General features: G+C 41.4%; 16 protein-coding genes across 18 annotated transcripts in view; 4 read left to right on the top strand and 12 right to left on the bottom strand.

The window, feature by feature from the left end:
• LOC102714930 (bZIP transcription factor 46-like) overlaps positions 1–1,840 on the bottom strand; it is a 5,003-nt gene extending 3,163 nt beyond the window's left edge. The window contains exons 1-2 of the mRNA XM_040525453.1: positions 931–1,840; positions 174–245 (exon numbers count right to left, since the gene is read on the bottom strand). Coding sequence (XP_040381387.1) covers positions 174–245; positions 931–1,740 — 882 coding nt within the window. The 5' untranslated portion in view covers positions 1,741–1,840. The remainder of the gene's footprint in view (positions 1–173; positions 246–930) is intronic.
• Positions 1,841–12,306: 10,466 nt separating this feature from the next.
• On the top strand, positions 12,307–13,367 carry LOC102713827 (putative glycine-rich cell wall structural protein 1). Its single transcript, XM_006655840.2, has one exon. The coding sequence runs from the start codon at positions 12,307–12,309 to the stop codon at positions 13,165–13,167; it is 861 nt and encodes a 286-aa protein (XP_006655903.1). The 3' UTR covers positions 13,168–13,367.
• A 4,919-nt stretch (positions 13,368–18,286) lies between these two features.
• On the bottom strand, positions 18,287–20,125 carry LOC102714655 (UDP-glycosyltransferase 73C4-like). Its single transcript, XM_006656697.3, has one exon. The coding sequence runs from the start codon at positions 20,111–20,113 to the stop codon at positions 18,614–18,616; it is 1,500 nt and encodes a 499-aa protein (XP_006656760.3). The 5' UTR covers positions 20,114–20,125; the 3' UTR covers positions 18,287–18,613.
• Positions 20,126–22,488: 2,363 nt separating this feature from the next.
• LOC102714384 (UDP-glycosyltransferase 73C5-like) lies at positions 22,489–24,098 on the bottom strand. Its single transcript, XM_006656696.2, has one exon. The coding sequence runs from the start codon at positions 24,078–24,080 to the stop codon at positions 22,665–22,667; it is 1,416 nt and encodes a 471-aa protein (XP_006656759.2). The 5' UTR covers positions 24,081–24,098; the 3' UTR covers positions 22,489–22,664.
• Positions 24,099–28,979: 4,881 nt separating this feature from the next.
• LOC102714104 (triacylglycerol lipase OBL1-like) lies at positions 28,980–31,631 on the bottom strand. The gene is made up of 4 exons (XM_006656695.2): positions 31,307–31,631; positions 30,113–30,306; positions 29,988–30,021; positions 28,980–29,889 (listed from the first exon to the last, which is right to left on the bottom strand). Exons 1-4 carry the CDS (start codon positions 31,629–31,631, stop codon positions 28,991–28,993), a joined length of 1,452 nt encoding a protein of 483 aa, XP_006656758.1. The 3' UTR covers positions 28,980–28,990.
• An 8,770-nt stretch (positions 31,632–40,401) lies between these two features.
• LOC121054679 (transcription factor LRL2-like) lies at positions 40,402–42,702 on the bottom strand. The gene is made up of 3 exons (XM_040524880.1): positions 42,629–42,702; positions 41,583–41,622; positions 40,402–41,220 (listed from the first exon to the last, which is right to left on the bottom strand). Exons 1-3 carry the CDS (start codon positions 42,700–42,702, stop codon positions 40,558–40,560), a joined length of 777 nt encoding a protein of 258 aa, XP_040380814.1. The 3' UTR covers positions 40,402–40,557.
• Positions 42,703–43,674: 972 nt separating this feature from the next.
• Positions 43,675–44,707, top strand: LOC121054648 (E3 ubiquitin-protein ligase RING1-like). Its single transcript, XM_040524740.1, has one exon. The coding sequence runs from the start codon at positions 43,675–43,677 to the stop codon at positions 44,635–44,637; it is 963 nt and encodes a 320-aa protein (XP_040380674.1). The 3' UTR covers positions 44,638–44,707.
• Positions 44,708–52,075: 7,368 nt separating this feature from the next.
• LOC102713830 (L-type lectin-domain containing receptor kinase SIT2-like) lies at positions 52,076–54,360 on the top strand. The gene has a single exon (XM_040525539.1). The coding sequence runs from the start codon at positions 52,153–52,155 to the stop codon at positions 54,241–54,243; it is 2,091 nt and encodes a 696-aa protein (XP_040381473.1). The 5' UTR covers positions 52,076–52,152; the 3' UTR covers positions 54,244–54,360.
• A 1,058-nt stretch (positions 54,361–55,418) lies between these two features.
• On the bottom strand, positions 55,419–56,384 carry LOC102713555 (ethylene-responsive transcription factor ERF013-like). Its single transcript, XM_015838007.2, has one exon. It carries the CDS (start codon positions 56,302–56,304, stop codon positions 55,684–55,686), a length of 621 nt encoding a protein of 206 aa, XP_015693493.2. The 5' UTR covers positions 56,305–56,384; the 3' UTR covers positions 55,419–55,683.
• A 6,506-nt stretch (positions 56,385–62,890) lies between these two features.
• On the bottom strand, positions 62,891–66,036 carry LOC102713551 (aminoacylase-1-like). Of its 2 annotated transcripts, none has more exons than XM_040524841.1 (4): positions 65,109–66,036; positions 63,634–63,771; positions 63,412–63,532; positions 62,891–63,214 (listed from the first exon to the last, which is right to left on the bottom strand). In XM_040524841.1, the coding sequence occupies exons 1-4, from the start codon at positions 65,988–65,990 to the stop codon at positions 63,201–63,203; spliced, it is 1,155 nt and encodes a 384-aa protein (XP_040380775.1). In that variant the 5' UTR covers positions 65,991–66,036; the 3' UTR covers positions 62,891–63,200. The 2 variants fall into 2 exon arrangements, with proteins under 2 accessions (XP_040380775.1, XP_040380774.1); XM_040524840.1 differs by having other exon boundaries at positions 63,293–63,532; positions 65,109–66,031.
• Positions 66,037–66,234: 198 nt separating this feature from the next.
• LOC102713278 (transmembrane emp24 domain-containing protein p24delta3-like) lies at positions 66,235–69,253 on the bottom strand. The gene is made up of 4 exons (XM_006655838.3): positions 68,930–69,253; positions 67,516–67,725; positions 67,328–67,404; positions 66,235–66,608 (listed from the first exon to the last, which is right to left on the bottom strand). Exons 1-4 carry the CDS (start codon positions 69,128–69,130, stop codon positions 66,464–66,466), a joined length of 633 nt encoding a protein of 210 aa, XP_006655901.1. The 5' UTR covers positions 69,131–69,253; the 3' UTR covers positions 66,235–66,463.
• A 4,386-nt stretch (positions 69,254–73,639) lies between these two features.
• On the bottom strand, positions 73,640–76,428 carry LOC102712998 (WAT1-related protein At1g21890-like). Its single transcript, XM_006655837.3, has 4 exons — positions 76,110–76,428; positions 75,047–75,109; positions 74,262–74,930; positions 73,640–74,166 (listed from the first exon to the last, which is right to left on the bottom strand). The coding sequence occupies exons 1-4, from the start codon at positions 76,298–76,300 to the stop codon at positions 73,950–73,952; spliced, it is 1,140 nt and encodes a 379-aa protein (XP_006655900.1). The 5' UTR covers positions 76,301–76,428; the 3' UTR covers positions 73,640–73,949.
• A 13,784-nt stretch (positions 76,429–90,212) lies between these two features.
• LOC102713003 lies at positions 90,213–98,970 on the top strand. 2 transcript variants are annotated; one of them, XM_015838661.2, is made up of 20 exons: positions 90,564–91,627; positions 92,584–92,669; positions 92,749–93,111; positions 93,196–93,279; positions 93,734–93,854; positions 94,098–94,112; positions 94,194–94,296; positions 94,380–94,483; positions 94,577–94,786; positions 94,934–95,187; positions 95,274–95,327; positions 95,402–95,617; positions 95,686–95,904; positions 95,978–96,031; positions 96,176–96,241; positions 96,350–96,487; positions 96,681–96,734; positions 97,488–97,547; positions 97,813–98,196; positions 98,315–98,970. In XM_015838661.2, exons 1-20 carry the CDS (start codon positions 90,601–90,603, stop codon positions 98,408–98,410), a joined length of 3,708 nt encoding a protein of 1,235 aa, XP_015694147.1. In that variant the 5' UTR covers positions 90,564–90,600; the 3' UTR covers positions 98,411–98,970. The 2 variants fall into 2 exon arrangements, with proteins under 2 accessions (XP_015694146.1, XP_015694147.1); XM_015838660.2 differs by having other exon boundaries at positions 90,213–91,627; positions 94,098–94,296; positions 98,315–98,410.
• A 4,509-nt stretch (positions 98,971–103,479) lies between these two features.
• LOC102712735 (aspartic proteinase nepenthesin-1-like) lies at positions 103,480–105,290 on the bottom strand. The gene has a single exon (XM_006656691.3). It carries the CDS (start codon positions 105,288–105,290, stop codon positions 103,938–103,940), a length of 1,353 nt encoding a protein of 450 aa, XP_006656754.2. The 3' UTR covers positions 103,480–103,937.
• An 8,113-nt stretch (positions 105,291–113,403) lies between these two features.
• LOC102712455 (lysM domain-containing GPI-anchored protein LYP6) lies at positions 113,404–116,449 on the bottom strand. Its single transcript, XM_040525609.1, has 5 exons — positions 115,682–116,449; positions 114,866–114,983; positions 114,612–114,773; positions 114,506–114,537; positions 113,404–113,752 (listed from the first exon to the last, which is right to left on the bottom strand). Exons 1-5 carry the CDS (start codon positions 116,358–116,360, stop codon positions 113,520–113,522), a joined length of 1,224 nt encoding a protein of 407 aa, XP_040381543.1. The 5' UTR covers positions 116,361–116,449; the 3' UTR covers positions 113,404–113,519.
• An 894-nt stretch (positions 116,450–117,343) lies between these two features.
• Positions 117,344–121,501, bottom strand: LOC102712730 (probable tyrosine-protein phosphatase DSP2). The gene is made up of 5 exons (XM_040525610.1): positions 121,129–121,501; positions 120,908–121,001; positions 118,181–118,238; positions 118,047–118,090; positions 117,344–117,934 (listed from the first exon to the last, which is right to left on the bottom strand). The coding sequence occupies exons 1-5, from the start codon at positions 121,413–121,415 to the stop codon at positions 117,761–117,763; spliced, it is 657 nt and encodes a 218-aa protein (XP_040381544.1). The 5' UTR covers positions 121,416–121,501; the 3' UTR covers positions 117,344–117,760.
• Positions 121,502–140,888: the final 19,387 nt, after the last annotated feature.

Raw genomic sequence — 140,888 nt, 5'->3', positions numbered from 1 at the left:
ATAGTCATTGGTACGCCCAAATATCCAAACAAATATAACAATTGTGGCAAGATGCTTAAGAATTCTCCAGAGGTCAAGAACCTACCTAAGGACCGCTAACCGATTACTACATTAATTGGTAAGAGAAACAAAAAATAATGAGCCTGCAACATCAAAGCAATTTTATAGTATACCTGCTTTTTCTGCAATTCAGCCTTCTGTTCCTTCAGTTTTGCCACCTCAGCTTCCAACTCCATTATATAAGCCTATTGTATCAGAAGAACAAAATTTAATGTCCAAAAGTCCTGTTTTCCAACACAACCAGAACTGTCGAGAACTATTGTGAGTCAAGCAGAGTATTAGAGAGACTTGACCTTGCTATGTTAGAACAATAAAAGTATATAGCTTATTAGCAGTATGAGTGTGCCATGGCAGCACAACTTGCACAAAAAAAATGGCATGTTTCTTACAAAGTTCACCACAAGTTACTATTCCCAGAATTAGTCTTGTTGATTGTCCTACTAAGCCCCACGGTGAGCACGCTATCCCTATCATGGTAACAGTCGAGGAAAGAAATGATCCAAAAAATTGCAGTGCCAGTGTCCCAAAATGCACAAAGCCACCCATCATCTTTCTGAATCTGAGACTGTCAACTTGAACCATGGATTATTCACGCATAGATTCTTATCCTCTGTTGTTCAACAATATTTAACGACGCTAACTTGCCATTTGTAGTGTCTATTAGACATAAATTAATATCAAACAGCTAAACTGGAAGTGGTGGATCACATCATGTGAATAAAGTACAGCATAATCGAGATGCATACCAAATATAGGCACCACTGAGCTTGATCTCGGATAGCATTTCAGAAGTAATTAATCGAGCAAAAGGCATACGACGAATAGATTGCTACAGCCTACAGCAGTGCGGTTGAAGAACAGAGGCTTCACCTGCTTCCGCGCACGGGACCTAGCAGCCGACTCCCTGTTCTTGATCATCCGCCTCTGTCTCCTCTCCACCACCTTCTCGACGGTTGGGCCCTTCCTCACCCTAAGCGCGGTGTCGAAGGGGTAGGGCACCGGCGACAGTGACGAGAGATCCCCGCCCTCCACCTTCCCCAACCCGTTGAGCACAACCGGCGTGGCTGGCGCCGCCACCGTCATCGCCGCGGCAGCGCCCTGGCCGACGACTCCAGGCACCATCCCGTTCCCGAGCTGCATGGCCGGGGCAACCACATTGCTCTGGGAGAACAGCGCCTGCGCCTGCGGCGGCAGGACGATGGGCTGCCCCATCTCCTCCCGCACGACGCCGGCGCGCACCAGGAACTCCTCCAGCGTCATCTCCCCCAGCGTCGGCTGCCGCTGCGCCTGCTGCGCGGGGGCCACCGCGGGCGCAGGCGCGTCGACGCCGAAGCCCATGATGTCGCGCCACACCTCGTCCACCGTCTTCTGGCTGAGCGTGCGGGGCAGCGTGAGCGACCCCTGCCTCTGGATGGCCTGCTGCTGCTGCTGCTGCTGCTGGTCCCCAACCCCAACCACCACCCCCGCCGCCGCCGCCGCCGCAGCCGGAGCAGCCGCCGTGGAGGAGGCCGCGATGGCCTGCGACTCCTCCGCCGTCCAGATGTTCCGCAGCAGCTCGTCCATGTTCATCGACCCGAAATCCTTCCCGGCGGTGCCGAGCGCGCTCTGGAACTCGTCGAACGTCAGCGAGTAGATCGACCCCTGCCGCGCCAGCGCGCTCTCTTCCGGCGGCATCTCCATCTCCCCTCCCCAAAATCCCCCAACCCCTCACCACCAAAATTCACACACACCACGGCCGCAACGACAAAGAAATCCAAGCGAGGAGAGGCGAGGGGAGAAGGGGGAGCAGGTTATAAATACAAGCGACAGGTGCGAGGAGTGTGATTAGTTTGGGGAGGGGGGGAGTAACTAATGCCCGAATTAGCAAGGGGGAACTGCGTGATTAGAAAAAAACAAACGGGAACGGAACGGAACGGAACGGGAGGGGGTGGTGATGCATCGACGAGTTGGTGCGGGTTTGCGGGAGGCGATCGCGGCGGCGAGGTGGGCGGGAGGGACAGGTGTCGCCTCGGGGGCATTAAAGTGGCTGTCGCGCGGAGGCGACAAAGCAACCCGGCCCCCTATCTATCTATCGGTCAGAGGACAGCGCGGGGGAGCTATCCGCACAGTCCAGCTCCTCTCCTTTCCGGCCCCGCGCACACCACTTGCTCCACACCTTTAGGGCTTAGGTTTGGAACAATTTCCTAAGATGTTTTTATGGTTTATTCCTACGATATGAATGACTTTCAAAGTAATTTAATTCTTAGAAATTGGATCTTTCTTTTTTTTTTCAAAACAAATAGACCCTTATTATAATTTAGGGTTTTTTTCAGGGGATTACGGGTAGTAGTTTAGTACAATCCTATGATTAACGCTTATGATTTTTATAATTTTATTGTGGATTTTCCATTGAGATAATAATATAGTACGGTGTCGTAGGATAGTTCCTTGATTTATGATATCACGAAAACCGACACTCCGACTTACATTGGCACTTGTAGAGTTGTAGATAATTTTAGACCTTATGAATATAAGCACGGCAATACATACGATAATTTTTGTATGATGAAATGTTTCCCTCCTAATTGGACTTTAAGATCTATGAGCACCGTTCCGTTTCTATTATGTCTTTCGCAGCGTTACATTTGATCGTACCAAGATCGAACAAAAATATGGTATGCGTAGCATTTTTAATACCGGGTGCGCGTAAGCGTTCTATTTTAAAGATATCAAGATATACATGAAATTTTTAAGATCATAGATATATGCATGCCTAGATGTTAGGGCTAGTCATGCGTAAGCAATGTATCTTGAAGATGTCTATACTCTAGTATTTAGAGTCAAACATGTGAAGTGGTAACGTTGTATTATGCCATATGGTAGATGCAAATTATGCCTACTTTGTGTACTTAGGGTGTGTACTTTTCTTAACTTTTCTTACTTCTTTTCTTTTTTTCCATGTGCAGGCTTCCCAAATGGTTGGATAGTTTGTTTTTTATATATACAAGTTCATCATCTCATATTTCTTTAGTAGTTTTCAACTTTACAGTAGTTAACTCCATCGTCTATATCATAAAAATCTAAAAGTTTCATCTTCTGCCTTTCAGTAAGAAATAACACAACCTTACTCTATTAGGAAAATTCACAAAAATTCAAAAAGTAACATGATAAGTTTCTTTGTTAATATTGAAAATGGTTGTCACAATAAATGTAGTAATATACATTCAAATCTAAGTAAAGAGTCCAGCATAAATAGTAAGTACAATGGTGAAGGTGTAATCTAAAGTAAATTTAGAATGTTTACATACTTCATTCATAATGAATGTATATAATTGTATGTATGTATGTCTAAACTCATTATCATTTATATTAAATTTATATAAGGCTAAAATGTCTTATTATTGTGAAATGGAGTGCCTTACAACCTGCTGAACTACAACAAAGGGATGAATTCCGTACAAAGAAATACATATCCAGTAGGGTCAGTCATAATTGTTCGACATATTCTATTATATGCTCCCTCCGTCCCTAAATGTTTGACACCGTTGACTTTTTATATACATTTGACCATTCGTCTTATTTAAAAATTTACATAATTATTAATTATTTTTTATATCATTTCATTTATTATTAAATATATTTTTATGTATATATATAACTCTACATATTTGATAAAAAAATTGAATAAGACGAATAGTTAAACGTGTATAAAAAAATCAACGGCGTCAAATATTTAGGACGGAGGTAGTATATTATTTTAATATAGTGGAGGTCGATACTCCTTGGCATCGGTAGACCTGCAAAAACCATGCATAAATTGTGAAGACTAGTTGTACGTAAGCAATCTAGACGTTGAGACAAGCATGGAATTTTTACATTGATACACTGTACACACGTGTAAACCATACGCATAATATTACGGGGGCTAGTCATATATAAGCAAAGATGTATAGACCGGGTAGTGTCAAAGGAATATAAAGTGATAGCATTGAATTATCCTATGGAGTATTTTCATCACATGAATTATGTCTCTTATGTGTAATGACTTTGTTGACTAACTTTTGGAAAGTTCAAAAAAAAGTGGAAAATGCAAGTTTCCTTGTTAGGGTATGTTCTGTTGAGCTAGATAAATAGTTGAATGATTTTTCATAACTATTTTGGTATAACCAAATAAATTTATCATTATAAAGTTAAAAGGTGTACTAAAACAGTTTCATGGTAAATTCATATGCAGAAAGTTTATTTGAAAGTCACATCATTCTTAAGTTTAATTAAGTAACATGCACATTAATTCATTCTTGTTCCTTAAAAGAGACAATGCTCTTCCCAAATTAACTAGTATAGCACTTAACTATTGTTTGTTATTAGTTCCTATAAGATGTGTAACCATAGACATGTAAAATTTAGTTTGGTTGAAAGAATTATTAATGTGTTTGTACTCTGTCGGAGGTATATACGTACGTGCAAATCTGAATAAAGAGTCCAGTAGAAACAACAAACAATAAAAATAAACAGGTCTGTTCCAAAGATTATTAACACAATGAACTTACATCTTTGGATTGGTTAATGACAAAATGAGCTTCTTGTGTAACTTTTTCGGGGGTGATAATTCGATATATTTACAAATAAAAAATAATTTGTACATAAAACTTTTATATACGTATTTACGGTGATTTAAAAGTGAAAAATAAATTTCGATGAAAAACTTGAAAATTAACACTAAAGTTAAGGTTAAAAATTTAAAATTGGTTTATAAGCACCAACAAACACAAAAGATGGGGTGTTTGGATTGTGTAATGTGTACAACCTTCCGGGCACCCATAAATTCCATTATGAACTGTAGCAGTATCTCTATTTGTACAAAATAAAAAATTTGCACTAACCATGCTGTTTCTTGTGTAGCTTTTGTTGGGTGTGCTTACCAATCGCTTTTTGCCTATGCACCAGGGACAGCGCGACGTGTCGGGCTCTGCGTGATTTATAGAGAGGCGAAAACGTTAGCGTGCGGCCAACGAGAGGCTAAAAAGTGGGGCGCACCGTACCGCTCGCGTGCCAACGGACTGACCAGATCAAGTCGAGGTCAGGGCCCGCTTACACACGGATGTTTAATCGAACGTCCAAAGATTATTTCAACAATTCGTTAGAAAACCATGTGATTTTTTAAGTTTAATTAATCTATAACTAGCATATGTGAGTTACGGTAACAGTTATGACTAATTATGAACTAATTTAGCTTAAAAGTTTACAACTTTGTTTCTAACTACATAATTAATTATTTTAACTATATTTAATGATATATGTATATGTCAAAAGATTTGATCGGACGGTTGAACGCGAAAACATTTTAGAAACTAAAAAAAGCCTGAGTTGATGTTTCTTTTGGAGTTTGGCATATGCGGATATGCCATGTGGTCCTTCCTGTTGGCCTCCGGACCATACGTTCACAAAACTTTAGGTCGAAAATTCAGTCTAAATACTCAAAAGCATGAACAAAAAGAGACAATATTCTGCAAACGACAATACTTCGGACAATATGTAAATTCTTGTATTACATTGATGGAGAATATTTATTTTTATTATTTTGTTTTACAAGATATCATAGAAATATCTTCAAATGTGAAGCTGATGGCAGTACATGCATGACATAAACCACATATATTCTTAACTTAACTATTAGTTAAAGTTTTCAAATAATCACGTGAGAAAATAAAAACGTCTTATATAGTACCACGAGGGTACATATATAACTATTTTTGTAGACCTTATGTATCATCTTTGAAAAACTATCTCAAGGTACTATATTTTTTAATGTAAAAAAATTTAGCAACTTAAAGTATAAGATTTTACACTAAATTTTTAATACTTTGAGATACTTTGGTAAAAAAGACATTTTTTACACATTACGTTCGTTCAAAGAAATCCAGTTAGGATGCGGTGTTCCCTGGTGTACCTGCAATTTCTCAAAGTAGTCTGCTTTTTTTTCTGGCGTTTAACCATTTGCCTTATTTAAAATTTATATAATTATTCATTACTATGTTATGGTTTATAATTTATTACATATTTACCTAAGATTTTGAATAAAATACGGTAAATAAAAAAAATTGAGGGAGTATTATATTGGTGCAAACGGCTCAACGTAAGGTCCATATCCCAACACCTGCCCACTAATTTTTGTTCAGAATGGTGAAGTGTCATGTTACCGTAGATCCTTGGTCAAAAAAGGGGTAAATAGCTCTAGCCTCTAGGCATTGTATGGTTTGAGCTAGGGACATCTGCCGTCACCGTATGGCTCTAGCCTCTAGGCATTGTATGGTTTGAGACTTTGAGTAGTTCCTGTTTAGTATAATTCCATCGAATGAATGTCAAATCTTCAATAGTTCTAAATTTCTTATCTTATAAACACAAAAGGTTCTAAATGTCACGAAGGATTTAATTTGTGGTGCTTATTAATATTACACAAAAGTGGGTGTATATTTTTAGTATGAATTTAATGTGATCGTATATTTGCCGCAAGTAGAGATATGTCTGCTAAAGACGCGCTCGCAAGGGCACGTGCGTTGCGTGCATATAAAATGATATGTATGCATGTTTCTTTTTATGTAATTGTTTGGTAAAAATGTTATATTTTATATAAATAAATTTAGTTAAGACTAGAAAGTCTAATAGTATAAAACAAAGTGAATGTCAAGTACAAAAGCAGGTGAAAAGTCCAAACTACCTGTCGCATATTTTCAATTTAAATTTTTAACTTTAATTTAAAGTAAATTTTAGGACTTTTCATCGTACTTTATCTTTTAACCTTAGCTTTTAAATCACTAAAAACACATATAAAAAATTGTATTCACAAATTATTCTTTATTTAAAAATAAAGCCAATCAATCACCTCTAAAACTAAGACCCTGTTTGGATTGAGAGGCTTTTAGTAGTCTTTGAATTTTTTCTCATAGAAGTCCCTTTCCAGGGACTACAAAATTTTTAAGGACCATCTAAAAAGTCTCTCTTGTTTGGGATAAGATCCTTTTCCTAGAAGGCTCAGATTTCTTTTTTTATCCAAACATGGTCTAAACATCACCCAAATAACCGTTAAAAAAAACGTGAGTATGTATAACCGCGCAAAATCAAAAGGTTCGAAAAGGCGAAGGAATCAGCGCAGGAGATTGCCACTTTAACCATAACCCACGGCCACGAGGCCCACGACAGCGGCGAAACCGTAAACAGCGGCCGTTGATGAACCCATCTAATCTGAAACCCCCGCGCTTTTGGGATGCTGGGAAGGGCATGGTCGAAAGAGCTTTCTTATACTAAGCAGCTGCTTGGTAGGTAGTCAGTTTGTACGAATTTGAATGTAGAGAAGTTCCTACATCCAAATACTTCTTTAGCTTCTAAATTCTCAGTTTATTTCCCAGAATCGATAACTCAGAAGCTATGAACCATTTGTGACAGCTTGTGACTCCTAATAAAAACCTTTTTTCTTAAAAGGTTATAGCTGGAAAATGAGACCCTAGGTGCCCTCCTAAAACATCATGACCAACACAGCTGTCGCCACGCCAAATCCCGTATTCCCGTACGTCCCCATCTGTTGCTGCTCCTCGTCCTCCTCCACCTCGCTGCGGTGATGGCCACAGGCACAAAGGGCGCCATTTGTTGCTTGAGCATCTGCAGCCGCTACACCTCTGCACAGGAGTTCCCATGGCATCTTGGGAAGCAAATGGAATGTTTCGTCGGAATTAAAGTATAAGCGAGACGTTTTATTAATAATTATAAGATAAGTAAATTAAATATATTCTTAATAATTTGAAAAATAAATGTTAAAAAATATAATAAAAAAATCTAAAATCAATCGTAAATTAAAATTTTAATAGATAAATATAAGCATAAATAAGAAGACGGAGGAGAAGGATACCGGTTACCCGTTTGGCTAGATACACTGGTGTCTTTGTCACCGATAGATAGGCAAAGGCACGCTATTAACTATAGAGGATCTGAATCCGTTTTTCTATGCCCATCCTCCAATCACCCAAGGCCACCAGGAGGGCCCCGGCCTGGCACACCCTATCATGCATCTCATGCCGTTCCTCAATCGAGAGAGCTACGCCTCCATTTGATTAATGTTGCTCGCCCGCTTGTGCTTACACGTAGCACGTTCTAGTTCTAGCGATTTGATCTGTTCTTCCATATATTTTCTTTTTTAATGTTTCTGGTATCGCTACCGATGCTGTTGTCTCAGCCTCTCGTCTGGTCGTCTAATCTCTCCTCATGATCTCCAAAGCACACATTGTATGGGGGAGTACTCCAACTAGTCGTCACTCATCACCTGCGTGCTGCTGCTGATCGGCGATTTCGGCGGCCATGTGGATTGGGCGTTTTTGGATTTGTTTCTGTCCCTGTCGCTACCTACCGGAGCGTCACTCGGAGGCGGGAATTCTTAGCAGGGAGTGCAGCGCCGTAGAGAGCGGTTTATCTCGTAAGGTTTCTGCTCGTCTTTTACTCTGTTTGTTAAATATTTTTTATTTAATGTTATTGATTTTTATCACGTTTGATCATTCGTCTTATTTAAATTATTTATATATTTATTAATTATTTTGTTATGATTTAATTTATTACTCTATCTGTTTTATAATGTAAGATGTTTCACTCTTTTTGGTTGCAATGTTGGACCACTTGTCTTATTTAAAAAATTATAAAGATATCATTTATTTTGCTTGTGATTTACTTTGTTATTTTTATATTTATACTAAATTTTTAAATAAGACAAATAGTCAAACGTTGAAACCAAGAAAGTAAAACGTCTTACATTATGAAACAGAGATAGTACTATAGAAACTTTAAACGTGACTTATAATTTACATATTTAGGTAAAATTTTTAAACTTTAAACAAAATAAATGATCCAATATATATCGAAAATTCAATGATATCAGGTAACGACAACCGGAGCAAGTTGTTGTTTCTAGGGAGAAAGGAACAGCGGGTGATTGAAAATTTTGTTTAGATGAAGGTAGGTAGTAGCATCCATTCTCAGGAGGTTTCATTTTTTACTTTATTTTGTTTCACAAATGTTTTTATTAAAGCAATTATTGTATTAGAGTTCTATAAAATAAAAGATAAATATATTAAGATATAGTAAACAGAGGATAAATATCCATGAAGTAGACTAAAATCATAGTGTTCCTGATAGAGGAGTAGCAACAAAATATAAGAACTGTGCCGAGAAATTTCTAGAAGTGGGAATGGTAAAATAATGGCCGGGGCACATGCAGAACAAGCTTCTACATACTACAGCTGGACACTGTTCTTTTCGTTGTTTATGGGTGTCGCTACCTCTGATCTGTTGTTAAGTGCTGTGGAATTCTTCGGCAGTAGCCCGTAATTATAAGTATAGTGCTTACTATATAGGGGTATCATTGGTGTCACTATGAGATTTGTGTTGCAGCGTGCACTAATTTATATAATTGTTTTTCTACTTTCATGTGTGAAAATAAAGGAAAAATACTCTTGATATATTTAGTAAATTTTACAAAGTTATATATACTTCGACCAAATTACTATAAAACTATATATTTAAGTCGATGTTTAGTAGAACTATAGAATTAACGCTAAATTTATGAAACTGCATATTTGAAATGGATCATCATAAAACTTCAAATATAACAATAAAATCAACATAAAACTATAGATGAACACCGATTTAACCCAAAACTATGTAGCTCCAATAAAAGTGCTAGCTATTTAAACTCTAATATATGTACTAACTTGGTACCAAAATAAGTGCACTCTTTTTACTAAAATTTGAACTAGAAAAGTGTACTTATTTTGGTATGGAAGAAATAGTTCTGTAATAACTTTAATATTAAAACGAGTAATTCCACACAGCTACACTAATATGTTTGTTAAAACTATTACTTTGCTATAACTTTAGTAGCATGTTTCGCAAAACTACAACAATAGAAAATAACATTAACAAATTGGAACTTCACAACCTTGTGTTATGAAATGTGGACCTGACGTACACATGCATGAATATTGCACGTGTTTGGAAAATGGGAACATAATTTGTTAGAGAGAAAAAAAGCTGTACTTTGGGGAAAGAACGAGGCCTAGTGCGGTCCTGGATAGAATTTTACAAACAAAAGGTTGCCGACACGCTCTACATGTATAAATTTCTTCTAAAGAACTATTGAAGCGTTCATTGATTATCTGACTTTGGGGGTGTTTGGTTTGACTCAAACGGATCGGTCCATCCTAGGGTCAGTCATGATGTTACATATAGAGTATCACATTTAGTAAAATTGCTGACTTGACTGAGAAAATTTTATAAGATGAGAGAACAGTTTTATCCTTATAAAACTCATCTGGCTCGGTTACCGTGTTATTAATTAACGTCCACCTGTTGATTAATTGGTTTGCATCGTGGGTCTGTCTCGTTCGTGGTGAAAACCTCATTTCTTTTTTTTTCCGCGATCTCTTTCTCCCCGAAATTGGGCCGCCGGCCAAGTCCAACAGTTGGGCCGCAGGGCCCACTACGGGATAACTCGCCAAACTAAACATGCCGTTTCTTTTGGGCTTAGCCTGCCAGATTACTACTGGCTACTGGCCCATTAACTGCATTGTCGGACCGTCGGCTAATGTTGGGCTATCCAGGCCCGTAGTCCATTGGCTATAGTACGACTTTTCATTTAGTCAGCGAATCTCCAAGCCGAAAGTGTTGTGCTTGAAGATGGAGATGAAGGTTTTGACGAAGAATTTTTTATTTTTGTGGTAGCTATTTTATGGTATAAACAATGGAACTAATTACTATAAAGTTAAAAATCTATTTTAGAAATTTGAGACGATAAAATTCTTTATACTAGAAATATTGTGCAAAAATGTCACCGTTTACCTGTTCATGCACGCAAAAACCGAGAGAAAACTGACAAAAATCAGAGAAGAGCGCAACCAAAGTCAACTTGCGTCGGAGTCACTAGCTTATAACTTGCAAGTTGCGGGAGGAAGCTCACCTCGAATTTGACCTCACTGCCATGAACAAACTGATCCACTATATACAATTTCTCTCTATATAATTGTACACGGATCAATGCATGTTCTCTCTCTGAATGTCTGAATGCTTAACAGCTCGTTCTAAGTGAACTGGTTCAGTTTAATTGCGTGGGTCTTGACTGATGATCAGCTGATTCAGCTCGTTGATTATCCGAGTGATGATGAAAATCGCCGGAAGTGTAGTGATGTTAACTCTCTCCATGAGGACGACGTTGATTATCATATTATGCACTTGCATATAGAGTATGTGGAGAATTGACCACAGCTGGATATCCATTAATTATCGCATCTGGAAAGATAGTTTTTTTAAGAGTGATCATCGAGTCTCTGCAGAGATAAGTAAGAACTCTATGCCCTAATCCATTTCAACTTTACACAGTTAGGGGAAGTTAACATCGATCTCCTTCAAGCAGCTGAAGTCGTACGGCTCTCTGATCGATGGGCCTAATTACAACCTAATCACAAGCGCAGCCTGTAATTGAACGAGTCAATATATAGCTAAAGCTGTCAGACAGATTAGGTGTATTTCTATTGCACGTAGGACACTTAACAATGGCAGTCAGATTGACATGCATGTATGTAATGGCAGTCAAAGTTTGCATTCATATATGCAGCCTACATACACTGCAGGCTTGCCATTTGTCAACAGTCAACACTGCAGTAGCAGCGTTCGATTTTTTCAGAGAATTCAGAGTTTTTCAGACTGTTACAGTGTGCTGGCATGAGCTACATGTATTAGAAAAATTAGCCTATCTGCTAATGGGCATATATAATTGGGACTAGCAGTTTTATAGTATAATGTCGAATAACTGGTACGGCGACTTTGTATACTAGTGGCCAATCTAGCCCTTTTTTTAGTAGAATATACTAGCTAGATACAAATGCGATGGTCGCACCTGCATTCCAAATGCCTGAAGCCCTGAACTCTGAGAGGAGTGGAATTGTACATTTGTACTTAGCCGCGTTATTAGCTCAGATCCACACGTAATAGTCAGAAAATGTCTGCATGTCTTATCCTGACCTGCAAAGTCGCAGGCTCACAGCGTACTAACTCCGTATTGTCTACTATTACTCGTTCGTGAAGCACACTAGCTGCATCGTTTTGCTAAACTTGCCATTGTGCACTACAGCCTTGAGTCATGCATATATGGTCTCCGGCTACTATAAATACCCATGCAACCTTCGGTAAGCATGCACCACCCTATCATCCTTCAACCTAGCAAAGCTCAAAATGGCTAGAAGCAAGTTTGTAGCTCTTGGTTTCATCGTGCTACTGAGCATTGGACTGTCCAATGCAGCAAGGGTAGCAAGATATGCTAGCGCCGGGGGTGGCGGGGGTGGAGGGGGAGGTGGTGGTGGGTCAGGTGGGTCTGGGTGGGGATCTGGTTCTGGCTCAGGGTATGGCCAAGCAAGTGGATCCGGTGGATCAGCATATGCTAGTGGTGGTGGTGGTGGAGGTGGTGGAGGCGGACAAAATGGTGGATCCGGATATGGTTCTGGATCCGGTTCTGGGTATGGCCAAGCAGGGGGATATGGGCCTTATGGTGGAGCATATGCTCAAGGAGGTGGTGGAGGAGGAGGTGGCGGCAGTGGACAAAATGGTGGGTCTGGGTATGGTTCTGGTTCCGGGTCTGGCTATGGTCAGGCTGGTGGATATGGTCCTTATGGTGGTAACACATATGCTCAAGGAGGCGGCCAAGGTGGTGGCGGCGGCGGTGGACAGAATGGTGGTTCCGGATATGGCTCTGGTTCTGGTTCTGGCTATGGTCAAGCTGGGGGATACGGTCCTTACAGTGGCTACAGTCCCTATGGTCCTTATGGTGGCAACGCATATGCTCAGGGTGGAGGCCAAGGTGGAGGTGGTGGCAGTGGACAGAATGGTGGATCTGGGCAGGGCTCAGGTTCGGGCTCCGGCTATGGTCAAGCTGGTGGATATTGGCCTAACAATGGTGGTTATTGGCCCTATAGTGGTGGATATGCCCAGGCAGGTGGTCAAGGTGGCGGTGGCGGTGGTGGTCAAAGCAATCCTGGTGGTAGTGGTTCTGGGAGTGGCACAGGGAGTGGTTCAGGATCTGCCGGTTGGCACCCATAGAGCTTTCGTTAGAACAAATACTGCCAATAAAATGCCAGCAAAAACACTGTTGATGACCACATAAATGTTATGTATTTATGTAATAAAGGCTTTGTTAAGGCTATATGTAATAAAAGTAGTTACTTGCATTGCATGCAAGTACTACCAATGTATGTGGGTGCCTATATAATCAAGTAGCAGTTTGTTATTTGTTTTCTTATGAATACTAATCCCTTCAATTACAAGTTTAGGTTCTTTTAGTGTTCTCAACTCTTTTCTAAATCTACCATATGTTAACACTTCCACACTTGTTTCCCATGTTTGATATTGACAACTAACTTCCATGCACTTAATTATAAGGCAAAATTTGCTATAGGGCATCGAAAAAACGCGTAATTAGCCGGTGAACACCGTAAGATCACGAATTTGCTGTAGGGAACCACAAAAGTGTGGTAATTAGCTATAGGGCACTCCGGCCAATTTTTTATTATTTTTGGAGTCAAAAATTCTAAAAATGACGAGATTGCCCTTGGTGGCCAACCTGTTATACGCCCTTATCACCCCTGGGTCGCCACTGTCGCTGCCTGCTCACTCGCTCTGTAGGCTAGGGTTCAGGTGTGGTGTGGCGCCGAGACCAACTGGGTCTGGTTTGACTGGACCCAGTCGACATAACGGGTTAGCCGCCGAGGACAATCTCGTCATTTTTAGAATATTTGACTTCAAAAATAATAAAAAATTAGCCGGAGTGCCCTATAGCTGATTACCATACTTTTGTGGTGTCCTGCAGCAAATTCGTGATCTTACGGTGGCCACCGACTAATTACGCGTTTTTTCGGTACCTGTAACAAATTTTGCCATAAAAATATACATCTTTACTATTGTGGTATAAATGAAGGGCAACGATAATTTCCCAAAATATAGTAAGAAAGTCACCAAGAAATAGTAAATATCCATTTTTATTCATATGGTGATAGAGTAATATGTATTACCCCCTCAATTCAATGTAAGTTTAAAACAACATATATTCAAAGTATATACAAGTTTAACCCTATACGTCAACATAGAAGTAAGTAAACCAGGCACCAACCAACATATGGGTCATCAAGTATGTCCCTATTTATTCCTCTTCTTCTTTATAAAGCATCACCAAACTTCATCATATCTAGGTCGCGTTCGGTAGTATTGCTTATTTATCCAGATTCACTCATTTTTTGCACACACAAATTTCGAAATGCTAAACGGTGTATTTTTATAAAAATTTTCTATAGGAAACTTGCTTCAAAAAATTATATTAATCTATTTTTATTTTTTTATAACTAATAATTAATTAATCATGTACTAATCCATTACTACGTTTTCCATGCTAGATTACTAACACCTCAAACGAACGCGGCCCTAGTCCATCTTCATGCTCCTAATGCTCACTCCTAGTATCGAAGGTGTGAAGGGCCCATCCTATATGCTTAATCTAATATATTTAGTTATCACATCCACTAAATTATGGCATTTTCCTTTATGCTTTTGTTGTTTATTAGTTATCACTATGCTTAGAGACTTTGGAAACTTGACTTCCATGGTTATCTTAGACATAGATCCTATATAACACTTTTCATACAATGGTAATTAATGACCTATGGATGGCCATCGATCTACAAAGGACCCCTATCAAGTTGTCTTACTTTGGTTCTATGGGGATCTTCTATGAAGGTCTATGTTGTCCCCCACTTTGTTGCAAGGATATTTTCTCAAGTGGTGACACAACTCAACAATTCCCTTTTTCTTTTTTACATGTATCTTCAGGTTACACACTTACAACCATTTCTTCAGTTTGACTTTCTATTTCCATTGTTCAACAATGAAGGGATTGAAGGATCCAAATACATTTTGCCTCGATTGTTCTTTTCAGATTTTATGTGCTTGTCAAATTCGGCAGGATTTAACATTTTGCTACTCGTGGTAACAAATTTGCCATTCTTTTCGCACACAAGTGCTATGGGAGATTAAATACTCTTGGTAAATAGTGGCAAAAAGTTAAAAACCCTGTTATCTAGATCATCATAAGTGGTCAAGCCTCATTAGAATCAGGTGTTCGACCATTATGATATCGTTATTGCATAGGCTTCAGAGTGTTTATGTAGCTACCATGATGAGTCGGTCCTTAACATGTAACCCTACACTGCAATTGGCTCAGATTGCAAATGCACAAGTGGTGTCAACTCTTGAGCTCATTTTGAATGCTAGGGTTTTTTCCCTTGATCCTAAACATGCCTACTAGTATCACTTATTGCTTAGATTTGATTAACTAAACCGGTATATTCGTTTATGCTTATGCTTATAAGCTAAAATTTAAATTTTAAAACTTAAATTTGAAGTCGATTTTGGTTTTGGTTTTTTTAATGTAGTTTATTTTTCGATCTTTGCTTTTAAATTACTAAAAACACGCATATAAAAGTTTTATCGATAAATTGTTTTTAACCATCAATATGGGTAGGTCAATGGGATAAGGGATGCGGTAGGAATAAGACACTAATAAGGGATGAATTAGATCACTAGGAATAAAATGGATTAAAATCTGCACCCCAGTCCTGCTGTATGCTGATGGGCTTTGGGCCTTGACAGCCTTTTGTACAGCATGCATGGGTAGCAAAGACTAGAAAACACAATCAAGAAGATGGAGTAGAAATAAAAGCATTCTGCTGAATATTGATGGGCTTGACTGCTTCAGCATTGATGGCCTTTTGCAAATCATGCAAGCATGCATGCATGGGTCATGGGTGGTTGGGTTTATATCTGAGGATGTATTAATTTAAAGAAACAGTGTGTCATAACCATATGAATAAATGGATGCTGCATATCTAAGGCTAAATGCACATATAATAGTCATCACATGCTGGTGCAGTCAATACTACTGACACTAGCACGCCGCAAGGTCACCTGCTATAGATGTATCTTCATGTCAAGTTCTAACATGCAAATCAACAGACTACTGCTGCTACACAGGAAATACTCCTATGCAAGTATGCAGGATGGCTTCTCAACCGGAACTCAATTCCTCTCACCAGTACAGAAAACACTCATGTCGGTTAGTAATGCTCGTCAAATGCCGAGTATTAGGGTGATTGTTTGGTTTTTATGAAAGAAACACAATAATATGTTTATAAACGAAAAATGATCTGTAAATAAAATTTTTATATATGTATTCTTACCGATCCAAAATAGAATAAAAGTTTAGTAAAAATCCTTAAATAAAGTTTAAATTTAAGGTCAAAAATTTAAATTTTGGCTTATAAACTAAGAGAGAGTATGAATCCGACACTAAATTTATGATACTGATGATACTGACTAGGGAGACCATTAATGCAGGTTCTAGAACCTGGCAATGATGAGTGTACCTGTGCCCCCTCCACATGGTTCAATAGCCGACATTGATCAGTGTGATTATCAGTTTATCACTGCCGGGTATCGATCAGTTGAAGCCAACACAAATCAAAGTTTAATAATCAGAATGGGTAGCTTTAAAAAAAGAAAAAAATGTTTCTTTCAAAAATTTACGTATTCAGGATGAATGTTGAGAACAGGTTCAACATTCAACCATCATATACAATCAAGAAGAACTTGTTCTCTGTTACTACCTCCGTTTCATATTATAAGTCTTTCTAGCTTGACTAAATTTATTCATTAATAAAAGTATATAATTTATATATATGTCTAGATTCATTAGCATCTATATGAATATAAGCAATATTAAAAAGACTTACATTATAAAACGGAGGGAGTATATAATACACAACAGCAATTCTATGGTATAACCAGCGTTGTCAAAAAGGCTAGAAACTCACGAGCTGCTTGAACTTTTCTTGTCTTAGATTTGATTTAACTCGGCTTGAACTCCTAACGAGTCGATCCTAATCCTAATCTAGGACTCACAGGCTTTATCGAGCTTTTCACGAGCTTAGTTATATAAGCTATTTTTATTTTTATTTAATGAGATAGTAGTAGATTAAGTATATACTATTATGTATTTAAATGATAAACTAATATGTATTAGTATTATATATTAATTCTAAGTCTTACTTACAATTTATTTATATGATTGTATAAACTATTATATATTTTAATAATAAATTATATTATATTCTCGAGTCAAGCTCGAAGGTTCGGTTGGCTTGATTCGAGCTCGAGACTACGTACGTAGATTGGCTCGTTCAAGGTCAGCTTGTTGATAACCCTAGGTAGGATTAAAAGTTTTCTGGTCAAGGTTCACAAATTATAATAAACCCTTAAGAGCAACCTCATTCGACAAGCTAAAGTTTTCTAGCCAAGGTTAAATTAATTTATATGCAAATGTAGTACCATCCTGAACTCCACGAGTGCAACACGCATAAGCATCTCTAGTGACTTATATTTCTTGAAAACAATAACCTGGTCCAGGGGCATTGAACTGAAATAATATTATTGCATTAGGTTGATATATATAACCAACGTGAATTAACTACTACTAACCTAATTGAAGAGCAAAATTAATTATCTGCTTTGAAGTGGACGGTAATTAATCATCATGACCACAAGAATACAACGAACAAATTAGGGTGAACAGGTGATCTCAAAACCATTTCACTATACCATTACCAACTACAAACTTCATCAGTGTCGCGTTGTGCTAAAAACCAGTATAGTTATGTAATCCGCATGATATTTTGATTCCGGCTTTTATTCCCTCCGTTTCAGGTTATAAGATTTTTTAAACTTGTCTAGATTCATATGTTTCATAATAAATCTAGACATATATATAAAATATATATTGATACACGGATAAATCTAGACAAACTTAAAAATCTTATAACCTGAGACGGATGGAACAATTCTTTCCTATAACCAGCACTGATCGCAGGGTGCCAGGATGAGGTATCAGTGATGCATTTCACAGAACCGGCCGGTACTAATGTTTCGGTGAATTTGAGTGGTTTTAGACATTCTTAATTTTGAAGCGTAATTTTATGATTTTGGTGCAAGGTCTTATATATGTAACTTCGAGGGAAAAAAACAAAATCACTTTATAAGAAAACAAACTACATTAATTTTTCTCATTCTCGTTTAGTCGCTAGACCTTATGATATCCATAAATTACACATTTCTGGCCGTAAGACCATGAGATTTTTATTATTTTGGTCTAAGTTCTAACAAAGTAACTTCGAAGAAGTACATCACCGCATACAAAAAAACAAAACACACATTTTATCGGTCATTCAGCAAAGATTTCGATGGATCTCTGTTCGGAGATTTGCTCCGGTCCAACAAAAAGTATATCGAGATACCAGTACCCCGAGGTACTAAATTGTTTCTCACCATTAGATCTAGTTGGGTAAGATGTGCACTGTTAGATCCAATGATCAGAAAGATATTGGTATCTCAAGATAACTTTTTTGTCATACCCTATTTTTTTGGGTTGTACCGAAGTAAATCTCCTCTATTCACCTCTGAAAGACTGGACGAAATCAAACAGATTGTCACGAGACGACCCGCCCTCTTGCACCGTCGTCCTCGCTTTCTCCGCGAGGGCACGCGCCCTCTTTCTTCTCTTCTCCCCTTCCTCTCCTCCATCGAGTATGCTCCCGATCGCCTTCTCCACCACCGTCCTCCCCACCACGATGTCCTTGCCTTCCTCGACGATGCCTACGCTCACGCCGATCCCGAGCACCTCCACGGCCATCTTCTGGTTGAGGTACTGGTCGGAGAAGCGCGGCCATGTCACCACGGGCAGGCCGGCGGCGATCGCTTCTAGGATCGAGTTCCACCCGCAGTGCGTCACGAAGCCACCGACGGCGACGTGGGACAGGATCAGCACCTGCGGCGCCCATCCCCGGATGAGCAGGCCGCGGCCGGCGACGCGGGCCTCGAGCTCACGCAAGAACTCGCGCACCGTCTCGCCGTACAGCTCCGCGCTCTTGACCATCCAGATGAACGGGCGCCCCGACGCCTCGAGGCCGAGCGCGAGCTCGACGACCTGCTCTGGATCGGCCGTGTGCGCGATGCTCCCGAAGCTGACGTAGACGACGGAGTTGGGTTCTTTGCTGTCCAGCCACTGGATGCACTCGTCGGCGTCTATGTCCGCCGTCCTCCCTCTCGCCGCCAGCGACATGGTGTGCCGGTGATACAGAGACACTGGCCCGATGGTCCACACCTTCTTTCCCCTGGCAGCCGCGTAGGCGGCGACGAACTCGGGCTCCATCTCCGTGAAGGTGTTCATGACGATGCCGTCGGCTGTATCCAGCGCGCGCTCGACGGCGTCGCCGTAGCCGTCCCACCCGGTCAGACGGAAGAACCCCGGCGCTTGGGCCCTTGTCACCACTAGCCTTTTGTCTCCCATGCCGGGCACGATGACCTCGACGTCGTCGCCGACGACGCCATCGAGGGCATTGTCCCGGTCGACGTAGTGCTGGCACAGCAGGTAGAAGGCGCACATGCTGAAGAAGCAGACCCGCGGGACGCCGAGGCTCGCGGCGAGCTCCTGCGTCCACGGCAGGCAGAAGTCCGACACGATGCACGTCGGGTACGGCGCGCCGGCGGCGCGGAGGCGGCGCTCGAGCGGCTCCCGAAGGCGCGACAGCGCGCGGAAGTAGTTCGGCCCGATCCCCAGCGGGATCCTGTCGATGTCGTCGCTCCCGTCGGCTAACAAGCCCGCCGCGGCGCAATCCAGTGGGAGCGCCACGACCCTGACGTCGACAGGCGACGCACCGGGCTGCCCCGGCGCCGCGAGGTCGACGGTCCGGCGGACGCGCGCGGCGTAGGACGCCGTCACGACGACGGTGGCCACCGCGCCGTGGGTGGCCACCATCAGCGCCGTGTCCACGGACGGGATGAAATGCCCCTGGAACATCAGCGGGACGAACACAAAGTGTGCCCTGGCACCGACGTCGCCGGAGTTGGCACGGCCAAGGGCAGCCCATGCTTCCTGGCTCGCCGGCATCTCGACAGGAGAGGAGAGTGGTCTTCACAACTTGTGGTGAAAATGTGAAATTTTTGGCTTGTTGCAATTTGAGGGCGAGCAACGTCAGGCGGTGGAGGGTTATCTTCTCCGAGAATTATTGGCTTCTTGCAATTTATAGCAAATACTACACGTTACTCCCTTCGTCCTTCGTCCCACGAAAAACCAATTTTTTTTTTATCGAGCGTTTGACCATCCGTCTTATTTAAAATTTTTTTGAAAAACTTTAAAAAATTAGTCGCGCATAAAGTACATTCATGTTTTATCATCTAATAAAAATAAAATTATTAATCGTAAGTTTTTCTTAATAAGACGAAAAGTCAAACATGGTATCTAAAAATTGAAAAATTGATTTATTTTAGGACGGAGGGAGTATAAACTTGTGCGCTATCCTGTACTTGTTTGGTATATATTGGGATGTCAGTCACCCATAATGTCATAAATTACGTTTTCCAATGAGTGGAGAGTAAGGGGCTGTTTGGATCCAGAGATTTTTTTATTCCCTCGTCACATTAGATATTTTGACGTTAATTAGGAGTATTAAATATAGACTGATAACAAAACTAATTGCATAAATAAAGATTATTTCATTAGATAAATTTTTTAAGCCTAACTAAGCCATGATTAGCAAATGTTTACTGTAGCATCACATTCGCTAATCATGGACTAATTAGGCTCAATACACTCGTCGCGTGAAATAGTCCAAAATATAAGGTGGGTTTTATTAATAGTCTATATTTAATACTTCTAATTATTGTCCAAACATTCGATGTGACAGAGAATATAAAAAGTTGTGGGGATCTAATTCGTGGAGAGAGCTTATATGATGTAACCAGTGATGGATCTGTTAACAAGATTAGAAGGCTCTGAATAAATTAGATAGAGTTCTAACCCTCCTTTTTATTGATCTTTACTATAAAATTTTAGAAGTGTCTAAATAAATTAGATAAAGTTCTAGCCCTCTTATTAATCTTTGCTATAAAATTTTAGAAGAATCGTAGTGCTCCAATGACTTTAACAAAGTTAGCGAGGGCTCGAGCTCCTGCCACCCCCACGTTAAATCAGCCTATGGATGTAACTTCACTTTAACGCATTGGCTGATATACGAGCCATTAAATGGTTGCTAGTGAGTTGTGGGCTACATGGTCCACATGTCAGTTGTTTTGTCAGAGATAAAATAGTGTGAGAATTTCAATCCATAATTCATAATAATCTATTCATTTGTTTAAAAATATTTCTAATAATATAGATCAAAATAATTCTGAATAAAAACAAACAAGTTATAGGTCACCAGGAAGTATGCATCCTGTTGTATGCTGATGCCTGATGTGATGGGCTTTGGGTCTTGAAGGCCGTTTTTAAGAACATGCATGGGTAGCAAAGTTTAGAAAACACAAGTGGGACGGGCTATGGGCCTTGATGACATTTTTGCACAACATGCATGGGTAGCAAAGTTTAGAAAACAGAGGTAAATTTCATAAAACTACTATATTTTGATCAAACTATCACAAAACTATAAATTTACTATCATAAAACTACAAAGCTACAAATTTAACATTAAATTTATCAAAAAAAACTACAAATTAAATGATGAAATTATCAAATAACTACAAATTTTTAGTGTTTAGGTATATAGCACTACATCTTTTCAGTTATAAAGGTTGTAGTTTTGTGATAAAACTAGTGTTAAATTTGTTGTTTTGTGAGATAATATCTCAAATTTACGTGTAGTTTTGTATGACACATTCTTTAATCTATAGTTTTGTAATAGTATGATCAAAGCTTCCATAGTTTTCTTTGTTATTACTTTCTTAACAAACTTTTCACACTCATTGTCCCGATTCTTCCTCCGCCACCCTGTAACTTAGAAAAAGTTCAAAAACACTTTATAAGAAAACATATTAACCACACACTTTATAAGAAAACACCTTTTATTAATTTTCTCCAATTCGTTTAGTCGCAAGACCATTTGATATCCAATATCCAAGCATCGCACATTTCTATGTGCAAGTTCCGACATGCAAACCAAAGGGATGTGCAAATTATAGGTGAAAAAAGTAGGCAGGATGGCTTGTCAAGTTGTTAAACAATGTCTTGTTTCGAAGCATAAGATTTGGAAAACAGTTTGTGAGAATCCGATAAACTAGTTTTCCTAGCTTCTGGCTATAGTTCATTTTCTGAAATTTCTAGCGACAATTCTCAGAATGAATTAGAATTTAGACTATCTAGAGAGCTGGAAATTCCAGAGGAAACTGTAAAGTCCACAAAATGCCCGAGCCTCTTTTCTTAATGATCGTGATAAATTCTAGATCAATTATGATATATTAGAGATTTTCATTAGTTTGGTCATAGTTCTGAAAATGTAACTTCGAAAGAGTACATCACGACTTATGAAAATACAAACACATACCCCTTCCATATTGCAAATATATGTCGTCGGTTTGCGTAATTTTATGCCAAACAAATAAAATGGGAGAAAGTACTATATTTCTCCTACAGTTATTCGGCAATAAGATTTTGATAGTATCTCTATTTACCCCCCGAAAGACTGAACAAAGTCAAACAGGTTGTCACGAGACGATCCGCCCTCTTGCACAGTCGTCCTCGCTTTCTCGGCCAGGTCGCGCGCCCTCCTCCTCCTTTCTTCCGCTTCCTCTCCTCCATCAAGTATGCTCCTGATTGCCTTCTCCACCATCTCCCTCCCAGCCACATTGCCCTTGCCCTCCTCCTGGGAATCCACCTGCTCAGTGATGCCGACGCTCACGCCGATCCCGAGCACCTCCACGGCCATCTTCTCGTTCAAGAACTGGTCGGAGAAATGCGGCCATGTCACCACGGGCAATCCGGCGACGGCCGCCTCCAGGATCGAGTTCCACCCGCAGTGCGTCACGAAGCCACCGACGGCGACGTGGGACAGGATCAGCACCTGCGGCGCCCATCCCCGGATGACCAGGCCGCGGCCGGCGACGCGCGCCGCGAGCTCATGCAAGAACTCGCGCACCGTCTCGCCGTAGAGCTCCGTGTTACTGACCACCCAGATGAACTGGTGCCCCGACGCCTCGAGCCCGAGCCCGAGCTCGACGACATGCTTTGGATCCATGTGCGTGATGCTCCCGAAGCTGACGTAGACGACGGAGTTGGGTTCCTTGGTGTCCAGCCACTGGATGCACTCGTCGGCGTCTATGTCCGCCGTCCTCCCTCTCGCCGCCAGCGACATGGTGTGCCGGTGATACAGAGACACTGGCCCGATGGTCCACACCTTCTTTCCCCTGGCAGCCGCGTAGGCGGCGACGAACTCGGGCTCCATCCCCGTGAAGGTGTTCATGACGAAGCCGTCGGCTGCGTCCAGCGCGCGGTCCACGGCGTCGTCGTAGTCGTCCCAACCGGTTAAGAACGCCTGTGCCTGTGCCCTTGTCACCTCAAACCTCCTGTCTCCAAGGCCTGGCACGACGACCGCCACGTCGTCGCCGACGACGCCATCGAAGGCACCGTACCGGTTGACGTTGTGCTGGCACAGCACGGAGAAGGCGCCCAGGTTGAAGAAGCAGACTCGCGGGACGCCGAGGCTCGCGGCGAGCTCCTGCGTCCACGGCAGGCAGAAGTCCGACACGACGCACGTCGGGTACGGCGCGCCGGCGGCGCGGAGGTGGCGCTCGAGCGGCTCCCGGAGGAGCGACAGCGCTCGGAAGTATTCCAACTCGAGCTCCATACCGATCCTGTCGATGTCATCGCTTCCATCGGCCAAGCCCGCCGCGGCGCAGTCCAGCGGGAGAGCCACGACCCTGACGTCGGCGCCGGCCGATGCGCCGAACCGCCCCGACGTGGTGAGCTCGACGGTCCGGCGGACGCGCGCGGCGTAGGACGGAGTCACGACGATGGTGGCCACCGCGCCGTGGGTGGCCACCATCAGCGCCGTGTCCACGGACGGGATCAAATGGCCCCCGAACATCAGCGGGACGAACACAAAGTGTGCCTGCTTGGCGCCGCCGTCGTCGGAGTCGCCACGGCCATCCGATGCTTCCTCTCTCGACGGCATCTTCTTGAGCTGTGTTGCAGTGTCAAGCGCTCACTAACTCACTCGGTGAAGTCGCCCTCCTGTCTTAATATAAAGAGAAGGAAATTTGAGGGGCAAGCAACCTCAGGTTGTTTCAGTTGGGTTTGTTTCAGTTTGTTAAAAATACTACACGCTATAAAATATAAACTAATATTACAGTGTTTAGCAGAAATTAAAGTGGACAACAAAAATACTATGAAGCCACTTAATAAATTAAGAAATAGAGGGGGCAGTAAAATAGGAAAAAATTTAAAGGAAAAATGATTGATATGACAAATAGGGTCAGATTCAGCATGAGAGTTGTCAGCCCCCTACAAGCTGCAAGCTAGATCCTCCGTAGAAAATGAGAGAGGGGGGAAGGAAAGAGGAGGCGAGAAAGAAGAAGAGGAGGGGAGGAAGAAGAAGATAATAATCAGTCACCTCAAACTTTAGATTCTGAATCCGTGTATTTTTAAAATTCAAATTTGTTCCAAAAATAATGATTTTTATACTAGTTGTTGTATCAATTATATCATATTTAATTACTTATCCATTTTATTCCTAACTATCTCTCTACATACCACTCTTCTTATTTAATAAGCGTATTTACGTTATTTTTAACTAATTTATTTATTTAAAGCTATAAATGTACTTATATAGTAACAGAGGAATTACTATTTTGGAAGGAGTACTCCACTGCTTGTGTGCTATCGTACATGTCAGTCACCATAACGTCTCAAATCACGTGTTCTAGTACAGTACGTACTGTCATTGTGTTGGAGCAAGAGTGCAAAACTAGAATCATGTCATACTAGTCACACGTTGGGCTACTTCAGCTTTCGCTTATATTAAGTATAAACAAAACATCTTATTAATAATTAAAAATTTATTTAGTAATAAAGCTTTTATATATGTTCTTAATGATTTTAAAGCAAATATTGAAAATAGACTACGATTAAAAAAATCATAAAATTAATTTCAAATTTAGGTTTTAAATTTGAATTTTGGCTTATAAGTATTAGCCTAAGTTAAAAGGGATCTTTAAATGCCAGTATAAAAACCTCCAGTATATATGAACCGTAATATGATAATGAGATTACATTTTGGATTTAATTTCCAAAAGAAAATATTTGAAAGGTTTGATACTTTAGTATCAACTTCTCAAAAATATTTTTCTTGTAAAATACATAATACCTATAAATTTTCAAAGATTGTAGGTCTGGATGAACTTAGTTAAATTTTTCAATCTACTTTAAATCGACCATTTTGTCATAAAACATAGTGGCACCATGAGACGATTGTGCCAAGAAAAAAAAAAACTAAACTTGTAGCATGGTACAAAGAATGCCTCAAAGTTGATTAATAGTGAACCCCAATACGCTATGCTTAAACATGACCAAGTTAGGAAAATAGATACACAACGTAGATACAGAATTTCACGTGAAAATCCTTACGGAAAAACCATGAAAATCGACCGACAATGATAACTAACTATGAAAAGATAATTAGAAGACAAGTGAATAACAATGGACCATCGTTTTCACTGTCCCTCGATCGATTTCTTTCCTTAACCAAAATATAAAATTGTCTTGGTGATCTTCAAGATTCCTTCTTAAACTTATTCATGTTGATATATCGATTTTTTTCTTTACTGAATCTTAAAAAATCGTACCAAATTGTGATGCTAACACTAGAAAAAAATATCGTTACACAGAGGCACAGAGCTCTCCTTGCCGCCGGCCACCATCGTCGCCGCTCATGCTTTACGTCGGGACGTCATGCTCATTTACGTAGATCGCCAATTTTATGATAATTTGTGTTTGTGTGTGCATTGGTGGTAAACAATAACCATAGGGGATGCAAATTATTTAGGATGGTTGATTAGCTCGAAGAAGAATGGAGACCATTTTTTTTTCTGTGGGTAGGTGCAGGGTGTGGTGGCTCGTTTGCATATGATTAATTGAGTATTAGCTTTTATAAATTTTAAAATAGATTAATTTAAATTTTTTAAAATAACTTTTATATAATTTTTTTGATAAAAAATACGTCGTTTAACCGTTTGGAAAGTATACGCAGAAAAAAGAGAAAAGTTTCTGGGTTGCTTACTTGAGAACGCTAGGTCGTCCAACGTGCGGCATGAGTCAATAACAATGAACCTTTTGCACTACTCTGTTTCTAGCCATCTTGAAAGTCCTCAATCATTTATTTCCAACCTGCTTCCATTAGACTTTGGGCCTATTTGGATTTCTACCAAAATGTGACCTACTAATATTTTGGTGGCTTAAATAGTACACATAGTTGGTTTGGATTAAAACCAATCCATGGGTAAGACTCATGCTATATTAGGCTTTAATATAGAGCATTCTTTAGCACATATTTATATTTTGGCTATATATTGGTAGCAAACCAAATATGACCATATGATATTAAGTTTTTACAGTAAAATTTTCATATTAATTTCTTTTTTATTGTTTGTTGTTTCTACATATTTGTTATTCAAAATTATTAAGTTATTATTTTTTTTCTCTCTTGTCAAGGCTGACTCAACCTACAAGTATAGGAAAATTTTACTACTTTTAACAAATTATCTCGACTTACCAAATTTATAATATAAACTTTTTATAAATTTTTACACAAAAAATGACATCATTAAAAAAAAGCTCATATGAGCAGTGGCGAACCTACATGGAGTTAGCTGGGGTCCTCGGACCCCAGATAAATTATCCAATTCTTACTAAATTATACCATATTATTTATTATATAAGTAAAAAATTAAATAATTAGTACGTATTGGACCCTGTTAATTTCTATTCTAGCTTCGCCATGCGTATGAGTGTGTGTATATATGTGTGTGACCATAGATTCACAGGCTGCTTTTGTTGTGTTGGGTGGGCTGCTTTTGCGCGCGGGCCGCGGAGGATTTGGTACGTCCACACAGACACAGGCACGCATGCATGTAAGCACGGTATGATCTTGATGAAGAGCGATGTGTCCGTGACCGTGCATGACAAAAATGGAGACGCAAAGGGAGCAAACTGCTGCCCCACGTGGCTGGACTATAAACGGAGGACAATTCACCCTGATCGAATTGGTACAAAACTAAGCTCCTTAACTGTAGGATAGAGAAAATATAAAATAAAAGTTGTTATGTTTAATGCAGGAGCTATTTATACACCTGCTCTAAAGTAAATGCATCAAATAATACTAAAGTCAATCTTATACTCCTCTGTTTCATATTCTAAAATTTTTTTAATTTATCAATCGATGAATATATATAATTTATATATATGTCTAGATTCATTAGCATCCATATAAATCTAATGAAAGTCTTACATTGTGAAACAGAGGTAGCAGCTAACTTATTGTATATATTAATTTTAATATGGACTTATAACTTAGTAGCTCCTCGAAAGAAAATACGTATAGTTGGCAGCTGTACTGGATATTGTGTGATACCGTTAGTGCTAGATCATATAATTAGCCCTAAGTTTGTTTTTACTTGGCATTTTTGATATCGATACGGTTTTCAATATGCGTGTTTCATTACTGTTCTTCCAAGCATATGTTTGTATGAACAAATTAAATATAACTTTACAGAAGTGCTTGACATCCCAAATCTACTAATAATTAAGCAGTACGTCGTCCTTTATATTCAGACAATAATTATTTTTTAATGTGCACCTAATTCTATATTCTGAAATTCACAGTGTTGCACAGTCAATTAATACTGAACATATATGTGCTGAATTTAATTAAGAGCGTAAGTAACTTTAGTTAAATCTATCGTAGATGAAGAAAAAATTAATAAAAGCAAGTATAATAGCAGGCTATAAGCTTATGTGGAGAAGAGAGGGGATGAAAGAGAGTGTAAGCAAGCTATAAGCTTGTAGCCAGCTCGGACACAGGAACCAAGAAACTCTGTGAGAATGACATGTGGGTCCTTTATTAATGATGAAAAGCTAACTAGTATATGGGTGAGCTAAAAAAAACTATAAAAAATCTTATAGCTAGCTTGTTGGCTATACTATTATTAGCCTTGCTCTAAGATGCGTTCATGTATGCATGATTAATTTTTGTGTGGTTAATTGTAACATCCATGCATGGGCTTCTACCTCAAGATTATGTCTTCGTACATCGTCGCGTCGTGACCTGATTCCAAGTAGAACTAATTCAAAGTTAGACATTTTACTCTAATAAAACTAATAAACTCATTATCACTTATGTTTTCGTCTGGATCACCAGCACATCGCATCGATAGTAGCTTGTGCTGGTCTAGTAAATTATCTACACATAAACACATATATATACAAATACAATGTAATTTAATGGAATTTTACCGGGAATCTTTTTATCCCATTAGCGAACCACGTACATTGAATTTAATTTTGAATTTTATTTATTAAATAATTTATAAATTTAATTTTGTATTTCAAAAAATCATAAAACTAGCATCATGCCGTCCTCCAGGAGGACGGAAAGGTAACGTGGCAAACGATCACTCGGTCCCTCACCTAAATGCAAATTTCGCCGTGCGCCGTTTCCGGCCATCCCTCGCGACTGAGTGACGTTTGCCACGTCACCTTTTCGCCCTCTTAGAGAGTGGCAGGAGGTTAGTTTTAGGATTTTTTTAATGTAAAATTAAATTTATAAATTATTTAATAAATAAAATTCAAGAAATCCTCGGACAGTGTACTAACTTTTGTGCCATTTTCCCTTCTTTTCAAACTTGCGATCCAAATTCAGGTGGCCTAAATGGGCCGAGCCAATGGTCAGATCGGCAAGTCCAAAAAGGGCCGAATGTCTGTGGGCCGGCCGGCGTGGTGGGATCAGAGCAGCAGCTTGCGAAGCGACGCGCCGGCGAGCCTCGTGGCGTTCACGTAGTCCTGCGGCGCGTGCGGCGGCAAGCCGGGGATCACCATCCCCACCGCCCTCGCCGCCGTCATCGCCCACCCCTCCGCGTACTCCGGCCCTTCCACGTACCCGATGGCGAACCCTCGCGCCAGCTCCCACGCCGCGTTCGCGTACTTGGGCACCGCGAACGCCGGCGAGAAGTAGTTCTTGTTCGGCTCCTCCTCCATCGCCGTCGCCCTGTACAGGCTGTCGAAGTAGACGCAGCGGCCGAAGTGCTTGAAGAGGAAGGCGGCGTCGTCGTAGGGCACCCGCGGCACGAGGTCGTTGCAGTACACGAACCGGAAGTACCGCCTCCTCAGGTGGCTCGCCGCGAACGCGCCGAGCTGCGCGTCGCCGACGCGGGGCTGGCCGTACGTGTACACGGCCTCCAGCCGGTCGAGCATGGCGGACTCGCCGTGCAGCGCCAGGATGACCGGGAACAGCACCGCGAGCGCGCCGCCGAGGCTGTGGCCCGTGACGACGAACCTGGCGCGCGGGTTGTCGGCGAGGAACCTGCGCAGGCTGGCGCGGACGGCGTAGTAGGCGAAGCTCTTCTTCTTCTCCTTCTCGTCGCCCGCCGGCGGCGTCGTCTGCGCGATCTCCGCCGGCCAGCCGGGCTTCTGGCCGCCGGCGTTCCTCTGCAGCCCCAGCGCCTTCATGAAGCCGCCGTGGACCTTGCCCACCCCGGGGATCTCGTACCACGAGATGTCCACGTCCGTGCACCACTGCTCCATGTCGAACGGCTGCGTGCCGCGGAACGCCACCACCGCCAGCTCGGCGTCCTCCGGCTTGTCGGCGAACATGAAAGCCTGGGTCGTGTTGTCTTCTTGGAATTCTGAAACAAGGAGAAACCACAAAAATGCATTAGTTTGTTCATAGATTAATTCTGCCATCAGTACGAATCAGAATCAGTGCTTTATCTTAGTATCTTACCATTCCAACAGTTGAAGAACTCCAAGAATTTCATCTGCAGAATCATGGACATAGGAGGAGATACTGTTACTGCAATCACGTTTTATGCTCTCATTTATAACAAATTTGCAAGAATTTTGACAGACCTGCCAATCGTTTTCGACGGCGTCTTTGATAACAAGTTCCTTCTCATAGGCCATTTTCGCTGCCATGATGCAGAGAGCTGCGTGGTAATCGCTATCCCCTGCCTTGATCTTCTTGTCAAGATTCATCCTACTGTCAAGAAGTCCAATGAACGATCGATATTTGGGAGAATTTCTGTCCGGAGTTATCACCTTTCCTGCAATGTAGAATGTCGGTGTTACTGTACTGATCATTGTCTGAACATCACTGTCCTTAACTACAATACCAGTTTGAAAACAGAGACATGTTTCTGGACCTGACTTGATGAGGGGGTTGTGATGACTACATTGTACATGTATTTGCAAAGATTTCGTTTTGTGATAACTCTTTTACATGTGGAATTATTGACAATCATAAGGCTTGTATCAAGGAGATGGTTGTTGCAAACTAATGGCTATATTAAAGTTAGTTGTTTAAAGGATTAAGAAACCCCATGACATAGTATAAGGAACTAATGTACATTATCCTTATTTGGGGTAGGAATAATGGTTGAACTGAACTCTTCACATGACTAGTCAATATGAATAATGAAATCTGAGAAGGAACAAGTTAGATATCTCCAAGCCAGTTTTGTGTGAGCTTAACTAGGCCTAATTAATCAACTTGTTGTTTAGGACCTCTGCGCCAACATATTAATTAGCATGCATAAATAAATCATATATTGTTGTACTGATTAACAAAACCCAGTTTACTAGCAGAACTAAATAAGGTAGAGCTGCTAACCTAGCTTGTAGCACTACATGATATTTCTTTTAGATATAAACTGTAATGATCGAGCACTACATGATATTCCAAAGAGATAAACTATAAAATCCTCCTTTTTATTCAAATTAATTGTAGAACTGGCTCCTTCTAAATGAGTACTCGTTTTTAAACTTATTAGAGAGTCTTTAAATTCCTGAACTGAAAACCAAATGATCATGGATACCTCATTCGTTTGAATAAGAATTATGCATAACATAAGATCACAAGAACATAAAAAATACAGCTTTTGTGCATGGCCCACTAGCATCTAATTAATATTCCTAGCTAGCAAACCAAGAAATCAGGAAAAGCATAGTTCATTAGTTCTCTAAAGAAAAACTTTGAACAGAAAGAAAAGCAGTTTTTTAACACACGTGTGGATGCCGATGAACATTTTCCTGAACTCCACTTACCACGCAGAGCGTTCCTGACAAGCGAGAGGACGCCGCCGCCATTGTCGTTGACGAGGTTCATCCAGTACTCGACGGCGAGGCCGACCCTGGCCATGAGCCCCCTGGACGACCTCAGCAGCGCCTGCGCGAGGAGGGAGACGAAGATGATCCACCGGTGCCACCGCCGCGGCACCTCCGTGCCGTCGGGGCAGCGCACGGCCGCGTTCCCGGCGACCTTGCAGGAGCACAGCAGGTGGAGGAGGCTGCGCACGCCGGCTTCCCCCGGCCGCAGCGCCATGAAGTCGTCGCCGAACGTCACATCACGCTGCCGGCGCCCGTCGTCCATGCCGCCGGCCGGCCGGTCGCCGTCGCCGATGCACGCAAGAGCTAGCTGCACCGATCGATCGAGCTTACGAGCAAGCAAATTAAGCTGGAGAGGAGCTCGAGGAGGAAGGCCATTATATATAGGAGATGGTGTGGCCGTGTGGGTGTGGCTAGGGTTGGTGAATTAAGAAAGAACGAGCCGCGCCGCGTGGACGTGGTATTAGTAAACCGGGCGCCATTGCCGAGTCGTCGTGAGTTGATTAATCATGGTTAGCTCGGTGCTAATTTGTGTGCAAGTGTTTGGTGATCTGCGGCGACAAATTAGCCTACACGCGGGACCGTATCCGATGTGATCTTGCACGCAAAGGCTAAGAATCCTGTCTGGTTGCTTTGTGCCTCCCGTCTCAAAGGTTCCCTAGTTGCCAATCTGAAGGCGTGCGTCGAAGCATTTGGTCGAGGAGTAACTCTTCGGTGCATTTTACTTATAGTATTATACAACCAGTAGAAAAATGTTATTTTTTACTTTGTTAATTACTTGATTAGTAGTATTTTATAAACTTTTTTGCAATAAAGATCGCAACAAAAAGGACGATATTATTCATTCAAATTTCTACTGCACCTAATATTATTGGTGGTATAATTTAATTATAGTCATCCAATAAAAATAGATCAATAGTATTAAATTCTACTACCAGTAAAATGCACCGGAGTTGGCCGATTTGTTCGATCTTTCACTCGTGTTCTTGCCTTCTCGGTGATCGAAGCTAGGTTAACCAAGTTTTTGCTTGTGCTTATGTATACAGGCAAATTGAATATATATGAGACAGGATTCTTAGGACCATTCTACATTTAATTTTCTTGTGACAAAATGAGCTATGTGTGTGTACTTGAGCTGACATGGACTAATGACTGAGTTGCTACAATGCCTGCAAAATAATTAATTAAGAGCAATTTTACAGTTCTTGGGAAGGTAATGAGAGGTATTAAAATTTTAGTGTAAAATTTGGTACCCCATAGTACCTAGTTACTAAGAGATACTAAAATTTTATACTGAAATTTTGGTATTCTGATACCTTCTCAAGTACTGTAAAATTACTCATTAATTAATTATGTAGAGATCAGAAACTGTACTACCACTAGTCTCTGTCACCGCACTTTGTAAGCTCCCACGTTGTTGCGAGTTTTCCATTGAGGCGTGGGTTCTCACGGCCAAGTGGGCCTTTATTTTTAGGAGGATCTTTACAAATTTATTTCTTTCTATATCATAAGTATGCACACTAAAACTGACAGTTTTAATGATATTTTGTAACTTTTTTTGATAATTTTACAATAATAATTTAAACAAGTGGTAAATTTGTATTTGTCCATTGTTTTTTCCGTTAAAACAAGACCTTTCAGCGACGAAATGGCAATACCACAAGTAAAAGAGCATCTGGGTCCAATGGATGTGGACGCCAATAGATATATTAATGGTTTAATTTATTTTTTAAAAAATTAAAGGTTTATAAAATAAAAATCACGCGTGCAACTGGGGACAGGCTCGATCTCACAGTCACATCACACGACCGTGTTGACCGATCGACCTCTACCCTTTTCCTTTTTTTAATGCGTCCGTGGAGTAATCAAATGTTTAAAAATTTTAATTTTATCAATTAAATCCGGTCATTACCGTTGGATGATAATCTGAAAGCATGCACATAAGTCAAAAATCTTATGCACGCCTTTCCCCCAGCCCTCATGCATTGCATATGTGTTTGACAGAAGAAAAAAATCAAACATTTGATCAATAGTAAAAGTGTTTTTTAATTGGCCCCTGAACCTGCATGCACCCGACCATTTGATGCTTTAAAGGTTTGGACACATCGGGCCAAGTAGGATTGCATAGCACTAAGAGCAAGTTGCTTTAAATTATCTATAGTCAATCTAATAGTTAATTCATACAATATTTACATACAAACAAACTGTGTTCTGGAATATGTGCTATAGCTGGCTATAAATTAGTAGTTTATCTCTCTTCTTTCCCCTATTTTCTCTTTAAAATATCGTTATACCTGCTCTAATGAGATGAAAAGGACTGACTCTGATTCCTAGCTAACCTTTGTTAAAGGCTTAAAGCAGATGACCTAGTCAGAAATTGCACGGGATGCCTGCCAGTTCTGGGGTAGTAACATGTAATATTTCATAATTAAGTAATATAAAAAATTTAGTCAATTCACTAATCAATTTTTAAATTTTAAATCGATTAAATTCTCTTTCTAAGAGTCTAATTGGTTTGAAATTATTTGAATGATTGAAATTATGGAAATTAATATATAAATACTTATATCATGATATAAAATTTGAATTCTAAAAATACTTATATTTTAGGATAGAGAGTGTGTTAGCCTGAATACAAAATACAAAGTCGAAACACACGCATGATGTGGTTGCTGTCAGTAATCGAAGGGATTTTAGATTAGCACCAAGTACGGCGAGAGTACTATTGCTGAATCTGCAGCTTGCTTTCATAGTTGCATGGGCTTAATTTCCAGTGCATTCAGCAGCAGTATGTTGTGCCTAACTCGTTGGCAATTGGATAAATGGTATGTTTGGGGAGTTTCTCTCAGCTATAACTTTTCTCAAAAGCTGCTTCAACCAGAAGCTGCCCTAAACGGTTCATAGCTTCTGAAAATCCGTAGTTACAGATTTTAAAAAATGAACTAAAAATTCAGAAGCTGCAGAAGCTAGGTTTATAAGATTTTTCCGATTCCCAGAAGCTAGCTACCAAATAGCTACTTCTCAGAATCTAAAGCTATCTCAAACAAGCCCAAAAGCTGAAAAGGCCGGCAAGCAAATTATGCACCTGCTAGCTACTCCACTTTAGGATCGACAAAAAGCCCAAGCCTCCAAGTTACTACTGCTACTCTGCTTAGGGCATTCCTAATTCAATGACTAAAATGATGTCTATAACATTAAATAAGTTGTCATCTAGGATAAAAGATGATGTGAAAAGTGAATAAATGAGGAAAGGGAATAAAACCATGTTTTGCATGAGACATAATTTCTACACAACATCCAAGATATCATGTGAGATAAGTAGCATTAAATTGAAGTATGGAATAGTGGTGTTTGCATTAGAAGAGTAGTGTCTAGTACTAGTTTCTTGATAATAGGGAGTTTATAGAAACTATATCCAGTGTTACGGATTGGGAATGCCCTTACACTGCAGTTGTGCTCCTCTATTGTACATATCGAGCAGGGGCGTGCTACATTGTGCTACCTGAGGTCACCGGACCCAGGTATAATTATAATATTTAGTTATTTTAGTCTATGTTAATCAATATTATTAGTTGAAAATAAGAGTATTATATGTGTTATGACATATATAGGACCCCCGGTAATTTTTGTTCTGGGTTTGCCATTGATATCGAGCAAACTCTAGTTTAATGTATGTACAGACTCGTAGCTGTTAATCTATTGCTAGCTCCAGTTCAAATAAATAAACTAAGTTTTATTTTAGATATCTTAAAAATAAAATTTATTTTATTTAATTGAACTAAAGTCGGTCATACATTATACTACTGCTGGTGGTGATATTTAGCGATGCTGGCGGTAGTACATTACATGCATCGTTTCGAAAATTTCAGCAACTAGAACAGAATTAAATCATTCGTCTGTTTTGACGGTGAAGTATACAGGAGCAGAATCCATTTGTGAGGCGTGAGAACACTCTTTAGCCAATCAGCCCATTCCAGGAGGAGCTTGGAGTATTAAGGCCTAAACAGCCCATTTGAGATGGGTGTATATTATGGGCTGGTTAATTAGGACTATAGACGAATGGAGTTCTTGGGTATCAAATTGTTGGTTTCAATAGTTTAGAGAATCATTCTATTCAGTTTCTAGTTGAGGGGTATGAATTAGATTCATCGTACTTTTAAGGGAGACAAAAATAGACTTATTTCTTGAGATAATGTTGTTTTCTTTTTGTTTTTGGCTTGTTGTTTTCTATTTTTTTTCTTTTTGGCTTTCTTGTTGGTATTGACTCGCACAGTCCATGCTCACACCTCTTTTTGTTTTTTCTTCGCCATTGGGTTCTCTTGATTGCACTAATGTATTTCAATCTTAAAAATTCAGAAGGAAATAAACTCAAGAGCGAGTATAAATATGAATTTCAATCCGACTTCTAGCAACTTATGAAAGTAATCACGTTACCTCTTTTATAAGGAGAATCCTATATAAATAATCTCCACTGACGAGGAGATAGTGAGATACCGATCGGAATATGTACTATGGGGCTGCTACACTACAGTGTACCGTTAAGCAACGGAATAAGCACTAGTCATGTTACCTTGTCTACCTCACAGGTAACATGTACCTCATATGTATTGTATATGAAACATCAAATATATCAGATATGATAGCATGTCCAGGAAACATGTATCGTGTACGATACCTCAAGGTGTCATGCCCAGGTAACATGGTGCCTTCCAAGTAACATGATATCTCACATGTACCATATATGATACATGAATAGTATCATGTCTGATACTAGTGATATCATGAACAATATCATGAGGTTCCATCGTCGCCATGCACATCTGCTGCAGACAAGGCAGGGGCCGTTCAGACCGGATGACCCGCTGGAGCTCAGCATGGTGTACTTCCTCCTGTCGCAGTCCATCTTCCAGTCCGATTATCAACCCCCCTGCCTCATAACCGCCTCACCTCACTCGTCCGTAAGGGTGGCTGCGGCGCCCTCGGCCCTAGCCCCATCGAAACGCTCTTCATCAGTGGCTGGCAGCGATGTTGTTACCGGAATGCTGCTACGGCGCCACGACGAGGCCAGACGTTGTTAACCGTCACATGTATCCTGTCACTGTCCGGTTGGATGGTAGACCATAATATAGTATTTCTATTTTTTATTTAAGTTATAAGGAAAAAAAATAAAAACTAAAACTAAAATATGGTCATATGATGTTGGTTACATGTTTGATTAATTAAATCGTTGGGATGATAAGAAGGCAATGGTCTTGCCGAAGAACACGGCGGGGTTGGTGTGTTGGTCCCGGAGGAGGACGAGCCACACCATCTGCTCGATTTGACTGTAACAATACCGATGGTACACCGTTATATAGCAATTCCCTATATATTAATGTGCATATTTAAGGTTAAGAGAAAGAAAGAAGAAAAACAATGCATCAGTCAGCCTCATCATCCAAGGGCCATGATAGCAACGCCATTTCTCCCTGCAGGGACAATGATGGCAACGTAACGTGAGGTGCGGCTAATATGGTGTTTAGATTGAGAAATTTTTTTAGAGAAGTGTCACGTCAAATGTTTGACCGGATGTCGGAAGGGGTTTTCGGACGTGAATGAAAAAACGAATTTCACGGCTAGCCGAGAAACCGCGAGACAAATCTTTTGAGTCTAATTAATCAGTCATTAGCATATGTTGATTACTGTAGCACTTATGGCTAATCACGGGCTAATTAGGCTCAAAAGATTCGTCTCAAGATTTCTTTCATAACTGTGAAATTAGTTTTTTGATTTATCTATATTTAATGCTTTATTTAGATGTCCAAAAATTCGATATGATGTTTTTAGAAAAACTTTTTGAAAACTAAATAAGACCTTAAAGTTTGGGTGCCCATGAAATGACAGCACGCATGGCCGCCGCCGACGTGGTCCAATGCGCGTAGCAGCCGCCGGCCTGGCCGGCCGGACCGATCGCCCGACATGCCGCCGCCCGGGCCCCTCAAACCTGCAGCCCGCAGGGGGACGCGAGGAGACCCCGGGGCCCTGGGACGCCGACGCCTCCGCCGCGTGCCGTCCCGCCGCCCGGCCGCGCGGGCGCCACTCCCCCGCCGGTGCAATGCATCTGCGCGAACACAACAACATCATATCAGACATCATGTCAACACCCCGTTGGCATCCATCTTCGCGTCGAACCAAAACTAATTTATAAATAAAAATTATATGTATGTATTTTTAGTGATATAGATTCAAAAGTTTAAATCTAAACTATAATAAAAAGCTTTAAAATTAATTTTAAAGATAAGATTATAAATCTAAATTTTAGATAAAAATTTTATATATGAGTTCTCTCGGTTACCTGCACGGCCAATCTGGATCGGCCGCGTGGTTAACTGGAGCAGCAGGAGGGAGGCCAGGAGCGGGTGACACACGGCACGCGGCCCCGGCGTGGGGCTGCTGATCAACAGAAGACGCCAAGGAGTGGAGGGGGAGGATACGTAAAACATTGGTGCAATCATGCGCTGTGGAGCTGCGTCGTTTTGGCCTAGGAAGGATGAACGTTTGCAACGTGAGATCAGGGCTCAGGAGCCCCCAGAGATCCTCGATTTTGAAGTGTTGCTGTGTGGCCCTAAGCTGGCTCCTACTAGCAGTGGTTTTGTTGACAATGTGTACGAGAGAGAGAGAGGGGGGTGGGACAACCAGGACAAGCTGTACCGCACGGACAAGCAATAATATTAGTAGAGTCCGAGGGACGATTGTTTTGGTTTTTATAAAAGAGTAAAACGATATATTTATAAAAAATAATTTATTGATAAAATTTTTATATACGTGTTTTTAGTGATCTAAAAACCAATCAATGTGAAAATAAACTTTGTTGAAGAAAAAACTAAAAATAAACTCTAACAATAAAATAGATACATGTTAACATATTTTAACTTTCTTCAAAACTTGCAAACGATATAGGACAACAGGAGAAATATATAACAGTTAAATAAGTATTTATCTAACCTTGTTTAATTTTGTGCAATAAGTATTTTAATTATAATTTTAAATTTCTATATTTAACTTTGAAAATAGATAGAGTGACACAATGCAAAAAAAAAGTAATTAATGAAGAACTATTGGTAGCTATGAAAATATATTATACATATATATGATGAATAAATTATCATATCAAATAACATACTAATGTTTTCTAAAAAAATCCGAGCAGATGATATGCAAATGAAGATCGATAAATGGTGTGGATCTGGTGCGGACTCGGTTTGACAACATACCAAAATTATCGGATAACAATCGCATTTGTTGGCAATACAAAATTCAACAAACATCAACTTATAATCAAGAATGGAAACCAATTATGCTCCCGAACTCACGAGAAACTCTATTTTTTTATTAAAAAAAGATATATAAAGTACTTTATGCCCTATTTATAAGCATGATTTAGCCATATGTTGTGGTGTTATGGATAAATAAATCATATTATCTGAATAATAATTTATCAGATGATACATATAAAAATAATAATCCTTATCTTTTATATTTTTCTTGAAGACCATGGGTAATCTCCAATAGAAAAAACTAGTTACCATATCCCCATCTCCCACCACTCGTCTTTATTTTGAGGACATACTGTACCTCCTCTACAATTATTTATACCCCATCCGTCACTTAAGTAAGGGACAAAGGAGTGAAAAAAAATAATACCTCTTATATATTAATGCAGGATCAGGGAGGCTAGATCAACAGATATTTAAGATGGTACGTGATTTATAGAACGAACAATTCTTAAGGTCCCAAAACAATTCAATATTAGTACATATTTATCAATCTATAGGTTTATTTACAGGTTATCTATAAGTTAGACCACCGAAAGATCCCGCGGAATCGCGGCTCTCGTGTGTAAGATCCGGTGTGATATACATGGTGAATAATTGATAAAATACTATTATTTAGACAAATATGTGGATCAAGTTGGGATATTAGTGAGATTGATCATAAATTATTTTTATTATTATTATTTCATATGTGTTTGCTATTTTGAAAAAGAAACTGACGATCTCCTTCCAGATCCACGTCATCTGATCATACATATTGCAACGTGCACCATTGCTTACCCGAGCCGACACGTGGCAAACCGTGGCACGAGGTGGCCCGGTGGACCGGACAATCCTCCGGCTCATCGCCGATCCATCACATGGTTGGTGCCTTTTGTGGGCTCCCCCTGCTAGTGTATGATTGGTCTCTGTACATTGCACATTTGGATTACTGACATGCATTTGCACGGACAGTGATCGATGGACACACGCAACAACATGCAATGCAAAAGCTTGTTTTGTCGATAAACATTGTAGTAATTTGTAATTACTAGCTGCTGCTTCTGCATTATCCATCTATTCCATATATGGAGCATCCTAGGCTAATGAAGTTGTCATGGTGCAGCATTAAACATGACATGTGTTTCGATAAGAATTGTCGTCTTTGCTGCATGCATGCATGCACCCGATGGAATCCTATAATAGTAATTTTAATACAAGACACTATTCATAATTTCTATATCGTTCGTATCATAAAAAAATTACTATTAAATATTATTGGGCATTCATGAATAGGATGGTTTCTATATAATTAAATAAATTGTTATATAGAATGAAAGATGATGTGGTAAGTGATTAAATGCACAAAGATGAGGAAACGTATTTTACATGAGACATGATTTCTACACAACATCTAAAACATGATTAGAGATGAGTATCATTAAAATTATATGTCAATCAATAGTGTTTACATTATAAGAGTGATGTCTAGTACTTATTTATGACACGGAGGGATTACTCTAACACATTCCTAATGCATTATTTAGATACCACTCTTACCATACAAATACTATAAATTCACGTAGAATTTAATGTTACTTGTTTCTCATTATGTTTGAATGTCGTGTAGAAAACATATCACATATAAGACATGAGTTCCTTCTTTTTCTTTATTTAATCACTTGTTATACTATATTTTATATTATACGGTAACTTATTTAATTTCATAAACAGCATACTAGTCATTGCACTATAAATTCCCTAACACATAAACTACCCCCTCTGGTTCCTAATTATTGTGCAGTCACAATTGTGTAATATCACTAATTAATATGGAGACTTTAGTTAATTTACAGCGTCGTTTGTAGCATCTGCATGCATGCATGTAATGAGTGGAATCTAAGCGTAATATGACGAGTAGATGGCGTCTCCGGCGCCGGCGAAGCCGCCGGCGGTGGGGTGGACGTCGCGGCGGCCGTGCATGTGCAGCGCGGCGGCGGCCCGCTCCAGCGACTGGACGTGACCCTTGAGGAACTTGACGTAGCGGATGGCCTCCTCCAGCATGGACGCCGTGTCCAGCCTCGCGCCGCCGGGGACGAGCCGCTGCAGCGCGCGCATCCGCTGGCTCACGCGCTCCCGCCGCAGCCTCGCCGCCACGCTCTGCGGCTCGCTCGACACGCGAGCGTTGCGCCTCCGGGGCCTGGGCGCCGCCTCCTCCGCCGCCGCGTCGACGACGTCGATACAGACAGCCGCAGCAGCTGCCTGACGCATCATCGACGTCGTCGTCGTCGTGTACAGCATGCCGGCCGGCATCTGCACCGGCGCCGTGGCGGCGGCCGGATGCAGTAGCGCCGGTGCCATCGTAGCGCACGGTAGACCTGCAGGTGGCAGAACCGGAGCCGCCGCCGACGACGACGGCTGATGCGGCGGCGACGCAGACGGCGACGTGGATGGAGAAGGCGAGCTGGCGGCGAGCGCACGGTCTAGCTGCGAGATGATGTGCATGAGCTGTTCCTGGCTCATGTCCATTGCCATGTCGAACTCCATATCAATGGTGAATGCCTAGCAATGGAATGGAAGCAGACAGCGATGACGTGCTGAGCTCTGGACCTTTGGTAAGTGTACATGCTTCACTTCACTCGTGGCGTGGATGGCTATTTATAAGTAGTTGAATCAGTGTGTTTCAGTGCGAATAGTTTGCTGTGTTCAGAACAGTGAATAGTTCATATTGTGGACACAGCTTAGCAGAAAAGGGCAGGGGACAACGGGTCCATTTCTGTGTCAGACAAAGGATTAGGTCAATCATTCAATCAATTGCATCGCACCACTATTATGTGAGCCATGCTCATGTGTAAGTGAATTAGGCCGGTATCCCGGCCTTCATATACACTGCCTTACATTCTTTTAGAAACATAGAGCTAGACCAAAAGACTAACAAACATTGCAGAGACACCTTCGATCATCCTGAAGGCAATTCAAAGCCCATAGAGTTGAACTGTATACATTCCTTTTCAAGAGAGGGAGGGAGAGAGACTGCAAAGTAAGGGGGTGTTTAGTTAGGGAAATAAAAAATTTTGCATATCACATTAGACGTTTGAACAGATGTCGGAAGAGATTTTTGGATAAGAATGAAAAACCGAATTTCACGGCTAGCATGGAAACCGTAAGACGAATCTTTTGAGCCTAATTAATCCGTCATTAGCGCATGTAGGTTACTGTAGCACTTATGGCTAACTATGTACTAATTAGGCTCAAAAGATTCGTCTCACTATTTCTCACGTAACCGTGCAATTAGTTTTTCGTTTTATCTATGTTTAATACTCTATTTAGGTGTCTAAAGATTTAATGTGATGTTTTTGGGTGAAAATTTTTAGGAACTAAACGGGGGGCTAAAATGTAATGGACAAAAGTACTGTTACAACTCCTCTGACACGACTTCTCCTAATACAGTGGCTAATATGTGAACCCCACCCCAAAAGTACACATCACAATTTGAAGTCCGACCACAAGATAGCCATGTTAAACAGAGTGAAACGTTGTTTTAAGTGGGGAGAAAATCAACATAATTATCAATACGTATGGTTCTCACGCGACCAGTTTGTTAAAAGATAAAATTCATAGATTTATTACCATATTAGATCTGCATTCTTTCTTCATATATTTCTCAACTTTTCTTCAGCTTTTATTGCACACTTCCCTAGGAACACCTAGCATATCAGATGGCTTCCATGCAAATATGTTATTATTCTATAGGAAAGTGATGAGCATGTGTTCTTATTTGATATCTAACTGAGTTCCTATAAATATAAGCTTGGAGGGGTCGGTCGGGTCAAGTGATATATGCGTCCTATCATTGGTGGAGATCTTGGTCGTCTTCTTGGATGGCACTTCGTCTTCATCTGTCTGGTGAGCCGACTCGTGGCTGATTTGCTCTTGCTCGGCCTTCCCTTCAGCGTTCTGGGTGATCTACCAGCTCTCGGCTTCGTAGGTGAAGACTTGTTTCATATCGTTGTGCAAGGTGATAACACCATGAGGGCCCGACATCTTCACCACAAGGTAAGTGTATTACAGAAACGCATGAATTTCGTGAACGCGGGCCTTCCGATGATGGTGTGATAGGCAATCTTGAAGTCAGCGACCTCAAAACGGATATTCTCTATCCGATAGTTGTCCTTTAAGTCAAAAGTGACCGGAAGAGTGATCTAGCCGAGTGGCGTAGCAAACAGTCCAGCAATCACCCTGTGGAAGGGTGCGCTGCTAGTATGCAACTCGGATCTTGGTATTTTCATGTCGTTAAGGGTCTTGGCGAAGAGGATGTTGAGGGTGCTTCCTCCGTCAATAAGTATCCACTTCGGTTCGATATTCCTGACAACTGAGGCTAGTACCAGTGAATACTACCCCGGGTAGGCCACTCGGTTAGGATGATCCAAGTGATCAAATGTTATTGAAACCTCCAACCAATGTAGATATTATGGGACGTCGGCCATGCCCATGTTGATATCCCTTGACATGAGCTTCTACTTGCACTTTGACTCATAGGCGAGGGGGCTGCTGAAGATTTTACTAATTGTTGACGATCTAGGTCAGCAATAATATATCGGGTGGCTAGAAAGGCATAGAGAATGATGGTTAGTATGAAGGCGATTATATATCTAGTTCCAATTGATGAGGGAGTTATATATATCCAGTGTTGTGGTTGAGGAATGCAAATCAAGCTAAGTTATAGTTGAGGGAGGAGTAATGGACGTTTTGGTGAATATTTGCTGAGCCTACGAATCGTTGTCCACTGGGCCGTGGCCCCAGTACTCACCGGCTCAGCCGTCCAAGCGACCCCTTGATCACAAGGCAGAATCGTGTTCTTCTCGCCGGCGAAGCCATTCCTTCCCGCCCGCCGGCGAGAAGGTTACTCACCTGACGTCTCCCTCGCGCAAACCTCTATTCCGTTGGTTAATCGTCTTATAACTCAGTGCAACCTCGCCCCTCTCCGTCGTGCGGTTTGCCGTAGCGCAGCGCGCCATGTCGACGGGCGGGAACGGCGGCGGGGTGCGGCGGCGGAGGTGGAACCTGTACTGGTGCTACGTGTGCCGTCGCGCGCTCCGGGTGGTCGTCCCGTCGGGCACGTCCGACGTGTACTGCCCGCGCTGCTTCGGCCGCTTCCTCCACGAGATCGACCTGCCGGTGCCGCGCGTGAGGACCGCGTACCCGCCGCCGGCCGAGGACCAGTTCTTCCAGCCGCCGTTCCTGCCGTACGAGGGACCCCACCGCTGGGTGCTGTACACCGGCGGCGACGACGGCGGTGACGGAGCAGTGCACCGGCGCCGCATGCCCTCCCCGCCTCCGGCGCCGGGAGCGCGGCGCCCGGACGGTCCAGGCGATCCACCGCCGCCGGCCGTCGACCCGGGGGAGTACTTCGCCGGGCCCAACCTGAACGCGCTCATCGACGCGCTGACGCAGGACGACCGCCCCGGCCCGCCGCCGGCGCCGGAGTCGGCCATCGAGTCGCTCCCGACAGTGCACGTCTCGCCGTCGCACCGGCCGGCCGACGACGGCTCGGAGTGCCCCGTGTGCAAGGAGGAGTTCGAGCTCGGGGAGGCCGCGCGCGAGCTGCCGTGCAAGCATGCGTACCACTCCGACTGCATCGTGCCGTGGCTCCGGCTGCACAACTCCTGCCCCGTCTGCCGGCAGGAGGTGCCGGTGCCGGACGGTGAAGCCCCAGACAGCGGCGGTGGCGACGAAGGCGGCCGGAGACGAGCGCCGGCCGAGCCGCAACGGCCGGTCATGGCCGGCTGGGACCCTATTGCTCTGCTGGCAATTGCACTCCTGCCGGACCTGAACGGCGGTCAGGAGGATAGCCATGGCCGGAGCGGGAGTGAAGCTGACGACGATGACGTCGCCGGCGGGAGCGTCAATATCACGGCGATGGTCCATTCCTTTTTCCTAGTCGCAGCTTGTTTTTTCTTGATTTCTTTCATTGTTTAAAAGGCACAGACAACTCTTACTGTGGTCTCTGCCGGTGGTAAAATCAATCCGGAATCTCTACCTTATTCTATCAAACAATTATATCCATCTAGGGAATGAATTATATTTCTTATAGAAGATGTTCATTTGTTTTTGCATATTACCTAGTTATAAATAAATTAAAAATATTAATATAACATGTCATTCTACATGTCCAAATTCGGCAATTAAATTTAATTTTGCTTGTTTGTAGTGATATTATCCGTGTTTTATTTGATGTTGTTAACTGTTGGGTCTATGCTTTTGTTTTATTAAAAATATATATTATTAATTATTTAGTTATGATTTGATTTGTGACTGAAGCATCTTTAAGACTAACTTATAACTTTTCATATATGCACAAGAAGTATGAATAAAATAAACATGCAAATATAGATCAAAAAGTCAATGACAACAATTAAAAAAACCAAAGAGAATCATATACTAGCATATTGTCCATTCGTTGCAACGGAATTTTATTGAAAAATATCATTAGCATGTTATTAAAATGAGATTTGCTGCAATCTAACAAAAGGTACCTCGAGATACTTGTAGCTCATGGCACCAAATCGTTTTTGATCGTTGAATCTAATCATGCTCATCATACTTAGCTAGATTCAATGGTGAAAAACGATTTAGTACCGTTAGGTACCAGTATCTTGAGGTACTTTTAGTTGGACTGGATCAAATCTCTACTAAAGTAGAGTTAATAAAAGTGGTTTGATATATCTCTGTGTGTATATATTTTCATATATAGAGGGGGGGCTGGTGGTAAGATAAGTGAAAAATTCGCCACCGAAATTTGGATTAATATCGCTTGTCAATTATTTTTAGTTATTCTCATAATCATTTATTTGACATGCACGGAACAGAGATATCCTTTGAGTGGTTTAAAAGAGTATTCCTATCTAATTATTCTATCATTAACATTCTATAGAAAGAAGTGTAATATACACCTCGGTCTAAATTTATGAAAACGTATATTTCTTTTATTTTTTGAAAAAACCAGCAGAAAGACTGCCAATTATATTCAATAAGAAGGAGTAAAAACCCTAGACGGTTTATAGAAAAGGAAAAAACCCGTGGCCGAAACACCTCACAGCACACGAGCAAACCACACGACTTAACCCCACTAACTGACGACAAAGGCGGAGCCCAAGCGAGACCGAGTGATTTAGATTGCCTAAGACAACATGAAGGTTCTGATTTTGCGATAGCCATGCCATCGTTGCCGAGCTTGCCGCCGAGCGACACAGCAGCTCCGACTGCACGACTATTGTGTCATCATTGCCAAGGTAGTTGTCGAGGCTAACCAAACCCGCAATAGAGTCCCACGTTAGACCTCAGCCCAAACTACTAAGAACCAAGACATAGACCCAGTGAGCACCACCACCCTTGAAGGAAACCGCAACGCGTTATCATTGCCAAGCTTCGCCGCACCCCGAACAGCAAGACAACTCCGACTTCACATAACAGCATCAAAACAAGAGAGATGGTTGATCACTAGAGGTAGGGAGGGGCTATGGCAGTGGGGGGCTCACCAGACCACCTAGACTACCCGAACGTCGTGAGAGAGGCTGAAGACCAACAATGCACGGGCAAGCTTCTCCAAAACGGTGCCCCCAAGAGGGATGCGACGCTTGACGCCACCACCGCTTGTCCAAAACGAACTAGGATTTCACCTGCAGAAAAGACTGGGGAAGGACACTAGAAACGATGCCACGCCCGGAGTTTTATCCCAAGTCTAAATATGTAAAATAAATTCGTAAATAACAATTGGCTTAATTGACTCAGGAAAAATCCCTCTAAAAGAACCTAATTTAATTAAATCGAGGTTCGCAAATCGATTAACTGGATTTAAACTCAAATTGCAGAAGTATAAAATTTGACCAAACAAATTAATTTAAAATTCGGCAAAAGTGGGGCTTTCCTTTTTCCCTCCTTTTTCCTTTCTTTTTCCCTTCCTTCTCAAATTGGGCCGAAGTCCAATTTTCCTCCCGTTCCTTTTCTTTTTCCTTTTTCTTTTTCCTCTCCTTCTTCCCGGGCCGGCCCAGCCGAGCCGGCCCATCTTCCCGCTCGGCCGGCCCAGCCGAGCCAGGCCTCCCGCCTCTCCCGCACGCGCCGCCTCCCTCCCGGGCCGCCGCTCGGCCCAGCTGCCCCGAGCCGCCAGCCCAGCTTCGCCAGTCCGCGCCCGCGCCGCGGCGAAGTCCGCCTCGCCTCCCTCCTCCCTTGCGCCACTGACAGGCGGGCCCCGCCTGTCAGCGACCGAACCCGGGCGCCGGCCGAGTCCGCCTCCGCCCCGACTCCTCCGAGGCCGCGTCGCGCCGCCGCCGCAACGACCGCCGCCGAGTCCGCCGCGTCGCCGACTCGGTCTCCACCGGCCATCCTGCCCTAGCCGGCGCCGCCACCCTATAAAGCCCCCACCTCTCCGCCCCACCGCCACTTTTCGCCTCCTCCGTGCACCGCCGCTTCCTCGCCGCCGTCGATCGATTCCGCTCGCCGGACGCTGTTCGTTGCCATGGGACCGCGTCGCCACCGCTGCCTCGCCTTCGCCGACCTTCCGCCGGCTTCCGTCGCTATCAGTGTGCACCCGAGCTTCCTCGCCGCCTCCTCGCCCTTTTCGCCGTCGTGCCCGACTTCGTCGTCCGCGCGTCGCCGTCCGCGCTCGCGACGTCGCCGCCCCGCCCCGTTCGCCATCTCCCGTTCCTCCTCCTCGCCGACATGCTGCCGCCTTCGATCGCCGCTGGTGAGCTCTCCTCTCCTCTCTCCCTCTTCCTTTCCTCTTCGCCGTCGCTGCCGACCTCCCCGTGCCGTCAGCAAGCGCCAGGAGCCACGCACCGCCGCCGCCGGGTCGTTGCCCGACGTCATCGCCGTCACGCCGTCGTTTTGCCGCCCCCGCTTTCCCGCACCGCCGCCCCGCTGCATCCCTCTCCTCTTCCTCCGTGCGCGCGCCGCTCGGCCGTCGTCGCCGCGCCACCCCGGTGAGCCCGCTCTCCTCCCTTCCTCTGTTTCTTCGTGCCACCGCGAGTGCGTCCCGCCGCTCGCCGTCGGCCGACGTCCTCCGCCGCCATCCGACCCTGCCACTCGTCGCCGCTCCGAGCCGCACAACCCCGTCGCCGTCTCCGCCTCCTCCACGCCGACTCGTCGTCGCCGTCCCTTTGCCCGTCACCACCTTCTCCGTCGCCGCCACCTTCTCCTTCGCCGCTGGCCGTCACCACTTCTCCTCGGCCCTCGCAGGACCCGCCGCCGTCACTGGTTGCCGACCGCCGCCGCTCAGCCGCCCTCTCCTTCCTCCGCTCCAGCCGAAGCCGAGTACACCGTCTCCGCCGCATCCCATCCCCCTCTCCCTCTTTTTCCTCTCCGTGAGCCGTCGCCACGGACGCCGCCGTCGCCGCGCGCCTGCGCGCCTTAGACATCGCCGCCACCCCTCCGCTTGCCGTCACCCCTGCCTCGCCGTGCGCCGCCGCCTGTCGCCTCGCGCCGGTGGTCGCCGACGCCGTCGTCGCCCTCCGGTCGCCGGTCGATGTCGCCGACGTCGTCACCCTCGCGCCGCCGGTCGTCGCCGTCTTCCCCTTCCGGTCGGGACCGCCTCCCCCTCCTCCTCTGCTCTGGGCCACTAACGAGTGGGTCCCACTCGTCAGCCGTTGACTGCTCCTTGCCTCCTCTTCTCTCCCCCCCGGGTCCCACCTGTCAGCCCCTCATCCACCCCTCTCTCCCACTGACAGGTGGCCCCCACCTGTCAGCCGTCAGCCTCCTCTCTCCTCGCTGACGTCAGCAGCCCCATTAATTGCGCAATAATTCATTAAGGTTTTCTGTTTAGTTTAAAAACACAGATAATCTTCTAAAATTCATAAGTAATTCATCTAGTCTCCGTTTAGGTCCATTCAAGTTTCATTAAATCCAGGAAAATACCAAGAATCCATTAAAAATAGTTTCTTTCTCTGTTTCAGTAGTTTTATAGCCTATTTTGCTTGTTTTGCTTTGTTTGTCGTAGGTTTTTCCCCCCGCCGAAGCGCCGTTCGTTCCCGAAGTCATCGCCGAAGTTCCTCGTGGGTCTAAGCAAGGCAAGTGGCACCCTTCTTTGATCATATTGAACCTATGATTATAAAATCCCCCGCTTTTACATTCAAACTTGCAATGTATTCAAATGTATTTATTGTATTTATCCATTGGGCATTCACCAATATATCCGTTGATCCCCATTTATTATTGACATCCCATGGTTAATTTGACTAGATTTAGGGTTAGTCAATGCTTAGCCATGCTTAGTTCAACTAGCTCACTAATTATTATTTAATTACTGTTACACTCTAATAGACCTTTAATGGTTGTAATCATTATTAATATCCCGTTGAGGTTTAATACAACTAAAATATTGCTTATGGTGGGCTGTGGGTGCATGGTTTTGAGAGTCGTGCACATGGCAATTAAGGACCGGTTCTCAGGAAACCCTGAAGGTCTTACACGTACTAACCACAAGCCAGAATGGGCAACGGTGAGACTCGTACTCTAGCTTGTCCCTATTCGACGTACCGAGGCAAGGGTAGGCGTGATGGAGTATGGACGGGCAATCGTGGTGTAACGAAAGCCTCTGCTGCTTCCGGATCTACCAAGGCACAAAAGGGGACTGCCCGACTTGATGTAAAGGAGGGGGTGAAACCGTAAGTGTGGTGCGATTGTCTAGGGAGGGTTAGGTGAAAGGTCTTATCATGGTTTTCGTACTGAGGTATCGTAGTGATACGTTGGGGCATGGTAACATCCTTGGGAGCCATGTCTTGTGGGTAAAGTTGTACACCTCTGCAGAGTAAAACTATTTGAATAGCCGTGCCCGCGGTTATTGGGCGAACTGACAGACTCACTGGGATTAGTTGAACCTCTTTAATAATTTTATTAATCTTGGAACTGGTTTGACCCTACGCAATGTGGTGTAACGTTGGCAGTGGTTTGAGTCTGTCGCAACGTGGTTTAACGTTGGGCAGAGGGTTGACCCTGTCGCTACGTGGTGTAACGTTCGACAGTGGTTTGGGCCTGTTGCAACGTGGTGTAACGTTGGACAGTGGATGATTATTTTAAATGTTTACTTTACTTTTATTTCAGTCTATTTTATTTACTGTTTTACTAAATTACTACAGCTTTGTACAATTTAACCTTAGCCTATCCCTTGATACCCTATTGCATTCATTATTCTCCCTCTCTTGGGTGTTACTTGTTGAGTACGGTGGTTTGTACTCAGCCTTGCTTAATTTTTCCCCCACCAAAGCAAGTGTCAGAGCCTGAGTCAGAAGGTTGTTCCGAAGGTTGAAGTGAGGTTCAGTCCGCCGTCGAGAATGCCTGTGGTGTAGAGCCGTCATCGCCAGCTGAAGCTGAAGATTAGATGGTCTAGTCTTGTTTTCCTTTTCCGCTGCATTTCGATAGATAATTGTTTTTATTTGTTTTTAAGTCGTGAAACTGTGTATTGATTTGTCATAGTGTGTACTCGGGCTGATGCCTGAACCGGGATTTAATACATGCTATTATTTAGAAATTTGGTGTAAATTTCTGGACGTGACAAACGACGCCTCCAACGAAGAGAACGACGCCAATGGCGTTGTCGTCGTCTAATTGGTTAAGACCGACAATGGCTTTCGCCAGCGAGTTCCACCCAGCCTTGCAGTACCCACACGCCCCTAGCCAATGCCACCAACCCACGACAACCCGACAACCCGCGGTCCACACCACCGCCGACGACGCCAAGCCGCCGCAAAAGCTGTGACGGAGCAGTGCTACCCAGATCTGGGCGAACAAGCTAGATCTGAGCGGAACAGAGCCGGCAAATCTCGTCCCCGCACACCTCCGCCCTGCAGCTGCCGGCGAGCTCGGCCTTCCCCGCGCGTCTCCGTCCGTGTGCCTCCGTCCGCGTGCCGCCCAGCTCGGCCCCGCGCACCTCCGCCCGCCGCCGCTGCGTGTCTCCGTCCGCTGCTGGCGCGCGCCTCCGGCTGACCCCGCCGCCTTGCAGCTGCCGGCAAGCGCGGCCTCTCCTCGCGCGCCTCCGGCCTCCGCTGCTGCGTGCCTCCATCCGCTGCTGGCGCACCGCCTCCGGCCGCCGCCGCCGTCGCCGCGCGGCCGCGTACCTCCACCAGCGGTCCCCGGTTCCCCTCTCCGGGTACCTGGGAAGCGACAAGAGAGCCCCGCCGCCGCCGTCATTGCGGCTAGCCGGCTTGCCGGCGGCCACTTGGGCGACGGCGAGGCAAGGGGAGAGAGGATGGGGGAAGGCGGCGGCGGGAGTGGTCGTCGCCCGGTCGCCCTAGGGTTCGGGCGACGGGGCGACCGGGGTCTGTTTAGGAGTGACTCACGAGGATGCAGTGTTGAGCTCCTGAAAACGTATATTTCATCATAGAAAAAAATTTCAGATCACCATAAAATTTCTCCGTCCAAGTATATTTCAACACGGGTAAATAAGATTTGTGATCTTTTTAAAGGTATCTAGAAAATAGCATGTTTTAGCGTAAAAGTTTAGTATCAAAACTTTACATTAATGAAGATAGGTGATTCATGTAGCGTGGAACATGTTTTCAAGACCGAAAGGGGTATTAGTCTCGTTATAAAGACGAGATTCTCACGATTTGGTCGCAACTCCGCCTAACACGGTTCTTTAATTATCGATCATTTTCAACCTGCAAGAAAATGAAATGGGAACAGTACTTGCCCGGAAGCTTGTTTTCAGGTAAGGCTCGACAATTAATTAAGTGGACAACGACTTTGACATTCTGAATTATCCACCAATAACCACTGAAGTTCATGCACAGATGCACTTACCGAACCGGCACTTTGACGAACATTGCCGATGGAATAGGTTCTGATTCGTCTTTTCGATGAAAAGATCGGGTAAATTTTCACAAAAGTTACACTTATTCTTGGTGGAGTTTAATCTACTTTGACCAATTCCTAGCATAACATAATTGTCTCTGCTTAACGTGGAATTGATCCAGTTTACTGAACTTGTCGTGAAGTCGTCGAAACCCAATTTTTTTTGTCAAAACTTCTTGTTAGAGAAGGTAACGATGCAACTATATTCTCCTCTAGTTACATTGCCAGTGGCCAATACATCAACCAACAAATCTATCATTTTTTAATCCTAGATTTCACTCCTGTCAAATCAAATTCGTGTATTGACTGACTGGATGACTAAGTTTGTCTGCCTTCGATAGCCACTCTATCGTCACCATGATAGCAATTGGTTACACAATTAGAAGGAAATGATGATTAGCGAGACCTGAGAGTCTTGAGACCATACGGAATTATGGAGTCGGTCGGTGCATTATGCTCACTGACAGGTGGGGCCTCCTGTACGGTCTCCACACAAAGAGCAGCTGAGCAAGTCAACTCTCGGGTCAACCCATGGACAGATTTAACCATCCGGCCAAACCACACTTAGTAGCAGCTTAGCTCACTTTCGGTTTGGTATCGCCTCCATTTCTTCGCCGTTTGAGTTTTCTTTGAGGTGTTTGATCGATCAGGATGCTCGCTTGCGATGCCATTGTGTGTTTATCCGAGCTGTTGTTCGTCGTGATCGTGGTTTCTTCCCGCTTTTCCTCGGGCGACGATGGCGGCGGCGGCGGCGTCGGCTTCCTGTACCAAGGGTTCCAGCACGCGGCGAACCTGACCACGGACGGGTCGGCGTCGGTGCTGCGCGGCGGCGCGCTGCAGCTCACGAACGGCAGCAACCGCCTCGTCGGGCACGCGTTCCACGGCTCTCCGGTGCGGTTTCTTGGCGGCGGCGGCGGTGGAGGAGGAGGAGGGGGTGCAGTGTCGTCGTTCAGCACGGCCTTCGTCCTCGACATCGTGACCGTCGGGACCGGCGGTGGCCACGGCCTCGCGTTCGTGGTGGCTCCGTCCGCCGTGCTCCCCGGCGCGTCCCCCGAGATCTACCTCGGCGTCCTCGGGCCAGGCACCAACGGGAAGGCGTTAAACCATGTGTTCGCCGTCGAGTTCGACACGGTGATGGACATGGAGCTGAACGACACGAACGGCAACCACGTCGGCGTCGACATAAACAGCCTCGTGTCGAACTTGTCGGAGCCGGCCGCCTACTTCACCGGCGACAACACCAAGGTGCCCGTGACATTGGAGAGCGCGCAGCCAATCCAGGCGTGGATAGACTACGACGGCGGAAGCGGCATCCTCAACGTGACCGTCGCGCCGGTGACGGTGACAGAGCGGCCTCTCCGGCCGCTCATCTCCACAAAGCTCGACCTCCTGCCGATCTTTAAGGAGAACATGTATGTCGGCTTCTCGTCGGCGACGGGGAAGCTGGCGAGCTCTCACTACATCTTGGCCTGGAGCTTCCGGGCCAACGGTGTCGCGCAATCCATTGATCTCCGGCGGCTTCCCAGAGTCCCAAAGACGAGCACGCCGCCGCCCAAGATCCTCATCATCAAGTTCGCCGCGGTGGCCTGTGCAGGGACGCTCACTCTGATCGCTGCCGCGATTGCTACGGTGCTCTGGCTCCGGCGAAGGGCGGCGCTCGCCGACACGCTGGAGGAGTGGGAGCTGGAGCACCCTCATAGGCTCACGTACAGGGAGCTCTACAAGGCGACGAAGGGGTTCAAGGAGAGCGAGCTTCTCGGCGCTGGCGGCTTCGGCCAGGTGTACAAAGGCGTGCTCCGGCGCCGCTCCGGCGAGACGGTGGCGATCAAGAGGATCTCGAATGGCACGAAGCAAGGGATGAGGGAGTTCGTCGCGGAGATCGCCAGCCTCGGGCGGATGCGCCACCGCAACCTGGTCGAGCTGCGGGGGTGGTGCAAGCACGACCAGGACCTGCTGCTCGTCTACGAGTTCATGCCCGGCGGCAGCCTCGACGCACGGCTGTTCGGCACGGCGGCGGAAGGGGTGAAAGCGCCGCCGCTCCTGACGTGGGCGCAGCGGTTCGTTATCCTCAAGGGCGTCGCCCATGGCCTGCTCTACCTGCACGAGGAGTGGGAGCACGTGGTGGTGCACCGCGACGTGAAGGCCAACAACGTGCTCCTGGGCGCCGACGACACGGGCGGCGCCAGGCTCGGCGACTTCGGCCTCGCGCGCCTCTACGAGCACGGCGCGACACCGGCGACGACGCGGGTGGCCGGCACGCTGGGATACATGGCGCCCGAGCTCACCGTCACCAGCCGCGCCACGACGGCCACCGACGTGTTCTCCTTCGGCGCGCTTCTCCTCGAGGTGGCCTGCGGACGCCGCCCGATCGAGGCGGCCGCGGGGGCGGACACCGACGTGCTCCTGCTGCGGTGGGTGCGAGACCGCGCTTTCGACGACCACGGCGGCGGCCTGCTCCGAGCCGTGGACCCGAGGCTGGAGGGGTGCTACGACGAGGAGGAGGCGAGGCTGGTACTGTGGCTTGGGCTGATGTGCAGCCAGGCTCGGCCGGAGGCGAGGCCCAGCATGAGACAGGTGTGCCGGTACCTGGACGGCGAGGAGGCATTGCAAGAGAGTGCTTCCCCGGCGGTCATCTTCTCCGGCGCCGACTCGTGCGATCTCTTCGGCTCGGTGTTCGTCTCCATGACGTCGTCCTCTGCCGGCGGCACCATGTCGACCAGCTCGCTGCAAGGCGGCCGGTGAACTACGATATAGGATACCTACAAGTGTACACGCTAATGTACATTTCGCCTGTGTAAACATAAGGACGTGACGTTTGTTGACTGTGTGTACAGTGTGATTTATCACCGAAAATATCAAACGGCATATTTATAAATAAAAAATACTTTGTACAGTATAGATATGGACCGCGCACCTCGCCTACATGTTCAAATTTAAGGCCGAAAATTCAAATATGATAAGGAAACCCTAAAATTAGCTTTCAATTTAGAGCAATTTTCTCATCCTTGAGGAGGTATCATGAGGTACCACTGTTTTCCATGTAAAATTTGGTATCTCTTGATATCTTAGATACTAGAAGGTACTAAATTTTATATAGAAAATCGTGGTGGTATCTTCTCAAGAATAGGAAAAATGCTCTTCAATTTAAATATAAAAGTTTAAATTTTGTCTTACAAGCATAAAAGATGAGGCCGCCGAAAAGCAAATTAATCTGAATTTATGCATGCAAGAATCGACTTCAATCGACGACTTGTTTCAGAATTTCGGACTACAGTTTGGCTTATTTTTTCTCGACTTTTTCTCCAGGATATCTAAACCAGATTCCTTCATTTTACACGTACCACCAAAGGGCCTTCCCCACGGGAGAGACTGGGATGTACGTGAAATAAACTTAAGCGGTTCAGCAGAATTGGGCTGGAAACGAATAGCCCACGAACGCGTTGCGGCATGTTGGGCCGGACGATGACCACGTGACTGAGGCCTGTGTTTATTGCCGGGGGAAAAGCCCACAGCCACATTGGCGAACTCGCGCTGTGATTTGTGAAAATTGTGTGAAAATTATTTCATTTGCCAGGTTTGTGCCCTGTTTGGTTCGTGGGTGAGGTGTACCGTCGGTGTGCGGTTATATGATGGCCGCTTATGGAATATTTGTCAAATATGCTGAATGATCCAAAGGTGAATTTAATCGGAAAAGGCTATGCTAACCACGACCATTACGAACTGATTAGGGATAATTAGCATTTTAAGATTAGTGATTATGATTGGCAATTGGTAATATTAGTAATAATTAATATATTTTGATATGGATTAATAATTTATTTCATTCACTTTTTTCATCTAACCAAATAAAAAAAATAGCTCATGCATCCCATCACCCAACCAAACAAACCACCATGAGTAATACTATTTTTCTTATGCTTTTGAAGTAACTTTTACACATGAAACAAGCAGTTGTAAGGAGGTTTAACCCCATAGAAGCTGCCTTAAAACATGTAGCTTCCATGAGAGCCCCTCCACAATGCTTCATTAGCTTATTACATATGCCTACATCGAATCAAATTATCGTATATATGAAATTAAATTAACTGTATATATATCATACCATGCGTGGCCATTTCTGATTTCTTGATTAATTAGTCAGTTGCTTAATTGCTTCGTCCTCTCCTTTGACTCCAGTGCACTTCAGTCAAGAGAGGAGAAGCTCCAGAGCGCAATGTCGCCTTCCTCCTCCCAGCAGCACTCCTCCTCCGTCGCCAGCGGCGCCGCCGGCGTAAAGAAGGCGCTGCACGGGTCCATCATGGCGTACTCCATGCACTTGGGCGACTGGAAGAACGCCTCGATGTCGGCGAGCAAGCTGTAGTCCACGTCGTCGCTGATGACCGTCTCCGGGGAGCTCAACGGCGAGGCGTCGCTGGAGCTGCAGGCCGGGGTGCTGGCCTCGCTGGCGCTAGCGCTGCCGCTGTCGTTGACACCGGAGAAGCCGTCGGCGGCGCTGCTGCTGCCGGCATTGGCGGCGGCGGCGGCGACGCGCTGGATAGACTTGGGCGACATGGCGGCGGCGGGGAGGTCGAACGGGAGGCGCACGGGGAAGTTGAGGTCGTCGGCGGCGGCGGAGCCCTTGAGGCAGAGCAGCGCGGCGTCGTAGGCGCGCGCCGCCGCCTCGGCGGTGGAGTAGGACCCCAGCCATATCCGCGTCTTCTGGTTCGGCGCCCTGATCTCCGACACCCACGAGCCCCAGCTCCGCATCCGCACGCCCTTGTACGCCCTCTTGCCCCCGCCATGCCTCGCCGCCGTCTTCACCATGTCAAACTGATCGATGCTGATAGCTTCAAACGCAAGTGATCTTGCTGTGCCTGGCTGGCTAGCTAGTGTGTGCTGCTCAGTGCGTGTGGCGTGCTTGACACTTCGATGTGCAATTCGCTCTATTTATAGGGCACATATTGCATGTCAGAAACTGTCCTAATTAATGTGGTGTGATTTAATCATGTGTTTGTTAATTTATTACCACCAATTGTTAATCAGTTGAATACTCTCTATATTAATTGTTCACATCAAGCAGATATTGTGGCAAATAAATTAATGTGATCTCTACATCCTGAGTCGTACACTCGTACTAATTAAGTTTAATTGGCAATAATGCAGCGAGGAAATGAACAAGGAAGCATCCTCACCTTGTGTGTTAGCTCCATCGATCAATGTTTGTGTAGGCATAGATGTGGGCAGTAGCGTATAAAATTAATTAATAGGGTGATTAGACTTAATGAGGTTATTGAAATGGGACTCCCTAGTCCCTACGTAGTACACACAGCTGGCTGGCTACGGCTAATACTTCCTCCAATTGTTTTATTTAACACTATTGATTCAGTCTGGTAACATTTTAAAAGTTATGTAATTATTCATTATACTGTTGTGATATTAATTCTACTATTAAAGATAAGATTTATAGTTTTACATATTTGCGTTAAAAATTTAATAAAATAAATAATCAAATATAGATATAAAAATCAACTATACCAATAAAAAATATGAAGAGACTAATAATAATTGATTGGTACAACGTGTGTGTGCCAAAAGTGTCAACGACACCAACCTGTCACTAGGAATAGATCAAGCCCATCTACTCATGCTGACGGCCGGCCAGGCACTGTCACTTTTGTCAATGATGCTACGTGCATATTGGTAAACGGCTGCATGTACTGTGCCCTCCTAGGTCAATCGCGTCATGTGCACCCATGCATTGATGAGGCTCTTGTTTAGGTGGTGTTATAGTTTGTAAAATTTTTTTTAAAAACATAACATCAAGTTTTCAAATAAGTATTAAACGTAGTCTAATTATAAAAAAAATTTTAGATTCCGGCTAGAAACCGCGGTACAAATTTTTTAGCCTAATTAATCCATCATTAGCACATATGTGTTACTGTAGCACTTATGGCTAATCACTTTCTAATTAGGCTCAAAAGATTCATCTTAAGATTTCTTCCGTAACTGTGCAATTAGTTTATTGGTTTATCTATATTTAATGTTTTATTTAAGTGTACAAAGATTTGATGTAATGTTTTTGAAAAAAAGTTTAGTAACTAAACAAGACCTTAAACTCAGAGCTAGCTAAGCCAAGTAGACTGTTTGTTTATCCAAGAACGAACACTTTGGTCACTGAAACGGTACTACTGGTTAGCAACAACAAAACTGAATTTTGCATTAGCATTTGTGATTAGTTTAGTCGCTCCAGCTGTAACTACCTGCCGACGAATTGACCGTGTTAGATCTCACGACATGAGTATAAACAACACTCAATTAATTAATTAGGTGAGACGACGCTAGCTCCTGCTGCTGTTCATCTCGGCCAGTGAACAGCAGTGGGAATTCAAACAGCAGCAGCAGCTTAAAGCTGGTAGAGTAACATGCATGGCCCTGTTCTTTTGCTTTCTAGAGGAATGGAATAATACGTTTACGCGCATGTTTCTTTAAACTTCTATTCACTCTATTTCATATTACAATTAGTTTTTATTTTACTAGATCAAACATGTTTAGGTTTGATTAAATTTATAGAATATTATGTTAATGTTTAGATGATCAAATTAGTTTTATTAAATCCACAGTTGAATATATTTTTATAGTATCTGTTTTGTGTTAGAAATATTGTTAACTTCTTTTTATAAATTTAATTAAACTTACAGAGTTTTGAGTTAGGATAAAATCAAATTGACTTATAACATGAAACAGTGTGAGTGAACGTTACGATTTTTGTTAATATTATATATGTGTGTATATATATTTGTTAAAGGAAAATTTTTAAGTCTATTTTTAACTGAAAATTTTAGGTTTATTTTTAACTTTATGATAATCAATTCATTCATTTATAATCTTAAATAATTATCACAAAATCATTTTGCTATTTAGAACCTACTAGCTTCAAAGGAGTTTAACTACTATTTCTTACTAAAACTCTAGAAAATTCATGTATTTTCAAGGAGCCCCCAAGCCCCATTTTACGACGTAAAACTCTCTATCATTATTTAGATTAATATAGATACTTATAAATTTAAACATATATAAACAATATACAACATATATACCCAAAACATATTACAAAGGAGTAATAGTTTATTTGGCGCGGCAGCTTCGTGGATTCCGGCGGCGTACGGCGTCGTGAGCGGGGAGATGGGCAGCGGGAAACCCGTACGAATCCGAGTGATTCTGGCGGGATGAGATGAGATCAGCTAGCTGGAGCTTAGCTGCACTGAAGAACAAGGGCCGGCCGGGTTGGTGGTCGGATGGATGCATGGGCGCCGTCCGAAACCGCGTTACCTTCTAGCTCAACACTGCCACTAGATGCGCGCTACAAGTGAAACTGTACTACTGTCGCCTGATGGGCACCACCTGCCGACGACGATAGTTAAGCAACAGGTGTGAGTGTGATTGCCAAACGCCGTATTCGACAGGCTAAAAAATAATTTATAAATAAAAATTATATATACATGTTTTTAGCGACCTAAAAGTTAATACTGAAAAATAAACCACGATGAAAAAAATCTGAAAAATTCTAAATTTAAGATTAAAAAATTAAATATTGGCTTATAAATATAAGCAGAAACGAAAAGATGGGATGAACGTCCCAAAAGCAAATTAAAACAGGCTCCACATGATGCATCATGCCTGTCAGCAGTGTAATTTTAATTGCAAAGGCAAGTATGCCACTTTCATACTACTCTAGGTGCTGCTAGTAGTTAATTAGGCCATGTTTACTTCTCAATTTTTTTTCCAAAAACATCACATTAAATCTTTGAACATCTAAATAAAGCATTAAATATAGATGAATATCAAAACTAATTACACAGTTATAGAGGATATCGTGAGACGAATATTTTGAGTCTAATTATGATATAATTAGTCATAAGTGCTACAGTAACCAATATGTGCTAATGACGGATTAATTAGACTCAAAAGATTTGTCTCGCGATTTTCAGGCAAAATCTAAAATTTATTTTATAATTAGATTACATTTAGTACTTTAAATGTGTGACCATATACATCGATGTGACTATTCTTTCAAAAAAAAATTTGGGATCTAAACAGTGCCTTATTGTAAATTTCAAAACAGACAAGTATTTGTGAGGCGAAAATAGCAAGAGCATATAGGCAGGGAGGATGCGGGATTTGGACGTAGGGGGCTCATCCTTCGCCTCCATCATGTTTCTCTTGTCTCCGTGATAGTAATCCAGCGTGTAAAAGTGATAAGTGCCCTCGTAGCCCTAATGTTTGTTCAATCCTGGAACATAGACATGCATTAATTGGTCAACAAGATGATTGAAGTTTATTTTCTATCATTAATTTTTAGATCACTAAGAACATATATATTTTTTTATATTCATAAATTATTTTTTATTATAAATATGACGTTTGACTTTTTTCATAAAAAACCAAACAATCATTTCCAGATTACTTACATCTACGGAAAATGTTATCCTCTTTCAGGTATCAACATGGCAATATCAACCCCTATAGCTTTTATTTGCATCACATCTCTTATGAAACAAATGAAGAGACCATTATTTATGTAGTTATGTAGCCACGGTCTTTACGGACTAGTATTTCTATTCCAAAATATAAATATTTGTAGATCACTTAACGAAGATTAAGAAATGAGAAATATATAGGAACCAGGGTATATGTGGGGATAAAATAAAAGAACAATTGCTATATATGACAAGTAGAAATTATAGATAGTATTATACTTTTAAAATAAGATTCGGATTTAACGCAGGTGTACTTTAGCACCATACTTTCATCAGTATGTATTAATCTGAACGCATGCCAGGGTTGAGAAAGGCAGGCACCCCGTTAGTCTGTTTCATCTTCTCTACGTCGTCGCTAGCTTTGCACGTGACATCCATCTCCACTTGCCAAGCTGCCAGATGAACACTTTGACAGAGATTTTTCGCAATAAACCGGTGTCTGACAATCCTTTAAAAAAAGCAACAAATCACGCATTAGCAAGCAAACTAGTTATAACCCAAATCAGAGCCCGAGCGGTCGCGTCTCGTCGTGGCCAACACCGAGACGCGTTTTAACAGCCTAGCTCGCAGAAACGGATGCTTGATCGATCTGATGATGCAGGTGTGACACATGCAGTGCTAACAAAAAAAAGTCACTTTTAAGGTGGTGTCAAAATTTTAAGGTGGTGTGACACATGCAGGTTTTAACAGTCCAGTTGCCAAAATTTTTTGACAAAAACATCACATCGAACGTTTGATCGGATGTCGGAAGGGGTTTTCAGACACGAATGAAAAAACGAATTTCACGGCTAGCCTAGAAACCGCGAGACAAATCTTTTGAGTCTAATTAATCCGTTATTACCATATATAGCACTTATAGTTAATTATGGACTAATTAAGCTTAAAAGTTTCGTCTCAACATTTCTTCTATAACTGTGTAATTAGTTTTTTGGTTCATATATGTTTAATGCTTTATTTAGGTGTCTAAAAATTCGATGTGATGTTTTTTTTTAAAAAAATTGAAAACTAAACAAGGCCTTAATTTATTTGCGTTGTTTCGGTTAGCTCGTCAAACTGGGGCGAATGGACAGCGAGAAGAGTTGTTAATCTTATTTTATTTTTTTTTCATTTTTTTTTTTGCGTATCTTTCATCTCGTCAGGCGAGCAGCTGGAATGCATTGGGTGCAGGAGACTGCAGTGGATGGGCAGGAATTGTGAAGAAGCAAAGAAGTTTCCTGCCATGGCCAAGCTAGCCGTCACAACATTTTTGCTTATATTTTTAAACTAAATTTAAATTTTTAATTTTAAAGTTAAAGTAGTTTTAGATACCAAGAATATATATAATTTATTTATAAATTTTTTTAATATACCGTTTGATTTGAGCAGAGACTATTCACCCACGTGGGTAGAGTCTTTTTTGGCCTAAAGAAGCTAAAAGCATACTGACAGCATGTTGATCGATCTGGCGCGTTAACGACGTGTTGCTGATATGCGCGAACGATACGTTACTTCTAATTCAGTAGACCAGCCCACAGGAGAGAAAAACTAAGGGGCGTTTAGATTGAGAAAATTTTTGGAAAAAGTGTCACGTTAAATATTTAAAGGGATTTTCGGATTAAAAAAACGAATTTCACGGCTAGCCTGGAAACCGCGAGACGAATCTTTTGAGCCTAATTAATCCATCATTAGCACATATTAGTTACTGTAGTATTTATGGCTAATCATGGACTAATTAGGCTCAAAAGATTCGTCTCAAGATTTCTTTTTTTGGTTCATCTTTATTTAATGTTTTATTTAGATGTCTAAAAAATCTGTGATGTTTTTGAAAAAAAAATTTAAACTAAACAAGACCTAAAGTATCTCGTTCATGAATCACGATCAACACAGACCATTCAAATTTTTTCGCATCAACTGACAGGTCGCCGTACTTTCAACGTCAAGCATATTCACCAAACAGTAAGTACATAGTTAGCATATTTTCTCGCTTTTGTTTATATTTATAGACTAAAAATTCTCATCCATCCTGATCCGGTGGTATCCCGAGGTCCATTTTAGAGATAATGGTGGCACCACGCAATTGGTCAAGGAGATCATCTATCAGTGGAATGGGATACCGGTTCTTCGCAGTTTGTGTACAACTTGGGTACTACTTGATCAGAAGGGTTGGCTACTACTAATATAAATTTTAGATTTTTTCGTCATGGTTTATTTTTTAGCTTTTGTTTTTAATTCGCTAAGAACATATTTATACAAGTTTTATTCATAAATTATTATTTTTTATAAATATATCGTTTGGCTTTTCCCAATAAGCCAATCGGTCACCCCGTTTGTTTGCACCTTCGAAAATATACGGGTTTACTCATTGCCATTTGTTGATAATTCATTTTTGACGTGCATACTTTCTAACCTGCTAAAGAATGTTTTTTTAAAAAAAATCAATATGAAAGTTAATATTTCACATGTCTAAAGTAGATTTGTAACTTTGTATTATTTAATTTCATTGTTTATAACATAAAATAGCTATCACAAAAATTAGATAATATTTTATCCTCATCTGACAAATAAACACAACGTAACATGCATATTCTCTGCTTCGTAAAGACAATGCAATGTGAGAAGAAAAAAGAATGAAGAGAATGGAGAATTACGCCGATCTGGTTCTCGTTAGAAAATTACAGCTGTGTAAACCGAATTTCTATCTATTATAAAGAGTCAGAAAACAGATGAAACCCGGGGAATTACAAACTGATAGAGCCGTGGACTTTGGGTTCATTTGGAAGGATTTTATAAGACTTTCGCATGAACTAGTTCAATTTCTGCGAAAAATTGTCAAAAGCCCTCCTTCTAGGATGCAATTCTGTTGCAGCTCATAAATCCGTGTCTATCAGTGTATGTACAAATTAATCTGTTTACACAAACATTAAAAATATCATGTTGAGCGTATTTACATTATCCCCCAGTCACAACATATTTTTTACGGTTATTCCCCAGTCCCAACATGTTTATTATGGTACGGTTGGGCCTGAACCAGAAAACTATAGCTTGATGGATGTGGCTTCTTGTAGCTCCATTCTTGTGACATGACATGAGAATACATCAAGGGTACACTTTATGCAACAGAAATTTCACGATATGAATCAACCTTTGAAGGAGCTCAGTGCTCTAATGATATGTTCATACACTTCAATGCCCCTTAGGAATACTTTATCCTCCAGAAACTGCAAGTTTGAGACATCAGTTAGCTTGAGCATCACATTATGTTCAAGAATAAAGAATAGGGAGACAAAATCGGTTGCCTCATTATTGTCATGAAGTAGTATTGGAGTGTTCGTCATTGGAGAAAACCCAAGGGCTGGAATGCCCAACTGCCTGACGAAGCGTGAATCCGTGGTTGACGATAAAATCTCAGGTTTACCTAGCTTTCCACCTGCAGATATGATAGCCTGTTCAAATACAGACCACCAAGGGTTTGATGCATTGGTTGGTGTGACCATGGAACGTCCTGCCAAATCGTGCATTGGCCCTTTCTTCATCAGCTGTTCAAACTTCAAGAGGTCAGCCATTTCGGCAATACATGACACTCGTTGATAGAGTTAAGTTATTTTCTGTTAACAGCATAAAACTGCAGCAATTTCACCTTGTAGGTCAAGTTTTTATGAGCCGGTACCCATTCCTCTTTGATTCTTCTTATGATATCTTCAATGTCTTCAGTTGGAGGAAGGCGAAAATCAAAACCTACCTCTGCTTCTGAGGGTTGCATATTCATCACAAAACCCTGCATCAATTTGCCGTTAGATACTTGAAAGCCAAAATAAATAAATTGTAAGCTGATGCTGAATTCAGTACATGCCATCATCCGCACTAGAGCTTTGTTATTTTACCTTGATAGTAGGTAACATGTACCTGGAGCTAAAATTGATAGTAGGTGCCCATAGCAAGTTATTAGCAGTATAAAAAAATTAGTGCCACAGAATAATGTGCAGCCAATTGTAGCAAAAGGAACAGTTAGTGAAATGAAGGGAGGGCCGTGTGATGATAGTGCGAATGTGGGATTTAGCATGTAATCTTCGTATGTATAAATCTATAAGATAGTTCTAGATCAAATGCAATTTTGAGACATGAGGCAGAGCTAATTACAGGAGACAGGCACCAATCATATTCAGAAGAAAAAATTGTAACAAAATATAATACATTTCATATTGGGATGGCCCTTCAACTTTACTTCGATCATTGTAATCTATGAGCAATCGCAGATCCCGTTTGTACATTCTAACCAATTTCACCTCCTCTGCTATCTTCTTCTAGCATGACAAGTACGTATCTACAAATTGGTGGCATCATCTATATTGGATTCTTCTCGATACTACCCGAAGATTATGTTAAGTGAAGTTAGAAACATATCATAGCATAGTTAAAGGATTTATCAATCACAAAAAAGAGTTGTGAGAAGTATCAACATCTAACCCTTGCACTTCAATTGTCACATGCAAAACTGACAAACGAAAATGAGCAAAATTCAATCAAACTGCAGAACTTCAGGAAATATTTTTTCCATTGTTATAAAGAAAGTAATAATGGCAAGGAAATGAACAGAACTAGCATAACATAGGACCAGAATCAACAGAAGGAGATGACAGCCAAGGTACCAAATACAGCCAATTGTTACAGCTCAAGGACAAACTCTACATTTTTGCCAATATTTTTAATTGGTTAAATTTCATCTAAAGTATTCTCAGCAGAAATAAATGCATACGGATTGTTGACAAGGCCACATATTTGATGCTTCAATGATGGAGGTGTGTGTGCTTACCCTTTACAAAAAAAACAAAGGGGCGCTATTTAGCCAATATAAAGATAAACAGTGTATTCTGCAACACTGACTATTGACGTACTCCCAGCGCTATTGAACTAATCTATTACTACTATCAAGGCTATAAAGTAGTAGATCACAACTCCGAGCACACTATTGCAGTAAAAATTGAAGTAACTTTGGAATAGGTCATGTCGGTTCTCTTGGCTGTTTAGGTGATGTCCATAATATTGCCAGATCATCTCAAAACTATAATCCAGTTCCTAAGCTAATGAGAAACGAGTTAGCAGTATTGTTCTTACCGTGGGGCTCGGTGTGCCAGCCTTCATGTACACAGGGTTCACAGACACCACCTCTCCGGGACCTCTCAGCCCGGCCTTCATCATCCCGAACTGCACCTCCCTAAACCCAGCAATGTTCTCGATGCAATCCATCAAATTCTCCACGGCGGCGCCGTCGAACAACTTCGAGCCGTGGCCGGGCGCGCCGGTAGCCTTCACGATGAGCCTCCACACCAGCCTGTCCCCATTGAAAACCCTAAACTCATCCGTCAGCGACGCCTGCCCTTCGTCGAGCATGAACCCGACTTTGAGGGCGCGGAACTCCTCCGACTGGGCGAACTTCTCGAAGCCGTCGGTGCCGCCGATCTCCTCGTCGGGGACGAGCGAGATGTGGAGGGTGCGGGTGGGGGAGAATCCGGCGGCCTGGAGGCCGCGGATGGCCTCGAGGTACTGGATGGGGAGGCACTTGTCGTCCTGCGCGCCGCGGGCGTAGACGCGGCCGGTGGCGGGGTCGCGGTGCGCGGCGAAGGGCGGGTGGAGCCAGTGCTCGGGCTCCGCGGGGACGGAGTCGAGGTGGGAGTTGAGGAGGACGGAGGGGAGGGAGGGGTCGGTGCCCGGCCACGTGAGGAGGAGGAGCGGCTTCGACTTGCAGGGGGTGAAGTGGAGCGTGGCGGTGCGGAGGCCGAGCGACGCGGCGTAGGGGAGGAGCAACGCGGCGGCGCCCGCGTAGTCCGGTGACGGGTGGGTGGTGCGGATGCGGAGGTAGTCCTGGAAGCGCCCGATTTGGGCGGACTCGAGTTCGGTGAAGGCGCACGCCGGGCGCGAGAGGGCGATGACGACGACGGCGGCGAGGAGGCGGCAGCGGTGGCGCCGCCGGAGAGGAGGCATCGTGCGGTGGAGCATGGCTTGAGCTTGACTGATGTTTGCTTCAACCAATAGTATCAATGGAGCAGTCGAGCATCCGGTGAAGTCTGACGTGGCATCGGCCTGCCCGACAGAGGCCCAACCAGCCCAAAAGAGGCCCAAACTCGGTTTCGCCGAAGTAGGATAAGTTTCAGATTCAGTTGAATTTTGCCGTTTTTCAAATTTCAATCGCACCAGAAGCCTCCGGATAAATGAATAGGCATTGAAAGAATTTCAGCATATAGATCATCCACATGTCGGTCGAGTAATTCCAGAACCAATTCTGAACATGTTCTGCACATAGTAGTAGTACAGGTGTTGCTTGCTATCGAATTCATGTATGGAGAGTATCAACCAACTGTATTTGTCCATCACATGAACTGTTCAAAATAACAATGACAAAAATCTCACTTTTCCTAAGGTAAGTTTAACACTGGAGTCTGGAGTACACATGATCAAAGCAAGTTATCAGTTTAGATGAGCTTCTTCTTCTGGAAGAAGCCTTGGAGATGCCACAACTGCAAAACGGACACCACAATGCAGACTCCCAGTGACAAGATGCTAAACCAGGCGACCCTAGAATTTGTTTTCTCGCTCACTGTCCGCATCTCCGCTTCCCTGCAGAGACGGATCGAATAATGAATTAGTCCATATGAACTACTGATTCCAAAGAATTAGTAGTATTATGCTAGTATGCAGGGCAAATCACAGTTTCAAAAAAAAAATGTATCATGCTGGATCACCACATGCTACGGTTAAGTCCAGGACAAAATTCAGGGGACAGCAAATCATCATTTTTTATAGGGGAGAAAAGACAAGATCTGATGTGCTGCCTTTGCATGCTGATAAAGCTTAGCTTTGACTATTCAACTCCCAGGACTGAATTACCTAGGCAGCGTTTAGATTGCAAAAATTTTTGCAAGAGATGTCACATCACACGTTTGACCAGATGTCGGAAGCGGTTTTCGGACACAAATGCAAAAACAAATTACATATTCCACCAAGAAACTGCGAGACGAATTTTTTGAGTCTAATTAATCCGTCATTAACACAGTAGCACTTATGGTTAATCATGACCTAATTAGGTTTAAAAGATTTGTCTCACGATTTCTCCCATAACTGTGTAATTAGTTTTTTGTTCCATCCATATTTAATGCTCCATTTATGTGTCAAAGATTCGATGTGATGTTTTTGGAAAAAAAAATTAAGAACTAAACAAGGCCTTACTCTCTATCTTGTTGGGGTAGGAAACAGTAAAACTGTCTACATACTCAAATATCTGTTCTACTAGATTGGAGTACTTAAAAACAAGAAAGGATATAGAGTAGATATCTCACCTTGCTTTGAGATATAATAAATTATGATGAATGGCTTCCACCGCAGCTTCAAGTTTTCTGAGCTCTAATTCTACACCCTGGTCAAAAAGTTCAGATGAAAAAACAAAAAAAGAAGAAGGGACAAGATAACGCTTAACATGAATGCAGCAGGATAAGCTAGCTCATATATGATTAATCCCTAGCCACACCTCAATTTTCTCCTTCTTGGCAACAGTGTCCCAATCCTTTGCCGCAATCCCTATCTTCCAATCGAGATTTAGTGATGTTCCTGATGCTTTCTCTGGACTGTCTAGCCAGAAGCACGCAAGGTAATTTCCAGCTTCTGAAGTTGTAAACGCAAACTGACCCGTTGTGGCATTTTCATTGTGATGTACAGTATTACCATACGGTGAGGTAACCTAAACAAAGCACAAACAATTGAAGTTATAGTATTTTATTAATGAAGCCAAAAGGCCACTATACTCATAGATATACAACGTAAATAGCTTTCACTTAAATGGTTAAAAATATGTGCAAGACAAATATGTTTACAGCATTACACAATATTCTAAGCTGATTTGAAATGAATCATAATACTTGGGTAAAGAGAAAAAAAGAAAGCAACAACTAAAATGATTTATCAGTTAGTATAATTAAATTTCTAAACAGAATTAAGTAAAAACATTTTCCCGTGCATCATGATTCATGAAAATAACAGTGGGATTGAACTAACATGTTTCTGACTAGCATAGAAGCCTTGATTGCATACAGTTATTGGTAATAGCCTATACACAACATTAATTGTGAATAAAAACAATCAGACATTTGTTTGACCTATCCCCAGTTCATTATTTGTAGCCTCGATACCTACAAGCATGGTATTTTATAATTTTCAATGACAGGTACAAAAAAGAAAAGAGGTAAAAACTTGCGTGTAAAGTTACTTAGGAGACTGCAAATATGCAATCCTGCATAGGGAATCTCAAATTAAAGCAGCTATCCCCATCTGAAGCAATGAGCAAATGGAATCTGAACCAATTTGTATCATGTACACCAAATATATTTTACCTTGGTGGCCTCTACCCAAAGAGATGCATCAGATAGTTAAAATATAGAGTAAGAAAGAGTTAAAATATATTTGTTACTATTATGAACTCTGCCGAATTTGGCTGTGTACGTCCCGTTGGATGTAGAGGCTGGGTTTTTAATCCATTTTCTTTAAAAAAAAAAATGAACTCTGCCGAATACCAGGTATGCGTCTCACCGTAGATGAGAGATAAACCAACATTAGCATGTACCCTGTATTTTAACTGAAGACAACATAAGTTTCTTGGGTTATGCATGAATACTGCTCTTTCCTGTTCTAAAACCTCAAAAACTAACTTAATTCGTTCGAATTATCCCTATATGTAATTTCTTCACATACAAACAAGGCCAATCTACTAAGTACAGATAAATTCGCACAAAAAAAGTCAGAACAACATAGTTGCACACTGCCTCAATTCACCGATCCAGATCAAGCACCAACACCCGAGAAACAAATAGCCCCCGCCCTCCAAGCTGCTCCGAGAGGCGAAGGCCATGGGGGAGGGGAAGAAGGGAAGGGACGTGACCGGGGATTACCTTAACCGCGACGGTGGGCTGCGCGTTGGGGAGGGACTCGTACATGAGCGCGTAGTCGGCGAGCACCACCACGTTGGGCTGGATCTCCTCGGAGACGCACTTGGTCCCCGTCGGCGGCAGGTCGAGCCACACCGCCTCCGCGCCACCCAGCAGCAGCAGCGCCACCACCACCGCCAGCATCCACGCGGTCCCCATCGCCATCGCCGATCTGGATGCCCCCTCTCCCCTCCTCCGGTCGCGGGGAGTCGTGGGAAGCTTGGACTAAAACGAGCGCACGAGTAATGGCGTGCGGGGAGGGGGAGGCGGACGCGGAGGGGCGCTTCTGGAGTTTTGTGGCTTTCCCGAGGGGCGCACATGAAGAAATTCCGTCGGGTCTGACGAGTGCCCCCCCCCCCCCCCCCCCCCACACGCTCACGGGTTTTGGCTTTGGGTGTGGGCCCGAACGTGAAGGGAGCAGTTGGGCTTTCTTCGCTGTGAGAAGGATTTGGGCCGAGGGGTCTCACTGAAGAATTCATATTGGGCCTAAAGCCCATTTTGTGGCGTTTTCTGCCTGGAGGATTTCGGCCGAGGCGTCTCGTCTCTGAAGAATGGGCTCGTGTTGGTCGCCTAAAGCCCATTAATATAAGAGGGTACTCTATGTTTAAGATTATTCGTAATATACCCTGGGATGAAAACGGTCGGAAATAGTTAGTAAACATGCAAACTATTTTTACATCTATATTACTTCTCGGGAAAAAATTGGAAATGGTAAGCTGAAAATAAAAACAGTATCGAAAATATCGGTATATCAAAAATGAAATTGTTCGATCAGAAATATGTCGGAGGACTCCAAATTGGTAGTTCATTTCGGAAAATAAAGTACATGCATATCGAATTGATAATAAGTTCAAGTTCAAAGATATTTAAGCGATAGGTAGATCCATAAACCATGGTAAAACGAGATACACAAATAGAAAAGTACGTAACATATGGAAGTAAATAAGAGACACTCGACAATACCGGTTATTGCCCTTGTCATCTTGTGGGAGGAAGAATCATTGTTGAGAAGTTGGGTTTGGGGTTTGATTTGGGCCTTGCGGAAAACGTTATTTTTCCATATTCGTAAACAGTAGTTACCGAAATAATATCGTATACCGACAAAAGTCCGTAAATAGCAAAACCATTTTCATATTATTTTCACAAATCCATTTATGTTTCCTTTGGTCGGTAATTTGGAAACGATAAAAGGGTGATCGAGAATTCCAGTGACCGCTTTTCGCCGGGTGCATTGTAGCATTCTCATGCAATTTATGATGGGTTGCACATATCCATAGAGAAAAAACGTTTTTAACAAACCACTTGTTTTTTTCTTTTTTATGGAAACAATGGTTTTTACGTAACATGGGGTGTGGAAGAGGACGAATGACACCGGTTTTTTAATAATTGAGACGAGCTATTTTTCTTTTTTTTAAGAAACGATGATTTTTACCTGATGTGTGGTAGGGAAGAGGATGGTTGACTCTGCTTTTAACTTTGTTGAAAATCAATCTTGTTCAAATTCGACCAATTTTATAGAGAAACGAATCAATATATGTAACACCAAATTAGCATTAGTAAACTTAAAATTAAATATATTTTTATATCATATTTGTTTTACGTTTAAAATGTTAGTGTATTTTTCTATAAACTTGATAAATTTCAAAAAAGTTTAATTTTCCGTAGAGTCAAATCTATTTTATATATATATATATATATATATATATATATATATATATAAAGTAACAGGAAAAGGAGCCACCACGTTCACTCTCACGGGCTCGAAAATCCCACGTTAATTGAGAGAAAAATAGAAAATCCCACGTTAATTGAAAATAATATGAGAAAAAAATTAAAAAAGAGTCAATCGGAGACTACATCCATGTTAATAGGATCGGAATCAAGAAAAAGAAAAAAATGCAGTCCGAGACCGTGTAGATTGATTCTTTCCTTGGGAAACGTATTTTAGTGATTAACTTTTATGGGCTGGAAAATCCCTAAGGATAAATAGAAAAACAAAAATTTCAATCGGAGATGTCGACGTTAATATGATGGAAAACAAATTGCATCCACATTAATAGGATCGGAATAAAGAAAAACAGAAAAAAAACAGTCCAAGACCCGGTAGATTGATCGTTTGTTTGGGAAACGTATTTTAGAAATTAACTTTTATTGGCTGGAAAATCACTGAGGATAAATAATAAAAAAAATTTCAATCGAAGATGTCCACGTTAATACGATGGAAAACAACCAGAAAAGAATCAATTGGATTTAATGCCATGGATATAGTAAGTACTTTGTATTCATGTGAAACGCCTTAAACTAAAAATATTTAATCCTATATACCTAATTTATTTCGTCACCATTCAATTAACCAATGTTGGACATGTATCTTTTGAAAGACTGCACGTTTGTTATTTATTTAAGTAACTGCCACATAAAACATATCGACTAACTAATTAATTAATAGCTATAAAGATATAATAGATGAATTGATCTATTTTTAAAAGAAACTTTCACATGTTCTTTCAATAAATATACTATTTAGCAATGTATTAAGCATGCACACAATCTCAAGAGAAAATATCAATCGGAATAAGTGACGTCTCAATAACCTATTCAATTTTTACCAACTCAATTTCTTTAGTAATATATGGTAACCATTGTACTGTTGTAAGCCGATTGTATTATATTTCATTACAAAACTTTCGATTAGGCTGGAAAATTAATAGATGGCCTACACCCTACCTAATTTGAATCATTTGATGTACTACATTTATCCCAAAAAATCACTTATAATAAAATTACAAGAAGAGAAAATTGATCTAAATGCGCTTATTAAATGACATAGCCCCATTTTTCACTTATAATTATCCTTGAAAAAAAGCCTCCACGTTGTCTCTCATGGGTTAGAAATTCTAAGATTAATCGAAGAAAAATAAGAGAAAAAAGATCAACTAGACACATCAGGTTCTCTTATAGAATCCTGGTAGCCTCTACGTTATCTCTCACGGGCTAGAAATTCTAGGATTAATCGAAGAAAAAAAAGATCAATCGGACAAAAGAAAAAGATCAACCAGACACATCGGGTTCTCTTATAGAATCCTGATCAATAGTAATATTAAGAGAGAAAAGATCAATCGAGAAAAGATCACATCAATCGGATTTGTAATTGTCATCTCATTGTTTCTATAAGAGATAAAAATAAAATCACATACATATGTATGAATGAGGACCAAAGACATTTCACGTTCACTCTCACAGGCCAGAAAATACCACATTAATCAAAAAAACGATTGAAATTAAAATTTTGGAATTAAATAAAAAGAAAAATAATAAAAAAGAGTCCATGTATAAATACAGTTTAGAAAAATCCAATCCAAATTTTGGATTAAAACATTTATAATAATTTATATTGAGGTAAGCGTCCATCTATAAATACAATCAGGAAATCTCTAAAATTTTGGTTAAAAAGAATCCGATTAGAAATACAATTTCGGAATTAAGAATAAAGAAAAGTAAAAAAATTCAATGTGTAAATATAGTTTAAAAAAATCTAAATTTTGGATTAAAAATTTTAAAATAATTGGAATGATGTTATTGGGGATAGTGAGAGCAACTACTATTATATTGATTGATGATAGAGATGGAGAGAAGAAGATAAACAAATATACCGTAAAATTTTTAAATCTTTGTATTACTGTATTATTAAGAAGAGAATACTAAAAAATATTAATGATGTATGTTTTATGCACATACGAATCACTATATTAATTAGACTATCATACATATAATTTTGATCAGATTAGAATTTAAATTATATTATTACGTAACACATTTATCTACAATAAAAAATATGAAAGAATTTTATATCGATGCTAGTCGCGCAAACTGCACGGGCCACCACGCTGGTTGTCAATAGAAAGGCCTGAAAAGGAGGGAGCATCAAATTACAGCTTCGGTTGTTTAATTATTACTTTTTGGGGGGGGGGGGGGGTGGGGATTAATTATTGACTTCTTGTAGTAGCATGCATTATATATTTTTTTGGCCTGCCAATTAAGCGTGATTAATCACTCACCAAAGGTGAGCTACTTTTAGGCTATCATTACCCCATGTCTTTAGCAAAAGTAGATTGGTCACTTTAACTAGATTAGTTTAAGTGATTAACTACTAGCTAAGACAAGGATCCATGCCGAAATATGGTTCGATCAGCGTCATCCTTCACCAAGCTAAAGACATGAATTATGCAAACCGGAAAGAGAGGCAGAGGCAGCGAGGTTAACTAAAGCTAGCTTCCTCTCAGACAAGAAAAAAAAAAGCAGATCATGACACATATTCGATGCTGATTCAAAGTACACGCGTCTCTTCTCTTTGGATTGATGCGACTGGATTCTGTTTAAAGCATACCTAGGTAGCTTGTACGTGCTAATCAAGTGTACGTGTACATATATATTATCTCTGATTTTATTATTTGATGTTATTGATTTTTTATTTTTTTGGTTATTTTTTATTTAAAAAATTACATAATTAATAATTATTTTGTTCTGAATTGTTTTAGCATTAAGAATACTTTAAACATAACTTATAATTTTATATGTTGTATGAAAACTTTAAATAAGATAAATGATTAAACATAGATTCGAAAGCGTCTCCAGAGAAACGGAGAAAGTACCTAATGAGAAAATAAGATAGAACAAACATTAATTATCAAGAGTAGTTAGCTAGTTGGACACAATTAATAGTGAACAATATTGATTCCGCCTCCACGATCGTAGAGGATCACGCGACCGCAGCGCAACACACAACACCTCGTACCATCCTTAATTAACTCACACGACTAATAATAATTAATTAATAACCTAAACACCTTCATGATACCTCTCAGATTAACACAGGGGAAAAAAGGGGGGGAGCACCGTACGTCACGCACAATTAAAGGGGAGAGACTCACGCATGCATGCAGTTGCACCACACGTGCTACTGCTACAGAGATCGACTACCTAGCTAGTAGACATCCTTCATCGCCGGCATCTCGACGTCGGCGACGAGCACTCCGCCGGCGACGGCGAGCACGTGCTTGCCGTCGCCGCCGTCGCCGTTGGTCAAGGGCAGGCCCTTCTCCGGGACGGCCGCCTGCAGCTTGCCGTCGCCGGCGTGGTCGCCGCCCTTGCCCCAGATGAGCGCGTAGAGCCCCACCACTATGATCAATGCGCCAATCACACTGAAATCACCCCAAAAAAACTCTATTAAGATGAGATTAAGTAGAGTAATTGGTTTGATTAGTGCTGGTTAATTAAGGCGATCGATTAATTTTACCTTCCTAGAGTGATCTCTTCTTTGAGAATGGTGGAGCCCAAGACGGCGGTGATCATCATGCAGAGCGGCTGGAACGCCGTGACGAACACCGGGCCGCGCGCCCTGGTGACGAGCCCCTGCACGTAGTAGGCCACGCCGGAGCACACGATGCCGGAGTAGACGGCGGTGAAGAGTCGGGTGTCGAAGCCGATGACCCAGACGCTCATGTCGCGGCGCTCCGCCACGAGCGCGACGGCGCCGCTCATGGCCGAGCCGAGCACGCAGATGAGCGCCGTCAGGGACAGCTCCGCCGGGTAGCTCTGCAGCGTGTTGGACTGGAGGATGAAGAAGCCCGACCAGCAGACGCAGCTGCCGACGAGCATGACGGTGCCGTTCAGCCAGGAGGAGGCGGTGCCGGCGGCGGCGGCGGCGTCGTGGTGGCTGCCCCTCGACCACGGGAGCGGCACCACCGGGCCGTGGTACAGGATCATCAGCACGGCGCCGGCCACCGTGAAGACCGTGCCGACGATCTTGGCCTGGCTGTGCAGGCTCCGGAGCCTCACCCTCTCCATCCGGAGGAGGACGGCCAGGAGGAAGGTGACGGCGGGGAGGATGTTGACGAGCGCGGAGGCGAAGCCGGCGGACGTCAGCTTCGCGCCCATGTAGTACAAGTTCTGATCAAGCACAGGCCTGCCATGGATCAACACATGTAAATTGATCAATTAGTATACACGCCAATTAATCATATCTTATCACTTGATCAATGTGCAAATTGTAAGATCTTGTGTATTCTTTTGGACACATACTCAAGAATTGCAAGCCCCATGATCTTGATGAAGATTCTCACTGTCATCTTGGGCCTCACTCCCCTGAAGATTCACAAGAGCTCAAATTTCAGAACAATCAATCAAACCACATGATAGGGGAAATTAACATTCACTAACATAATCATGCAAGCTGATGACATTTTTTTTCTACTGTGCGTGTGCATCGTATGCATGTTGCTTGAACACTTTCGTACAAACATGTAAGTTTAAACTCAATTTTTATAGAAAAAAATAAAAGTAAACTGGAACTAGTATACACACATTCACAATTATTTTTGTTACCACATGTAGAAGTCAAATTTAAATTTGCATGTTTGTAAAGTGATATAACTTATATTAATCGATCTTATCAAATTTTTTATATTTTTTAATAACTATTTAAATAATATGAAGCAACGTATGGATATCTACCCGTGTGCTTAAAAAAACTGCATCCCTTTTCAAAGAACTGATGCCTGCCCGAGTGCGGTTACACTCACGGCCGTTAAAGCTAGGTTGCCGGGCTGTCTAAACACGCTCATCTCGCTGGCTTTAATTTTTTTTTCTAGCCTGAAAAGCTGGAGTGAATATACCTACTCTCTGGCTCAAACAAAGTCTGAGAAAATAGGCTATGCTTTCTCCCCTTAATTAATTGATCGATTAATTTTAGGTGCATGGATTCTGTTGCTCAGTTACTACATGGTTATGCAATGTGGAGGCTGCACCAGTGTATGTATGTATGTATGTAGTGCATATGCATGAAAGGGTGCAGGGATGCATCAAGGCATCGACATCATGTTACCATGTCTGCTTTAGTATGGAGTGGTACTATTAGTGGGCAGTGTAGTTTCTGATCGGTCGATCGATCAGCTAGCTGGTGATGCCAAAGCACTGAACACTAGTGTTAGCTAGTTCTCTCGATCTGTACACATCGAGCTATATATATGGGCATGCAAGCATATGTGCAGTTAATTATTCCATGCGTGTGCGTGTGGTAATAGTACGTACGTGATCGATGCAGTTGCAAGTGTTGTTAATCACTGTACTTAAGTTAATTAGTTACCTCTCGAAGAGGAGGGCGAAGGGGGCCATGAGGACGGTGGCGACGAGGTTGCGGTAGACGACGAGGACGAAGTGGTTCATGCCGCGCTTGAGGGAGGCGACGGAGACGATGTACATGCCGGCGAACCCGACCTGCAGCAGCACCATCGCCGCGTACGGCTTCGCGTCGCTCAGCGCTCGCCCCACTCCCATGGCGCCCGCCCGGCCGGCCTGGTCGACGACGACGACGAGGAGGACGGACGTACGGCCGGTGGTCGATCTCACGGTCGAGCTCGCTCCGGCGACGCTAGCTAGCTAGAGAACTCACTAGCTGCACTGCACATAGAGCGAGTGCGACGAGGATGAGGAGGAGCTCGGGGGGGAGCCGCGAATTTATAGTGCATGCGCGGGCCAGCTCAGCGTCATGCAGTGCGGGGATGCATGGAGTGGACACGGTGGCGTGGGGTGGGGCCCGCACGGCGAGGCGTTTGTCGTCATGTTGGACCATCCATGAATATCATCCGGGGCGGCGTAGGTTAGCTTTGCTGACGTGCAGCCAACTGAAGTGGCGGCCATCACCGTGACACGCACGTATCAAAAGCTCCGTTAGTTATGCGTTTCGTTTGGAGAAGACGATCCGAATCCCGGAGAGTGAATTTTGTGTGAATCTTCTTTGTTAGTCGCTAAACAAACCTTCATACACGCGTGAACAGTTTAGTTTTACATGAATACAGACACTTTACTCATAAAGTATTTTTTCCATTCTTGAGTAGCTAACATGTGGTCCTATTGTTTTCTATGTAACCAAATTTTATATAGAAAACAGTAGTACCTAAATTTTACATAAAAAAGTAGTATCTCATGATACCTTCTCAAGGATGGAAAAATGATCTTGCTCATACGGGAGATTGCTCGTGTGTTTTCATGTAAAAAGTCAAACGGTATATTTAAAAAAAATTATAAATAAAACTTTTATATACGTATTTTTGACGATCTAAAAGCCAAAGTTGAAAAATAAACTTCGGCAAAAAATCTTAAAATCAACTCTAAATTTGTTAAAAATTTAACTCTTACCTTATAAGTATAAGTGAAAAGATGAGATGATATCTCTAAACACCTAAACTGACGTATTTTAAGTTTATTGAAGTTATTATTGATACTTTGTTGTTGATAGATACGTCGTCTAACCTGAAAGAACAATTAGCCGTAAATATACGTAAGTATAAAATTTAAAGGATTTCATCCCTAGATAAGTTTATAAATTATGTTAAATTCATACTGAAAATTCATAACACGTGATACCCATCGATGGATATTGTTGTTATTTATATACATGGATGATCGGACGCTCCTGGTGCACCAATAACGTTGGAGTATCGGATTCCACAAGTTAAAATATTCGAGAAAAAAGGAAACGAACGTGCAGATCTACGCAATGGATCCACTTCCGGGCAAAGGAGACAAGTCCCTGTCTACATATTGCCTACTGCTTCCCCAACCTGCAACAATGGAGAGGAAGGTGTCCGGCCGGCCAGTGTCAAAATGAAAAAAATATCAATCGATGAATAGCCTGAAATGTTTGTGCCAACTTAGTTGGTAAGCAAAGATGCAGGAATGTCCTTTTGATTTTAGTTTCGGAGGGTCAAATTACTTGCAGATGACAAAAACCAACATTTTTTTAAGGAAATGACAAAAAACAGCGTTTGTTTTTTCTGCAAACTTTCTATCTTCGCAGCAACTTAAGATATGCACACAGTTGTGTATATATATGGATACCGACGGCAGCAGCAAATCCAGGATCCGAAAGCTGGGGTTCGGTTGTCTTTTTCTTTTTCCTTCACTCTTCTCTCTCTATTTCCTATGGGGATCCGGCGTGTAGAGAGGGCTGAGCCCCCAACCCCCCACCCCCCCCCCTCCCCGCCCTTGGATACCGGGATTTAAATTTCAATGGTATTTCATACTTGTTTTAATTTGCAGGATTTGCAACGAGTTGGAGTTAGTTTAATTTCTGCAAAGTTCAGGCGTTCAAACACAAGCAGTTTGTTTTTCTGTTAGTTGAACCAGGGTGCATGTCCATCTCACGATCGTTAATTAGTTTGAAATCTGACGGCTTTTAAAGTTTCTCCTCAAGCTGGATCATCAACTCTCTACTTCTCTAGCTAGTGTCAGCAGTGTGACTGAAAATGTAACAACTTGACGGCGACAGGCAACTAGCTAGCACAGCCATTTCAGATCATTGTTGTGTATTTGTTTGCATGCCAATATTAGCGGTATGTGATGGTTTCTTACTTAATTAGGAGCATAAAAATCTGCTCAATGGAAGCTGGACAGATTTTTTTGTCAAGCTAGCTGACATGGTGTATAGAGATTATTGCCGAAATTTCTGTCCAGAACACTCAAGATCCTAGCTCCTCTTATACACTTGCTGAAGCAGTTTTGGCATTGTCAGAAAGCTCATACAGTTTGGAAATTAAAAAAAAAGACGGGATATGAGAGAAAGGACTCTCATATCAATATAATTAAGGAGGGATGAGGTTTAAACCTGGGCCGGCTAGCCCACACCTTGTGGTGCTAACCGGAAGACCCCCAGGTCTTTCTCACAATTTTGAAATTATGTTTTCAGATATTTGGATTCGTAGTTTACTTGTTACAATGTAGTAGCATGTGACTCTTTTCCCATTCCCAATGAATTTTATTCGAAAATCAAGCTCGATCGCAAATCTATTTTCTGGTTTTGCGCCGTAACTCAAAAACAATGATCTTTATATTACTATTGCTGCTTTCGTTCTAAGAATAATTCAACCTAAAAAAATATACGACCCTGTACAATGAATCTGGACACGGATTAAGATTTTTGAGAACCGGACAAGTCACCTTAACAGAAAAGCGCAAGTCATGCTCCATGTTATCACTTATGGCCAGGTGTTCATATCTGCGACCATCAAGCATGCGCAAGAAAACAACAACACAGTAACCTTTCCTCTCATTTTTCCCATCTTATCCTGTGAAGAAACACAGTATCATTTCTCCTTCTCAATTCACCTATCCTCATTTCACAACAAATAAAACAACAGAGAGGAACAGACTGAAACTTTGTGTACACTTCCTTCTCAGAGATGGAAAATGACGAGGAGTTTTTTCGGCCCTTCTTTCTTTCTCCAAAGATAGAAAACAACCGTAGACCGGTTTCTGGCGGCATAATACAGCAATCAACAGAAAGTTTGATAATTGGTGGGCTCTTTTTCCATTGGCACTTTCTTACAATGTGACCCTCCTGATAAAATTCATGAGTAAGTCAATGTGAAGTATGAAATGTGTCACTTGTCACTTTGTAAAATGTAAATGGTGCTCCTCCTTTTTTTTCTTTTGTTGGTACCATGGCCCATATTTTTAACTAGTTAAATACTCGTGCTTTGCTACGGATTTTATGATGAGTTATTAAATTTTCTTATATGAAATAGTCACCTTAATTTGAATTTATATTTATATGTAGATATCAATTTATATTTAATTGGTTTTTAATATCAAAAAAATTGAGGACTAAATTGTAAAACTTTAGTGAGAGTACGTGGTGGTGGCAGACTACTCCTTTTTATAGGAGTATAGATTACTGTGACAATATATGGTTTTCAAAGTATTGTTTTCGGCACAATGGGTACATGTAATTAGATTTCTAGAGTGTTCTTTCAAAAGGAGAAAAAAAACATACTCCATCCACTGTGGGACATTTTTTGCCATCTTAGGTGAAAAAAAGGTTTACTATAATTTGTGTGTCACTGTGTATGGTCGTGGCCAATATCAATAAGTGAACAAAAATGAGGGAGATTCATAGAATTTGAAAATTCGTGTGCCACTGTGTCTGGTCATGATCATTAGCAAATAGTAAACAAAAAAAAGGGAGAAATTCACAGGATTTGAATTTATGATGCATATGTTCAGTGCGTCGGTTTGAAATGCAATAGAGAATGCATGGTATGAGCATATATGAAATGGATGGACATATCTGAGCTTTTTATTCCAGCGTATCATAAAAAGTGAACACAGTCACATACTCTCAAAGATACCTTTTTTTGTGATGGTGCAACAATGGGCACCCACAAATAATTCATTGATTCATTCCCTAATAGAGGAGTTCTCAATGGACCTTTGGATAAGAGATTTGTTCTGTTCTAACAAAAAGTATCTCGAAGTAGCAAATCGTTTCCTACCATTGAATCTAGCTAAGTAGAATGTGTACTGTTAGATCCATCGATCAGAAACGATTTGGTACAGCGAGGTACCGGTATCTCGAGGTATTTTTTGTTACTTTTTATTGGACTGAAGCAAATCTATTTGGATAAACATTTTTTTCATTTTAAGCACAAAATATTGCTAATAATATTCCGGCCTTCATAAAGAAGTTTTGTTCCATCACAGTCAAGATACAGACAACACACATGTCTGACGCACATAGCTGCCTTTGGAGAGATGCATCACAAATTCACAACTACCAGAGCTAAGTAAGCCATCTGCCTTAACTAAATCTCTTTTTTCTCTTCAATCTCACACGGAAGCACCCATGCTGCTTTAAGTATGCATCTATGTAAAGAGATGATCAGTTTCATTAGGCATTGGAGGTGTGGTTCTTTTCACAATGTGAGGAGGGAGCAAGCAAGGCATGCAACCGTGTGAATAATTTCACCTAACAAAAAAAAATAATTCCAACAAGTGATGGTGGCAGCAATCAACTAGGGGCCTTGGCAATTAAAGTTAGTGCATGCTGATGCGTCGCCGATGCCATGGTGCGCTCTTGTTAGGATTTGCATCCATGTTATGATAATATCCATCTCTGAATCCTCCCTCATCTTCCCTGCACTGCTGCACACAAAAGAGGCATCGTCAGAAATAAAAAAAATTCAGAAACTTCTGCATGGATCTATATCCAATCTGTTGACCTCCAGAGACCTCTGGTCTTGGAGCAAGCATTGTTGTGTTTACAGCAACTTGCAGAGATGTGTGTAAATTGGATGAGGAGTAAGCAACCACAAGACCATAGGAAAATATATGACAGGCTCATTCTAAGTTAAATAGTTAATCCTGTGAATAAGTTGTAGTCTCTTGCGGTTTCGATTCTCTGACAGATGTTCTGGGTGCATGTTAGGTGAAGCTGATAGGTGCTGACCAAGTAGAATCGTACCATGTTTTTGTCACCAAAGTTAAACTGTGTTTGCTCCTGTATTAGCATCACCACACTACGATAATTGATGGGAAGATGCTGATTGATTAATGGGAGTTTGCTTTGGATTGGGATTCTTGCAGGTTGCCGGCCCAACCTGCTGATCCTATAGGCTTATATACTAGCCAACCAGAAACCTGACTTGTGAACCTCACCAAACATTCTTATCCATCCTGATGAAATCTGAAGATGCATGCACACATTCTATCCTGGAAACTGCACAGGAGAATGAAGTTTAGATCAGATCGATGTTAGCAGTAGTCTTTTAGAGCCAAGATGCTTGCTGAATGCTATGCTGCTGACAAAAGCTTCTTTCGGTTGGCAAGGGGGGATGATGACGATATTCAGAAGTTCAAGTCTGAGAATTCATAAAGGTGTCTATCATATTTACCAGGTAAATCCATAGCTGAAATGATGAATATGAAGCAACGTATGTAAAATATCTCTGAATAATACGTCTGTAGCAAGGACATGGAACAAGAGAGTAATACATTGTCAAGTGTGCTGACAAAATACTTCTACTTTTTTTCCAAACTACATGACTAATTCGACTTATCAGCTAACGGAGAGTAATAATCATCTGCATGACTGCATGTCATTTCATTAAGGAGAAAATGAAGTATAAAAGGTCAAGATGGAAGTAATGACCAAAACAAAACTCACACACCGACACGCACAAAACCTATAGACAAACTCGCCACACACAACTCACAGATGATCAATTCTACTTATCAGCTAACAACATAAACTCTGTCTTGCCAGTTGCCAATGTGTGGCTAACCTTCGAAGTTCGAACTGCATACATATTTCCCGAAATAGTTAGTGAGAAAACCGATAACTGGATGCCTCTGAAGACTCTGAGCTACAAATATAAGGTCATGTTTAATTTCGAAAAACTTTTTCCAAAAACATCACATCGAATCTTTAAACACTTAAATGAAGCATTAAATATACATGAACATTAAAACTAATTACGCAGTTATGAAGGAAATCGTGAGACGAATCCTTTGAGCCTAATTACGACATGATTAGCCATAAGTGCTACAGTAACCAACATGTGCTAATGACGGATTAATTAGACTCAAAAAATTCGTCCCGTTTCCAGCTGGAATCTGAAATTTGTTTTTTCGTATCCGAAATCCACTTCCGACATCTCGTTAAACGTTCGACGTGACATTTTTACCAAAAGTTTTTGCCAACTAAACACCACCTCAGTGAATAATTAGATGCCGATTATATCATGACATTTGGTTTCCATCTTCTGCAAAGGCCTTGCCCTAGTCACACTTCAGACCTGACAGTTGGCCCTGACCATGAAAACCATTGGCCGGCCAGATCAGCCAACGAACCTAGCTAGAAGACCATCACCCTTCTCACCACAAAAGCCTGTGTGAGTACACAGAAGCAGAAGCAGAATGGTCAGTGTGTAGAAGTGACTGACAACTCACAAATGCCACAAACTCCAGACTCTGTAAGTGGTGTTAGTGCGATGAACAGTGATGACAAGCAATGCGTGTTGTTCACAATCGTCATGATTAACTGTTCAGAAATTGCACATTGGAGTATTTTATAGGGTGTAGGCCACTAACATCCTTTTGTCTTAATCACACCAAGAAAGCTTTGGTCATTTGTAGGCTTGTATTAACAAGTTGGTATACATATATATAATACGAGTACATTATTGGTGGGGCTTGGTTCTCTTCTGGCCACATATATGAAGGTATTGTACATATGTACTGGATATATATTCTTATTCTCTGTGCTTGGGCCCTGGTGCTTATGGCCACTATGGGTATAGGGGTTATTTAGATTAGGCTAAACTTTTTAGTCCCATGTCAAGTCGGATGTTTGAATATTAATTTAAAGTATTAAACATACACTAATAAAAAAACCAATTTCATAAATGAGTGGTAATCCGCGAGACGAATTTTTTGAGCCTAATTAATTCATAATTAGCAAATATTTACTGTAGCATCATATAGGCTAATCATGTATTAATTAGGCTCATTAGATTCGTCTCGCGAATTAGCCCAAGATTATAGATGGATTTCATTAATAGACTATTTTTACTATTTATAATAAGTTTCCAAACATCTGATGTGACTAGGGATTAAACTTTAGCCCCTAGAAACAAACACCCATGATATCATGCTTGGAGACGCCGAGACTCGTTGCTGACTTGCTGTGGGGATCCTACACATGACAACATGCGCTGCCAACTGTCAGGTGAGCTAGAGTAGCTTGGACCATGTTGTGTCACCTTTTTTTTTTTAGAAAAATGACAATATGACATTCACTTCGTGTGGCTTCGATGAAATATCACATAGGATAAAATGTCACTTCATATGTCGCTAGCTAGATACTTTGTCACTTCAAATAGTTTATACCATTCTATTTGTATTTTTTTTCTTCTCTTCATTGCACGTGAAATGACGTAAATGCCCCCAGACAAAACTAAACAGACCGTTGTGTCGCTGTGTGCATCCGGACTTGGCTTGTGCTCTACCTGCTTTTTTTTTTTTGAGAAAAATGACAATATGACACTAAGTTTCCGTGGCTTCGATGAAATGTCACACTTCATAGATAGAACAGGATAAAATGTCACTTCATATGTTGCTAGCTAGATACTTTGTCACTTCAAACAGTTTATACCATTCTATTTGCATTTTTTTTTCTTCTCTTCATTGCACGTGAAATGACGTAAATGCCCCTAAACAAAACTAAACAGATCGTTGTGTCGCTGTGTGCTCTGCCTGTGCGTGGTGATCTCTACCACCAGTGAGTGCATCAAAATATGAGCAGAAAAAATAAGCAGCAAACACAAAAATTAGATAGTTTAGGTGGAGGCGTTGGACGACGGCGTTGTCGGGCAGCGGCGGGGCCGACGATGGAGCCGTGGCTGCCGACGGTGGAGGCGCCTGGCCAGCAGAGCAGGTGGAGAGGGGAGGGAGCGGGTGGAGGCAGCAGCTGCGGCCGGCGATGGAGGTGGTAGCGCCGGGGCCCGGTGATGGAGGTGGAGAGGGGGAGGAGCGCGGGGAGGCGAGCAGGTGGGGCCGGCGGCAGCGCTGGGCAGCGGCGGGGCGGCGACCGGCATTCTCCAGTGGTAAGCCCAATCTGTTTTGCTGGAGGGAGAGAGAGCCCGATGGAGAGGAACGCGTGAGAGAGCCTGATCTGTTAGTTTGCCTCAGGGGCATTTACGTCATTTCGTGTGCGATGAAGAGAAGAAAACAATAAAATTATAAATAAAATGGTATAAATAATTTGGAGCGGCAAAATACCTTGCTAATGACATTTTATACGGTTTTATCTGGCATTTCATCGAAACAACGTGAAGTGAGCGACGTATTCTCCGTTTTCTCCACCTTTTTTGCCATGACGGCATCGGCACCGGCGCACAGGGGACACCGGCTCCGGCCGCCGCGACGGTCACCGTGACGAAGAGCCGGAGGGAGAGGGCAAGCCCGCCGACTAGTCGAGTGGGCTGAGGAGACGGTGTGCTAGCCTGATAGGCCCGCGTGTCGCCGGATGCGAGCGGCTGAGGCCATCGGGCACCTCCACCGGCGTTGGGCAGTTGGTCGGCCGGCGATGGCAGCTGAAGAAGAACCTGCGAGCAAACATAACAGTATTGGATAATCCAATGAAGGAACATTTATGTGAAAATCGTTGATGTTGATGTGAACATTGTTGTGTAAAATCATCTGTTAGCAACAGCCACCGTCACATCACACCGAAGCTCTGCTGATCGAGGTCGAATCAAAGAGCTCGAAATCCTGCAACTTTGCAGGTCCGACACAAAAACAGGATTAAAAAAAAACCGATGAAAACACAGATGCCATGATAAATCACCAGCATAAACAGCGGGGACGTTTGGCTCCCTTTGGGCAACTAGCGAGAACTCGTTTCTGAGAGAACAAGTATAACAGCAGTATGTAAGAGAAGTGTAATAGTAAGCTAGTCTCTTCTTGGAACGAAGAGTGCATTTTTTATTGTTTGTGTTTAACATTTAATTATTTGAAAAAGTTTTATGATTATTATTTTTATTGTTACCATATGATAAATCATGAACAATACTTTGTCTGTGACAATTTTCTAGAAAAATCTTAATTTATAATACGAATGGTCAAACGCTAGACACGGAAATTTATAAATACAATCAAATTAAATTAGGATAGAGATAGTACAAGCTAACTATAACCATATGTGGATAAGAGAATAAAATAAGACTTTTGTGCAAGAGGTAGCTCACGCTTAAAATATATGTACTAAATGTATAGTGAGGGAATGAGATAGAAAAAATAGTAGAGCCAAACTTATCACTAATTTATTACAAATATTAGCTTTAAGATTGATTTATTGCTAGAAATTCACTATATTATTAAACATGCTCTAAGTCATCTATAAGTAGGTACGTTAAAGTTGGACCCGGCCCGGTTGGCAAGGGCGCAAGGCCCTGAGTCCCTGACTATTCACGAGGCTCAAGAGCCTAAGACGAGCTGTTGAAGCCAAAAACCTAATAAAACCTGAAATTAATGAAAAGTCTGAGAGAAAAAAAAAAAGGCAGGACACGTGCCATTTTCTTGAGCGGCTTTGTTCATGGCGGTCCAGAGTTGGAACAAAACCTAACTATAAGCATATGCGTAGAAGTGAGAAAATATAAAATGAGAGGCATTGGCTTTTATATCAGAGCTAGATCACACATGCTCCAATATACATGGATTTAAATATATAAGTGAGAGAAAAAAATAGAAATAAATAGTAGATCTAACTTTATAGCTAATCTATTAAACATGTTAACTCTTAGGTGAGTTTATAGCTAGTAGTTGGTTTTATTATTCAACTTGCTCTAACTTTTTATGCTTAGGATTCAAAATTCTAGATTTGCAATTTTCGAAAAATTCAGCTCCCCGATAAGAAAATATCTCGGCTGAAATTTCAGTTTTTTTAAATATAGCAACAATTCTTTCAACTCTGGCCAAAACTTATACAAATTCAAAATCTCAGTTCTATATGTTGGTGCCCCCGATAGAATAGGTGAAACCAAAATTTCGAACCTTGGTTATGCTTTCTATCAAAGCTGGGTGAAAAACCTTTATTAAAAAAACCATCAGTATTACAGCGTAGCTAAAATCATAAAAAACTTAAGGCTCGGGTAAATGACACATTTATATAAAAATAATAATTTATGAGTAAAACCTTGATATACATGTTTTTAACCATCTAAACACAAATGCTTAAAAAATAAATTATGATAAACCCCTAAAAGCAACTTTAAATATAAAACTAAAATCTAAAATTTAATTTATAAATCTAAGTAGAAGCGAAAACAGGAGGCATCTAAGTTATCGTGACCAAGTGGCATCTCAATTCTCACACGCTCACACGGGAAAGGCAGCCACCGAAAGCGCCGCAACAATGAACTTGTTCTAAAGATTTCAAGCTCGAATCTCCCCCTCCACAAGAGTAGAACAAATGCTCGATCGATCAGCCACTGCACATATAAATCAAGTGCTTACATGGCTAGCTAATCGCCGTCAGAAATTCAGAACGATCGCCGGAGGAGATCGGGCCACACGCGCACATAAGCACGCACGCAGGCATGGAGGCGCTGTTCGAGCAGCTCCGCGCGCTCGCCGACGACACGGCCGCGGATGGCGGCGGCCACGGCTTCGACCCGGCGCGGCTCGACGGCGTCCTCGCGCTCTTCGACGGCGAGGCGCGCGCGGCGCTGGCGGCCGCCGAGGAGGAGCACGAGGCGGTGGCTCGCGGCACCGTGGCGGCCGTGGAGGCCGCCCGGGGCCACCTCGACGCCGTCATGGGCGCCGCCGTCGGGAAGTACCGTGGGTCGTCCGGCGAGGCCGACGCACTGTCCGCGGCCGCCGCCGCGATGGAGATGGCTTTCGAGACGACGTCGTCGATCTCCAGGATGCAGTGATATCGCGCATCGATCTGATCTAAAGATCACAGGATGTTCGCGCGCATTAGAGCAAGTTCAGTATAGCTCACTATTAACTCTAATTCATCTATAATCAATCTAATAGTTAATTCATACAATAGTTACCTACAAAACCCCACCTGTCATACCACAATGTCTTGAGCCCGTGCTGCAGCTGGCTATAAATTTATAGATCATATCTCTTCTCTCCCCTCTCTTATCTCCTTAAAATATACTTATAGCTAGCTTATATCCTGCTGCTATTGTATATGCTCTTATGCGTACACTGTAATATGTTCACTCATTAACTCGGTATACTTTGGATTTGCGTGGTTTTCTAAAAGAGTAAAACTTTAAAACACAGCTAATTCGTTAAAGTTACCGTCAATTTCTCAAGCACGTAATAAAACTGTACTCCGTCCGTTCCTAAAAAACTCAAACTATAAGAAGATGTGTCTCTCCTAGTATAAGGAATCAAAAAATTCGTTGTACTCAAATATGTCACATATCTAGATTCGTTGTTTTATAAGAGTTTTGAGTTTTTTTTTTCTGCGCGGATGGAGCAGCATATTATTTTATCAAGCGCGGATGGAGCAGCATATTATTTTATCAAATAGCTGTAACTTTGTTCATTTGATAGGTTTAGGTCTGCATTTTATACGCACGTATGCCATACTTACGCGGTTATAAGTTGGCGCACCTGTCATACCCTATACAATATGGGACAATTATGAAGTTCTTTTAAAGAGTTATTATGGTTATTTTTTTAAAAAAACTTTTATATACGTGTTTTTAACGATTAAAAAACTAAAAAATAAATAATGATGAAAACTTAAAATTAACTCCATATTTAAGGTTAAAAATCTAAATTTTAGTTTATAAGCATGAGAATAAGCAAGCATGTTCAAACCTAGCCCATCCTAAGGGCCCGGCTCAGGCCCGACCCTTTTTATTGGGTTGGGCTTGTACTAGGGTCAGGCTCGATATAGGCTCGATGGTAGAATCGGGCCACACTCTCGCTTTGTGTTTATGAGATTTATTTAAAAACCCGCTACAGCCTGAGATTGCTAAGTTGTCTTGCTACTAGACCAAAAGCCTAAGGCCGGAGGCCATCTCCCTACCACAGTAATATACTCCCTCCTTTCCTAAATGTTTGACACCGTTGATTTTTTTATACGTTTGACTATTCGTCTTATTCACAAAATTTATATAATTATTAATTATTTTTATATCATTTCATTTATTGTTAACTATATTTGTATGCATATAGATAGCTTTACATATTTGATAAGAAACTGAATATGACAAATAGTCAAATATTTATAAAAAAATTAACGACATCAACTATTTAAGGACGGAGGTAATATAAGTTTTTCTTCCAGCATAAGCAATAGCACATCAGAAACCCTGACCTAACCAAACCCTCTTCCCTCCTCCAGATCTAGTGGTACAATCATGGCATCGCCGATCTTCCCATCCCTGTGCCACTAGCAATGGGACGACGATGTCCGTCGTCCCTACACGCGCATTGGCTATGTCTGTCACCCCACCCCTGTGCCATCGGCGGCGGTGGCCATCCTTGCGTTGCGCCAGCATGCTGCAGAACCGAAAGATGAGACCGACAGTCTTGTGAAATGCTCTGTCCTGCTTATAATTGATGATGTTCTTTACTTTTAAATATACATTTAACCATTTATCTTATTAATTTTTTAAAAATATGTTAAACGTTAAGTCATGCTTAAAATATATTTATTGATTAACCAAATAAAAAAATAATCACATAGAATTTCTAAACAAGATGGATACTTATATATATAAACTAGAGGAGTATACTCAACTAAGTGAGTACAAATGATAGTTTTAATTAAATAACCATAGTTTTATGAAATCAACTAGGAGCATCCAGTAGTTCATTTTGATCATCCATCATCTAAAACAGTTTTATCCTTTATATCTTTTTGTAATCCAGCAAATCATTCATATATGATATCTTCCATATCTCTTTAGAGGATGCAGAGATAATATCTAAATATAGAGTTTCTCTCTCTTAATTTAGACTTCATCAAAAAATAGATAATATGATAAATATTCTGCTGAACTTCAATTTTTAGCCTCCATTCTCTAAAAAAATTTTTAGGATGGAGAATGGAACAACGCTCTGAATAAACAAACATTCACCACAGCTAACGAACCGGGCCCAAACGGAACTAGATCAAATCCATTGACGGCCGAAACGAGAAGGCCCATCAACCGGCGCGATCCCGTGAGCCCAATGGGCCAGCAAGTCCGGTCAGAAAGCAGGCGGCGCGGTCCCGTCAAAAGCACGCTCCATCCATCCATCCATCCCTTGCTGCAGCCGTCAGCCAGAGCAGCGACCACCGGCTCCCATAAAGAAGGAGCCGCCGGGCCCCACCTGCCATCCATCCATCCATTCCACGCCGTGAAAGGGAGGCCCCAACCGTTGGTGCCGGAGAGGCGGTGACGTGTACGCCGCGCGCGCGCGCGGTGCCGCCTCAGCGGTGGGCCCACCTCCCCGCACGGCCACCACGCGTCAAGGTCGGTAACTCCGTCCCGACACGTAGAGCGCGTGCGCGGCCCCACCTGTCAGCCATGCAGCGAAGCGGAGAGAGAAAAAAACCCTTGCTGAGCACGCGTGCTCCCGTGGCTGACAGCGTGGGCCCCGCAGGGCGGCCTTTTCACGAGGCTAACGGAGAGGGAAGCGGCACGCAGACGGCGCTTCGGTTTTTTTCTTTTTCTTTTTTTTTGCTCCATTTCTTTTTCGCGTGTCTCTCTCTCTCTCTCTCGCCTTCTCTTTAGAGACGCATCTGTCTCACTCTCTCTCTCTCTCTCCTCTTCACGCTCGCGGATCTGAACTCTCTCTCCCAAAAGAAAAAAATCGTGGCGAGAGTGGAGAAACCCTAGCGCGCCCCCCCTCCCCTCCCTCCGCCCCGGAGGTTTTCCGACCGACCGACCGCCGTGGCGCCGCGCCGGAGAGCCCCGCCGCCGCCGCCGCCCGCGGACGCCGACGCGGCCTCCTCCTCGCGGGGCCCCGGCGACGATGAGACGCCGCAGGGGCGCGCCGGGGCCTCCCAGGAGGCGGGCGGCGGGGGCGTCGGCCCGTACGAGCAGGCCAGGAAGGCCCTAGCGCTCCGGTCGCCGTTCGACGGCGAGGAGGCGGCTGCCCGGGATGCCCTGCTGCCCGCGCGGGTCGCCAAATGGGCGGCGGTGGGGGACGTCCGCAAGAAGCACAAGAAGGCCCAGCAGCAGCCAGAAGCAGCAGCAGCGGCGGCGGCGGCGGCTGCTGCTGCTGCTGCTGCAGTACAGCAGCCGAAAGCGAGTTCTGGATCGAAGGAATTTTGGGACCTGATGGAGCCGTATTTCCGGGAGATTCACTGGGATGATATTGAGTCGATAATGCAGATTCCATTTCTCGGGTTTAATGGGCGGCTCGATCCATGCTTTCTTGTGCCTTTCGTGGGCAGTGCGAAGGATTCTGTGGAGAATTACGACCCTTCTTGTGTGCTCGTGGAAGACGAAAGCTCACATTTAAACTCAAATTTGGGCAAGGACAACGATGAGTTGGAGAGTAACATAGTCCATAGCAAACAAGATTTGCTTGAGAGCTCAGATTTTGTTGGGGCTAATATGGAGCTGGTCATCAACAATGGGTCTAATGATGAGCACGGGGATCAGGATATGCAGGAGGTGGTTTTGCAGGAAGAGCAGCCGATGGAAGTTGAACAAGGTCATGGTAAGAGTGATGCCATAGCTTTGCCAACGTGCAGGGAGGAACCAGAGGCTTCATTGCATTGGCTCCTGGGTGCAAGAGACCGATTTGTGCTCACCTCAGAGCGCCCGAACAAGAAGAGGAAGTTGTTGGGTGCAGATGCTGGGCTAGAGCGGCTTGTGCAACTGCCACTCTTGGAAGGTGAGACTGGTACAACCTGTGATGTATGTTGTTTGAGAGAGAGTGGTACATCCTCCAATAAGATGCTACATTGCAGTAGCTGTGAGGTGTCAGTGCACCAGAAATGTTATGGCGTGCATGTTGTGCCAGATCAATCTTGGTTGTGTGCCTGGTGTAAGAGTATCAGATCTGCACGGAGGCACACACGGAGTGATGCAGGAAGAACTGCCTTAATGCCTTGTGTGCTTTGTCCAAAGGAGAAAGGTGCTTTGAAGCCTGTAAAAAGGGAATCTGATCAAATTACAGATGGGGGCAACCAAAAATTTGTACACTTGTTTTGTAGTCTCTGGACACCAGAGGTTGTTGTAGAGAACATGGATTCAATGGAACCAGTTACTAATGTAGAAGATATACAAGAGAACCGGACAAAATTGGTGTGCAGTCTTTGCAAGGTCATGCATGGTGCATGCATTCGATGTAGCCATGGTATGTATTTTCGTTACATTATTGTAGTACAATTGTTGGATATGCCTTAACAGCATAAATAATTAGAGAAAAGTACCAAATGTTTTGGCAGAACCATGCATGGTTAACAACTATTATAGGAATCTTATCTAGTATATGAGTAACTGTTACAAATTTTAGGGCATGCACTGAGATTTAAGTTCTGTGGTTTTATATGGTTTTTACTCCATTTAAGTTTGCATTTTAAATCAGTATGGTATATTCTTCAGGTTGGTGTGATCAATGAACTTATTATGAGCCTTTGATCTTCTGGTTATTGATTCATGTGATGAGAAATCACCAATATAATAGCCCTTCTACCATTAGTTCTTCTTGAGGGAACCTTATGCATTTATGTAAAAAGTTCAACACAAATTAATTGTGTGTGGATACACCTGATATCTGATATTGCCTTGACAAGATGATCAGATTATTGCTTCTTGGACTTGGTTTGATGTTACTTTGTCTTCTGGTGGTGGTTAAGGGAGCCGTATCAATGAATGCATTATACAAACATAATTAGTTCACTAGTTGGAGTCAGTCTGTTTGACAGCTGTACTTTGAAAGTTATGAACTAGTAAATTAGTACCTTTGTGAAGATGATGTTCTAGCTGGATACCATTATATCCAGACTTGCAAACTCACAAAGGTGCTCTCTTAGAACATTCTGACAAGTCAATAACACTCCTATTCTTTATTATTCAAATCGTTTTTGTGATGCAACTCTCAGAATTGAGCAATACGTGGACCATGTCCCAAATCATTACTCATTTTGGGACAGGTCGATAATGGAAATGTGTTGCATTAAGTTGCTATTATGCTCTCCCCTCGCTTTATTGTCTCACTGCTAACTGTTATTTCATAAACCAGGTGCAGACAACACTGTTTGCTACTATATGATCTATGGTTTTTCAGATACTAATTTATGTGGTTTTTAGGAGCATGCCGGGCCTGCTTTCACCCTATATGTGCAAGAGAGTCAAAGCATCAGATGGAGATATGGGGGAAAACTGGGAACGCCAATGTTAGACCATTTTCTTCTATGCTGTTTACATTGGTTAGTTTGCTTGTTTTTATTGGTTTTTTTCCTCTCTTCTATGTAGGTTGAGATGAGGGCATTTTGCTTGAAGCATTCGTCCGTCCAAGAAACTAGCTCAATACAGAATGGCAAAATCTCTGCTGAAGAGGATACCTCACAAATCGAGCTTGATGATGCAGCCCTTGTTACTCAGAAGAAACAACAACTGAGATTTACACGCAATAACAAGGACAAATGTACCAACAGCACGATTGTTAGCTCTAGTTCATCTAGCCTAAACAAACAGGCGACAGAATTGGCCACGTCTCCATCTACTGCTAGGAGTATGGAAAGTCAAGATACCCATATCACAGATATGGCTGTTGATCGACCTAGAGAAGATAGTAATCTGAGCAATTCGGGTGATGTTTCTACAGCTCTTAGAAAGGTACCTGCTAGTCTCACAAAGCTGGACTTGGATTCATATATATAATACTTAATAACTGGTTTTGTGTTTGTGTTAAATACACAGCTAATTGATGAAGGAAAGGTTAATGTGGGGGAAATAGAATCAGAATTGGGCATGTCTTCAGAATGTTTGGAAGCTGCTCTTGTGGTAATTGGAATATAAGCTTCAATTTCTTCAAAATTTGTTCTACGCCGTGATAGAATGTGTACTAGGTCTTGGTAGTACATATCTGCATCCAACACAGACTTGACACTTGCTAGCAAGTTTTATTTTTTGCATTAACTATATTGAACTTCCCTACATACATAATTTCTGTAAAAAAATCTTATATTATATTCATCACAGTTCAATTTCAGTTCTACTATAGTACTATGTTCTTTTACGGGTAACAGCAAGTGTAGTTGTAATTTAATAAAAACATAACTGTGGTGGTAGATAAATCTTTATATATAAATTTGACATAGGCAGATTTATAGCAAACTTTAAAGCACTCGATAATTTTCTTTTGCATGTGCAACTAGAGAAGATGTGCAAGTAGCCACACTGTTGTGTATTTATATCCTAGTCTTTGTCTTCCCTAAACAAGACTATCATATGGCAGCCTGAAACAGCGACCTTCTCCCCTGGTTTGAAGTTGAAAATAATCAAGTTACTGGAGAACTCTGCTCATGTGCCTTCTTTTCAAGTGAAGTATTCTAAAGATGGCTCTTTGGCACCACAAGGTAACAGATTAGATCCATCATCCATTTGCTCTTTTCTTGTTCATGATTTGAAATCAATATGGCAGTTAGAGATGTGCTAACATTAAGCAAACATTATGCATGGCATTCAGCTTGTAGATAGCAATATTTCAATACCTTAGGTTAAAAACAGCACTGTTATTTATAACAAATAATTTCTCTTAGCTGGGCTGGCATAACTTCATTTCTTGCTGTAGACTCTGATTCTTCTGGTATTATGGACAGGTACTTTGTTTACAGGTGAGAGTAAGAGCTTAACTGATACACAAATTTGCTCAGAGCTGGAGGAAGGCATCTCTTCATTTGATCATTGTTGTCCAGAGGGCGATAATACTAACAAAGACTGGGCTGATTCAGTAGAAAATGGTTTCCACAATTGTGGTGATTGTGGTGAAGATTTCATTTCTGGCCAATGTTTTCTCAGGTATGGTCAAAATATTTTTCTCTTAGCTCCCCTCTCTGAACGAATACAATTTGATCAGTCAAATCCCATGTTTGTCCATGCAGCCAAGATGGTTACCGATGCTATGTTCATCCATTCATCGAGAAAAAGTTGAGGAACTTGTGGGATCATATTTTTAAGTCAAATAAGCATGCAATATTTTGTCATGGTATTTCTTTTAGCCTCTTTCTGTCAATTTTGTTTTACCAATTACTGCATTTCTATTTGCATGTTGAATTAACTCTCTTGTTCCACTGAGTAGAGCAATCAACCGGTGCTCCACATGAACAATGTGTTGGTAGCTCATTAACAGAACCTGAACAACTGGCAGACATATCTGCATCAGATCAAGTTTCTAAAGCAAAATCATCAGGTATCCTTGAGCATTCACCCCATGATGAAATAGAAGGAGAAATAGTTTATCTACAATCCAGGCTACTAAACAATTTTGGTGATTCAAAGCAGAGAAATGGTAAGTGAACATTCTTTCGATTCATTATACCAAATCTTTTTTGTTACTGTCTTATTTATTCCGATCTGCCTTTCTGCTGTGGAATGAACTCTGTAATTGATTTTCTTGCTTCTGAATTGACGCTTTAGTTCTACTTGCATTTTACAGAAGATCTGGTACTCAAGATTGTCCAGAGTCTTTCGCATGACCTGGATTCTTTCAATAAGAGAAAATGGGACCATATCATTGCAAATCAGTTCCTCCGTGACTTAAGGGAAGCCAAGAAGCGTGGAAACACAGAGAGGAGACACAAGGAAGCTCAGGCTATCATGGCTGCAGCTGCACCTTGTATGTTACCTACCTCGCAAAATGCACCAGTGAGGAAAGTGGCAGAATGCGATGTACCGTCTGCCAAACAAGAGGTTCATACTATGTTTCTGTTTGTTTGATTGATTGTACGTTACACTTTAATGCACATTCATTTTTTTATTTTTTCCTTTGTTTGCAGTCTGTTCCTGATGTAGTGACTGCCAAGCAAGATGTTCATAGTCCCAAACAAGAGGTTTATATTGTGCTTGGGCTCCTTCGATTGATCGTGCGTTACATTGTACTCAATTATCTTATCTTTTTTGGCAGAGTATACCAAAATCCAATACTGGATCTTCAAGAGTTAGCCAAATGATTTCTGTGCAACAAGCAAATGATTCATCACCTAACAGTAAAATGTCAGCAGAAGCTAATATTGGCATTTTTGATCTGGCAAAGTTTTCCAAGAAAAATGCTCTTCCATGTGATATTTGCATGAGATGTGAGACTGTACTTAACCGGATATTTGTCTGCTCCAGCTGCAAGGTGCTTTGTATTTCACTTTTCCATCCATGTTGTACTTCAACAGACTGTTAACTCCGAATGTTTATCAGGCTGCTGTGCACTTGGATTGCTATTGGAGTGTGACAAATCCTGCAGGCCCCTGGAAGTGTGAACTTTGCCAAGAGATGCCATCAGATGCTGTTGCTGGCAGTCAATCAGATTGCAATGGTGCAAAACCATGCTTGGCGCAGTGTGATTTGTGCAATGGCACATCTGGTGCTTTTAGAAAAACAATAAAGGGGCGATGGGTTCATTCTTTTTGTGCTGAGGTACTTTTAATTGTTGGTATTGTTTTTATACTGTTGCTTTGCTTAGCTTATTTACATGTCAACATTTCTGTAGTGGCTGTTGGAGAGCATGTTCACAAGGGGACAATGTAATGCAGTAGATGGAATGGTACTAATGTCTTTCCAGTATTCTATAAATGCCTGTATTTTCATTTTGGTTCTCCTTGTATTTTTTTAACCGAACTTTTTATCTAAAATATATCTTCTTGTTTATTATCTGACTATAATATTCTGATTCTTCCATCTATTAAAGGAGAGCCTTCCCAAGGATAAGGACACATGCTCTATCTGCCACCACAATGTTGGCGTATGCTTGAAGGTTTATAGTTTGAACTTCTAAGTTACTTTCCTAATAGTACCTGCTAATGTATATTAAAAAAGACAAACTAATCCAGTCTTGCTAATTTTCTACCTCTCAACCATACAGTGCAGTAATGTGGACTGTCAAATTACTTTCCATCCTGCATGCGCTAGGGATGCTGGTTTTTACATGGATACAAAAAAGGTTGGTAGCATGTTGCGACATAAAGCATATTGTGGCAAACATGGTATTGAGCAAAGAAAGGTAAGGGGCTAACAATTGCTTTAAAATTTTTAAGAGGGTATATGGTGTTTCTAGCGCAGTGTAATACGTGACAAACTGTATTTCTATCTGCTAATACAATAGGAAATAGTTGCAGCTATTGTATTTTCTATAGCTTCCTTTATGCCGGTATACCAACATATCCTTAAATCCATGCTTTCTTCAACTTGAACAGGCTGACTTACAACTACATGGGCCTGAGGAGGTCAAGAGCATGAAAAAAATGAGGGTAAATATGTTTGTTACATACTTTATTTTGTTGAGAAAAGGATCAAAGTTTTACTCTTATTGCATAACTTTATAGGTTATGTATTATTGTATTTAAATAGCTACTCAACATATGACAATATGGAACTGTCTCGTTGTGCACCCTGTAAATATTTCATTTAAGGATATTTCTATGGTGGTCAGGACAAATGGATTTTTAGTGCCTGAAACTATCTGAAACAGATATGCTTTTTCCATGAAGAAATGTTTACATGTTCACATTTTGTAACTGTCATTTATTGGATCATTTTGTGATGTGCTTCTTTGGGTCATTGGAATATATATATATATATATATATATATATATATATATATATATATATATATAGCTTTAAGGTTGGGCTGAAGGTGGACAACAGATTCTTGTTTTGATACTTATTTAATCAGCCCTGTTAATATAGCTTTAACTAGTAAACTGACCACAAATCCATGATATATTAAACCGTTGCTTTTTGTGCCCGCATTTGTTAAGTCCTTAAATGCAATGTGCTGTACTGCCCTAAATTATGTATTGGAGTCGCAAATCTTTCATAGCTCATTTCTAATTCTCTATACTGGTATGATGGTACCATTCGTGCGAGATCCATCTTATAACTACTCCAGATATCACTTTAAAATTGTGTAGTAAAATAACTTTTCACACTCTTTTCATAATTGATGACCCCTTACAGTGAAATCTGTGTTCCGTTAACACATATTTCCCTATGTGTGCCAGGTTCATTTGGAAATATTACGCCTTATTTGTGAAAGGATTGTGAAAAGAGAGAAATTGAAGGTACATTGGCTGTCAATTATGTTTATCTCATATCCCCTTTGTTTCCCCAGGAAGCTGAACTTTTCCAGGCAATATTACAATGTTATCCAGAATTACTTGTTTGATTCCTCAATTGTTTTTGTTATAAATGATAGTTAGTCGTGCTGCTGCTTTTTTTCCCTAGAAAATTGGAGAAATGCCATCAGAAAGGAACTAGTTCACATAGTCACTGTTTGCATAGTTCATATCAAGAACGCCATGTAATATATTTTTTTTCATATGCCAGAAAGATTTGGTTGTATGTGGACATGATATACTGGCTGCAAAAAGGAATTCTATTGCCTCGTCAATGCGGACTTCATATTGTGGATCTGGACCTGGAGCAAGTTCAGAATCTGCAACAACTTCTGTCAATAACTCATATAGTGGGATAATGCAGAGATCAGATGATGTCACAGTGGACAGTATTATTTCCAGGAAACCTACCGTCAGATTCTCTCTCAATAACAGGGATGCTGATAGGAACACAGCCGACAGTTCAACATCATCAATATCTTACAAGCAGAAGCTGGATGATCGGGAATCACTTGCTGATATGAATCTTCCGAAGAAACCAGCGACTGCCATGCAGAAATCAGAAGAGGGCGAAATGAAATCATTAGATAAAAAGGTATGTAGGTTTTACATTCTTCTCTATATGAGATATCCCATCTGATTTCATGACATTGCAGTATGAAGATGCTTTTATCAAGCAACTTGTTATGACATCTGACTAGGTTCAATTGCAGAGCCAACGCCCTCCAAAGAGCATTGTCTACACTCGACGTAGCGCCTTGTCAAAAAAGAAGCAATTGAGTCAGAATGTAGAAGGACCTGGTGGATAGCAGACAACCAAGGTGGCTCCTTCGTGGATAGCCAGAGAATGTTTCATGCTCTGTCCATGTGGAAAGCACATGCAGCCAGCGGAGCTGGCCAGTGTAACCATGATATTTTGCCATAGGGGCACGGTCGGCCAAAGTTGTAAAAATGGCGCAGATGGAGTTCTTCCAACTGTGATTTGAGCTTCCGACCAGAATGAGTATGACCCCTCAAGCTCACAGCACTAAGACATGGGGTAAACGGGCAGAATTCATCCACTGATTTAGTTTCTAGAAGGCTAATTTGTGAGATATGCTTTGTATATTAGCAAATTTGCAATTGTTTTTTGTTCTGTAAAAGAAAACAAACAATTGCCATTAGTGGATGATTGAAGAAAAGCGAGGCAAGTGTTGTTAGACTGACATCTGTAGCTGACAGTTTCCTGGTAGCTAACCAGAACATGAGTGAATTAACAGTAGTAGCACATGTAGGTTCATATGTGCTATGAAGATTAGCTGTTGCGTCGATGTATGACATACATTTCTTGTGACATGTAATGAACCCATGCCGGAGTTTTTGAAAGAGCAAGTACAGCTTTCTTTTATACTGGTGCCGCTTTCTTCTATGGCCGGAAAGTGGTCTCTATTCTAAGAATAGCGATTATTTAGAACTAGTAAACAATCAGTAGAGAGCCATGCAAATGGCAACTGTAATTTGTACCAAAGTATTAAATGTATGTACAATAAACTGCACATCTGTCAAACTAAGGGAGTACACAATCCAATCATTGATGTAAAAGCCAACGATATAAGTGCAAACAAAAATAATTTGTATGTATATATATGTATATGTATATTTGTGAATATATATATATATATATATTGATATAAAAACAAAGAGTGTAAAATAAACTATGATAAAAAAAAGTTTCAAAGTTAGCTTTAAATTTAAGGCTAAAAATTTAAATTTTGGCTCGTAATATATCTTCAGTTAAATCTTGAAATCTTTAATTGTAGTAAATCTAAAAAATGCTAGAATTTGAAGTGTAAAGCTTACCGTAGTAACTTTGTTGTATAAACTCTTTCATATAGTTGTATTTTTATATTAATAAATACCGTCTCTGTCTCAAAAGGTACGCTTTGTAGATTATTGTCTAGTAGAAATAAAGGATGCGAAGAAAATATTATGGTGTCCTTAATAAATAAGAAATAGATGGAGTGAGAGAGCATGTGAGGGTAAAATAAAAAGTATAGTGAATAGTACTTAAAATGTTTATATTTTAGTGCAGGATTGAAATTCCTGAAATATTTACATTTTGAAATAAAGGGAGTATATTTGGCCTGAAAGAGTAATGAAAGAACAAACACAACCGCCGTTCTAAAATATAAACATTTATATGTTATGCTAACAGATATCCTCTCCGTTTCACAATATAAGACTTTATAGCTTTGCCTGGATTCATATTTATGCTAATGAATCTAGACATATATAAAAATTATATACATTTATCGATGGATGAATTTGGATAAGATTATAAAATCTTACAATATGAAACGGGACCGTAACTTTGAGAAAAAAATAGTAAGGTAACCTATAATGAATGAGGGAAAACATGATTCATGACTAATACAACCTCCATCCTAAAATAAGTATTTCAGGTTCTGCTAACAAATCAAGGTTGATAAGAAAAAAACCCGTAGTAGCACTTAACAAACGAGGAATGGATGAATGATAAATGATTGATGTGACGAGTTGTACTAGGAATATTATTTGAAATGTTTATATTTCAATATAAGATTCAAATATCAGATTTGCTTACATTTTGCAAACGGAAGGAGTATGTTAAATACTCATTGTTCAAAACAACATCATTTAACAAAAAGTGTATCCTAATAGTAGAAATAGATACAATTTAAACATTAAACACGAGTATTCTCTCCTGAACTGTACCAACAAATAACCTCTCACCGTACGAGGAATTGAATTGATTTATAGTCTTATTGTTTTGGCAACTTCATACATGTCACAATTTCAATTTTGAAGCTTCATTTTAAGTTAATTTTACGGTTTTTTTATTGTACATTTTTTATTTACAATATTTGCTTTTAGAACGATAAAAATACAGTTATAAAAGTTTACCTACAAATTACCTTTTAATTGCTAATATACCGTTTTGCTTATGCTTTCTACGAGCGAAACGACGACGCTGGCAGTTTCAAAATCTAAAACAATGCAGATTTCCCTGCAATTTTCACATTTTAGTCCTTTTTTAAAAAACTTATTTTATAAATAGATCCATAAAAAAACTTATTACATAAATAGACCTTTTTAACCATGCCAACATTATTGGAGCCAATGATATTGGCGCCATCATATACAACGACGGCGACAATGACATTGGCGCGGTAAAAAATATCCATTTATACAATAAGTTTTTTAGGGTTTATTTATAAAATAAGTTTTTTAAAAGACAAAATGTCAAAATTCCAGGCAGATTTCGAGTTGATATAACCAATCACCAGCCGACACCCGACGGTATTGTGATCCCGACATGAGCATATTGCAGGGTTGAAAACTTGAAGTTAAAACTGGACTATGCGGTGATCCCAAATGTCAAGCTTGTCACTTTCGATAACTAATGGCACCTGAAACCTGTATGTGCCGATTCCATTTGTCTTGCGAATGGTACTGTTCTGACGGCATGACACCTTCTCTTAACTACTTACAGATGTTGATTCCACGGTTCATGGTTACCCTTTATTTCAAACACAAAAAAGCTATGTCAACATATCTGAACTTTGTAGATTATGGTTCCAAAATGTCATTATGTGTGAATTCATAAGAATCATGGCGGTGTAGCTGTGCTGAAGAAGTTGCACGAGCTTGTTCACAAATTTTTACTCCATTCTATGCATCATGGAGATAGGATATTCACCTACAAACAAGATAGTGAAGTGGAGAGCACATTCACCTACCACTTGGGACTCCTAGGTATAGCCTTCAGAATTAATTACTTCTGTGACAGTGCACCTGATGAACCTTAAAAGGGAGCCATCACTGTTGAAAATGCTGTCTTTCTGTTGCAAGTTGTAGATGCAGGTGAGGTGTTAATCGTCATATTAGCCATGCCGATGGTCCAGAAGACCAAGAAGGCAAGAACTGGTGCACTATGGCCCAATCACACGAACATGAGCACACTCCGAGTCTGTTTGGTTGGTACACCAAGGTTGCCAGTATGGTTCAAGTTTGTGCCTAACTTACCTAGGGTTTAGTTAACAAAAAGAAGACTCTGCTATACCTTTCAAGTTGATATCCTGTAGGTTTTGATAAAACAGATGATCTTGCCATTAGTATCAAACTACATGGGCTCTTATCGAGATTTGAAACTGGGTAGGCTGTGTAGAAAATATTGGATAGGAGAGAAATCATATGATCTATTATGATCTGTTATATATTGCACTGACCCTTATATATTTATAGGGTACATAGGAGATAGAAACTTGGAGTACAAGATAAATACTCCACCGTATCTCTCTAGGATTTCATCTTGATCTCTAGAGTTTCAATTGGACTCTGTTATCTCTAACCGTATGTATCTATATCTCTAACATTCCTCCTCAGTCGTAACGGGAGCGAAGCGAACGTTTGCGACTGGATTTGAAATCTTATGTTTTACCATATTTTTTTTCTTTGTTTCCATCATCGATTGCATCTCTGATGAATAGTCCTCCACTTTGGTGACTACATCTCCTTCCGTGTCGTCTTGGTCCTCCACCTTGGTGACCGCGTCCCCTTCTGTGTTATCCCTTGTCTCTCTCCTCTATTTCCTCCCGCAGTCATAGCGGGAGTGTCATGGACGATAGCGATGACATGGACGCTTTTGACTGGAGTTGTCGAGGATGACTTGTTATAATGTTTGTCGAGGTAGTCGATCATGTGGTAGCCGTGGTCGGTGTAGACATGGTAGTTGATATAGCTGCATATAGCCGAAGGCGAAAAAATTGAAGACGGAGGTGCGATCATAGATGAGGCACCTTGCAGATGTCAGAGGATGTCGTTGAAAGCGTCTTTGCATATGTCAGAGGATGCCCTTGGGTCATCTTGCAGATGTCCAGAGAACGCTGTTGACGTCGGGTCACCAATTTTTCGTTGTACTCCGTACGCCGTGTAGGAGGTCACCACCATAGTGATGCCAGGTTGATGCAGTCTTTGCCCGTCGTAGATGACGCAGTCGATACCGTCGTCGATGAAGCATCTTGCAGAGATTTCTGTCAGAGGACGCGAGATAAATGTCCATCGTTGTGAACGTAGCGACGTCGTATTCTTCCCATGTTGGTGTAGACCATCGGCGGTGTTACTTCAATTCATATTGATGGCGGACGTGGAGACTCGGTAAAGACGTCAGTTGCTTGATGTAGTGCTTGCTTGCTGGTTGATTGATGTCGTCGCACATCTGCTTCTGCCGCTAGAATTTAGGGATTTTGTAGCGAGAAGAAACTAATCTAATCTAATCTATAGATGATATATGGTGGCTAAGAGAAATTGATATATAACAAAAATCTAATCAATAAAGCTCATGAAAGAGAGAGAATTAAATGCATGCTCTCTACTGCATGGTGAAAAGTGAAAAAGAAATTGAAGATCGATAGCTGCAGCCTCGCCGTGTTGTTCTTAAAAACAAATTGAGCGCATGCATGTGTCCTTCGGACGAGCGGTTTGCATGGCAGCGGGGAGAAGTGATCCATGATCAGTGTAGATTGACGACGGATGGCTGGTGTCAGTCTTCGCGTTGATCGGCTGGATGGCTCGCCAGCCTATTAGATGCTCGCCGCCGGCGTGCTGACGTGAACTCAAAATCGACGACTTGTGTTAGGATCTAGTCTCTGATACGATGTAAAAAATATTGGATAGGAGAGAAATTATATGGTCTATTGTAATTGTTGTATATTGCACTGATCCTTATAGATATATTTATAAGGTATATAGGAGATAGAAACTTGGAGTACAAGATAAATATTCTATCGTATCGCTCTAGGATTTCATCTTGATCTCTAGAGTTTCAATTGGACTCTGTTATCTCTAACCGTATGTATCTATATCTCTAACAGGCTGTGCAAGGATGGGACATGTTCAGCTGAAGTTGATACAGCAACTGCAACTTTGACAGGTACATCTATTACCATTAGATGCAAATCGGATGGCTTAAATTAGTCCGAAGCACTGTAGCAAAAATACTGTAGCACAAGATCTAAACCGTTGATCCTCTGAATAAACAGATGAAACTTGATGTAGTCCTAACTTACCGTCGTCTTTGCAACTTCAGCAGATCCTAGCCGGGCAAGGACCCTCGCAACAAACCACCTTAGTTCTTCGAGTTCGAGACGAGGCAATGTTTATGGGGGTGACGCAAATTGCGACCAAGAGTTACCCTCTTGATTCAATTCTCCACTTTTACAGTGGGCAAGGTTTCACCTGATTAGCAATACTAAACACCCTACTTTTTTCTCTTACAAAGTTACAAGTTACTGTACTAGACAGTAAGTACGTCACAGTCTAGAGTGAAGCTGCGAGCTTGTCGCAGTGAGCCGGCGCGAAGGAGAGCACGTCGTTGTCCAGGTCGTACACGACGTGCGTGTTCTGCTGCTGGTAGTTGCCGATGACGGTCTGGTCGCCGGGCGCCGCGTCGAGCACGACGCACATCACGCGCGCGCCGTAGTCCTCGAACACGTAGTTGGCCCGTGGCAGCTCCCAGTCGGCGCCGTCGAGGTGGAGCGTCAGCGCCGGCACGGCGGGGCGCCGCCAGAGCGCCGTCACCGGCAGAGCGAAGCAGAGGTCGAGCGCCGACCCCTCCACGCCGCCGGCGGGAAGCCCCACCTGCGCCACGAACTCCGCCTTCACCGCCTCGTACACGTCCTCCGGCAGCGTGGTGATCGACGCGCCGGAGTCGATGATCGTCGACGACCGGAGCCTGGACTCCGGCACGGGGATCCGCGTCGTCCCCACCGTGATGCCGCGCAGCGCGACGAAGTAGAGCGACGGATGAGACGGGTTCTTGATGAGCCGGGTTGTCCGGACATCGCCGATGTGCGCGCGGCTGAAGAGCTCGGCCGGGGCGCCGAGCATGACGAGGCTGCTCTTGGAATCGAACATGGAGGTGAAGCAGTATGAGAAGCTGGTGACGTTCAGCTGCGATGGCAGCGACCACCGGCCCCGGCCGAATCCGGCAATGCCCGTCTCGTTCGCCTGGAAGATGCCCTTGTTGAAGTGGCCGCAGCCGAACGTCAATCGCCTCGTGGAGAGGCGACCGGCATTGTCGCCGCCCGACCCGAAGATGAAGCTGTCGGCGGCGAGCTGGCCGACGGTGAGCGACTTGTCGCCGTAGTGGTACACGTATACGCAGCTCCGGTCACCCCAGCTCCGTCCACCGCACGACGTGAACGGGAGCGCGCGGCACAGCGGCGCGTCGCAGGGGAGCGCCGCGTAGGTGGACGACGCCGCGGGGTCCAGAACCGGCACGCCCTGCTCGAAGCAGTCGAGGCACGGCGCGCACTGCGTCCACACGAGGTCGCTCCCCGTGTCCAGCGTCAGCGCCACGGGCCGCGGCGGCGTGCCGACGGACAGGTGCACCAGGTACTCGTTCGTCACGATCCCGCCGCCGACGCCGTGCCCGGCGCGCACCCGCGCGCGCACCGGCGACGACGCCGCCGACGACAGAAGCCGTCGTCGCGCCCTGGCTCGGTGCGCCATGCGCCGCACCAGCTCCGGCCTGGCGAGGCCGCGGCCGGCGTCGGCGTGCGTGAGCCGCGCCACGACGACGCCGGCGCCGCCGGGCGCGGGCGCGGGCGCGGACGCGACGCGCGCGGGCAGCGCGATCAGGACAAGCAGCGTCACCAGCTGCTGCCTCATAGTGGATTAATTCAGTCCACGGAGCCCCCGCTGATTATTACAAGCTAAATCCGATTGGATTTGGGCACTAAACAGTGCACACAACTCACAGTGCTGGTTGGTTAGGTGATGTGCCACTCATGCCTACTTCTTGGCAAAAGTCAGTAACAACATTCTTAAAAAGAACAGGAGACAGTACACTGTTTTGCACGCATTTTTTCTTCTATATGTTTTTCTTTGCTCGAAAGTCATTAAAAATTTTAGCATAAAAGTCGGCTTGGGACGGCAACAGCGTGTTGTTTGACTCATCATTTCCGACACCGTCTTGTGCAAAACAGATGGATGAACATGGGGAACACATAAAACTGCACAACTGTATCAGACTATCAGTGAGAACATATGACTTCTTCCGTATAGCTACATCCTCGTATTTTCGCTTGCGTATATTTTTAAGTCAAAATTTAAATTTTAAATATTAAATTTAGAGTTAATTTTAGAGTTTTATCGTAATTTGTTTTTTAGTCTGGACGTTTAGATAGCTAAGAACATGTGTATAAAAGTTTTATCCATGAATTATTTTTTGTTTGTAAATACGTTGTTTCATTATTCTTTCGTTCAAATAACCCAATAAGAACCCCCTAGCTTTTTGTTTGGCAATTGGCACTGACATCTGAGTTCTCAGTTCTGACTACAAGGTGTAGATATGAACCAATGTTCTTGTCAAGTTCTTACTGCTTCTTGGTTCTTTTTATACATTTTAATTGTACTCGTGTTGATATTCAGATGGGGCTACAACGTTGAACAGAATTTCATCTGAAGAATTGAATAATTGACCTCCTAATCGAATGGTCTACGTGAATGATTACACTAATATATACACATACACACCAGATGTTGCTTAGTAAGAGGTGAAAATATCATTATCCTGAAAAGCTGTAACCATCCTTGACATGACCATTACTTTTCTTTTAATAAAACGTCCAGTAAAATGTAGTTTTCAGCATCAACTACCTGGAGGAGGAAGCGTCTTTGTCTGAAACCGGAAGTTGCATGGAGGCAGGCAGGCAGAGTCAACAAGAGTTGTTAAGCAAAAAGCAAAAGCATATGGGTACTAATTAAGTGACCATTTTTAATTGAAAACGAATTAGAGTTAATGATAAGAGCTCCAAACATATTGTAGTTAATGATATATGCTGAATAAGATATGATTCAAAAGGCACTACCTTTTGCCATTTGTTGTTCTTGTTTCACTGGGAAAATAATAGCCTACTTTTAAAAAATTATTAATTCTTGACATACATATATATATATATTTGTCTCTCAGCTGTAATACTGGATAGACAGATTTGTCTCACAACCGTTAAAACTATCTAACAAATGGCGTCTTTGACCAGTATATTTGATGTTTATGTCCTCCAGGGCATTACGATATGCCATTGCGTGGTAAACGAGTTAGTGAAAATGAGGTAAGAACCTCTAAACTATCCATCTAGGCATAGCATCTTTGTCTCATTTGACGTCATTTGTACCTTGTGAAAAATAAAAGGGAAGGTATAGATAGGAGTCTCGATAATGTGTTAAACATCATAACAAAGTGGCACGATGTCATAATCACCTCACTTCAAACAGATGGTGATTCGTGTGCAGTAGTAACTGTGGTGTAATTACTGTCACTCATACGTACTCCCTCCGTTACAAAATAAGTCAATTTTTATTTTTTACCTATAATTTTTAACTGCTATGACAAGATGTTTTGATAACCGAGGACAACATGTGTCCAAATAATAGAAAACAACCGTTAAGGGCCCTTTCAAACACAGTAATGAAAAAACGAAGCCATAGGAAAAATATAGAATTCTGACTGAAATATAAGTGTTAAACAGAGGATTGTAAAACATAGAAAAAATATAGGAATGACCGTTGATTGGACCACAGAAAAAATACAGGAATTTGAAGAAAGATAAAGACTCAAATGATTTTTCCATGAGGTTCTACCTCTTGCTAAATTTTCTCCAAAACTTATATGGGAAAAGGCATTCCGTAGGAGTTTTATAGGGTTCATTCCTTTGATTCGAAGAGCTTTGTAGGAAAAATTCCTATAGGAATAAAATCCTCTAAAATTCCTATAAATTTCCATTGAATCAAAGGGGCCTTAGTATGCCATGCTCTCTCGTGATTTATCTAATAAAAAAATAAAGTCCCAGACGAAAGATAAGAGAAATTAGAGGACTGAATTGTACAAACTAATGGACATTTAAACATCCCTTTCCCAACTTTTTTTTGGACATCATCATCAGATGGCAGCTATCCTTAGTGTTGCTTCATTTGCACTCACCTAAGCAGTTAGGCCCCCAGTGGGTAATGAGCACACCTCCATTTCCATGTGAAAGCGTTGATAACTTCCCCACTGACTAGGATCCTTATTAGGATCTGGTGGTGAACCTTGGTCGAGCCGAAACGACCAGGGTGATCCTTTGGTGTTTTTTATGAAAAAAATGTTTATATTTATAAATAAAAAATATTTTTTAAATAAAACTGCTATATACGTCTTCTTACATCTAAAAACCTAGACTTAAAAATAAACGCCGATGAAAAAAATCCTAAATTAACTCTAAATCTAACATTAAAAATTCAAATTATAACTTACGAGCCTAGCCCACAAAAAGACGAGCGTGCCAAATTCGTTGAAATCAATCCATTCGCTCGGTGTCGGCGACACCGACCGCGCGTGCGTTAGGCCATGCTGCATCAAACATTGCAGCAGTAGTCGTAGTAGTATTTTACTAGTACAAGATGGGCGAATCTGTCGCAGTGTCATCACCGGCAAGTAGGGCAGTGGCACCGGCCGCCCGGTTGGCCAAATCCGGCCGGAGATAACAGCGCTCACTCGCTGACATGTATCATCATTTGGATAATGACAGTGAGACGTCGTGTAAAATAACACGAGGATTCGAGCTCGATCCGATGAGATACCATCGTACCAAACGTTGTGGATTAGAGTAAGGTTACAAGCGAAGTGTAAACGAAAAGGTCGCTGTAACCATTTCATAAACAGGTTTAAGGGCATGATCTTTGTTGTTCTTTTATTTGTAGAAAAAAAATACTCCCACCATTTGAATGTACTTCTATTTTAAAGTAAAGTGTAGTGTATTTTAAAAGCTTGTTGCAGGGTAAATATGATCATACAGTTCAAGTTCATCAAACATGATAATTTAAAAAAATGTTGAGGGTCCAACCTAAAACAACAATAGTTAACAAGTAAATAAAAACATAGCAGTAGACTAATAGTGGAGGTAAGGCGAATGATATGATTAGGTGTATGATGTTGTCTTAAAATGTAGCATTCATGATTGTTATGCATACGTGATTACGGTTTTAACAGAAATTTAGTGACATAAAATATTTATCATTGAACTATGTCTCTTTCAATACAAGTTAAAAGTCATAATGGCAAGTGCATGAGTATGGTGCGCGTACGTGTTATGGTGTGTGCATGTGTGGATCTTTCATGTAATTGAAAAGACAAAAAATAAAGTGGTTCAATAGTGAAAATGGGTGAGGCACGTACTCCTAGTTAATCTATTGTCGTCCCGTCTACCATAATGGATGTCATGGCACATTGGCACATAAGCTCACATATCACATATGACACAATTGAACCGATCGCGCCCTCGGTTTTCTTCTTTTAAGGCTTTTTCTTGTCTTTGTTTTGAAGAGGTTACAACTGAGTTGCAAGATATTTAGGACACCGAGAAATTGGATGAGAGAAAAGAGTCAACTCTATGTCCTCACGGTCATGTCTCTCAACCATAAAATTAGGCATACAAATTCCTCGTCTATTAAAACTTGGCTTAATTCACCTCCTTAGACTGGCTCACACAGGTGATTTTGGTCTTACATAGTTTCTATATGGCTATGATTTCACTTGCCAGTCTCTTTATCCTCTTCTCCGCTCAAAAAATAAATCTAAACACAAATAATGAGGTCGATGCTTGGGGAAACGGTTGGTCACGAGCTTAGGCGAAGGACGAGCGCATGCAAGGAGATACTAAGCCTGTGCTTAAAAATGAAATATAAATCTTTTGATTAAATTTTAACTAAAAAAATAGTAATTTTTCAATGAATATTTTGTCAGCCGTGTGTCTCCAGCCCAAGCTGCTCCTAGTCTGGTACCACCCCTGCTCCCCACCTGGCAAGAGTTGTGGTTTGTTGATCCGGCGACGCGAGGTCAGGGACGACGGATTGGATTCGGGTCGCGACGGCCTCAGCGTCCTCGACTCCACCATCTCAAGAGCATTTTTTTTTCTTCCGTGAGCTTAGGATTGTTTCTTATTTAGTGATTTGATCTGGAAAAGTTTTATGAACCGCCCGAGTGTCGTGGTTCAGATCTCATGATTGGCACGAGCAGTTTGGGATGTTTGCGGTGATCAACCTTGCATTGGGCTGCTAGAGCATCTCCATGGGTAGACGCGTAGAAGTTCTAAAAATTAAATATTAGTATTGTGGGCTAAAAACGTTTCTCAAACAGTTATCTAAAATAGCTCTTAAATTTTTAGCAATCTCAAAGGCTGGCATTTGTGGAGCCAAATTTTAAACTCATGGTGGGATTGCCAATCCCAAGAAACAGTCCGCATAATCAGTATGGGAGAAACAATCTAGTCAAAAAATGAGCAGTTTTACAATTTTTGAAAAGATATCAAGAGAAGGTATCGTGAGGTATCACTTTTTCTCTATACAAAATTTGATATCTACTAGTATCTACACTAAAATTTTGATACTTCTTGGTAGCTACTCAAAAACTATAAATTGTTCTCAAAAAATAGTTGACGAAAGCCCACCCAAGATAATGTGAGATATTTTAAAGTTTTTAAGAACCAAATATACGTGCATTCTCAGAGGAGGGGACGATTTTTTATCCCAAAATTTTTTAGGACATCAAAACAAGATTTTGGAGAGTCTTCTATTGAAAATGCTCTTAGGTAACGTTTCCTAGGGAAAAGTGTGATTTTTGCTCATTCAACTATTGCTTAAAGTTGATTTTGCTCCCTTGATGTAAAACTAGTTATGCCCTTGTACTGTCAGAACCGGCTCAATTTACCTCCCTCAACGGCATAGTGAAAAAACAGACCGGAGGTCGACCTGCTCCAAACGTTGTTTTATCGGTTCACCGGTCGAGCCAGTAGGTTTTTATTTATTAATATTTAATTTAGTTTATATTATTTTTAATATATAACCACCACAAAATAGTAAAATATGTATAAATAAACCAATATATCTATTATTATATGGCCACATCTTCAAAAAAAATTATAGTACGATAACCTAATAAATTTATAATGCAATACTGTTATAGGACAAATTAAAAGCTCCTCATTTCTAAAAAACCGATCGGTTCACTAAAAAACCACCGGTTCATAAAAAACCAACCGAATCATTGCAGAGACGACCTTTGAGCAGAACTGAATTGCAAAGGTTGCTGATTCCGATTTTTCCAGTTTAACCACTGGTTCAGTCGGTTTTTTACTATACTCAACGGTTTTAATAGTGGCTTCGTCCTACCTAACATGTTAACTTGGTCAACAGCCTACGTGGGATTGGTATCTAGTAGCACCTATGTCACGTGACATCACAATCAGAAAAAAGAATACGTGGGACCCAAGTTAACATGCTATGTAGGATGAAACCACCATTGAAACCATTGGGAGGACTAAATTAAGTCAGTTTTGGTAATTGAATGGGTACATATACCTTTGCGGCTGATGGAGCAAAATCAATCTCGAGTAATAGTCTTTTTTTTTTAGAAGAGAGCCTAAACTCACTAAATAACAGGACAATTATCCTATGCAAGCAACCCCTGGATCAGTGGTGGAACATTATAATGCCACTCAACCACCATCCGGTCAGGAGAAACCAGTTTTGCACACTCATGTGCAGACCTATTACAAGAACGATGAACATAACTGCATCTAAACTCATCAAAACTCCTCTGGAGCTCCTTCATCGTCCGAAAGTAAAGCGTGATTATAGAACGTTGGACCCTCTCCATATGCCAAAGAGACACCAACTCCAAACAATTGGTCTCAATAATTAAAACACGAAAGCCTCTACTCCTAGCCATTTCCATACTGTACATGCAAGCGGCCGCCTCAACAGCAAGAGGTTCCAGACAATGAACCTGCCATTCTGCTCCTCCTCCAATACACTGACCATTATGATCCCGTAGAATCATCCCCAATGATCCAGTGTTATTGGTAAGAGAAAACGATGCGTCAGTATTACATTTAACCCATCCTTGTTCAGGTTTCTCCCACTGTTTGATTACTACCGGCTGCTTTTCAGTTCCTTCCGAATGATTAATTCTTCAAAGATCAAAACAAGTATCCTTGACCCATGCCACTGCTTGATGGATCGGCAGCACACTGCCACCATGCCTGAACTGGTTCCTCGACATCCACAATGACCACATCCCGCACAAGATAATAGGAACATTTTCCCATGGACAAAAAACTGGATCCAGAATATCACGAGCCCAACTCACCGGTTGAAGCCTTGGTAGCTTGACCCTGTGAGATATTTAATAGACTTCCAAAACCTCTTCGCCAGCGTACACTCCGCCATCACATGCAAAACTGATTCTTCATCACATCGTTCGCAGTTTGCTAGCCACTCCAAATGTCTGCGCCTGAGAATGTCTTGATGGTAGGAATTCATGCATCACCCACCACCAAAACACTTGTACTTTCGGCGGAACTTTAACCTTCCAAATTCGCCCCCATACATCATTAGCTGAAGAGGATGCAACATTGGGTTCTTTCTCCCGTTGTTTCTTCACATACTAAATCTTATACGCTGAGCGGACAGAATAATGACCATGTCTCTCTAGTGCCCAAGCCCAATAGTCAGTACCACCCATCTGTGTCGGGATTCTTAGAATAGCCTCGGCATCCATGTGTAAAATATTTTCACATATGAACTCTTCCCTCCACTTGCCTTTCGACGTAAGCAGATCAGCCACTAACAAACAACCTGCAACACCACTTGGTGTGATCGGTTTTCCCCCAAGATAATTTGGTATCCACCGATCGTCCCAAATCCTTATAGACTTTCCATCACCGATGCGTTTGATCAACCCCAGCTTTAACACCTCTCGACCAGCCAGAATGGCTCTCCAAGTCTGGCTAGCATGATTCCTTCTCCTGGTCCGTAAAAAATCTATGTCATGATAGTATCTCCCTTTTAAAACCCGTGCACATAAAGAATCAGGTCTTTCAATAAGTCTTCATCCCTGCTTTCCTAGCATAGCTAGGTTGAAAAGATGAAGGTCCCTAAAACTCATTCCACCCTGTTTCTTTGGTCGGGTGAGATGATCCCATTTTTGCCAGTGAATTCTCGAGTAATAGTCAAGAGAGCAAAAACACACTTTTTCCATGTTTTTCTCCCTGAGAAGACTGGAGAGAGGAGAGAGGATATGAAGGGAGTGAGGAGGGAAATTGTGAGGTGAAAGCAAGGGTGATTAGGGATCAACGTCCTTAGGTCCTTTCACAACTCTGCTTAATCCTAAAAAGTTTTAACTCAAAAATCTATAAAATTATAGTCCACCACATTTATAACCTAACATTATATGCAAAAAGAAAAAAAGTTAGACACAATACCACTCCTAGGTGAAGGGATGGGATTTTTTTGTTTAATTGGCATGTGGGTCTCATATATTTTATTATAATCTTTTAATTTTTCTTCTAAAATCACATTAGCGCCACGCAGGCCGATGACTAAGTCAAACTAGCCACATCAACGCCACGTTAGAAAAAAAACGGATTCAATACTATCTTATGACTTCATCTGCACCGGTTCTAAAAGATTAGAGATGCGTTGTTTCCAGTTTTACCGTGAGGAACAAAATCAAAGTTGTCCTATACCTGAGAGAGACAATGATTCTCTTCGATTTTCTGGCCCACCGAGATTTGGACCCCCTTCCATACACTTTGGCGTTCCAAAATTCCGTCCGATCAGCCCACTTGCAGAGAAGTTGCTTTCCCCGTTATTTCCGATCCGTCGCGCACGTTATCGTCCGCATCAACCGTTGATCCCGTGCCACGTAGCCGCCTCTATAGCTTACACACCTACACACCAGGAGGGCGAAACAAAGGACCATGACATTAGGGTTCCACCAGGCCCCAATGAGGGCCTCCTGTTCAAATACACAACAGGCAACAACAACAATTACTCTACAGTCTACACACGAATTCACATCTAGAAGCACAAGGCTACAGAAAGAATGAGGGCGACGATTTGGTGAGGCCGATTCACCCAAGCCGCCTGAGAGGCGCTCCCGGAAGGGCCATTTGAAGGAGGGATGTTGGAGCCAGGGAAACCCGGAATCTCGCCGCCAGCCTCCCCAGGTCCCGGCGAAGGCGCTGGAGCCAAGGATGATCCTTGGTTTTCTGCAATGGGTGTTGCCCTGAGTGGGGGAAACTGATGTGGTCCTGTGTTGACAAGTTAAATGAGAAGCATTATGGATCAGATCATGGATAGAGGATTTGATTACGTGTCGCAAATGAGTATTCTACTGTCTGTTAATAGATTTTACTACAGTGTTCTGTGCATTGGTATGAATTGGATACCAAGTTAGTTTAAAGCTTTCTCAGTCTGGTTTCGGTGTGATTTGATCAGACACCTGAAAGCTTGATGCAGTTTGGCTTAAAATTGTAATGTTGATGATATGCCAGAAACATGCTTTCAGTACTAAAGAACAAAATTGCCACCACTCTACACCTTTTCCTTGTAATGAATATAATGCATTGAATAACTCAGACAAAACCATTAGTTCCCCGTTCAAGCACGTCACATGAAACAAAACCTGATGTGGCTTTGTTTGCGATTGGTATTTCAGAAACATGCTTTCAATAGCTATTACAGCATTTTAACTCTTTACCTTTTAACTTTAAATGAATATTATGCACTTAAATGACTTGGATAAAAACATAAGATCCCTGATCAATGAGTATTATTAGAAGTATGCCAATGATGCATCATTGAACATTTTTAATTTTGTTCAACCTCCTTTTCTCTTCAGAATTATTATGTGTTCACTTCTGATCAGACAATACTCACCATTTAAAGAAGACATGAATGAATGGACAAGGTAAATAAGTGATAGTGTTTCAGATGCATGAATGCACCAGTGTTCCATATGCAGCACATAAGAAGAGATGTCAGGAAGAAAGCACTGTAATTACCTGGGCATGTGGGTTGAAGACCAGAGGATAGGCTGCACAAAAGTTAGACGTAAGAACCATCGATTGTAAGAACATGAAAAGGGTTTGTTAGGAATGTTCCACTTACGACGTGGCAATGGTTCCATTAACTAATCCAGCATAGCTGCAAGACGACACATTGCAGCCACCAGTGGTGGATTGGGCAGTCACATTGCCAAGCATGAGGTTGCTATTGGGGCACTGCATACTTGAACATGATGCTGTTAATGAAGCTGGTGTGCAATACAATCTGGGGAGAAAAGAGAAAGTGAGGGTTATATTCCAAAACATGTAGAAGCAATAGAATTGCATCGAACAAAGAAAGGGCACAAATAACATTACTTGAGATCTCCTGGTCCACAGCTGCACTGCACACAGTTTCCAGCAGTTAGTGCATAGGTCCCATTTGCCACAAGCAACCCATAGTCCGAAGCAGAGTTAGGAAACATTGATGCACAAGCTAGTCAAGGAAATAAATAACAGACCATTAGAAAAGGCATGTTGATCAGCAGAGAGATGCAGATACAAGGAACTGGTATCCAACTCAAGCATCACTCTCTTAAACGTATTTAGCAATTTGCAAGAAGTGTATAATTCACAAGTAGAAGACCCTTCAAAAATGAAAGTAAGGATCCATCCCTGATAATTCCAACCAATATGCCCATTTGAGTAGTTTACTGGATAACATATTTACTCAAAACTGAAAGTTGTTCACTTTCGCCACATGTTAGACCACCTACATGAACCACACAAGCACATAAAAAAATGATCTCCAACAACCTAGCAATTGCAAGCATGACGTGCCCTAACAGCGGACCATATGAAATACTTCAAGAGTTACAGACCCCAAATTTGTCAAATCCACAGGTTGATATATGCCTGACCAAGTTTGATGACCAAACTATCATCAATCGCCCCATCAAAAAGGAAAAAAAAACCTATCATCAATTGCAGCTTTACAGAACTTTCACTACAGTCAACAGGTCTTCCCTACCCAATTTGCGATTATCAAACAGGGCATGAAAATGTTGATCTGGTTATTGTTGAATTGGGCATCCACAGATATCACAGGTTTAGAGCATCGAATGAGTTTATAGTCTGGAAATTGCCACATAATATATTCAAATTCCAGTGCCATACAGTGAGAGCTTAGCTTACCTGGCAATGGGATTGCAAGGATGTCGCCAGGTGCGACAATGGGGCTCCCCATGGCGTTCACATTGCTGATGTCCGTAACGGTGGTGGCGTGGCTCGCGGCGATGGACTGCACGGTGTCCCCGACCCGCACGACGTAGGAGAGGTAAACGGCGGGGAGATTGTTGTCCGTGGAGTTGAAGCAGACGCAGGGGAGCGGCACGACGAGCGTCACGCCGGGATCGAGCGGCGCGTCGGGGTCCTCGGCGGAGAGCGCGTTGGCGGTGCGGATCTGGTCGGCGGAGGCGAGCCCCCCGAAGACGACGTCCGCGACGGAGGCCAGCGTGTCGGCGGGGCGCGCGGAGTAGCGGACGGCGACGGACTTGCGGACGCCGTCGGAGCAGGCGCAGCGGGTGGGCACGCGGAGGGGGAGCCCCGCGGGGAGGATGCGGTTGGCGGCGCCCGGCGAGGCGAAGTCGAGGGCGTTCGCCGCGAGCAGCGCCCTCGGGTCGGCGCCGAACAGCGCGGCCACCTCGGACACCTTCATGTCCGCGTAGAGCGAGTACCCGAGCAGCGCGGCGCACGTGTCCGCCCCGGCGCACGGCTCGATCGTCGTCTTCCCCTCCGCACCACGCCCCGCCGCGGCGAGAACCACCACCACCACCACCATCACCGCAGCCGCCGCCGACGGCCACGCCGCCATTGGAGCTCAGGGGGTTTAGGGTTTGGGCCTCGGGTGCTCGGCTCGAGAGGCTTCTGCCCTTCGGCGCCTCTCCAGTCTCCACTGTGAAGCGTGAACTCGGGCGGCGAAGTGGGAGACTCGTAGAGTAGTAGGTGTGGAGAAGTGTTTGGTGACTCGAATGCCACGGGAATGTGGATGACTGGTGGGCCCGCTCCTGGATGGGCCCACATGTCAACGACAGGTGGTGGACGGGCGAGGAGTTTGTCTGCTGTTGGAATCTGTGCCCTGTTCGGGGACGGAGACCAGCAACAACAGCATCTCGTGATCAATGCGTCTCACTATGACTTGTGGGCCATAGAGAAATGCTTTACAGGCCCACCTGTCTGTCCTGTGCCTGAGTGGACTATGTTTATGAGTTGGGCCGTGTTGGGCGATGCTGATAAATAAACCAGATTTTTTCGTTTTTCACACGTACGTTTCGTTAAAAGATGTATTTTTTATAAAAAAATTATAGAAAATTTGTTTTAAAAAATCATATTAATCTATTTTCTATTTTTTAATAATTAATTAATCATGGACATACGTTTGTGCTCCGGATGGTCAGTTGGTCTGCATTTTTCCCCCAAGTTATTCTTCGGTTTTTTGCGCTTAATAAAAGCTTTTTATTTATAAGTTTATCGTCTTATATTTTCTCTATATATATTTTCAACTTTGTAATGCTTAATTATATTGTTTATACCGTGATAACTATGAAAAAATTGAATAATATTTTGTCTTCGTCTAAAAAAAAGCAGCATTGGTCTTCTTGGGCCAAGCTGAGTCGGCCCGGTTTGATGATCTTCAGTAAATTCTCATCATAATCTTCTTGAGTTAATTATCTGCAGATCAAGTTGCAGTTTTCATGTATCTGAATAATATATTTTCACATTCATGATTCATGCTCCCGTGACGACACACCAAGACAGGTTTTGTTGAAAAATTCAGCTCACTTCGGCCAACTGTCATGCTGAAATTTTGCGATTAATATACATGATTATATATCCATAATCCATGCAAGAAGAGCTAACCAAGCCTTTTTTTTTTTGCATCGAGAGAAAGTTCATTCCCGCCGAGCAATGCTGCTCGAGTACAGTTTCAGTACCCGAAAACAAATGGTGAATTCCTCGCAAGAGTTACCAAGAAAAAAGAATGGGAAAAACCTCTTGCAATCCTACCCACAACTGTCTGGTTCTTAGGATCTGCAGGGAGCTAAGCAGGAGAAACTAGAACTCTCAACTCAAGTACAAACATTTTCCTTTTTCGGTTCATTCTACGGGTTTCCAAAATTATTCACTGCTGAATCGATTCAGTAGCTGCAGGAAGAAGATAGGTTTGGGAGGAGACAAGAGCGAGCGAGCGAGCGGTCGCTCGATCGCCCTTGGTTAACATTGTGAAGCTGTCAGGTGCTTCAAGCTTGAGACGTCGAACAGCTCCATGAATCTCTGGTCGGTGCTCCTCGCCTTCGCTGCGGCGAAACGCTGGTACTCGTCGAAGACTGAGGACAAGCACCATTTCTGAAGCTTCCTCAAGCATCCGACAACGCAGCCAGTGCGGTGCTGCAGATGGGTAAAAATTTGGAGCGGTCAGTTTAGGAGTACAGAGTTGTTGGCTTTGGAAGATAGTATGGCAGTTGCAAGTGTGTTGTTGGGAAAATTATTTTAAGCTTACCTTGCCTCTCTTGCAGTGAATAAGCAGAGGTTGGTTTCTTACGTCTGTATTAAGGAAAGCAACAGGAGTTAGAGATCTTAATTGATGTGACGCAAAGCATCTGTGATGTGTGTAAGGTTAGATAAATGCAGTACCTAGGACAACTTTGAGCGCCTCCCGAATTTTGTCGTCAGGGATGTTGACGAATGGTTCCTGTAGCAACAGAGTTCAGATGCTATCAGTCATCAACTTAGGAGATTTCAGGTTAGCTATAAAACAGAAATGCGTAATGATTTGCTGTGACAAGAATCATATTTATAATTGATATAAGCTTGACGTAGTTACACAATCCTAATTCCAAAATATATTGCCGTACAAAATATATTCCAAAATATATTTTTTGCGAAGTGTCAGGAGCAAGTAACAAATTGGAAAATAAAATAACGGAGTACAAAGAATTGTTGAAGCACACTGGTACAAAAGCATATATTCTCAATTAGTCATAACCCACTAAAACTGGGCCAGATGACGGGAGAAAATGCATCAAGGTCAACACAAGTCAGAAAAAAATACATGATGATCAATTCCTAGAGAACTCTTATAATGGAACGGTTTATCAGTCCACCGGTTAAGTGGTTTTCAGGAATAGGGACTATATCTTTAATGGATTAAAAAAGCAACTTGCCAAATCTAAGAGATTTCATAATTTTCTCTTGAAAATAAAGTAGAATTTGGAATGAGGTCAACCATCCTAGTGACCATGCATCAACAATTCTTTTGCCAATTCCTGCTCATGACTTCTGCTTAAATGGTCAGATGGTGCCAACACAGACCAAACAGTGGATTATGGACATCAACTATGACTCATACACTACCAGGTCCGGGTTCACATAAATGACAATCTACTCAACTTCAGATTATGTCATTGATTATGTCAAAGTTTGAACAAAACAATAGAGAGTAAATGGGACATTCCTTTTTGAGTATTTATAGTAATAAAGCTAAGGCATGGATGGTGAAAAAAAAATCAAACACGACAACTGATCTTGACCGTCCCCAAAAAAAAAATCAAAAGATCACAAACTCAATAATGCCACTCAGAAAATCTGAAACATAACTGGATACATATTTGCCTAATTGGGGCATATTTCATTAGTAGCGTATAACCAAGTTGTGAACTGGTAAATCAGAAAATATAACAACCCAAAAACATCCACGGGTAAAGCTGTACAAAAACTTTTCAGTTAAGATGCTTTCCAAATCTTCTCGTAAACATGTTGAAAAAATTATACAGTTTTACACATTGGTAATTTTATTGGGCCTTCTACATGTGGCGTAAATATATTTTCAATGAAGGTACACAATCATGTACAATACCATGACATCTTACATACAGGGCAACTAAGAGAAATTAGAAGATTCATCTGTTTTAGTGGGAAATTGGGGAATATATGGAAGCCATGTGTTGACAGTACAACATGAAATAAAGGGAAAGTTATTCTCAGTGCTCAGATCCTGATTGACGATCACACGCATGTGAGGTAAGAATTATCAGGTTTGTTGTCCATCCTCTCAACTTCATCTGCCGATTTTTGTATCTAGCATACTAGCACAAACTTACAGTTCTTGAAAAACTGAGGCAGATCCAGACCGTTAGTGCTCCCATCAACAACAATACAAGATAGGTCCGGCAAACAACCAGACAAGATATTGGACAGAGGAATGTGTGGATACCGGTGTGCACTCTGTTATATCTATTCTTAGTGCCATCTGCATAGCGGAAAACTACAACTCCATTTCATGCATCTTGCCTCAAGCAGCTAATACATTATGCTTTAGAACTTTGACAAATGGAAAAATATATGCAATGTGGATTGGGCTGCATATACAGAACAACTAAGAGTTCTGCATCGACCAAGAAATTTACGTGAACAACTTTGACAATATTTAAATTGAAAAAACTTTCACAAACTGCTTTTTTTTCAGTCATGCATATTTAATGTAATCAAAAGAATCATAACATTAACTGAAAATTTCCCCACTATTGAGGTCATTAAAGCTGCCAACAAAAACCAACAGAGTTCTAGAAAGCTTAGGGTTGAACAGGACGGTGAACAGATATTAGTACAGGACATGAATAGGAAACTAAGCTGCTCACACTGAAGTCAGAACAAGAAAATTCCTGTATTAAAGTAATTCCAATATCAAAGTAATTTCAAGATTTACCTACTTATCAGAAACAGTGAAGAAATCATTCAAACAAGAAAAGAAACGAAAAGGCAGCTCCAGCCTCCTGTACAGAGAAGATGCTCTCTGCCAAAAGGGGTGATGGACACTCACTGATGATAGCCTTGTAATTACAGGATCATGCCAATAAAAATTCGTAATATTTTGGAAAAAGAATTGTTTAAAATCCGCCGCACAGCTGGCTTGATTAACAATGCTGACAGGGACCACCGCCGATTCGCCGTGGAATTTGAAAATTCAGCGGGTCTTTTTTAGATAACGAAAATTCCCCAAGGACCAAGGTAGAACAAACATGAGCCTAGGCCCTAGGCGTAGAGATGGAAGGACCCTTTTTGGAAAGTCAGTTGATGATAAATAAAAGAGTAGACATCGAATTCTCCCCCAAATCACCCAAGTGGCAGCACTACCAATCTAAGATGGACAACACGAACGATCAACTGCGCCAGTTCTTGGAAAGCATGCCATGTATGTATATATTATATTACCTAAAAGCAATCAGTTTAATAATCTTAAGTCTTAATAAGCATCCCGCCGATGTGCTTCTGGCACGAATCGCTATCGACGACGAGAGGTAACAGCGAATTCGGTGAGAAGAAAAACAAAAACGGCTAAAATCAGCTCATCTTTCGTTTTACCTTGCGCCCCTCGATTCCGAACTGGTGGAGCTTGATCCCGTTCTTGGCTAGGAACTCCGTGTTCGTCTCCGGGTACGGCTCCGGGCACAGGTACCTGGAGCCCCAAGGCCGCCGTCAGAACCACGCGAACGAACACGCGCCACCACGCACGCACACTGCAGGGTCCTGCCCCCGCCAGATGCAAAACGGGCTAAGAGAAGAAGGCAAAAAAAATTCCTCACACGATGGAGCGTAGGTTGAGCGACTTGAGGAACCGGAAGTTGGCCGCCGCGGGGAAGCCGGAGCGGAAGATGCCGTCGTCGACCATCGCGAAGTTGAGCGGCGGCACCAGCGTCGTCGCCGCCCCCACCGCCGCCTCCTCACACGCCAGCTGTGGCGGCGGCGGCGGCGGGAGGTAGAACATGACGGGCTTCTCGTGCTTCCACAGCTCCAGGCCGCTCATCTCCATGGCCTCCTCCCTCTGCTCGGCCTCCATGGCCCTCTGCTTCGGCACGACCTCCAGCTTCATGGCTTCGCTCGCACGGCGGGCGGGGGGCAGAACCGTAATTACGAGGGAGGGAGGCGGTTTTGTGTGCGCTGCGGGTATGAGCGCTGTGGTGTGTCGGGGGGTGTAATGGGAGGCCCGGTTATTTATAGGGAAGGTAGGCTGGTTGAATAGGGAGGGGTGGAAGAGAAGAGGAGGGGGTGGTGTGATGATGATTGAAGGAGAAAGGTGAAATTTTGGGATAAGAAAAGTGTTTAATACATTGGATTCACGATTCCGAAACGTAGAGGTGGTTGGTTGGATTAAATGTGGGACTTGTTGTTTCGCGATGAATGAGTCAGCGTGTAGATGACTCGGCAACAACTCAGTTTGTTTTGGGAAGTTCTTATGGTAGGGAAACGATCTGGTTTTAAAGAAGATTTAGTTGATATGCTGTTTTTTTCGTGTAGAACTAGTGAAAATATAGTTTACACGTTTTAGTTTATGAATAACAAGCGGATGTTTTCTTTCACGAAAAATATTACGAACGATGCTATAGACATCCACGTCTAGCACAAAAGCATAAACATTTGGATGAGATAAGACATTGCCTTTTTTCTGTTAGCCGTGATATTTACTTCCAAACAACCACAAAAATCGTGTGATGAGATGCTATTAAAACGACATAGACGTGTAAAGGTCCATTATATATTGGTTCCATCAAACACACCTACGAACTTCTCTTCAATACACATATGTTATTCTATTTTTAAGAAAAAGTAAATATGCCGAAGAGAGATTTTAAAAAATATTATGATCAGTGGCACCCGAGTTTTGCCATCGAGTTAAAACATTTATTATCAAATAATAATGACGTTGTAATATTTTAAATGAGACATAGAAAAATTTTCATACGTGGTGCCCAATTCTTGGTGAATTTAACATGTCCTTGCTCCATAAGAGCAGCTTATGTGGTCCTGGTAACACATAACATGAGGTGTTCACAAGACCAATCAATGGTGTCGATTTGGAGAAAAAAAACCATCGGTCCATAACCAATTTCCCGGTTTCCGTGTCCAACGTTTAACTATCCATATTATTTGAAAAAAATTTAGAAAATTAGAAAAAAAAATTAGTCACACGTAGAGCACTATTCATAATTTATCATCTAATAAAAACAAAAATATCAATCGAAAAAAAATTGAATAAGACGAAGAGTCAAAAATTATAGGTAAAAAGTGAAAATTTGGTTTATTTTGGGATGAAGGGGTAGGTTTCAAGGAGAAAACAAGATTAACCACTACTTTTTATTAGCAAAAAACATGATTAATTTGTGCAAGGAGAAAACAAAATCAGATTAAAGAAAAAATTCCCTTTTCGTTTTCTTTGTTAGCATAATTTATTTCTGTACTGAATTTTGATTTTGTTTCTTGGATTGATGAAAAAGCAACTAAAAAATAATTTTGAATAGTTTCAACAAAGGTATTTGGGTCGAGAGTACCTAATTATTGTGAGCATACATCAAAATAATCACCCACTTGTTTTTGTTTATACTTATTCTTAAATTAAATTTGAGGTCTTTATTGTAGTTTATTTCTCAATCTTTGCTTGTAGATCACTAAGAAAACATGCATATAAACATATTGTTCATAAATTTTTTTCTTTACAAATATGTTGTTTGGTTATTTTTTTTAAAAAAGAATGAAACAATGACCCCGCGATGATAATCTTCTGCTCTATTGCAAACATGCAAGACATCTCGACTCCAGGATCGTCTACTAAATTTAAAATTAATCAAGATCACGGCCATATTTGTCTCTATGGATGCTTCTTTTTTAATCTTTCTCATAATTTTCTTCCACACCTTTCCACAAGACTACAATTCTCCAACCAAAACTAGCATCTCTCTTACTTAGCTGCTCCATTCGGTCATCAATAGTAGTATCAAAAATAAGCTTGGGTCAAACTTTTCAAACTTTATCATAAACTTGGTATTAGATCAATTTATAAAATCTTATCAATTTATGGTATTACAATATATTTTAGGAGTAAATATTTGCGTACCGTTTTATACTCATCGTTTGAGAAGTTATAGATAGCTAATATTTTAAAAGTTTAACCAATTTTTTCCTAAATATTAAATATCTATAATAAATTGAGGATAACAATAAATAATCCTCTTACAGCATACTAGTAGTAATAAATTACACTAAACTTTTTTCCGACCGGCGAATATATGGTCAACATTTTTTTCAAGAGAGAGATAGGTGGTCATCATCACCTTTTGGATAGGCCATGACCCCTGACCCCTCCCCTAAGTCATTAGTGCACGCCCAACTAGTAGCAGCAACCCTAATTGCACGGTTATTCACGCGTATCTTTTCGTTTCTGATTATATTTATAAGCTAAAATATAATTTTTAACTTTAAATTTAAAATATTTTGAAGTTTTTATCCTAGTTTATTTTTCAGCTTGGTTTTTAATCACCAAGAACACTTCTATAACAAAATTATTCATAAAATATTTTTTATTTATAAATATATCATGTGGCATTTTATTAAATAAGCCAAATAACCACCCATTGTCGGGCTTTTTTCTCTTCTTCTTGGTCACGCTCAGGCAATGCAGGCCGCCATGCATGGTGGTTCACCTCTCTCCCTGGACCATTGTCAAGATGCAAACGAAATAGATACGGACATACGGTCATACAGACCGATAATGTCTGTACTAATTCATTTTCATATTTTTAGTTGTATAGAAAATATGTTTTTATACAAATTTTGGCTAGAAAATAAAATATGATAAAAAACTCCAAAGTCAGCTTTAAATTTAAGATTAAAAGTTTAAATTTTGACTTGCAAGTATAAACATAAGCGAAAATATAAAAGTGAAACTAGAGAATGGGTCAGGGCTCGAAGCAATACTGTTAATTTCTCCCTTCAAGATTGCCTCCTTCGAATATTTTCATCGAAATACCAAGAGCAAAACCATTGAATTGGACCAATATATTACAATCAATAATTCCCCACCCAAGCATATCTAAAAACCCCGATAAATTAGATTTTTTTCTAAATGCAGAATAATTCCTCTTAAATAAATTGTAATGTATATTCCTATAAATCACCAGTACAATCATCCTAAGATCAGTCAAAATTTCACGTGCTCCAAAGAAACTACAATGGGGCGATAATAATCGGGGTTAAGAGGAGGACACTGTTGCTTATACGATGTATTGTCTCCATATATATATGACACTGTTGATTTTACTCGGTCAAACATTGAAACTTTAATCAGTATTGAACCTTTCAAAATTTTAGTTTAAATCATAAACAATACTACCTCTCCTTTTTCGTCTGACCCCGTTAGTTTTTAGATATATATTTAACCATTAATCTTATATAAAAAATTTATGTAATATTTTTTTGTGATTGTTTAATTATTGGAGGACTTTAAGCATAACCTGTCATTTTTCATATTTGCACAAAAAATTTTAATAAGACAAATGGTTAACGACGTCATATTTAAAATATACCGTGAGTATGTAGGTGGATTTTTGTCTACATAACTTTTACAATAATATATAATTATTTTAGGAGCTACTCTTTTCGGACGTCATTGAATTTTAGATCTATATTCAATATGTTTGATCATTTGCCCTATTTAAAATATTTATCCAAACATGCAAAATTACAAATCAATCTTAAAGTTTCTTTAGTAATACTTAAATTATACCAAAATAATTAATAACTATACAAATTTTTGAATAAGACGAATTACCAAACATATATCCAAAAGTCAATAACGTCAAATACAAAACGGAGAAAGTATTACCTTTATACTCAAGTAAAAAAACAACCGCAAAAAAACGGGAATGAAACTGACAGTTTGACATATGTTTGAATAAATAGATACTCGTATATACGGAGAATATACCAAAGGTTAGAAAAGTATATATACTAATCGAAAGCGTAGTATCGAATATACACGTGGTTCGTATAGAGGGGGATGATCCGGCCGTCCGGCGGGGGGTCAAGCCCGGCGGTTTTGACGTCCACGGGTGGGTGGAGGCATGCATCCGGCCCCGCTGGCTGGCCGGCAGTGCGTTCGCTGCGCTGCGTGGCTGCGTCGAAACGGCTGCGGCGACGTCGGCGTCGTGCGTGCGCGGCGGTGCGCGCCCACATGGTCCAAGCGAACCGAAACCAGCAGGCACCTTGACGGCTGCTGGATTAGACTCTGTTTAGGTTGCAAAATTTTTCCTAAAAACATCACATTGAATATTTAGATATCTAAATAGAACATTATACATGAATGAAATGAAAAAACTAATTACATAATTATATGAGAAATCATGAGATGAATCTTTTAAGCTTAATTAGTCCATGATTAATCATAAGTGTGGTAGTACCCACATACGCTAATGGTGGATTAGTTAGACTCAAAAGATTCGTCACGCGGTTTCTAAACGAGCCGTGAAATTCGTTTTTTTATTCATATTTAAAAGTATCTTCTAATATCTGATTAATCATGTGATGTGATGTCCAAATATTTTGTTCTTCTCAACAAGATACACCGTCCTGCAATTCGCATCTAGAAAACGTACGCGATCCTCGACCTCGTGGAGTCGCGGTCGTGGATCCGGTCGAGGCCGACTTCTTTCCAACCTAACGAAGTAACGAGAGTAGTCATCTCTCTCGATATCCATTAGCATATTTTTTTAAAACGGTTGCATAGGATATTTAGTATGAATTTTATATATAGGTTTCTTTAAAAGTTAAATTTTATTTATTTATATTTTTCTAAATTTTTTTAATTAATCATATGCTAATTTTATTTCTTGTTTTGTATGAATCCAAAGGGCTAATTGAAAACGCAAGAAAAAAAATAGCGGCCAAATCTAGTGAAACTCTCACGGTTAGAAGCTCTGCGTTCCAAAATTAGAGATGTGTTTGTGTTTTTTTTTCCATCGCGGTTTATACTTTAGGTTTTTACTTTTAGATTACTAAAAGCACAAATATGATGTAAAAATTTTATCTCTAAATTATTTTTAAATAGTTAATAAATTGTTTTGCTTGCACTTATTCTCAGTAAAATACAGATGCCGCCGACTCTTCCTGTCTTATCCTTCCGCTTAATTACCATTGGTTTGGCTTTCTACGTAGATCAGGGCTGCGTTCGGGAGCTGCACAAGTTTTCTTATCCTTTTTTACGCGCACGCTTCACAAACTACTAAACGCTGTATTTTTTAAAAAAATTTATATTGAAAAGTTGTTTTAAAATTAATAATTAATAGTCTATTTCATTTTTTTAATAATTAATAATTAATTAATCATGTACTAATCTATTGCTACGTTTTTTGTGTTGGATAAGTTATCCTATCACGTCACCGACGAACGCGGCCCAGGTCAGAGAAACAAGGGAAATGTTAAGTGTGCGATGTAGTTTTTCAGATGAAAATTAGTTGTGTAAAATTAGTCTTCCCTGCTGCCTAACCGTATTTCTATGTCAACACTGATTACATGATCTAGACAATGTACTAACAGATACTTTCACATATTTTACTCGATCGTTTAGGTCAAATCAAATCGTGCCGGATACTACCACGGTTTCGTTCGCATTAATTAATTTAATCGTGCACATGTACAGACAAGGCTTGATGGTACCTAGACTTGGAAAAAAAAGGTTAAGCTTTGACGAGCATTACGAGACGACTTCGCTGCTAATGTCATGCCTTGCCTGGCAAGCGTAACGTTTCCGTACAAGCTAAACCTGTTGACAACTACGGCAAGGGATAATTAGTATTTGTTTATATTCTTGACTTTTCTTGTATCCCTTTGCGGGGACAAGTGATTTTCCTATGATTTTAGTTTAGACAAAATTGGAGGAAAGTTAATTGATATTTTTTTCTTGTGGAATACTAATTCCTCCAACTAATGTACGAGTATATCTTTTTATTGCACTTAGTTGCAGTAGGATACAAGGAGTACTCCGTATATCCAATTGTCTGTTTTGAGTTCTTGTTCTCTGATGGATGGAAAAAGGGGGACAAAAAATCTGCTTTTATGGTGATGCGGTCCGGTATGCCTTCAAACACGTGCTAAGTTTTCAAAAGTTTTAGAGCAACCGGATAGCAAACTTAATTATATCCGAAATAATAAAAACTAAGGTGATTGATTATCACCAAAATTATAAATTTAACGTTAAATTTATCCCAAAACTACATATTTATATTGAAGTGTCATAAAACTATAAATTCATGAATAAAATGTATCACACAACTATATATTTTAGAGATATAAAATAACAATATTTTAAAATTTTACATATCCAGCATTTAATGTTTTGCTTGAATTATTAACGTTATATTCAGACTTTTTTGTCTTAACTAGATCTACGTGTGCTAATAAATTTAGACACATATACAAAACATAAAGTCTTATAATATAAAACGGGTGGAGTAGTTTAAAGATAAAATTAGCGCTAAATGTTTAGTTGACAATTGAAGTTTCCTTTGGCTGGTCAATAAGAATCAAGCGCCCGTCTATAGGTCAAATGACACATTTATAAATAAAAAATAATTTATAATAAAAATTATATATATATTTTTTTATGATATAAAAGTAAAAAACTAAAAAAATAAACTACGATAAAAATCCTAAAATCAACTCTAAATTTAAAGTTAAAAAATTAAATTTTAGCTTATAAGTAGTGAAAAGACAAGGGGACAGCAAACCTATAGTGGTGTCGTGATTCGTTGTGATATAAATTCCAATAAGATTAGGAGTATTTTTTATAGAACTATAGATGTGTTCTTTTGAAGATTAATGATAAAAGATGAAAGATTATTGTGGTAACTATTTAATGACATAAGCGATTAATTAGCTTATAAAGTTGAAATATCTATTTTAGAAATATGAGATATAGAATTTTTTAAAAAAATACACTATTTATCAGTCAGAAAGCATATATGTAAAAGCCGAGAAAAAATTGAAAAAAATCTGGCACAATGCAGACATATGGCCTAATAATTGGTCGGTAAGAAGTGAAAACGCTCAGCCGCACACGGTACGGATGTGTTTCGCTTTCCCCCATTTCCGAAAATCCATCTACATATTATTTATATCTTATTTCAGTCTAAAATACAAGTTTACCATATAAAGTCATAATATGGATGAAATTGTTGGAAAAATATCATTTAGATCCGTAAACTTAAAAATTGTATAATTATGTGCTTTAAACTTAGGAGCGGATATCATTTAGGTCTGTAATTTTTTAAATTATATTTATAGGTCACTAAACTTTAGAGTGGATGTTATTTAGTTTTGTAAACTTAAAAATTACACATATGAGTCTACCATCTTGTTTAATGAATTATGATCGGTCCAAGTCTCATTTAACTGAAGCTGACCATAAACGGGGATGTTTGAAAATGTACCGCCACGCCAGCAGTAAACTTTGGTTAAATGAAGTTTGGAACGGCTATGATTTATTAAACCAAGATGATGGATCTAAATATACAATTTATAGTTTATGAGTCTAAATGACATCTGCTCCTAACTTTAAGGATCTAAATATGTAATTTTTAAGTTTACATACCTATATGATATCCGCTTTTAAGTTTAAAGACCGACCATGTATTTTATCCAAATCTTTATATCTGAAAAAAGTGTCGTTTTATTGGCCTAATTGCACATAGATCAGTAGGACGCGCCCTGTGCGCCTTCCACTCTAGCGTAGTTACCAATTGAAGTTTCCTTTGGCTGCGAAAGCTGAACCGATCGAAAAAGAACAGCAAACCGATAGTCTGTACATGTTTGTGGTGTCGTGTTCCGTCGCAATATACTCTCTCCTTATTTTTAATATATGACGTCAGTGATCTTTTTATATATTTGATTATTTGTTTTATTTAAAAATTTTGTATAAATTTATAAAGTGTAAATTATAATTAAAATATATTCAGTAATAAATAAATATAATCATAACAAAATAAATAATAAAGAAAATATATTTTTAAATAAGATGAATGACTTAACACGTGTAAAAGAAGTTAAAGATGTCAACCATTAAAATACGTACGAATCAAATAAAGAAGGAGTTGAACTATATGGACAAAAAATTGGTCGGTAAGAAGTGAAAACGCTCAGCCACACACGGTACGGCTGGCTGTGTTTCGCTTTCCCCCATTTCCGAATTCGGAGACACCCAACGGGGCAAGCAACCGCCGGCGCCCCCGAAAACTGAAAAAAAGAGGGTGGTCGCGACGTGCATCTGTGCAAGTGAGCTGAGTCACGACGCAAAAACGACTCGGTTTAATTTGGTCCTGGCGTCACATTGGCCCGTACGTTGAAAACTAGTTGCGTGTGTCTTTTAAAACAACCGGCAATAGTCTCCTGTCCTGCGTCACTGCCGTGCCCAATTCGTCTCTCCAGATAGAACCCTGCTATGGATCTGGATCTTTTAGTTATTAGTAGGAGTAAAACATTGGTAGGACTTACTAGCACTTTAGCATGGATCTTCTTAAGATAACAAAAAAAAAAGATTCAGTCTATTTTTCTGCAAGTAGGAATACACATCAAACCTTACCGCATCATGGACAAGTTGTCCTTAAATTTTTTTGTGATTATCAATTTACTCGTTTACGCTCTCGAATAATTATCATAAACTAGTTTGCTATTCAGCATAAAATAACAACGAATTAAGAAAAATGTTGGGGGGGGGGGAGCTGTTTATTCTGACACTCACCAAATTAGGGAGAACTTGTCAATGACACTGAACTATCTATCTATCTAGCATTATCCACTCAGACCTACCTCTTTGAACTTTGAACGGCGCGCGCATCAAGCAAGCCATACGTGGTGAAGTGAAACAACAGCACATGCATGCACACACACTCATGGTAGGAGAAGGCTTCTCTCGCCATTGGTGGCGCCAACTTGGCCGGCCCGTGGCGTGTATTGTAGTCGTAAGAGCAAATTCAATATTATAGCCAATAATTTGCTATAATTCATCTATAGTTAATTTAATAATCAATTCATACAATAGCTACCTACAAAACGTATACTACCATATCTTACATATCATATCTACACTGTCTTGGAGTCTGTGATGCACCAGGCTATAAATTTATAGCCCACTGCTCTTTTCTCTTCTCTTTTATCTTATTAAAATATGATTATAGCTAGCTTATAGCCTATTAGGGTATTCCCAACCCAATGACTAGGATGGTGTCCATAATATTAAATAAGTTAACATCTAGGATGAAAGATGATGTGATAAGTGAATAAATGAGGAAAGAGAATAAAACATGTCTTGCATGAGACATAGTTTCTACGTAACATTTAAAATATCATGTGAGATAAATAGCATTAAATTAAAGTATGGAATAGTAGTGTTTGTATTGGAAGAGTAGTGTCTAGTACTAATTTCTTGATGATGTGGAGTTTATAGAAACTATATCTAGTGTTATGGGTTGAGAATGTCCTTATTGTACCAGCTCTAGAAGCGAAAGATTCAATTAATATTAATGTTGCTTCTGGACCAACAAAGTGCAATCAATTAATGCCGATGTACGTGTGTGTGTCAAGATAGAGAGCTGTACAAACTTAACTCCGGCCTTTTTCTTTAATTTGACAAGGCGGTTCAGAGTTCGGTTGCGTTTGAACTCTTAACATATCCATATTTGACTACTCCGTCTAACATGGTTGGTCATATTGATTGTGATGACCTAGGACTCTTAGGAGTGGTGCTGAAGTCAAAGCTACATTTTAAAGACATAAAATGTCCAAATATGATTTGTTTGACTAGAGGAAAAAAAACCTCAAAATCAATACTAAATTTATGATTGTAAATTTAAATTTTGGCTTATAAGTATAAACGGAAGCGAAATGTCGATACTCAAGATCTTAACCTCCGTATAAATATATGTAAAACTCGAAAGTTTTATATTGTGAAATGTTATAAAGACATACTCTAATCTAACAAGATGAATGAATACGGAGACCACATTGTTATAACAAATTGCAATCTTGCACCGTTAGAGTGAGGATTTTTTTAGGTACCCTCGAATAATTTTGAGTCGTTCATTGCTTTTGATCCAATAGATCTGATTTTGTTATAGTACACCACTAGTATGTGGAGTAGAAATCCTATAATAGTAAAATTAAACTAAAATATATAACCTTACGATAAAATTATAAGCCATATACCATTTTAAAACGAATAAATTGATAAATACATCTTACTAAAGTTTAAAATAAAATATATAATATATTTAAAATAGACGGTTAGATATAAATTTTACTATACCGTAAGTATAAATAAAAAGGTATCGTAATATATTGTCCAGTGGTGAATATACAGGCAGACAGCCAGACATGGACTGCAATTATTTTTTCGTCCACGAACCACATCTCGACAAATAGTGGACATGAGAGTGTGCGGTGCCGTTTCTTAATAATAAAATCTGAAATGGAAAAGGTAGGATGCCATTGCATGGTCGCCAAGCAAAAGAAATTTCTTGTGAAATCACTTGTCCCTTTTTCTTCTCCAAACAAGTTGCCTACTTTTGGGGTCCATTGGTTGTGCCTTTCATGCATGCATATGATGCTTGAGGTGTCTGCGTCGCGCAAAGTACATGATTCATACGCAAATTGTTCGGTTCACGATTTGCCATGAAGAATAAAAGGAAGCAGCAATAGAGAAAGAGAAAGAAAAGGAAGGCTAAGATTGGCCGTACTTTTTTTCGGGAGTGTGAGGTCATTATCACCAATGAAGATATGCTAGCTAAAGTGAGCATTGCACTTGATCAAGTTAGACATGATCAATAGATAAAAATGACTCCTAAGGAAATGAAATTGTTCGATCAGAAAGCAAAGAGAGGACGCGATGAATCGAACATGAACACATGAACACCAGAGAGAGAAAGACATAGACCCTCATCTTTTCGCTTATGGTTATAATTATATGTCAAAATTTAAATTTTTAGTCTTAAATTTAGAGTTTATGTGGGAGTTTTTATCGTAGTTTATTTTTTTAAGTTCTTTTCTTTAGATCACTATAAACGTGTATTTAAAAATTTTATTCACATATTATTTTTTATTTATAAATATGTCTTTTTTTTGCACTGGGAGGTCAAAGGATAGGCTCCAGAATGATTGATCAAGGTGCCTCCTCTACCCAACTCTAAGTGATACCCCAGTGGTAATTAAAATTACGCATTTGATGCCAATTTTCCTAAGCGCTGGAATGGTTCCTGAGGGCTTGAAATTTGAAAAGCATGCTCACCTATCAGGCTATATTTGAAAATTCCATCTTTCTCTTTGAACAGATGCCCTGTTTCCTTTCAATCTCGGGGATCTGATAACAGAGACGGACCTTGGCACCGTGCCTCCCACAAATGATTGGACAGAAAACAAAAGAAACTGTAGCACACACGGGCGCCCTTATTTTTTTCCTTATAATTACGCTTACGAGCTAAATTTTAAATTTTTAATTTTAAATTCAGAGTTAATTTTGAAGTTTTTTCAAATTTATGTTTTGATCGAATAGTATATAAAAGATTTATTAAAAATATTTTTTATTTATAAATATGTTGTCTCATTGTTTCAGAGAAAAGCCCTCCTGGGCTTTAATCCTACTGCTGTCTGCTTGTCTATTGTACCTTCAATTCCATCGCTGTACTGCAACTTGCGTATGCAGATAACTTTCAGCTCTTTGTAATTTGAGAGTGTAGACGAGATAAAGGGACGGATAGGCACGGTAGAGAGCCCCTAGAGCTAACATGCTTTGATGCTACTAGGATCCTTTTGCCCAATTTTAATTCTTGTCCATTCGAAATGATTTTGTTTTTAAATTGCGAAAAAGGATGTTATGTGGTGCAGCATTATTCCTTTTTTGTTTTGAGAAAAAGGTAAACCACATAAAAGGTGGAATGGTATATGCCTGACTCCAGCTCAAAAAATGAAGCTAGATAGGCCAGAATTATTTGGTTGAGTCAAATTGTTTATATATGTTGTCAATCCGTGGGTTGCATTTGCTATTATTATATTATTAGTAATTCTATGGATATCAAGTTTTTAATCATATGCTAATAAAATATGCTGGTTGTTTCTCAAATTACAGGTTTCAGTTAATGTAAGAATCCACATCGGTTACAGCGTGCTACCTATAAATTTTCAAATTTGAGAACTAAATTAACAGATTAAAATACTAAAATTTGAGCCCAAAATTTTGAATTAATTGCAGAGTATTAAATTTTGAAAAGATAAATATAAAGATCCCATGGTATTAATATCAAACAGATTGAACTATGAAATACTGCCTTATTTTTAGTGACTTATTAACAATTAAAAAGTTATTTATGGGTAAGATTTTTATATATGTGTTGTTAGTGATTTAAAAGTAAAGGTTAAAAAAATAAACTACGATGAAAGACCCTCAAAATCAACTTTAAATTTGAATCTTTAAATTTAAATTTTGGCTTATAAGAAAAAGATAAGCGAAAAGATGTAGACATTAAATTTTGAAAAACTAAATCTAAACATTATATTTTATTTGCAAACATGTTTTTTATTTAGCATGAATTCTCGATGCGATAAATGGTTAGATTTTTATGTAACATAGGGATTTTACTCAGAATACCAAGTAATTAGTGTAAGTAGATGAATATATAGAATGGATCCTTTTTTACTTAAAGCATAATCTTAAGGCGGTTTATTTAGCACGTCTACTCGACGTTATGGATTAATTAATCTAGAAGTTGTAGCTCTACCAAAAGTCAAGTTAGTCATCTAATTGAATTGAAAAATATCAAAGGATGATTAATTTGTCGCTGTCAGGGATGATTATTTGGGTGTTTATGAATAAAAATTTTATATACGTGTTATTAGCTATCTACAACTAGAAATCAATGTTGAAAAATAAACTTTGGTAAAAAAATCTCAAAAACCTCAAATTATCTCCAAATTTAATATTAAAATTTTAAATTTTAGCCTATAAACATAAGAATAAGTAAAAAGATGATCAAAATATCAACTTATGATAGATCTATCGCTTTGAACAAAATCTGCATCCACACAACACACCACAGTGCCCCCACTTAGTAAAAGCCTAGGGAAGGGAATAGAATAGGTGCCATGGAAGGGGCGGATCGAGTGCGTTTGCAGTTAAACTAATGGCGGGAAGGAGGCAAGTACAGATGCGCACATTCAAGAGAATATTCCTCCGCAGAATCATTGCCACATTTTTTTTTTCTGGTGAAGAGAAAAAGTCGGCGCAGGTGTATAGTTGTTTTTTTCCCTTCTGCAAAAGAGGTTTTTGGAGCTTATATGGCCAAAAAGAAAGACAAGCATCGCTCACCTTACGGTAGCTTATATAACTTGAATTATATATGCTTTAATTACATTTCATGCTCTAAAAGGGATTAGCCACCTTCAGCTAAGATGGAACAATGTATCGGGCAAGAAACAATTTATTGGTGATCAGAATCGTGTGGCAATTAAGCATACAAAACCGAGCGAAAACGTAGTAATAGATTAGCATATAATTAATTAATTATTAATCATTAAAAAATAAAATAGATTAATATGATTTTTTAACAGTTTGAAAAAAATACACTGTTTAACGGTTTAGAAAACGTGTGTGCGAAAAACGAGTGAGTTAAGCTATGGGTATGGGTTGGAGGGGGGGGGGCGAACGCGGCCAAAAAGTGTTAAGAGTATTCGTTGATGTGGGGAGGGAAAGATTAAAGAAGTGCTACTTATGATAATTTCGGAGAAGCAGCTCAAGCAATCGTCGAAACCATTATGCACGTTTGATCAATTAAAAAGTAACCAGACGATATAGTAGTATAAAACTCAAAACCAGACACTAACCATATCCTCAACTACTCAAACATTTTCATGTTCATTGGTTTTAAGTGAATGGTTTACTTTAAAAATTAAAGCAGTATTGACCCACATGACGATTACATGACATCATAATCGATCAGTGACATGAATAAAAACGAGATTGGACCTATGTGTCATCCCTTTCTTACCGTAAATTAAATACTTTGAAAATTTGAAACTTATAGTATCCGGTTTCTAAAGTTGAGACTATCTAAATATCTATCGTAATTTTTTTTAGAAAATATACAATGACACTGCAATTGTACTCTAGTTTCTATGTGACTTAACGCATAATGTGTGTTTTTTTTTCTTTTCCAACGCAAATATAGGCACGAGTAGATTTTTCGTTTTCCTTGCAAAAATTTCAATGCAGTCTAATAATCTAGAAATAAAAAAACTATAATATAATTAAATCATAGTTTTTTTCTAAAAAGGAACACGCCGGTTTCTTTACCAATACATTCCGTTTAAGTTTAGGGATGATTTTAATTTATACTTACGTAAAAGTGTACCGTCTAGAGTATAAATTAGACTTACCCCCAGTTTCTAAAAATCTGTACGCTCGGTTCTCACGGGATCAATCATTGAACAGATCGACCATAAATCGCCAAAATCGCATGGGTCACTCTCAACCCATCGAAAGGGTAAATGCAGCGATGAACGTACTGATGATGCGCTGCTGTGCGAGTTTATTTTGGGTGTGTTTAGTTGGCTGGATCTGCTTGGATGAAAGATAACCGTTTAGATTTTTGTTGTGTTTGATTCGCGGGCAAAGCAAAGATGTTGGATGGGTGTATCCGGCTAAGTTGGCTAGATGAGGTCGTCCACCTTCACCAGCAGTGTTTATTAGTGATTGTTTAATGATAATTAGCGTGTTTTGTTATTAGTTAGTAATTAACAAGTTTAAATTAGTGTTAATTAGTGATGATAGATATATTTCATTATTAATTTGTACTAATTAGGATAATATTTATGTTGATTAATTAATATTATTATTTATTAGTAATTAAATATGTTCATCCCATCCATCCTCAGTCATCCAACCAAACAAAACATCGGATCGTCTCATCCAACCAAACATAAATTCAAATCACCATATCCCTAAAAATATGAATAACCATATCGCATCCCACCTTAACCATCAACCAAACAAACCTTTTTTTCCCATCAGTCCTCCTAACAAATCCTGCAGCGCATACTCACGTCCCTGTCGCCCGCCCCCCACATCGCGTTTAACGAACACGGATTATTACTCCAGCCGGACGGGGAGTGGATGAGCCCGCGCGACGCGACCGCGGGCTGCCGAGGGGGTCACGCTCGCTCGCTCGCGCAGGCGGGGGCGGGGGCGACATCGTCGCGTCGTCCTCGTCAGCCCCGCCTCGTCCGTTTGCGTGCGCCAGCCCACACGTCCGCCGAGCCGGAAGCGTTGTGCGGCTGCGTGCGGGGCCCAAACCGTCCGTTCGATCGGCGCAGCGCGGCGGGACACCGCGCCGGGCGGCCGGCCGGCCTGTACTGAGTAGTAGCACGTTTCGGCCCGACCGGCCGGTGGTGCCTTTCGTTTTTGGTCTGGCCCCGCGGTGGCTGAGAGGCCAGTGCCGGGCAGCGCAACAACGGTGCGTTTTGCTTGCGCATGTGGCCATGTGGAGGGGAGTTTGATGGGGGGTACGGAGGCTAATGAATAGGAGAGTGACGTGATAGTATCATACTACGTCTTCGGTTATTCTTTTTTTCGACGCATGTTTCTTGAATTTCTATACGGTATATTTCTTTATAAAAATATATAAATTGATCATCTTATATTTATAAAATAGATTTTTTAGTTTTGTAGCAGTTTATTGTATTATTTATACCATGAAATAGTTATAGAAAATGATCATCCATCCTCACCTAACAAAGGAACAGAGCCTACATATGTGCTATGGAAGTACGGAGGCCACGGTGATTTGGCCTTCGGCCAGCAGTTCACTGGTGGTGGTCTGAAGTGGACTGCACCTGTATAGTGGATAGGTTCAGAGCATGTCCTGCATGTGCAATGCGTGTGGCCAAAAGTTGATGAGCGTTCTTGTGTGGGACATGAGAATTAAGGAATAGGGTGGATCTAAAACCCTTGGATACCCCAAGAACACGTTACGGCCGCTATGATAGAGATACATTGAGACGAATAGATCGGTTTGTGATGTCAACTGAGACAGGTAGAGATAGATCATCGAAACAAATGGCAGCTCTGCGCGCTCAGAGTCTACATATGCTTGCCGATTAACACATCTGATGATATAAGACTAAGGGGTGTTTAGGCCATGTTTAGTTCCCAAAAACTTTTTTTAAAAATACCACATCGAATTTTTGGACATCTAAATGAAGCATTAAATATATATAAATATTAAAACTAATTATATAGTTATGGAGGAAATATTGAGACGAATTTTTTGAGCCTAATTAGAACGTGATTAGCCATAATTGCTATAGTAACCAACATGTGCTAATGACAGATTAATTAAACTCAAAAGGTTCATCTCGCGGTTTCCAGGTGAAATCTGAAATTTATTTTGTAATTAGGCTACGTTTAATACTTCAAATGCGTGTTTAAAGTTTTGATGTGATGTTTTTGCAAAAAAGTTTTGCAAACTAAACAAGGCCTTAGTTAAGGAAAAGAAAATTTTTGGGTGTCACATCAGACGTTTGACCGGATGTCGATTCGGGTTTTCGGACACGAATGAAAAAACGAATTTCACGGCTCGCCTACAAACCGCGAGACGAAACTTTTGAGCCTAATTAATCCATGTAGGTTACTGTAGCACATATGACTAATCATAGACTAATTAGGCTCAAAAGATTCATCTCACGATTTTTCCTATAACTGTATAATTAGTTTTTTGTTTCATCTATATTTAATACTCTATTTAAATGTTTTAAAAATTTGACGTCTATTTAAATATTTTAAAAATTTGACGTGATGTTTTGAAAAGAAATTTTTTTAAACTAAACAGGGTCTTATATCGGTGAAATATATAGTAGTAGAGAGCCCGTTACTGCGGCCAGTACTGAAACCAGCAGGTCTGTGTTTGTGCTTCTATCCACCTTGAGGCTACTTCAGCACGGATAGTCTATTATTCTCTCTCTGTAATGATGGAGTGTCAGACAGTGAAAATTCGATGGAGTGTCAGACAGTGAAAATTCGAAGCACCCTAGCGTTTTAGGCCTTATTTGGGTGCCAAAATTTTTTAGTAAAAAATTACGTTAAACGTTTGACCGGATGTCAGAAAGGGTTTTCGAACACGAATAAAAAAACAAATTTCAGATTCTGCCTGGAAATCGCGAGACGAATCTTTTGAGTCTAATTAATTCATCATTAGCACATGTTAGTTACTGTAGCATTATGGCTAATTATGTCCTAATTAGGCTCAAAAGATTCGTCTCACGATTTTTCCCATAACTGTATAATTTTCCTTCCGTATATTTAATGCTTTATTTAGATGTCTAAAGATTCGATGCGATGTATTTGGAAAAAGATTTTAGGAACTAAACAGGTTCTTAATATCGAAAAAACAAACGCCCTAGTGTTGTTGTCACTCGACGTTTCCGGACTTGACCTTGCCAAGTGCCAACCCGTTTTTGTTGTCGTACGTTACATCCACTCATATGTGCTACGACTAAAATTGTCGGTGAATTCCATCAATCCAAACAGACAAGCAGATCTGAAACGAGAAGCTGATAGATTTTCAGCTCGAGAAACGACCTTTTGGAGCTATTAGAGGCCTTATAGATAGGCATTGGTTTTCTCCCTACACACGTACGTACGCTCTTGCCCTTATCTCCACCTCCTCCCGTTGCCTTCCGCCGATGCGTTGCTGACAGCGAAGTGGTCCTACTCTCACGACTCCAGCAACACCACCCAACCACGAGGTTGGTGAATAATCAAGACGGACTACTAGCGTATACGATGATCATCATGGTCACAAAAGCCCAAATTAGTACAGACCTACGATCTCACAAAAGGTAGATAGATGTCTCCTATCGTCTTCCCAGCGCCCGCACTTTCCAGGCCACACGCCACTGTCCCTTTCACTATTCCGGTGCTCCTGTCACGCGAGTATATGAAATTATCAGACGCGATCAATGGATCCAAGCGGTGATGCAGCGGCCGTGGCTGCACGTAGCCCCCCAGATCGAAACGAACGATGGAGAGAAAAACCACGTGAGCCGCCGGATCGCGGCGAATTCGGGGGCGAGCCATGCGCGGAGCGGTGGGAACCCGGGGCCGCGGCGTGGCGAGCGAGCGACCGAGAAAAAATCGCCAAAAAACCAACCCCCCCCCCCCCCCCCCCCCCCCCCCCGGCGACGGCGACCGCACATGGGCTGCGTGACGCACTGACGCGTGATTCTGTCGCGGACGGCGCCACGATCGACCGCCCGCCCGCGCGACCCATCCAACCCCCCACCGGTTGCTGCTCCCCGCTACGTTGCGTGCGCCCGCGTGACGGGCGCCGGGCCTTGCCACGCGATGCTCCCCCCCCCCCCCCCCCCCCCGGGTCTCGCGGTTGGACCGGCCTACCGCTGGCCCCGTGGATGATGGCCGTGTGCAAGCGCCGGGCGGCACGTACGCCGTCTCAACGGGCGAGGTGGATGGCTGAACACCGATCAGCGTACAGGGCGGTACTAGCTACTGATCATATCATCGCGTGACTGTTGCATACAGTTCTCTGCATCAGAATATCAGATATCAAGCTACGATATGGTGATTGGTAAAGGGGCTGTCATATGGGATTTAGTGTAAGTTAGCCCGTCTGATCACGGCGTGTTGCAGCGCGACTGCTTGTTCGTACTCCAGTTCCAGTTGTAGCTTCCGTATTTTCATACCTGAACATGTTTCGGAAGAGAAAAGAGACAAACAAAAGTTGATGAAAGCAAATCCCAATGAATGGTCATGCAAACAGCTCAAGATTCAAGAAGCTAGGATGTGACTGTAGAACATGGAGAAAGTCCAGCAGTTGGGCCGGTACTGGTTCACCTGTTGGGCTTAGTAGACAATGATTGTTTTGTCAACTTTCAAACCCAGTGAGTCATTGATGATATGCTGGGCCGGAGGCTGGCCCAACTTCAAAGATTAGGCCACAACTAGTTCCAACTCTGTTTGCTTGCGCCCTCCAACGACCTGTGGAGGATGTGCCACAACACTTTGGCGCAGCGGGGTAACCTACAACGCAGAGGGATGGATGTTGATTTGAGGTGTGTAATGTGTGGCCGGTTCAATGAGGATGCTGGGCACCTCATTTCCAAGTGCAAAACTGTGAAGAAGGTGTGGCAGGAACTAAACCTAAAAGTTTTGAGGGCCAAACTAGAACAACAACTATCTGGAAAGAATGCTTTACAAACAATCTACAGGAGCCCGGAAGCTGAACAGATGAAGGCCATTTTGTGCCTTTGGCATTGGTGGAGAGAAAGGAATGGGGTTAGAGAAGGAGGTAAACCAAGAAACCCAGCTGACCTCTCGTATCTGATCATGTCTCAAGCAGGAGAGCTTATCAGATTGAACAAAGAAGATCCACCAGTCAAAATACGTGGAAGGGTACATTGGAAAAGGCCAGCTCACGATAATCTGAAGATCAATATTGATGGAGCTTACCGGTCAATAACA

The sequence above is a fragment of the Oryza brachyantha genome, chromosome 6 (genome assembly GCF_000231095.2).
Source record: "Oryza brachyantha chromosome 6, ObraRS2, whole genome shotgun sequence".
Lineage (NCBI taxonomy): Eukaryota > Viridiplantae > Streptophyta > Magnoliopsida > Poales > Poaceae > Oryza > Oryza brachyantha.
This window is presented reverse-complemented; position numbering and strand designations above follow the sequence as displayed.

What these genes read in the sequence shown, in the direction of transcription:
- LOC102713827 (XM_006655840.2), top strand. Translation starts at nt 12,307, where the DNA reads ATGGCTAGAAGCAAGTTTGTAGCTCTTGGTTTCATCGTGCTACTGAGC.
- LOC102714655 (XM_006656697.3), bottom strand. Translation starts at nt 20,113, where the DNA reads ATGCCGGCGAGCCAGGAAGCATGGGCTGCCCTTGGCCGTGCCAACTCC.
- LOC102714384 (XM_006656696.2), bottom strand. Translation starts at nt 24,080, where the DNA reads ATGTTCGGGGGCCATTTGATCCCGTCCGTGGACACGGCGCTGATGGTG.
- LOC102714104 (XM_006656695.2), bottom strand. Translation starts at nt 31,631, where the DNA reads ATGGACGACGGGCGCCGGCAGCGTGATGTGACGTTCGGCGACGACTTC. An exon ending in TGTCAGGAACGCTCTGCGTG is followed by an intron (nt 30,307 to 31,306) that starts GTAAGTGGAGTT and finishes TCTACATTGCAG; the next exon opens with GAAAGGTGATAACTCCGGAC. An exon ending in GTTCTTCAACTGTTGGAATG is followed by an intron (nt 29,890 to 29,987) that starts GTAAGATACTAA and finishes TCCTTGTTTCAG; the next exon opens with AATTCCAAGAAGACAACACG.
- LOC121054679 (XM_040524880.1), bottom strand. Translation starts at nt 42,702, where the DNA reads ATGTCGGGCCCTCATGGTGTTATCACCTTGCACAACGATATGAAACAA. An exon ending in ACCTACGAAGCCGAGAGCTG is followed by an intron (nt 41,623 to 42,628) that starts GTAGATCACCCA and finishes AATTGCCTTCAG; the next exon opens with GATGATCGAAGGTGTCTCTG. An exon ending in CAATGTTTGTTAGTCTTTTG is followed by an intron (nt 41,221 to 41,582) that starts GTCTAGCTCTAT and finishes TTCCATTGCTAG; the next exon opens with GCATTCACCATTGATATGGA.
- LOC121054648 (XM_040524740.1), top strand. Translation starts at nt 43,675, where the DNA reads ATGTCGACGGGCGGGAACGGCGGCGGGGTGCGGCGGCGGAGGTGGAAC.
- LOC102713830 (XM_040525539.1), top strand. Translation starts at nt 52,153, where the DNA reads ATGCTCGCTTGCGATGCCATTGTGTGTTTATCCGAGCTGTTGTTCGTC.
- LOC102713555 (XM_015838007.2), bottom strand. Translation starts at nt 56,304, where the DNA reads ATGGTGAAGACGGCGGCGAGGCATGGCGGGGGCAAGAGGGCGTACAAG.
- LOC102713551 (XM_040524840.1), bottom strand. Translation starts at nt 65,990, where the DNA reads ATGCTCCACCGCACGATGCCTCCTCTCCGGCGGCGCCACCGCTGCCGC. An exon ending in CTGGCACACCGAGCCCCACG is followed by an intron (nt 63,772 to 65,108) that starts GTAAGAACAATA and finishes AAATTGATGCAG; the next exon opens with GGTTTTGTGATGAATATGCA. An exon ending in TACTTCATGACAATAATGAG is followed by an intron (nt 63,215 to 63,292) that starts GCAACCGATTTT and finishes TCAAACTTGCAG; the next exon opens with TTTCTGGAGGATAAAGTATT.
- LOC102713278 (XM_006655838.3), bottom strand. Translation starts at nt 69,130, where the DNA reads ATGGCGATGGGGACCGCGTGGATGCTGGCGGTGGTGGTGGCGCTGCTG. An exon ending in AGCCCACCGTCGCGGTTAAG is followed by an intron (nt 67,726 to 68,929) that starts GTAATCCCCGGT and finishes TGCTTTGTTTAG; the next exon opens with GTTACCTCACCGTATGGTAA. An exon ending in CCAAGAAGGAGAAAATTGAG is followed by an intron (nt 67,405 to 67,515) that starts GTGTGGCTAGGG and finishes CTTTTTGACCAG; the next exon opens with GGTGTAGAATTAGAGCTCAG.
- LOC102712998 (XM_006655837.3), bottom strand. Translation starts at nt 76,300, where the DNA reads ATGGGAGTGGGGCGAGCGCTGAGCGACGCGAAGCCGTACGCGGCGATG. An exon ending in ATGGGGCTTGCAATTCTTGA is followed by an intron (nt 74,931 to 75,046) that starts GTATGTGTCCAA and finishes GATCCATGGCAG; the next exon opens with GCCTGTGCTTGATCAGAACT. An exon ending in GAAGAGATCACTCTAGGAAG is followed by an intron (nt 74,167 to 74,261) that starts GTAAAATTAATC and finishes GGGTGATTTCAG; the next exon opens with TGTGATTGGCGCATTGATCA.
- LOC102713003 (XM_015838660.2), top strand. Translation starts at nt 90,601, where the DNA reads ATGGAGCCGTATTTCCGGGAGATTCACTGGGATGATATTGAGTCGATA. An exon ending in ATGTTGGCGTATGCTTGAAG is followed by an intron (nt 96,242 to 96,349) that starts GTTTATAGTTTG and finishes TCAACCATACAG; the next exon opens with TGCAGTAATGTGGACTGTCA. An exon ending in TGAAATCATTAGATAAAAAG is followed by an intron (nt 98,197 to 98,314) that starts GTATGTAGGTTT and finishes GTTCAATTGCAG; the next exon opens with AGCCAACGCCCTCCAAAGAG.
- LOC102712735 (XM_006656691.3), bottom strand. Translation starts at nt 105,290, where the DNA reads ATGAGGCAGCAGCTGGTGACGCTGCTTGTCCTGATCGCGCTGCCCGCG.
- LOC102712455 (XM_040525609.1), bottom strand. Translation starts at nt 116,360, where the DNA reads ATGGCGGCGTGGCCGTCGGCGGCGGCTGCGGTGATGGTGGTGGTGGTG. An exon ending in CCTTGCAATCCCATTGCCAG is followed by an intron (nt 114,984 to 115,681) that starts GTAAGCTAAGCT and finishes TTCCTTGACTAG; the next exon opens with CTTGTGCATCAATGTTTCCT. An exon ending in TCTTCAACCCACATGCCCAG is followed by an intron (nt 113,753 to 114,505) that starts GTAATTACAGTG and finishes TTGTCAACACAG; the next exon opens with GACCACATCAGTTTCCCCCA.
- LOC102712730 (XM_040525610.1), bottom strand. Translation starts at nt 121,415, where the DNA reads ATGAAGCTGGAGGTCGTGCCGAAGCAGAGGGCCATGGAGGCCGAGCAG. An exon ending in GGCGCTCAAAGTTGTCCTAG is followed by an intron (nt 118,091 to 118,180) that starts GTACTGCATTTA and finishes TCCTTAATACAG; the next exon opens with ACGTAAGAAACCAACCTCTG. An exon ending in TTCACTGCAAGAGAGGCAAG is followed by an intron (nt 117,935 to 118,046) that starts GTAAGCTTAAAA and finishes ACCCATCTGCAG; the next exon opens with CACCGCACTGGCTGCGTTGT.